At 44.8% G+C, this 139,842-nt stretch overlaps 2 protein-coding genes across 4 annotated transcripts; both read left to right on the forward strand.

Annotated features, from left to right (window-relative positions):
• Positions 1-306: 306 nt before the first annotated feature.
• LOC130284860 (pejvakin-like) lies at positions 307-66,780 on the forward strand. Its single transcript, XM_056535727.1, has 5 exons — positions 307-443; positions 48,601-48,742; positions 54,173-54,290; positions 64,615-64,725; positions 65,851-66,780. The coding sequence occupies exons 2-5, from the start codon at positions 48,671-48,673 to the stop codon at positions 66,150-66,152; spliced, it is 603 nt and encodes a 200-aa protein (XP_056391702.1). The 5' UTR covers positions 307-443; positions 48,601-48,670; the 3' UTR covers positions 66,153-66,780.
• A 46,738-nt stretch (positions 66,781-113,518) lies between these two features.
• Positions 113,519-123,054, forward strand: LOC130284082 (pejvakin-like). Of its 3 annotated transcripts, none has more exons than XM_056534064.1 (5): positions 113,519-113,603; positions 116,302-116,443; positions 118,142-118,259; positions 120,927-121,037; positions 122,163-123,054. In XM_056534064.1, the coding sequence occupies exons 1-5, from the start codon at positions 113,596-113,598 to the stop codon at positions 122,462-122,464; spliced, it is 681 nt and encodes a 226-aa protein (XP_056390039.1). In that variant the 5' UTR covers positions 113,519-113,595; the 3' UTR covers positions 122,465-123,054. The 3 variants fall into 3 exon arrangements, with proteins under 3 accessions (XP_056390039.1, XP_056390040.1, XP_056390041.1); XM_056534065.1 differs by lacking the exon at positions 113,519-113,603 and adding an exon at positions 113,612-113,743; XM_056534066.1 differs by lacking the exon at positions 113,519-113,603 and adding an exon at positions 115,845-115,909.
• Positions 123,055-139,842: the final 16,788 nt, after the last annotated feature.

Below are 139,842 nucleotides of genomic sequence, written 5' to 3' on the forward strand. Positions count from 1 at the left end.
TACACCTCACCTTCTTGGGGGTGTCAGATCATTTTGTCAGGGCTATGTGAGATGAAGTATTTTGTCAGTGAGTTCTGTTATCACTTTCAGGACTCACTCTAGTTTCCAGAGCTCAGTAATGGTTACTCCCAGTTGGTTGGTGGAGCAGGGGGAGCTGAACAAATCATAAGACACTTCCCTGAGGTTTGCTTTTTCCTTTGCAGACACCCCCTTAGTCACAGAGAGACTGTAAATGTAGTCCCGTTGTGTGATGAGGCTGGGGAGGTGAAGCTGCGATCAGAGCAGAGGGCTGGTGAAGGAGAGCCTCAGTGTGGGGTAGCAGGCTCTGCTCACATGGGCTGGTGCTGCACTTGTAGAGCGACACTTCTCTGGTCTCACAGTGCAGAGGATTCCTGGAGGTCACCGGCAGTGTTCACCACTAGGTAGGAGCTCAGGAGCCAGAGGTATGTGCGGGTTTGGCGCCTTTCTCTTATCTTCCCGCCGTTCTCCTGAGCTGTAGGGAGAGCTCTCACTGTGGCCTCAGTGCTGCAATCTTGTTCTCCGGTTCTACTTGTCAGAATTGTCTGGGAGTCAGGTTGTGAGCTCCCAGACTGTTAATAAACACACAGGGGCACTTTCAGGTGGTTTTTACATTAATTCAGGGCCATATAACCGCTCTAAAGAGCTGTGTGGAGATGGAGCTCTGCACCACACGTCTCACTCCATCTGCCTCAGGCCACGCCCCCCGGATTAAGATTTTTTAATAGAAGTAATTTACTAATCTGTTTAACTTTCTGGAGCCAGTTGATATATAAAAAAAAGTTTTTTCCTGGAATACCGCTTTTAACAAATGTTTTAATTACTTCTATTTCAAAATCTTAGTTCTTCCAGTACTTATCAGCTGCTGTATGCTCCACTGGAATTTATTTTCTTTTTGAATTTCCTTTCTGTCTGTCCACAGTGCTCTCTGCTGACACCTCTGTCTGTCTCAGGAACTGTGAAGAGCAGGAGCAAATCCCCATAGCAAACCTCTCCTGCTCTTGACAGTTCCTGAGACAGACAGAGGTGTCAGCAGAGAGCACTGTGGTCAGACAGAAAGGGATTCAAAAAGAAAAGAACTTCCTCTGGAGCATACAGCAGCAGATAAGTACTGGAAGGATTAAGATTTTTAAATAGAAGTAATTTACAAATCTGTTTAATGTTCTGGCACCAGTTGAATAAAAAAAAATAATAATTGTTTTTCACCGGAGTACCCCTTTAAGACATAGAAACTCTGTTGAACTTTGATTGGCTTCCATGAGCAATATGGTGAGTTTTTCTGTTAGGGTATGCTCACACAGCATACGTTACTGTTTAAAATCTGTTGCAAAAAGCGTATTTCTGCCATGTATTTCACTCTGTTGCGCCATACAATGAGGCTATTTCACATCCTGGCTGCCCAATGTAGTTTTTGCTTGGAAACGGTGTCAATAAGTGATATGTAATTTTTTCCCTCACCCGGATTTGCAAACTATGGCATGTGGGATGTGGTCCGGGATTGAAAGCATACAAATTCCACAGCTAAATCAGTGTGAACACGGTGCATGCTATTTTTATTACATTGAGTGTCCTGTGCAAATCTCTATGCTGTATATACTTTAGAGCAGTGTTTCCCAGCCAGGGAACCTCCAGCTGTTGCAAAACAAACAACTTCTAGCAAGCCCGGACAGCCAAAGGCTGGGAGCTGTAGTTTTGCAACAGCTGCAGGCACTCTGATGGGGGAAACAGAGTTATTGTTTCTCCTGGTTATTGATGTCTATATGATACATTATACTCTACATTTAAACTTAGATGTTATGTTTAGAGTTTTAGGTGTGCAACATGTTTGTGCTGTATCTACCATGTTATGTCCAGTACATGTAGTTTTAATAACAGCTTTGTTTTTGTCATGTTTTTAAAGCATCAAAACCATCAGAGGTGGACCTGAACCAACCCCCCCCCCCCCCCCCCCCCCCACATCGATGTTTTATGGTCCTTGAAGGAGTGGGCAGTGTGAATCTGTTTCCTTTATGGCTGGTTGACACTGCAGAGATCCGGCGGAATGTCCATTTGAAGCAGGTTTGCGGACCGTGCGAATGTGCGCCATCTAAGACGGCTATGCATTCTGGCGGAATTCTGGCCAAAGAATGAACATGTTCATTCTTTGAGCGGACATACTTGAAAACAATGGGACTCTGCCGCAAGCGGAATTCTTCCGGCGGAATGTCCACAGTGTGGACGAGCCCTTAGAATCAGTGGTTAAATATCTACTCATTTAATATTGAGTAGAGCATAAATCTCACCCCAACTCAGCCCAGACACCCCAGATATACACTGCCACCATTTTTTTTATACACTGTAGTAATGTATTAGGTCCCCAATACAGACACACTGGTCTGTAGCAGTAAAACGGTTGAACGCTATACAAAAGGCTATGTATTATTTTGAAACATAGAAAGGGGGGAAGTTATCAAATCCCTATGCCAGTGCTTTGGTGTGAAAAAGTTGCAAAATACCTGGTTTGTGCCAAAAATAGCGACTTCCCTTACGTCCTAACCAGCAGCACAAGTGGGGTGTTCTGCCCCATTGAAGCTGGCAGGACGGTGGAATTTTTTCTTCCGCCCAAGCAATTAAATTAATTAGCCCCCCCCCCCGCATAAAAGGCCTCCTCCCCTAGGCCATACTGCTTTTTTTCTGTCCTGTGTAAGGACAGCAGGACGGTGCAGGCTCTATTTTGAGCCTGCCTGGAAGTCTCCCCTATATTTTTTGGGGGAGATATTTTGGGGTGCAGTACCCTTTTTTCCTGCCCCCCGCCTTTTTTCTGCCGGGCGGCGGATTCTGCTACCCGGCCTTTTTTTTTGTCCAGGGTCTCCGGCCCGGTTCATCTCTAAAGCAACACTGTTTTTCTTGCTGGAGGGATCCTGTGATCCCTCCCAGCATTAAAGGAGGCCGTCGCAGGTATTTTCTTACCTGTCCGGCATCCCACATGTTCCGCCGCGCGCCCGTCTCCTCCGCGTCTCCATTCCTAGTGCGGGGCCGCGGGACAGAAGTACGTCATCTGACGACTTCCGGTCCCGGCCTCGCTTTTCTTCAGCACTTTGCGCTGCTTCTAAGTCACATATTCAAGTGCAAATGCGCCGGTGAGCCTCTTCCTAGTTTGGGAAGAGCTCAGAGGATAATTTATAACAAAATTTTCTTCTGTTGTTTTCAGCCTATTGCAGGCTGTTTTTTTATTTGGAGGGGGCGGGGCTTCCTGGGGCTCTTCCCATATAAGGCAGCTGAGACCTTCATTCGGTCTCTTGCTGCCATCATAGCTAGACCTTTTACATAGCCTAGCTTTAGTAGTTAGAGCTGCCTATCTGCATTATAGGTATCTCTCCCCCTCTGTTTTGGCGCTAGGGCGATAATATTTCTTTTATTATTATCCCTAACTTATTTTATTCTTTTTCCAGAGTCATGTCTACTCCTCCTTCTAGTGACCCACACTCTGGTGGTCGCAAATCCAGCGCCAAAAAATGCCATTTAGTTTGTGCCGACTGCTGCACTCCTCTTCGGACTCTTATGAATATAACAGGTGTCCCAGTTGCCGTCCACCTGCTAATCCGGCTGAGCCTACTGTCCAGGACATGTTCATCTGGATGAAGGAGTTTATGGGAAATTCCATCTCTGAAATAAAGAGTGCTCTTGCTCCCAAAAGAGCTAGAACTGAATCCGCTCCTCCTTCGGTGGCGGAAGAATCCGTTATGTCGGTGGACGTATTGGACCATAGATCATCTGTGCAGTCTGAACAGCCTGTTGAGGTGAACATTTCTCTGCCTCTTTTCCCTGCGGAAAAGACGCAAAGATTACTTAGGTCCATCCGTTCAAGGGATCAGGATGTTGACCAAGGGGAAGCCTCTGCATCCACCTCTAGAGAACCTTGGGTTTTCAAGGTAAATGATGCACGTAAAATACTGATGAAGGCTGAGTGGAAGTACCCAGATAAGCCTGTGCTTGTCACTCGCACCTTCAAGTTGATGTACCCTCTCTCGGACACGGAATCTGATTCCTGGATGCCACCTCCTAAGGTCGATATGGCAGTGAATAAATTGTCCAAGAGAGTCTTGGTTCCCGCGGATGATGGAAGTAATCTCCAGGACCCGATTGATAGGAAGGTGGATTCCGTTCTCAGACGCACATATTCAGCAGCGTCAGCGTCTGCCTCTGTAGCAATTGCCTTGGGAGAAGTGTCTGACTTTGTGAAGGAGCGCGTGGAGCGCATACAGACCGAGATTGACAACCATGTCCCTAGAGAAGACATCTTGGACAGCTTTAAGACACTCCTCCTTGGTATAGACTTCCTCTGCGAGGCCTCCCAGCAACACCTCAAGCTTGCTGCCAAATCTATGGCACTCGCTTCCGCTAGCAGACGTCCCTTATGGTTGTGCTCTTGGGTGGCGGACAACACCTCCAAGTTCAACTTGTGTGGGATGCCCTTCTAGCCTACTTGGCTATTTGGGTCTGAACTGGATCGCATAATGGAAGGTTATGCTGATAAAAAGGGCAAATGCCTTCCTGTTCAGCCCTTTCGGGGTAAGGGTAGAGCCAGAGGGGGGAAGTCCTAGGGCCCTTCTAGATCCCAGGGACGACAGTCCTCCCAGAAACGTGGTGGAGGTCGCGGCCGCGGTAAAGACCGTAAGGCCGATCTATGACTCTCCACTGACATCCACCAACGTTTTCCCTCTCCCTTCCCCTCTAGAGTTTTTTGCAGAGAATCTATCTGCCCATCCTCCTCCAGTAGGAGGACGTTTAAGTTTATTCCTTACTACCTGGAGGCAAGAAATCCAGGATCCTTGGGTTCTGAAAGTTATTCAGTCGGGGTACAGGATAGAGTTTATCTCCAAGCCCCTAAGGAAGTTTGTTTCAACGGTGTTACTTCATCATAGAAAGTTCAGTTCTCGAGGACTTGGAAAAGCAAGCTCTGGAAGAAGTTCCCCCAGATCATAGAGGGTTTGGCGTATACTCCCCGATATTCATGGTTCCCAAACCAAATGGCGACTGGCGCATTATAATAGACCTGCGCTACTTAAACCGATTCATAAGGAAAAGATGGTTCAGAATGGAAACCATTCGTTCGGTGGTCAGTATCCTGAACCCGCAAGATCTCATGGTCACTATAGACTTGAAGGATGCATACCTTGATGTTCCTATATTTCCTGCCTACAGGAAGTTCTTAAGAATTGCCGTCACCATAAAAGGTATGGTAAGGCATTTCCAATTTGCTGTTCTACCGTTCGGCATCACCTCCGCTCCCCACACCTTCACAAAGGTGGGGGCTCCAGTGGTCTCTGCTCTAAGACTAAAAGGCCTAGAGATCGTTCCTTATGTAGACGACTGGCTTTTAAAAGCCGCTACACTAGACATTCTTTAAGCTCATCTTCAACTGACCCTAGATTTTCTCCAACGCCTGGGGTGGCTCATAAATTGGGAGAAGTCCGAGATCGATCCGTCTACCTCAAGAAGGTTCCTCGGGTTTGTTCTAGACTCCTCTTAGATGACGATGTCTCTCACCCCAGAAAGGAGAGAGTGCGTCATATGAGCCGCAGAGTTTTTGTCGGCACCTCGCAGATTGCCCATCAGAACTCTGATGAAGATGTTGGGCCTCATGTCAGCATCTGCAGAAGCAGTCCCCTGGGCCCTGTGGCACCTCCATCCTCTCCAAGATCAGGTCTTGACTGTCTGGAATCGCAACCCCCGTGGTTTGGACAAAAAGTGCACCCTGTCATCCGAAGTCCGTGCCTCTCTCAGATGGTGGACGAACCTGACAGATGGGAAGTCCTTGACTCAACCTCTCTGGATCACCCTGACCACAGACGCCTCCCTTCTAGGGTGGGGAGCCCATCTGGACGACCATACGGTTCAGGGTACCTGGACTCCTCAGGAAAGGCTACTCTCATCCAACATAAGAGAACTAAGAGCAGTTCGTCTAGCGCTCCTCCACTTTGCTCCCCATATCTTAGGGAAAGCAATAAGAGTCCAGTCAGACAACACCACCGTAGTGGCTTATATCAACAGACAGGGTGGCTAACTTAGGGTAGGAAAGCGTACAGTCCCTTAAGCCATTTTTCTTCACTACACTGGCACTACACTAATCAGGTGCAGCTTCCACCTTCCTCCCCTCTCCGGCAGGGCACCGACTCAGGGCTTCGACAGGGCACTCACTCACTGGGCCGCTGGAGGGGAGGGGGACGCTGGGGCACGGGTCACTATACCGGCACGGTAAGCAGGTAGAGCACCGTCAGTGCACTATTTCACTGGGCAGCAGGGTGAGAGGGATGCAGGGGGATGCGGTGTGTGCACGCACAGCATAGCCCACACATACTTCCCTTCCCCCCTGCGGCGCCATAAAATACAGACGCACAAGCCGGGCCGGTGAATTAAAAAATATATATTTGCCAGCAAAATCCCGCGGCACCCCAGTTGGGAATCACTGCTCTAGATAGAGTCTGTATATGATATCCTAACCAAAGTAGCTTTTGTTGTATTGTAACAAGTTACTTCTTACTCACGTGTATTGTTCTACTATAGTCAATTAACTAATAAGCTTGTAATGCTTTCTTACTAATGATATCTAATTGATATTCATTTATATATATCATTGTGTTTGTTAGACTTCTTTCACACTACAAAATTCTCCGTTTTTAAACATCCGTACGAAGTTCCGTCTGAAAATCAGCTGAAAACGTCAGTTCCAAAATCCTATACTGCCGTTAGAAAATCCCATCATAGTCTATGGGATTTTTCTAATAGCCGTTTTAACCCGTTATAGCCCCTTATTAATAACGGCTGTTATTTTGTGACGGAAGATAGAAACGGGAGAAATAGTTCATGAACCTGCATATCTTTATAATACCTGTCAGGGCCGCAGGCTGGGCCGTCCTCCTGCCCTGTACAGTAACACGGGCCGGACTGGCCTATTTGGCAACCAGGAAATATCTCATTTCAGCCGCTTACCCTGTGGGCCAGGCTGGAAAAGAGCAAGCACAGCTATGCGCGTAATGACGCTCGGTCACGTCACGCTCCCAGAACTTAAGGGCCTACGTTCTGACGCCGGCCCTAGGTATTCTGAGAGTGTGACGTGACCGAGCGTCATTAGGCGCGTAGCTGTGCTTGCTCTTATCTGGGGAAGGTGCTGCCCTGAATCCCCGGCAACTAAAAAGGTACCTGCCGGGGGTGGGGGTTGTCAAATCTGGGGGTACTAGCTGACTACTGGGGGGGGTCTAATCTGGGTGTACAATCTACCTACTGGGGGGTCTAATCTGGGGGTAATACCTGTGTACTCGGGGGTCTAATCTGGGGGTACTACCTGTGTACTGGGGGGGTCTAATCTAAGTGTACTACCTGTCTACTGGGGGGGGTCTAATCTGGTGGTACTACCTGTCTACTGGGGGGTCTAATCCGGGGGTACTACCTGTCTACTGGGGGGGTCTAATCTGGGGGTACTACCTACCTACTGGGGGTCTAATCTGGGGGTACTAACTGCCCACTGGGGGGGGTCTAATCTGGGGGTAATAACTGCCCACTGGGGAGTTAATCTGGGGGGACTACCTACCTACTGGGGGGGGGTCTAATCTGGGGGTACTAACTGCCCACTGGGAGTTAATCTGGGGGGACTACCTGCCTATGTGGGGGTTAATCTGGGGGTACTACCTGCCTACTGTGGGGGGGGGAGAGTTAATCTGTCCCTACCTGTCCACTTTGGGGGTTCTAATCTGGGGGTACTACCTGTGTACTGGGGGGGTCTAATCTGAGTGTACTACCTGTCTACTGGGGGGGGTCTAATCTGGTGGTACTACCTGTCTACTGGGGGGTCTAATCCGGGGGTACTACCTGTCTACTGGGGGGGTCTAATCTGGGGGTACTACCTACCTACTGGGGGTCTAATCTGGGGGTACTAACTGCCCACTGGGGGGGTCTAATCTGGGGGTAATAACTGCCCACTGGGGAGTTAATCTGGGGGGACTACCTACCTACTGGGGGGGTCTAATCTGGGGGTACTAACTGCCCACTGGGAGTTAATCTGGGGGGACTACCTGCCTATGTGGGGGTTAATCTGGGGGTACTACCTGCCTACTGTGGGGGGGGGGGAGAGTTAATCTGTCCCTACCTGTCCACTTTGGGGGTTCTAATCTGGGGGTACTACCTGTCTTCTGGGGGGGGGTCTAATCTGGTGGTACTATCTGCCTACTGGGGGTTCTAATCTGGGGGTACTACCTGTCTTCTGGGGGGGTCTAATCTGGTGGTACTATCTGCCTACTGGGGTGGCTAATCTGGGGGTACTACCAGATTGTGACATCACGCTCCGCCCCTCAATGCAAGCCTATGGGAGGGGGCGTGATAGTTGTAATGCCCCCTCCCGTAGGCTTGCATTGAGGCACGGAGCGTGACGTCACACGGGGGCGGAGGCGTGACGTCACATGCCGCCGGCCCGGTGGTCGTCCGTAATCAGACCCGGAGCGAACACGCTCCGGGGACTGATTACAAACAGGGTGCCGCGTGCAAGATCCCGGGGGTCCCCAGCGGCGGGACTCCCACGATCAGGCATCTTATCCCCTATCCTTTGGATAGGGGATAAGATGTGTAAGCACCGGAGAACCCCTTTAACCCCTTAAGGACCAGGCCATTTTACACCTTAAGGACCAGAGCGTTTTTTGCAATTCTGATCACTGTCATTTTAAACATTAATAACTCTGGAATGCTTTTAGTTATCATTCTGATTCTGAGATTGTTTTTTCGTGACATATTCTACTTTAACTTAGTGGTAAAATTTTATGGTAACTTGCATCCTTTCTTGGTGAAAAATCCCAAAATTTGATGAAAAAAATGAAAATTTTGCATTTTTCTAACTTTGAAGCTCTCTGCTTGTAAGGAAAATGGATATTCAAAATATATATTTTTTGGGTTCACATATACAATATGTCTACTTTATGTTTGCATCATAAAATTGATGAGTTTTTACTTTTGGAAGACACCAGAGGGCTTCAAAGTTCAGCAGCAATTTTCCGATTTTTCACAAAATTTTCAAACTCACTATTTTTCAGGGACCAGTTCAGGTTTGAAGTGGATTTGAAGGGTCTTCATATTAGAAATACCCCATAAAAGACCCCATTATAAAAACTGCACCCCCCAAAGTATTCAAAATGACATTCAGTAAGTGTATTAACCCTTTAGGTGTTTCACAGGAATAGCAGCAAAGTGAAGGAGAAAATTCAAAATCTTCATTTTTTACACTCGCATGTTCTTGTAGACCCAATTTTTGAATTTTTGCAAGGGGTAAAAAGGAGAAAATTTTTACTTATATTTGAAACCCAATTTCTCTCGAGTAAGCACATACCTCATATGTCTATGTTAATTGTTCGGCGGGCGCAGTAGAGGGCTCAGAAGGGAAGGAGCGACAAATGGTTTTTGGGGGGCATGCCGCATTTAGGAAGCCCCTATGGTGCCAGGACAGCAAAAAAAAAAAAACACATGGCATACCATTTTGGAAACTAGACCCCTCAGGGAACGTAACAAGGGGTAAAGTGAACCTTAATACCCTACAGGTGATTCACGACTTTTGCATATGTAAAAAAAATATATATATTTTTTACCTAAAATGCTTGGTTACCCAAAAATTTTACATTTTTAAAAAGGGTAATAGCAGAAAATACCCCCCAAAATTTGAAGCCCAATTTCTCCCGATACAGAAAACACCTCGCATGGGGGTGAAAAGTGCTCTGCTGGCGCACTACAGGTCTCAGAAGAGAAGGAGTCACATTTGGCTTTTTTGAAGGAAATTTTGCTCTGGGGGCATGCCGCATTTAGGAAGCCCCTATGGTGCCAGAACAGCAAAAAAAAAACACATGGCATACCATTTTGGAAACTAGACCCCTCGGGGAACGTAACAAGGGGTAATGTGAACCTTAATGCCCTACAGGTGTTTCACGACTTTTGCATATGTAAAAAAAAAAAATTTTTTTTTACCTAAAATGCTTGTTTTCCCAAAATGTTTACATTTTTAAAAAGGGTAATAGCAGAAAATACCCCCCAAAATTTGAAGCCCAATTTCTCCCGATTCAGAAAACACCCCATATGGGGGTGAAAAGTGCTCTGCTGGCGCACTACAGGTCTCAGAAGAGAAGGAGTCACATTTGGCTTTTTGAAAGCGAATTTTTGCTCTGGGGGCATGCCGCATTTAGGAAGCCCCTATGGTGCCAGGACAGCAAAAAAAAAAAACACATGGCATACCATTTTGGAAACTAGACCCCTCGGGGAACGTAACAAGGGGTAGTTTGAACCTTAATACCCTACAGGTGTTTCACGACTTTTGCATATGTAAAAAAATATATATTTTTTTTACCTAAAATGCTTGTTTTCCCAAAAATTTTACATTTTTAAAAAGGGTAATAGCAGAAAATACCCCCCAAAATTTGTTAGGCAATTTCTCCCGAGTACGGCGATACCCCATATGTGACCCTAAACTGTTGCCTTGAAATACGACAGGGCTCCAAAGTGAGAGCGTCATGCGCATTTGAGGCCTAAATTAGGGACTTGCATAGGGGTGGACATAGGGGTATTCTACGCCAGTGATTCCCAAACAGGGTGCCTCCAGCTGTTGTAAAACTCCCAGCATGCCTAGACAGTCAACGGCTATCTGGCAATACTGGGAGTAGTTGTTTTGCAACAGCTGGAGGCTCCGTTTTGGAAACAGTGGCGTACCAGACGTTTTTCATTTTTATTGGGGAGGGGAGGGGGGCTGTGTAGGGGTATGTGTATATGTAGTGTTTTTTACTTTTTATTTTATTTTGTGTTAGTGTAGTGTTTTTAGGGTAGAGTCGCACGGGCGGGGGTTCACAGTAGTTTCTCGCTGGCAGTTTGAGCTGCGGCAGAAATTTTGCCGCACCTCAAACTTGCAGCCGGATACTTACTGTAATCCTCCGCCCATGTGAGTGTACCCTGTACATTCACATTGGGGGGGGGGGGGGAACATCCAGCTGTTGCAAAACTACAACTCCCAGCATGTACGGTCTATCAGTGCATGCTGGGAGTTGTAGTTTTGCAACAGCTGGAGGCACACTGGTTGTGAAACACCGAGTTTGGTAACAAACTCAGTGTTTTGCAACCAGTGTGCCTTCAGCTGTTGCAAAAGCTACAACCCCCAGCATGTACGGACAGCGGAAGGACATGCTGGGTCTTGTAGTTATGCAACAGCTGGAGGCATACTACTTTGGCTGGGGATGCTGGGGATTGTAGTTATGCAACAGCTGGAGACACACTGGTTTGCTACTTAACTCAGTGTGCCTTCAGCTGTTGCAAAACTACAACTCTCAGCAATCACCGACAGCCAACGGGCATGCTGGGAGTTGTAGTTATGCAACCACCAGATGCACCACTAAAACTCCCAGCATGCACTTTAGCTGATTGTGCAAGCTGGGAGTTGTAGTTACACAACAGCTGAAGGTACACTTTTCCATAGAAAGAATGTACCTCCAGCTGTTGCAAAACTACAAGTCTCAGCATGCCCATAAGGGAATGCTGGAAGTTGTGGTGGTCTGCCTCCTGCTGTTGCATAACTACAGCTCCCAGCATGCCCTTTTTGCATGCTGGGAGCTGTTGCTAAGCAACAGCAGGAGGCTGTCACTCACCTCCAACGATCCTCGCCGCACAGGTCAGTCCCTCGTCGTCTCTGCCGCCGCTGCTCCTGGGGCCCCGATCCCAACAGGGGCGCCGGGGATCGGGGTCCCCAGCACCCGGGGTGCACGTCCCGCACCCGCTCACGTCCTCCGAAAGAGGGGCGGAGCGGGTTGCGGGAGTGACACCCGCAGCAGGCGCCCTGATTGGTCGGCCGGTAATCCGGCCGACGAATCAGGGCGATCGTGAGGTGGCACCAGTGCCACCTCACCCCTGCTGGCTCTGGCTGTTCGGGGCCGTCTCTGACGGCCCCGATCAGCCAATAGTTCCGGGTCACTGGAGACCCGATTGACCCGGAATCCGCCGCAGATTGCTGGACTGAATTGTCCAGCGATCTGCGGCAATCGCCGACATGGGGGGGCATAATGACCCCCCTGGGCGATATGCCCCGATGCCTGCTGAACGATTTCAGCAGGCATCGGGCACCGGCTCCGCTCCAGATGGTTGCGGGGGGCCGGTAAAACACATGACGTTCTCATACGTCATGTGTCCTTAAGGACTCGGAAATGGAGACGTATGAGAACGTCATGTGTCCTTAAGGGGTTAAGGATCTGACCACTGTCACTTTAAGCATTAATAACTCTGAGATGCTTGGACTTATGAATTTGATTCCGAGATAGTTTTTTCGTGACAAATTCTACTTTATCCTGGTGGTAAATTTTTGTCGATACTTGCATCATTTCTTGGTGAAAAATTTCCAAATTTTTTGAAAAATTTGAAAAGTTTGCATTTTTCTAACTTTGAAGTTCTCTGCTTGTAAGGAAAATAGACATCCCAAATAAATGATATATTCATTCACATATACAATATGTCTACTTTTTGTTGGCATCATACGGGAGATATCTTTATATTATTATATTATATACAATATATTATGTTGGCATCATAACGTTGACATGGTTTTTACTTTTGGAAGACATCAGAGGGCTTCAGAGTTCAGCATCAATTTTCCAATTTTTCACAAAATTTTCAAAATCGGAATTTTTCAGAGACCATGTCAGTTTTGAAGTGGATTTGAATGTCCTTCATATTAGAAATACCCCACAAAGGACCCCATTATAAAAACTGCACCCCTCAAAGTATTCAAAATGACATTCAAAATGTTTGTTTACCCTTTAGGTGTTTCACAGGAATAGCAGCAAAGTGAAGGAAAAAATTCAAAATCTAAATTTTTTACACTAACATGTTCTTGTAGACCCAGTTTTTGAATTTCAACAAGGGGTAAAAGGAGAGAAATCCCCCCAAATGTGAAACTCAATTTCTCTCGAGTAAGGAAATACCTCATATGTGTATGTAAAGTGTTCGGAGGGCGCAGTAGAGGGCTCAGAAGGGAAGGAGCAACAATGGAATTTTGGAGAGTGAAATGTTTTTGGGGGGCATGTCACATTTAGGAAGCCCCTATTATGCCAGAACAGCAGAAAAGCCCCCACATGGCATACTATTTTGAAATCTACACCCCTCAAGGCACATAACAAGGGCGGGGGTTTACAACAAGGAAACTTGCTGTAAACCCCCGCCCATGTGAATGTACCCTGTACCCTGTACATTCACATGGGGGGGGTGGGCAAGACTACAACTCCCAGCATGCCCTTTGGCTGTCCGTGCATGCTGGGGGTTGTAGTTATGCAACAGCTGGAGGCACACTGGTTGCAAAACACTGAGTTTGTTACTTAACTCAGTGTTTCGCAACCCGTGGGCCTCCAGCTGTTGCTCAACTACAACTCCCAGCATGCATGATCTGTCAGTGCTTTCTGGGAGTTATAGTTTTGCAACAGCTGGAGGCACACGGGTTGGGAAACACTGAGTTAGGAAACAGACAATGCTTCCCAACCAGTGTGCCTCCAGTTGTTGCAAAACTACAACTCCAAGCATGCCCAGACAGTCCAGGCATGCTGGGAGTTGTAGTTCTGTAACATCTGGCCCTTCAGATGTTGGCAAACTACAACTCCCAGCATGCCTTGGCAGTCTGGGCATGCTGGGAATTGTAGTTTTAAAACTCCTAGAAGCAGCAGGGAAGATCCCATTACAGCGATCTTCACTGCTGTGTCTGATGCCACAGCTGCCTCCTCCACTTGTGCCTGCCGCCGGTCCTGGTCCCAGGTATGTGCTGCTGTGGGCAGACCAAGGGAAATGAACATTAACCCCCCCAGTCAGCTGAGACACTGTGATTGTTCCACAGGGACCAATCACAGTGATTGCTGACTAGGACCATCCACAGATGGTCCTGGGGGGGCTTGCAGAAGTTGTCTCCTGCTGGTAACAGTGGGACTTCTGCCAGTTAACCCATGCGATGCCTCGCATCGCACGGCGGAATGCATGAAGGACCTGCCCAATCCGCTGTTTATATAAGGCATTCTGCGGGAAGGGTTTAGTTGAGTTATTACCGTACGACAAAGTGCTCCACCAATCAGAGGCTGAGCAGTGCTATTGGCTGTCTGGGCATGCTGGGAGTTGTAGTTATGTGAAACCATATTCAACTGCGGCTCTTCATACATTTGGGGCACCTTACTCCTAGATATTTCTGTTTCTCACTGACATATAAAACACTGATTTATAATAAATTCCCTACTTTGTCTATTATAACAATAATTACAACTATTGGAATTTTTGTCTAATAAAAATGTTTATTCATCTTTTCCAGTGTTCATACATACAGGTTGGTGGTGAATGCCCATAGTATACTGGCGATGATGGTAATGACACCTTTAATCTCGGGGATATTGACAATTAGGATGGCAACGGTGACCCGTCCCAGGAACTGTCTGACCGAGTTAATATAGTCCATCGGTCCGGTGATGCTGGTCACTATCCCCCTTGGCATAACCCACGTCAGAAGCTGGAGTGTGATGGCGATCCAGGTGAGCCTGTCACTGAAGAAGCCGATCCAGCTGATGGCGGTGGGGTTACAGATCACGTAAAGAAGCTCTATAGTGCTGTTGGTGGTAATCCAGGTCACAAACTCATTGACTGGGTTCATCCAGGCAAGCAGGGAGCTGCTGGTGATGGTGGGGATCCAGAAGATCAAGTCAGTGGTGGTGTCTATCCAGGACAGCAGGTCACTGATGATAGTAGCAAACGAGATCAGGTCGTCAACAGCATCTATGAACCGGTCCAGCAGGTTGTTATTGATGGGAATATAGCATAGCAGGCAGATGATCATGTCACCATAAGTGCTGATCCAGCCAAGATAGTTTTTGATGATGGCCGCCCCGCTCTGCAGGTTGTTGGTAATGGAATCCCAGTTGATCGCGTTGTTGCTGGCAGTGGTGTCATTACTCCCCAGGACAGGGGTGATCTTTCTGATCCTGGTCCTGGTCCAGATGGGACACTTCATGTCGCTGCTGGCAGAGGTTTGATTACTCACCAGGACAGGGGTGATCTTTCTGATCCTGGTCCTCGTCCAGATGGGACACTTCATGTCGCTGCTGGTAGTATTCAAGCTGGGCAGATCTCTGATGGTATCGTTCTGCCCTTGCAGGTGGCTGGAGGTGATATTCCGGCTCGGTTGGTTGCTGGTGATTTCAAACCAGAAACTCGGGCCGGTGGTAAAGAGGGAACCCAGGAGGATGGTAACTGTCCAGCACATGCTACAGGCCAAATTGACCTCATCCCTGCTGATGTGGTCCCCTCGAATCATGATAAAATAAAATAAAAAGCGCAAGGAAACAATATAGAAACACTAGTGCTCGCTAGATTGCAGTCCTCAGAATAAGGCCTCTGGGGCTCTGCACCTCTTTTTCCAGCTATCACCATTTGTGAAGTCACATGTGTGATGTCATACGGAATGTCACTGCTCTGAGGACAGGTGTAGACATGGACATTTACATCCATTTGTTTTATAGGATGAAATAAGCTTTTTATTATTAAATAAAGGTATAGAAAACTCTGGGTGTAGGGTGTTTTTTTTGGGGGGGGGGGGCGCGGTGACTTTATACGGAGGACTGGGTAATTGGGTGGGAAGGAACGTCACTTTATAACATGGAAGACAAATAAATATAATATATAATAATATACAAATATAAATATTAATACAATTCTTACAAAAAGTCCAACGTTATCTACAGATTTGGGTAGTCTGGCAGGAGGATTCCTCATTTTTGAGAATAGGAGGAGGAGGAAAGTGATGGTGGGGGAAGAATACACAGCTCCCGGATTGATCAGAACACTACAGCTCTGCTTCATTGGGAGTAGTCACCTGCACCCCAACCCCCATGTTTCTTTTTTTCCCCTATATATTGCAACTTATCCCTTCTAAATATATAACTACAAACGCCAAAAGCGTAACACATTGTAACCCCGACACCAAATAAAGTACAAATCGATGTATGAAAATATGTTTTTTATTAATAAAAGAACATGATTCTAGAAATGTACATAATAGATGGAATTAAATAAATATATATCAATATATGTTAAAAATATTGGCAGCAAATAATGGCTACATGTACGGTATTTATATAATAGTGACCCAATAGAAAAGGAATAACACACCTGCCGATGGGTCGGAAGTGACGTTGGACACCGCGGCACTCGTGTGATGGAGCACGCAACGTGCATTCACATTATAAAGCGTGTGCGGCCACGAAAACATGGCCACAGTCACTCATACTGCGCATGTGTGCACGAAAAAATTCTAGGAGGAAAGACAAGCTTCCCCAAAATGACCGCAGATCGCTGCTAATAGAGGGATTTACAAAATAAGCTGAACATCGGACCCAGGGCTAAATAATACAAAGAACGAAAATATAAAGTAGGAGAACTGACTGTGGACTGTGAAGGCAATAACATGGCTATAAATAATACAAATACATTAGAGATAATAGTAATAATGATTATAATAATAATAAACCGGGGGAAAATGAAAGCATAAAAAAAATGACCAGGATGTGATCACATGCATAATGGTAAAACAAATAAATAGTGCATGCAACATATACAAAAATGAGAAAAATATTTTTGTACAAAAATACATTTATAGAAGTGTATAAATGAATATTGATTAGTGTGCAGGAATGATGTATACTAAAACCAAATGGATAGGAGCAGTGCCTGCAGAGTGCAAGAATATATAGAGCATGCAATACAATACATACATATACAAAAGATATAAAAAGTGCAGAGATATAGTGCGCATGGTACAATGCATATATATATATACAAAACATGCATAATATAAAAGGATCCTGCATGTCAGAGGCCATGTGCCCAGCAGAGGTGAGTGGATTAGGCATGTTAGGGTCTCATCCGACAAGAGGCCACCTCCGTGTGGTGGATGGGGACACGTTTTGATCAAAAAGTGCGCTAAGAGCCTCTATTTTTTGACCAAGAGAGCTGCTGCTGCAACCTTCTTTTTTGTATACTTTATATACATACAACGGAAATGATATTGTTCATAAAATGGTGTAAATCTCTTTTATTGAGTAACGAAAACTGAGATTGGGAACCTTTTCAAATATTTCTTTTATTTCTTTCCTATTAAAAATTATATTTAAAAAAGAACTGTACACAAAAAATGTAAAAAATGTATATAAACTGTATACTCATTATCGACCGCCAGTTTATAGAATCATTGGGGGAGATTTCTCATTAGGGTCTATTGTAGACACAGATCTGCCCCTTTACACCTCTTGTCTAACACTCTTGCTCAAAAATGTACAAAAGTTGTGCACGTCCTTTGATAAATTTTGCGCAAATATGGAAACACCCCCCTGGCTCTACCGTGCACTCCTTCTCTACCTCCACGGCACTGCTCACATAGCTAGAAGTGCTGGAGCAGCAGTTTGCGCCGAACAAAACTCTGCACAATAGTAAAATCATAAATATTTATAAAGTACACAGAGGGGAGATTCTCAAAGAATTTAGCAGCACAAAAAAATCTATTTTGTGCCAAGATTTTGGCGCAAAAGGTATCGAACACATTTTCAAAGAGCTTTGTGCCGCGGTTTACACTGTTCACGTCAGTTTTGTAAAAGTGGGCGTGTCCATGTATATTTTCTGCTTTACATGATATTTTCAAAGGGGTGAGAGTCCAGTTTACATCAAAAATTTCACACTAAAAATCACAGAAATTGTGTTGTAGTTTTACTGTTTTGGGGTTTTTTTTCTTAGTTTTTTGGGGAAAAGGTGTTATTTAAGTAATTATAAAAAAAAAAAGAAACAATTATTATTGAAAAATTTTATTAAAATATATATATAATATATATATATATATATTTTTATTTTTTTTTTCTTGGTCACTGCACCTGCACTCACATTTAACCCCTTCCCGCAAATGGACGTATGCATACGTCCAGGCGAATTACACGTTCGCGCAAATGGACGTATGCATACGTCCAAGCGATCTCCTGCTCTGCCGCGGGCAGCGCAGGAGATCGCGGGTGGGACTCAGCTGTCAATCACAGCCGGAGTCCCACCGCAGCTGCCGGGGCCGCGATCGCGCCGGTCCCGGCAGCATTAACCCCATAGATGCCGTGATCAGTTCTGATCACGGCATCTACGGTGTTTGCAGGGGGAGCGCTCTCCCCCTGCCCATCAACGGTGGCGCCGCGATAAAATAAGGGGGATCGAGGGTGTCCAAGACACCCTCGATCCCCCTTGAAGAGATAGGAGTGAGGTGGCAGGGTTGCCACCCCTCCTATCCCTGCTATTGATCGGCGGAGCGGCCGACCAATAGCAGACTGGGGGCGGGGGGGTTAAAGTTCGGTTCCCCCCGCTATGCCCACCCATCGGTGTCCGGGCACAGCGGGGGGAACCGTGTAATAGCGGCGGCAGCGATCACTTACCCGGCGGCGGCTGTGATTACAGCGGCGGTGGAGGTAAGTATGTCCAGAGTCTGTTGCCTAGCAACATCTGCAGGGCGACAGTTTAGAGAGTGGTCTCTAAACTGTCGCCCTCCAGATGTTGCAAAACTACAACTCCCACCATGCCTTGACAGCTGTTTGCTGTGTTGGCATGCTGGGAGTTGTAGTTTTGCAAGATTTAGAGGGGTTCAGGCTGGAGATCACTGACAGTGGTCTCTAAACTGTAGCCCTCCAGATATTACAAAACTACAACTCCCAGCATGCCCAGACAGCAGTTTGCTGTCTTAGCATGCTGAGATTTGTAGTTTTGCAACATCTGGAGGGCTACAGTTTAGAGACCACTGTCAGTGATATCCAGCCTGAACCCCTCTAAATCTTGCAAAACTACAACTCCCAGCATTCAGGAAGAGCAAATGGCTGTCTCGGCATACTGGGAGTTGTAATTGCGTGCCTCCAGCTGTTGCATAACTACATCTCCCAGCATTCCCTTTGGCAATCAGTACATGCTGAGAGTTGTAGTTCTGCAACAGCTGGAGGCACACTGGTTGGGAAATACCGAGTTAGGTAATAGGTTCTATTACCTAACTCAGTATTTTCCAACCAGTGTGCCTCCAGCTGTTGCAAAACTACAACTCCCAGCATGCACGTTCTGTCAGTGCATGCTGGGAGTTGTAGTTCCCCCCCCCCCCCCAAATCCCCCCCCCCCTCCCCATGTGAATGTACAGGTTACATTCACACTGGCGACGGATTACAGTGAGTTCCCTGCTTCAAGTTTGAGCTGCAGCCGCAGCTCAAACTCCTAGCGGGAGACTCAGTGTAATCCGCCGTCAGTGTGAATGTAACCTAAAAACACTACACTAACACAAAATAAAGAGTAAAACACTACATATACACACGTACACTGCCCCCCCCCACCACCACCCCTTCCCCCACAATAAAAATGAAAAACGTATCCTACAGCAGTGTTTCCAAAACGGAGCCCCCAGCTGTTGCAAAACAAAAACTCCCAGCATTTCCGGACAGCCATTGACTGTCCAAGCATGCTGGGAGTTTAGCAACAGCTGGAGGCACCCTGTTTGAGAATCACTGGTGTAGAATACCCCTATGTCCACCCCTATGCAAATCCCTAATTTAGGCCTAAAATGCACATGGCGCTCTCTCACTTCGGAGCCCTGGCGTATTTCAAGGCAACAGTTTAGGGCCACATATGGGGTATCGCCGTACTCGGGAGAAATTGCCTAACAAATTTTGGGGGTCTTTTTCTCCTTTTACCCCTTATGAAAAGGTAAAGTTGGGGTCTACACCAGCATGTTAGTGTAAAAAAAAAACATTTTTGTACACTAACATACTGGTGTTGCCCCATACTTTAAAATTTCACAAGCGGTAAAAGAAAAAAAGCCTCCAAAATTTGTAACGCAATTTCTCCTGAGGACGGAGATATCCCATATGTGGGCGCAAAGTGTTCTGGGGGCGCACAACAAGGCTCAGAAGGGAGAGTGCACCATGTAAATTTGAGGTCTAAATTGGTGATTTGCACAGGGGTGGCTGATTTTACAGCAGTTCTGACATAAGTGCAAAACAATAAATACCCACATGTGACCCCATTTTGGAAACTACACCCCTCACGGAATGTAACAAGGGGTACAGTGAGCATTTACACCCCACAGGTGTCTGACAGATCTTTGAAACAGGGGTCTGTGAAAATGAAAAATAAAATTTTTAATTTGCACAGCCCACTGTTCCAAAGATCCGTCAAATGCCAGTGGGGTGTAAATTCTCCCTGCACCCCTTATTACCTTCCGTGAGGGGTGTAGTTTTAAAAATGGGGTCACATGTGGGGGGGTCCACTGTTCTGGCACCACGGGGGGGCTTTGGAAATGCACATGGCCAAATTCTCTCTCCAAAAGCTCAATGATGCTCCTTCTCTTCTGAGCATTGTAGTTCGCCCCCAGTGCACTTCACATCCACTTATTGGGTATTTCCATACTCAGAAGAGATGGGGTTACAAATTTTGGGGGGTATTTTCTGCTATTATCCCTTGTAAAAATGTAAAATTTTGGGGAAAACAAGCATTTTAGTGTAAAAAATTTTTTTTTTTTTACATATGCAAAAGTCGTGAAACACCTGTGGGGTATTAAGGTTCACTTTACCCCTTGTTACGTTCCCCAAGGGGTCTAGTTTCCAAAATGGTATGCCATGTGTTTTTTTTTTTTCTGTCCTGGCACCATAGGTGCTTCCTAAATGCGGCATGCCCCCAGAGCAAAATTTGCTTCCAAAAAGCCAAATGTGACTCCTTCTCTTCTGAGACCTGTAGTGCGCCAGCAGAGCACTTTTCATCCCCATATTGGGTGTTTTCTGAATCGGGAGAAATTGGGCTTCAAATTTTGGGGGGTATTTTCTGCTCTTACCTTTTTTAAAAATGTTAAATTTTTGCTAAACCAAGCATTTTTGGTAAAAAAAAAATTTTTTTTTTTTTACATATGCAAAAGTCGTGAAACACCTGTGGGGTATTAAGGTTCACTTTATCCCTTGTTACGTTCCTCAAGGAGTCTAGTTTCCAAAATGGTATGCCATGTCATTTTTTTTGCTGTCCTGGCACCATAGGGGCTTCCTAAATGCGACATGCCCCCCGAGCAAAATTTGCTCTCAAAAAGCCAAATATGACTCCTTCTCTTCTGAGCATTGTAGTTCGCCTGTAATGCACTTCAGGTCAACTTATGGGGTACCTCCATACTCAGAAGAGATTGGGTTACAAATTTTGGGGGGTATTTTCTGCTATTAACCCTTGCAAAAATGTGAAATTTGGGGGGAAACACACTTTTTAGTGAAAAAATTTTTTTTTCTTCATATGCAAAAGTCATGAAACACCTGTGGGGTATTAAGGCTCACTTAATTCCTTGTTACGTTCCTCAAGGGGTCTAGTTTCCAAAATGGTATGCCATGTTTTTTTGTTTTTTTTGGCACCATAGGGGCTTCCTAAATGCAACATGCCCCCAAAAAACCATTTCAGAAAAACGTACTCTCCAAAATCCCCTTGTCGCTCCTTCGCTTCTGAGCCCTCTACTGCGCCCGCCGAGCAATTTACATAGACATATGAGGTATGTCCTTACTCGAGAGAAATTGGGCTACAAATTCAAGTATAAATTTTATCCTTTTACCCCTTGTAAAAATTCAAAAATTGGGTCTACAAGAACATGCAAGTGTAAAAAATGAAGATTTTGAATTTTCTCCTTCACTTTGCTGCTTTTCCTGTGAAACACCTAAAGGGTTAAAACGCTTACTGAATGTCATTTTGAATACTTTGGGGGGTGTAGTTTTTATAATGGGGTCTTTTATGGGGTATTTCTAATATGAAGACCCTTCAAATCCACTTCAAACCTGAACTGGTCCATGAAAAATAGCGAGTTTGAAAATTTTGTGAAAAATTGTAAAATTGCTGCTGAACTTTGAAGCCCTCTGGTGTCTTCCAAAAGTAAAAACTCATAAATTTTATGATGAAAATATAAAGTAGACATATTGTATATGTGAATCCAAAAAAAAATATATTTGGAATATCCATTTTCCTTACAAACAGAGAGCTTCAAAGTTAGAAAAATGCAAAATTTTCAATTTTTTCATCAAATTTTGGGATTTTTCACCAAGAAAGGATGCAAGTTACCACAAAAATTTACCACTATGTTAAAGTAGAATATGTCACGAAAAAACAATCTCGGTATCAGATTGATAAGTAAAAGCATTCCAGAGTTATTAATGTTTAAAGTGACAGTGGTCAGATGTGCAAAAAAGGGCTGCGTCCTAGAGGTGAAAATGGGCTGTGTCCTTAAGGGGTTAAGCTCAGAAATCTTTTATTTATACAGTTATCACTGGGCACTAGTAAACATGGAATATTTTGTGAGATGTTTCCCCCAGAATTTTCTGGGATGTAAAATTTGGCGCAAAAAAATAATCCAATAAGGCTGCAAAAAAAAAAATTGGGATGCAAAAATGAATTTTCACATATTTTCATAGCAGCACAAGAGACCTTTGAAAATGTGAGGAGAAAAAAAAAGGTGTGAATAATATCGCTGGAACAGAAATGACATTAGTTTTTGAGAATCTCCCCCAGAATGTCTGGGTTTAAAAAATATATACCGTATTTATCGGCGTATAACACGCACTTTTTAGGCTAAAATTTTTAGCCTAAAGTCTGTGTGCGTGTTATACGCCGATACCCCCCCAGGAAAGGCAGGGGGAGAGAGGCCGTCGCTGCCCGCTTCTCTCCCCCTGCCTTTCCTGGGGTCTAGAGCGCTGCTGTCGGCCCTTTTCACCCCCTGGTTATCGGCGCCGCTGCCCGTTCTGTCCCCCTGACTATCGGTGCCGGCGCCGATAGCCAGGGGGAGAGAAGCGGCGCCGACAGCCAGGGGGAGAGAAGGGGCAGCGGCACCCATTGCCGGCGCCGCTGCCCCGTTGCCTTCCCCCATCCCCGGTGGCATAATTACCTGAGTCGGGTCCGCGCTGCTCCGCTGCTCCAGGCCTCCGTCGTTGCTATGCGCTGAACGGCGCGGCGCATGACGTCAGAGCGCCGCGCCGTGCATAGAAACGACGCTGGTCCCCCGGCGTCGTTGCTATGCACGGCGCTGCGCTCTGACGTCATGCGCCGCGCCGTTCAGCGCATAGCAACGACGGAGGCCTCGAGCAGCGGAGCAGCGCGGACCCGAGCAGCGCGGACCCGACTCAGGCCTGGAGCAGCGCGGACCCGACTCAGGTAATTATGCCACCGGGGATGGGGGGAGGCAACGGGGCAGCGGCGCCGGCAATGGGTGCCGCTGCCCCTTCTCTCCCCCTGGCTGTCGGCGCCGCTTCTCTCTCCCTGGCTATCGGCGCCGGCACCGATAGTCAGGGGGACAGAACGGGCAGCGGCGCCGATAACCAGGGGGTGAAAAGGGCCGACAGCAGCGCTCTAGACCCCAGGAAAGGCAGGGGGAGAGAAGCGGGCAGCGACGGCCTCTCTCCCCCTGCCTTTCCTGGGGGTATATCGGGGTATACACGCGCACACACGCACCCTCATTTTATCATGGATATTTGGGTAAAAAACTTTTTTTACCCAAATATCCTTGGTAAAATGAGGGTGCGTGTTATAGGCCGGTGCGTGGTATACCCCGATAAATACAGTAATTTTGCTGAACAATCTGTCCCCTTACCTCTATATCAGTCTTTACCAACCAGAATGTCTCAAAGTGTTGCAAAACTTGACATGCTGGGAGTTGCAGTTTTGCAAAAGCTGGGGGTACCCTGGTTGGTTAACACTGTGTACATGTACCAGAGCTTAGTGTGTGATCATGTACATGTAGCAGAAATTAGTGTGCGGCATGTGTATGGAGCAGAGCTGAATGTGTGATTATGTATAAGCATGACCATGCACACGCTCAACTCTACTACATACACCTGATCACTCAGTCAGCTCTGCTGCATTTACAAAATCCCTCACTCAACTCTACTGCATTTACATAACCACACACTCAGCTCTGCTACATATTCCTGATCACACACTCAGCTCTGCTGCATATACACAATCACACACTCAGCTCCTGCTACATATACACACACTCACTCAGCTCTACTGCATATACACACACTCACACTCAGCTCTACTACATATACACAATCACACATATACATTGGGGAAAATGTATCATTGTTGTAGGTACATGTTTTTTGTAGATTGTCTAAATTTGGTGCAATTGCAAGGCACATGATAAATTTTGTGCAAAGTTCTAAATCTCTTTTGTTCTATTGCTTTGACGCTCGGATTCCATACAGCTTTTTCCTGCGTTTTTTTTAGCTTTTCTTGCATTCTTTTCTTGCGTTTTTGCTGGTGTGTGGAAACAATCATTTTTGTATCCTGTGGCAATTTTTTAACTGCCTTCTGGTACCACTCCATGGGTCGGATGCAGAGCGCCCAGTCCACAGAGTGTGAGGAGGTGATATATAGCATATACAGGGTGCAGAACATCACTACTTACCTACGCCAGCTGTATACAATACTGGGGTGCATAGTGTACCCATGTATACCATTCAGGAGCCCAGCAAGGAAAGAGTTAACTCACGCTGCTGCTGAGCAGCAGAACTACAGTTCTAGGTCTGGTCAGGAAACCGCATACGGGTCAAAAATGAGCCGACCGGAGTCACCGTTTGACTCCGGTCGGTTCATTAAAGTAAATGGAGTTCAGTGCTGGTCTGGCTGGGGTACGGAAGAGCCCGGTTTGCTCCTCTCCCAGCTGTTTCTGGCACCCGTAATGTAAAAACGAAGTGTGAATGCAGCCTAAGACAGATCAAACGTGCTCATAGCCGAGGGCTAAATATCTTAATACTAGTTCTAGGCCCTCGTAGCAGGGGCAGACTATTATAATACAACCTCTTAATCTCTCTCAGATGATCCTACTTCAGGATTAACACTCTGTAGTCCCTGTGCTGCTTCAGCAATTCTTATTCAGGTGCTATTCATGTCACGGATGGTACTTGTCTGTCCCCTGGCTCCAGCTGTCTCTTCTGCTGCCCTCTCTAAACCAGTGTTTCCCAACCAGAGCGCCTCCAACTGTCGCAAAACTGCAACTCCCAGCCGTTGGCTGTCCGGGCAAGCTGGGAGTTGCAGTTTTGCAACAGCTGGAGGCGCTCTGGTTGGAAAACACTGGTATAGTATATGGTGCAACATTTTGGGAATCTGATTGGTCGTATCGATTCCAGGAGTCTGATTGGTTGGATAAATACCGACCATTGCATTGCCAGTATTTTTAATATAAAAAAACGGCAGGGTCGGCAAAATAAAGGCTGTGCTGGTATAAATACTGGCCTGGTGGCTGATGTCGCTCCATGTGGCTCTATGGTGGCTGATGTCGCTCCATGTGGCTCTATGGTGGCTGATGTCGCTCTATGTGGCTCTATGGTGGCTGATGTCACTCCATGTGGCTCTATGGTGGCTGATGTCGCTCTATGTGGCTCTATGGTGGCTGATGTCGCTCTCTATGTGACTCTATGGTGGCTGATGTCGCTATATGTGGCTCTATGGTGGCTGATGTCGCTCTATGTGGCTCTATGGAGGCTGATGTCGCTCTATGTGGCTCTATGGTGGCTGATGTCGCTCTCTATGTGGCTCTATGGTGGCTGATGTCGCTCTATGTGGCTCTATGGTGGCTGATGTCACTCTATGTGGCTCTATGGTGGCTGATGTCGCTCCATGTGGCTCTATGGTGGCTGATGTCGCTCTATGTGGCTCTATGGTGGCTGATGTCGCTCTATGTGGCTCAATGGTGGCTGATGTCGCTCTATGTGGCTCTATGGTGGCTGATGTCGCTCTATGTGGCTCTATGGTGGCTGATGTCGCTCTTTGTGGCTCTATGGTGGCTGATGTCGCTCTATGTGGCTCTATGGTGGCTGATGTTGCTCTATGTGGCTCTATGGTGGCTGATGTCGCTCTATGTGGCTCTATGGTGGCTGATGTCGCTCTATGTGGCTCTATGGTGGCTGATGTTGCTCTCACATCTCTCCACCAGTGGTGTGTCCTACACAAGCCACGAATGCTGATGTCTCTCTCAACAAGTCACAGCTCACACGGGCAGTACACAGTCATCACTTTCCGCCTATTTTAAAATAAGCATATAGACCCAACAATGTAATGGTCATAGAATAAGTCCCTCATGCTATTGCCTGTTTACTACCAAATAGCCTCATGGTCAGACTTCCCGGCCACCATGTTTTGTTAAACAGCACGCATACCCCAGCAATAAACCACATATATACGTTGTGCACTGTACTTTAAAGGTGTGTTCTAGTGGAAAACTTTTTATTTTTTTTAAGTCAATTGGTGCCAGAAAGTTTAAAAGATTTGTAAATTGCTTCTATTAAAAAAATCTTAATCCTTTCAGTACTTATTAGCGGCTGTATTCGCCAGTGGTTCTTTTCTTTTTGGATTTCTTTTCTGTCACAACCACAGTGCTCTCTGCTGACACTCCTGTCCATGTCAGGAACTGTCCAGAGGAGGAGAAAATCCCCATAGCAAACATATGCTGCTCTGGACAGTTCTTAAAATGGACAGAAGTGTCAGCAGAGAGCACTGTGGTCATGAAAGAAAATAAATCCTAAAAGAAAAGAATTTTCTCTGTAGCATATACGAATTTACAAATCTGCTTAACTTTCTGGCACCAGTTGATAAAAAAAAATAAAATAAAAAGTTTTCCGCCGGAGTACCCCTTTAAACGTTTCGTATATAACAGTCTGAAATCTTTCCTGCAATGACCCGAATGGTTAACACAAATGTAAGATTTCTTGGCATTGCAACAAATAAGCTTTTTGTATGGAGGGCACCTGTAAATACAAGGGGTTCTTGCACATTTTGCTGACCCCCCCCCCCCCTCACATTTCTTCCTCTCTAATGTTCACTGTCCGCAGTGGTCTGTTGGTGATAGCTGGCCCTTGATTGTCCCTCACCCTGTCCTCTCTGGTTACCAGTGCTCTCTCTGACGTGCCCACTGGCAGAAACCTTAAGGGTGCGTTCCCACAGGGCGTATACGCAGCGTATTTGACGCTGCGCAAAATGTACGGCAGCAGCGGGAAATACGCTGCGTATCCCTTGCTCACTATACACACAGGGCTTTCCGGCGGCAGCCCTATGTGTGTAGTGAGTTTTGGAGGCGGGGCCGTGTGCCGGCGTATCTGTGACGCGCGGCTCCGCCTCCAAAACTCACTACACACATAGGGCTGCCGCCGGAAAGCCCTGTGTGTATAGTGAGCAAGGGATACGCAGCGTATTTCCCGCTGCTGCCATACATTTTGCGCAGCGTCAAATACGCTGCGTATACGCCCTGTGGGAACGCACCCTAACACTGACAAACAAACAGGCCTCCAGGTTCCACCACGTTGACTGCCCCATTGCTCAGTGCATTTTCTACCAACACAAACTGTACTCTTTTGGTTGGTAGCATGGTAGACATAAAGATAAGGCATAACCTCCCATGGACACACAAGTAACTGTGCTTCTCCCATAAAGAACTTCACACCCTAAAAGCGTATTCCACTGGAAATTTTTTATTTTTATTTTTTTAAATCAGCTGGTGCCAGAAAGTTAAACAGATTTGTAAATTAGAAAGAAATTGGGGTATGTGCAGCTCACAATATAGATTAGTCGAGGCTGAATGGAAAGTATTTACACCAAAAAAAATACTAGTACAAAATAATATATAAGGATAAAAAGGGGGGTACCAAATGCCTCTAGACTAATACCATAAAATGGTACATGATGATGAAATTACAGAAAAATAAAATCGGACTGTGCTTCACTTTAAATGATGTACAAATTTAATATAAAATATTACAAATAAGACATAAAATGAATAATGCAAATCTAATACATAAATGCCTCCTACCACAGGGCCCTTGTGGGGAGGTATGGTATTTAAATACAAAAAATATATTACATTTTTTTTTTTTAAATAGCATGTAAATTATATTCTACCGCTATCCCAATATAGTGCAAACCGACATAATGTACTTTTGTAAGGTACACTCCGTTCTCATGTGGTTTAGAACAGTTCGCAAAATGATATAGTTACAAACTCCTAAAGGTGGTTTTTGGCTGGACGTCCGAGAGATAGATGTGTGGAGGCTGTGTCCAGCGCTAGCATGCGCTTACGATGACGGGCCCGGATGCCACAGGCCAAAGAGAAATCACCGGTCATGAAATAATTCTGGAGATGAATGCAGGCTCGATGACAGATGTAGTGGAGGCTGTGTCCAGCGCTGGCATGCGCTTGCGGTGACGGGCCCGGTTGCCGCAGGCAGAGGAGAAGTCACCGGTCACGGAGTGGCTCCGGAGATGGGGATATACTCGGAGATAGATGGATCTTACTCCGGAAACAAAGGAAGGAAAGCCTCGTGGAGGATCTCTCGGCGTCTGGTAGAATGGCAGATGGAATGCAGCCAGGTGTGAAAACAGCAGATGATGGAGTTGTATCGGAGGTAAGTGATAGCGGTTTGTGGATTGCGGTGGTCATGCGATAAATATTTATTTCTCTAGACGCGTTTCAGGGTACTTTATATATGACCCTTTCCTCAGTAGAGATATCTTTAACAGTGAAGCTCAAAGTCCTTTTATACATGTTACCTGTCTAATTGTAACAGGTGTGTTTCTGTTTAGATCTTCTGCAAATCTATCAAGATGAAACAACCCTATATTTCCCGTTCCATTCCGCTATTTGCGGAAGATCTAAACAGAAACACACCTGTTACAATTAGACAGGTAACATGTATAAAAGGACTTTGAGCTTCACTGTTAAAGATATCTCTACTGAGGAAAGGGTCATATATAAAGTACCCTGAAATGCGTCTAGAGAAATAAATATTTATCGCATGACCACCGCAATCCACAAACCGCTATCACTTACCTCCGATACAACTCCATCATCTGCTGTTTTCACACCTGGCTGCATTCCATCCGCCATTCTACCAGACGCCGAGAGATCCTCCACGAGGCTTTCCTTCCTTTGTTTCCGGAGTAAGATCCATCTATCTCCGAGTATATTCCCATCTCCGGAGCCACTCCGTGACCGGTGACTTCTCCTCGGCCTGCGGCAACCGGGCCCGTCACCGCAAGCGCATGCCAGCGCTGGACACAGCCTCCACTACATCTGTCATCGAGCCTGCATTCATCTCCAGAATTATTTCGTGACCAGTGATTTCTCTTTGACCTGTGGCATCCGGGCCCGTCATCGTAAGCGCATGCTAGCGCTGGACACAGCCTCCACACATCTATCTCTCGGACGTCCAGCCAAAAACCACCTTTAGGAGTTTGTAACTATATCATTTTGCGAACTGTTCTAAACCACATGAGAACGGAGTGTACCTTACAAAAGTACATTATGTCGGTTTGCACTATATTGGGATAGCGGTAGAATATAATTTACATGCTATTTAAAAAAAAAATATTTAATATATTTTTTGTATTTAAATACCATACCTCCCCACAAGGGCCCTGTGGTAGGAGGCATTTATGTATTAGATTTGCATTATTCATTTTATGTCTTATTTGTAATATTTTATATTAAATTTGTACATCATTTAAAGTGAAGCACAGTCCGATTTTATTTTTCTGTAATTTCATCATCATGTACCATTTTATGGTATTAGTCTAGAGGCATTTGGTACCCCCCTTTTTATCCTCATATATTTTTTTGTACTAGTATTTTTTTGGTGTAAATACTTTCCATTTAGCCTCGACTAATCTATATTGTGAGCTGCACATACCCCAATTTCTTTCTAATTTACAAATCTGTTTAACTTTCTGGCACCAGTTGATTTAAAAAAATAAAAATAAAAAATTTCCAGTGGAATACGCTTTTAGAGTGTGAAGTTCTTTATGGGAGAAGCACAGTTACTTATGTGTGTCCATGGGAGGTTATGCCTTATCTTTATGTCTACCATGCTACCAACCAAAAGAGTACAGTTTGTGTTGGTGGAAAATGCACTGAGCAATGGGGCAGTCAACGTGGTGGAACCTGGAGGCCTGTTTGTTTGTCAGTGTTAAGGTTTCTGCCAGTGGGCACGTCAGAGAGAGCACTGGTAACCAGAGAGGACAGGGTGAGGGACAATCAAGGGCCAGCTATCACCAACAGACCACTGCGGACAGTGAACATTAGAGAGGAAGAAATGTGAGGAGGGGGGGGGGTCAGCAAAATGTGCAAGAACCCCTTGTATTTACAGGTGCCCTCCATACAAATAGCTTATTTGTTGCAATGCCAAGAAATCTTACATTTGTGTTAACCATTCGGGTCATTGCAGGAAAGATTTCAGACTGTTATATACGAAATGTTTAAAGGGGTACTCCGGCGGAAAACTTTTTATTTTATTTTTTTTTATCAACTGGTGCCAGAAAGTTAAGCAGATTTGTAAATTCGTATATGCTACAGAGAAAATTCTTTTCTTTTAGGATTTATTTTCTTTCATGACCACAGTGCTCTCTGCTGACACTTCTGTCCATTTTAAGAACTGTCCAGAGCAGCATATGTTTGCTATGGGGATTTTCTCCTCCTCTGGACAGTTCCTGACATGGACAGGAGTGTCAGCAGAGAGCACTGTGGTTGTAACAGAAAAGAAATCCAAAAAGAAAAGAACCACTGGCGAATACAGCCGCTAATAAGTACTGAAAGGATTAAGATTTTTTTAATAGAAGCAATTTACAAATCTTTTAAACTTTCTGGCACCAATTGACTTAAAAAAAATAAAAAGTTTTCCACTAGAACACACCTTTAAAGTACAGTGCACAACGTATATATGTGGTTTATTGCTGGGGTATGCGTGCTGTTTAACAAAACACGGTGGCCGGGAAGTCTGACCATGAGGCTATTTGGTAGTAAACAGGCAATAGCATGAGGGACTTATTCTATGACCATTACATTATTGGGTCTATATGCTTATTTTAAAATAGCCGGAAAGTGATGACTGTGTACTGCCCGTGTGAGCTGTGACTTGTTGAGAGAGACATCAGCATTCGTGGCTTGTGTAGGACACACCACTGGTGGAGAGATGTGAGAGCAACATCAGCCACCATAGAGCCACATAGAGCGACATCAGCCACCATAGAGCCACATAGAGCAACATCAGCCACCATAGAGCCACATAGAGCGACATCAGCCACCATAGAGCCTCAAAGAGTGACATCAGCCACCATAGAGCCACATGGAGCGACATCAGCCACCATAAAGCCACATTGAGCGACATCAGCCACCATAGAGCCACATAGAGCGACATCAGCCACCATTGAGCCACATAGAGCGACATCAGCCACCATAGAGCCACATAGAGCGACATCAGCCTCCATAGAGCCACATAGAGCGACATCCGCCACCATAGAGCCACATATAGCGACATCAGCCACCATAGAGCCACATAGAGAGCGACATCAGCCACCATAGAGCCACATAGAGCGACATCAGCCACCATAGAGCCACATGGAGTGACATCAGCCACCATAGAGCCACATGGAGCGACATCAGCCACCACAGAGCCACATGGAGCGACATCAGCCACCATAGAGCCACATAGAGCGACATCAGCCACCATAGAGCCACATGGAGTGACATCAGCCACCATAGAGCCACATAGAGCGACATCAGCCACCATAGAGCCACATAGAGTGACATCAGCCACCAGGCCAGTATTTATACCAGCACAGCCTTTATTTTGCCGACCCTGCCATTTTTTTTATATTAAAAATACTGGCAATGCAATGGGCGGTATTTATCCAACCAATCAGACTCCTGGAATGGATCCAACCAATCAGATTCCCGGAATGTTGCACCATATACTATACCAGTGTTTCCCAACCAGAGCGCCTCCAGCTGTTGCAAAACTGCAACTCCCAGCTTGCCCGGACAGCCAACGGCTGGGAGTTGCAGTTTTGCGACAGTTGGAGGCGCTCTGGTTGGGAAACACTGGTTTAGAGAGGGCAGCAGAAGAGACAGCTGGAGCCAGGGGACAGACAAGTACCATCCGTGACATGAATAGCACCTGAATAAGAATTGCTGAAGCAGCACAGGGACTACAGAGTGTTAACCCTGAAGTAGGATCATCTGAGAGAGATGAAGAGGTTGTATTATAATAGTCTGCCCCTGCTACGAGGGCCTAGAACTAGTATTAAGATATTGAGCCCTCGGCTATGAGCACGTTTGATCTGTCTTAGGCTGCATTCACACTTCGTTTTTACATTACGGGTGCCAGAAACAGCTGGGGGAGGAGCAAACCGGGCTCTTCCGTACCCCAGCCAGACCAGCACTGAACTCCATTTACTTTAATGAACCGACCGGAGTCAAACGGTGACTCCGGTCGGCTCATTTTTGACCCGTATGCGGTTTCCTGACCAGACCTAGAACAGTAGTTCTGCTGCTCAGCAGCAGCGTGAGTTAACTCTTTCCTTGCTGGGCTCCTGAATAGTATACATGGGTACACTATGCACCCCAGTATTCTATACAGCTGGCGTAGGTAAGTAGTGATGCTCTGCACCCTGTATATGCTATATATCACCTCCTCACACTCTGTGGACTGGGCGCTCTGCATCCGACCCATGGAGTGGTACCAGAAGGCAGTTAAAAAATTGCCACAGGATACAAAAATGATTGTTTCCACACACGCAAGAAAAAGCTGTATGGAATCCGAGCGTCAAAGCAATAGAACAAAAGAGATTTAGAACTTTGCACAAAATTTATCATGTGCCTTGCAATTGCACCAAATTTAGACAATCTACAAAAAACATGTACCTACAACAATGATAAATTTCCCCCAATGTATATGCGTGATTGTGTATATGTAGTAGAGCTGAGTGTGAGTGTGTGTATATGCAGTAGAGCTGAGTCAGTGTGTGTATATGTAGCAGGAGCTGAGTGTGTGATTGTGTATATGCAGCAGAGCTGAGTGTGTGATCAGGAATATGTAGCAGAGCTGAGTGTGTGGTTATGTAAATGCAGAAGAGTTGAGTGAGGGATTTTGTAAATGCAGCAGAGCTGACTGAGTGATCAGGTGTATGTAGTAGAGTTGAGTGTGTGCATGGTCATGCTTATACATAATCACACATTCAGCTCTGCTCCATACACATGCCGCACACTAATTTCTGCTACATGTACATGATCACACACTAAGCTCTGGTACATGTACACAGTGTTAACCAACCAGGGTACCCCCAGCTTTTGCAAAACTGCAACTCCCAGCATGTCAAGTTTTGCAACACTTGGAGACATTCTGGTTGGTAAACACTGATATAGAGGTAAGGGGACAGATTGTTCAGCAAAATTATATATTTTTTAAACCCAGACATTCTGGGGGAGATTCTCAAAAACTAATGTAATTTCTGTTCCAGCGATATTATTCACACCTTTTTTTTTCTCCTCACATTTTCAAAGGTCTCTTGTGCTGCTATGAAAATATGTGAAAATTCATTTTTGCACCCCAATATTTTTTTTTGCAGCCATATTGGATTATTTTTTTGCGCCAAATTTTACATCCCAGAAAATTCTGGGGGAAACATCTCACAAAATATTCCATGTTTACTAGTGCCCAGTGATAACTGTATAAATTAAACATTTCTGAGCTGTGAGTGCAGGTGCAGTGACCAAGAAAAAAAAAAATATATATATATACATATATATATATATATATATATATATATATATATATATATATTTTAATAGCATTTTTCAATAATAATTGTTTCTTTTTTTTTTTTTATAATTACTTAAATAACACCTTTTCCCCAAAAAACTAAGAAAAAAAACCCCAAAACAGTAAAACTACAACACAATTTCTGTGATTTTTAGTGTGAAATTTTTGATGTAAACTGGACTCTCACCCCTTTGAAAATATCATGTAAAGCAGAAAATATACATGGACACGCCCACTTTTACAAAACTGACGTGAACAGTGTAAACCGCGGCACAAAGCTCTTTGAAAATGTGTTCGATACCTTTTGCGCCAAAATCTTGGCACAAAATAGATTTTTTTGTGCTGCTAAATTCTTTGAGAATCTCCCCTCTGTGTACTTTATAAATATTTATGATTTTACTATTGTGCAGAGTTTTGTTCGGCGCAAACTGCTGCTCCAGCACTTCTAGCTATGTGAGCAGTGCCGTGGAGGTAGAGAAGGAGTGCACGGTAGAGCCAGGGGGGTGTTTCCATATTTGCGCAAAATTTATCAAAGGACGTGCACAACTTTTGTACATTTTTGAGCAAGAGTGTTAGACAAGAGGTGTAAAGGGGCAGATCTGTGTCTACAATAGACCCTAATGAGAAATCTCCCCCAATGATTCTATAAACTGGCGGTCGATAATGAGTATACAGTTTATATACATTTTTTACATTTTTTGTGTAGAGTTCTTTTTTAAATATAATTTTTAATAGGAAAGAAATAAAAGAAATATTTGAAAAGGTTCCCAATCTCAGTTTTCGTTACTCAATAATCGTTAATTTCTAACGATAATTTGTTTTCCCTTAGTCCTAACAGTAGCACAGATGGGGTATTCTACCCCCCGCGAACTGGTAGGACAGATGGAATTTTTATTGATTAATAAACTAATTAGCAAACCACACCCACAATACCCTGTATAAAGGAGGGGTCACCCTCTGTCCCCTTGTGTTGTAACAAGAAGAACTAATAATAATAATAATAATAATAATAATACTAGGGAGGGAAAGTTGTGCTACTGTTAGGACTAAGGGAAAACAAATTATCGTTAGAAATTAACGATTCCCTTACGTCCTAACCAGTAGCACAGATGGGGATATGGCAAGCAGAATACCCTATGAGGGAGGGCTCCCATGCCTGGCGGCAGATAATACTGACCGTCCAAAGGAAGAGTAATCGGCAACTCTACTATCAAGCCTGTAGTGGGTGATAAAGGTGGAGAGTGAACTCCAGGATGCAGCCTTGCATATGTGTTCCAAGGGAACTAAATTCCTTTCCGCAAAGGAAGTAGATACAGACCTGGTAGAATGAGCTCTTACGAACTCAGGAGGCTCCATGTTCTGAGATACCATTGCTTCACAAATGGCATTTTTTACCCATCTACTGATGGAAGGTTTAGAGGCTTTGTGACCCTTCCGGGCCCCTGCAAAAAGGATTAGTAGATTTTCATCCTTCCTAAACAGCTTAGATCTTTCTAAGTAGATCCGGAGACATCTAGAAATATCGAGGCAATGCAGGCCTCTTTCTTCGTCAGTGGATGGACGTGGAGCTAGGACTGGAAGAGAAATTATTTGATTTATGTTCTGGAAGGATGGTACTTTAGGGATAAAAGATGGAATAAATCTCAATAGTACCCTATCTGGCAAGAATCTTGTATAGGGTTCAAACGCAGAGAGCGCTTGTAATTCACCAATTCTCTTGGCAGATGTTATAGCCAGTAAAAATGTTGTTTTAATGGTAACAAACTTTATGTCCACGTCCTCCATAGGCTCAAAGGGAGGAGATGACAGTCCCTTGAGTACGACTGATAAATCCCAAGTGGAAACTGGTTGTATAATTGTAGGTTTCAACCTTGAGGCCCCTCTCAAGAATGTTTTGATCAGTGGGTCTTGAAATAAAGGCTTATTAATGTAAGCCGAAATGGCCGAAACTTGGACCTTGAGAGTAGAAGGAGACAAATTCTTGTCTAGTCCATCCTGGAGAAAGCTGAGAATGGTAGGAGCAGCTATATCTCTTCCAACTTGCTTCTTGGAGCACCAAGATTGGAAAATTGTCCAGATTCTTTTGTATGTCTTATTGGTTGACTCCGCTCTGGAGTGTGAGAGTGTTTTCAAGACCGCACTGGAAAGCCCTTCTAACAAGAAAATGTAATTATCTAAAAAAGTGACTGGAAGAGAGAAAACCCCCCGCCTGGGGAAACAATCTCTACATAGGAAAAGTTGTTCTTTTCTCTCATGCCCCCCTTTCTTTTTTTTTTTTTTTTTTGAAAAAAAAAAAGGAGGGGAAGTGACGTAAGACGCCGCTGATGTCACTTCCGCCGGCCCGAGATGCGGGGCTTAGCCGCACATAGAGAGCCGGGCCGGTGGGCGGAACCTCAGAGCCAGGTCGGCATCAGAGGGATAGCCAAGGAGAGAGCCTGCCCGAAGGTGAGCAGAGCTAACTATAGATTTATTCCCCACAGCCGCAGAAGGCTGTTCAAGGGGAGCCAGTAACTGGCAGTGAAAAAAAGAGAGAACACCTCCTAAGCACGGAGGGTCACCATCTGTCCCACTGTCCGGGAGGACAGAAAAAAACACAAGGGGACAGAGGGTGACCCCTCCTTTATACAGGGTATTGTGGGTGTGGTTTGCTAATTAGTTTATTAATCAATAAAAATTCCATCTGTCCTACCAGTTCGCGGGGGGTAGAATACCCCATCTGTGCTACTGGTTAGGACGTAAGGGAAAAGAGATTTACACCATTTTATGAACAATATAATTTCCGTTGTATGTATATAAAGTATACAAAAAAGAAGGTTGCAGCAGCAGCTCTCTTGGTCAAAAAAATAGAGGCTCTTAGCGCACTTTTTGATCAAAACGTGTCCCCATCCTCCACACGGAGGTGGCCTCTTGTCGGATGAGACCCTAACATGCCTAATCCACTCACCTCTGCTGGGCACATGGCCTCTGACATGCAGGATCCTTTTATATTATGCATGTTTTGTATATATATATATATATATGCATTGTACCATGCGCACTATATCTCTGCACTTTTTATATCTTTTGTATATGTATGTATTGTATTGCATGCTCTATATATTCTTGCACTCTGCAGGCACTGCTCCTATCCATTTGGTTTTAGTATACATCATTCCTGCACACTAATCAATATTCATTTATACACTTCTATAAATGTATTTTGTACAAAAATATTTTTCTCATTTTTGTATATGTTGCATGCACTATTTATTTGTTTTACCATTATGCATGTGATCACATCCTGGTCATTTTTTTTATGCTTTCATTTTCCCCCGGTTTATTATTATAATCATTATTACTATTATCTCTAATGTATTTGTATTATTTATAGCCATGTTATTGCCTTCACAGTCCACAGTCAGTTCTCCTACTTTATATTTTCGTTCTTTGTATTATTTAGCCCTGGGTCCGATGTTCAGCTTATTTTGTAAATCCCTCTATTAGCAGCGATCTGCGGTCATTTTGGGGAAGCTTGTCTTTCCTCCTAGAATTTTTTCGTGCACACATGCGCAGTATGAGTGACTGTGGCCATGTTTTCGTGGCCGCACACGCTTTATAATGTGAATGCACGTTGTGTGCTCCATCACACGAGTGCCGCGGTGTCCAACGTCACTTCCGACCCATCGGCAGGTGTGTTATTCCTTTTCTATTGAGTCACTATTATATAAATACCGTACCTGTAGCCATTATTTGCCGCCAATATTTTTAACATATATTGATATATATTTATTTAATTCCGTCTATTATGTACATTTCTAGAATCATGTTCTTTTATTAATAAAAAACATATATTTTCATACATCGATTTGTACTTTATTTGGTGTCGGGGTTACAATGTGTTACGCTTTTGGCGTTTGTAGTTATATATTTAGAAGGGATAAGTTGCAATATATAGGGGAAAAAAGAAACATGGGGGTTGGGGTGCAGGTGACTACTCCCAATGAAGCAGAGCTGTAGTGTTCTGATCAATCCGGGAGCTGTGTATTCTTCCCCCACCATCACTTTCCTCCTCCTCCTATTCTGAAAAATGAGGAATCCACCTGCCAGACTACCCAAATCTGTAGATAACGTTGGACTTTTTGTCAGAATTTTATTAATATTTATATTTGTATATTATTATATATTATATTTGTTTGTCTTCTATGTTATAAAGTGACGTTCCTTCCCACCCAAATACCCAGTCCTCCGTATAAAGTCACCGCGCCCCCCCCCCCCCAAAAAAAAACACCCTACACCCAGAGTTTTCTATACCTTTATTTAATAATAAAAAGCTTATTTCATCCTATAAAACAAATGGATGTAAATGTCCATGTCTACACCTGTCCTCAGAGCAGTGACATTCCGTATGACATCACACATGTGACTTCACAAATGGTGATAGCTGGAAAAAGAGGTGCAGAGCCCCAGAGGCCTTATTCTGAGGACTGCAATCTAGCGAGCACTAGTGTTTCTATATTGTTTCCTTGCGCTTTTTATTTTATTTTATCATGATTCGAGGGGACCACATCAGCAGGGATGAGGTCAATTTGGCCTGTAGCATGTGCTGGACAGTTACCATCCTCCTGGGTTCCCTCTTCACCACCGGCCCGAGTTTCTGGTTTGAAATCACCAGCAACCAACCGAGCCAGAATATTACCTCCAGCCACCTGCAAGGGCAGAACGATACCATCAGAGATCTGCCCAGCTTGAATACTACCAGCAGCGACATGAAGTGTCCCATCTGGACGAGGACCAGGATCAGAAAGATCACCCCTGTCCTGGTGAGTAATCAAACCTCTGCCAGCAGCGACATGAAGTGTCCCATCTGGACCAGGACCAGGATCAGAAAGATCACCCCTGTCCTGGGGAGTAATGACACCACTGCCAGCAACGACGCGATCAACTGGGATTCCATTACCAACAACCTGCAGAGCGGGGCGGCCATCATCAAAAACTATCTTGGCTGGATCAGCACTTATGGTGACATGATCATCTGCCTGCTATGCTATATCCCCATCAATAACAACCTGCTGGACCGGTTCATAGATGCTGTTGACGACCTGATCTCGTTTGCTACTATCATCAGTGACCTGCTGTCCTGGATAGACACCACCACTGACTTGATCTTCTGGATCCCCACCATCACCAGCAGCTCCCTGCTTGCCTGGATGAACCCAGTCAATGAGTTTGTGACCTGGATTACCACCAACAGCACTATAGAGCTTCTTTACGTGATCTGTAACCCCACCGCCATCAGCTGGATCGGCTTCTTCAGTGACAGGCTCACCTGGATCGCCATCACACTCCAGCTTCTGACGTGGGTTATGCCAAGGGGGATAGTGACCAGCATCACCGGACCGATGGACTATATTAACTCGGTCAGACAGTTCCTGGGACGGGTCACCGTTGCCATCCTAATTGTCAATATCCCCGAGATTAAAGGTGTCATTACCATCATCGCCAGTATACTATGGGTATTCACCACCAACCTGTATGTATGAACACTGGAAAAGATGAATAAACATTTTTATTTGACAAAAATTCCAATAGTTGTAATTATTGTTATAATAGACAAAGTAGGGAATTTATTATAAATCAGTGTTTTATATGTCAGTGAGAAACAAAAATATCTAGGAGTAAGGTGCCCCAAATGTATGAAGAGCCGCAGTTGAATATGGTTTCACATAACTACAACTCCCAGCATGCCCAGACAGCCAATAGCACTGCTCAGCCTCTGATTGGTGGAGCACTTTGTCGTACGGTAATAACTCAACTAACCCCTTCCCGCAGAATGCCTTATATAAACGGCGGATTGGGCAGGTCCTTCACGCATTCCGCCGTGTGATGCGCGGCATCGCATGGGTTAACTGGCAGAAGTCCCACTGTTACCAGCATGAGACAACTTCTGCAAGCCCCCCAGGACCATCTGTGGATGGTCCTAGTCAGCAATCACTGTGATTGGTCCCTGTGGAACAATCACAGTGTCTTAGCTGACTGGGGGGGTTAAAGTTCATTTCCCTTGGTCTGCCCACAGCGGCACATACCTGGGACCAGGACCGGCGGCAGGCACAAGTGGAGGAGGCAGCTGTGGCATCAGACACAGCAGTGAAGATCGCTGTAATGTGATCTTCCCTGCTGCTTCTAGGAGGCATTCTGGGAGTTGTAGTTTTGCAACATCTGGAGGGCCACAGTTTGGAGACCACTGTGTAGAGGTCTCCACTCTGTGCTCTTCCAGATGTTCCAAAACTACAACTCCCAGCATGCCCGGACTGCCCAGGCATGCTGGGAGTTGTAGTTTGGCAACATCTGAAGGGCCAGATGTTACAGAACTACAACTCCCAGCATGCCTGGACTGTCTGGGCATGCTTGGAGTAGTATTGCAACAACTGGAGGCACACTGGTTGGGAAGCATTGTCTGTTTCCTAACTCAGTGTTTCCCAACCCGTGTGCCTCCAGCTGTTGCAAAACTATAACTCCCAGAAAGCACTGACAGATCATTCATGCTGGGAGTTGTAGTTGAGCAACAGCTGGAGGCCCACGGGTTGCGAAACACTGAGTTAAGTAACAAACTCAGTGTTTTGCAACCAGTGTGCCTCCAGCTGTTGCATAAGTACAACCCCCAGCATGCACGGACAGCCAAATGGCATGCTGGGAGTTGTAGTCTTGCCCACCCCCCCCATGTGAATGTACAGGGTACAGGGTACATTCACATGGGCGGGGGTTTACAGCAAGTTTCCTTGTTGTAAACCCCCGCCCTTGTTATGTGCCTTGAGGGGTGTAGATTAAAAAATAGTATGCCATGTGGGGGCTTTTCTGCTGTTCTGGCATAATAGGGGCTTCCTAAATGTGACATGCCCCCCAAAAACATTTCACTCTCCAAAATTCCATTGTTGCTCCTTCCCTTCTGAGCCCTCTACTGTGCCCTCCGAACACTTTACATACACATATGAGGTATTTCCTTACTCGAGAGAAATTGAGTTTCACATTTGGGGGGATTTCTCTCCTTTTACCCCTTGTTGAAATTCAAAAACTGGGTCTACAAGAACATGTTAGTGTAAAAAATTTAGATTTTGAATTTTTTCCTTCACTTTGCTGCTATTCCTGTGAAACACCTAAAGGGTAAACAAACATTTTGAATATCATTTTGAATACTTTGAGGGGTGCAGTTTTTATAATGGGGTCCTTTGTGGGGTATTTCTAATATGAAGGACATTCAAATCCACTTCAAAACTGACATGGTCTCTGAAAAATTCCGATTTTGAAAATTTTGTGAAAAATTGGAAAATTGATGCTGAACTCTGAAGCCCTCTGATGTCTTCCAAAAGTAAAAACCATGTCAACGTTATGATGCCAACATAATATATTGTATATAATATAATAATATAAAGATATCTCCCATATGATGCCAACATAAAGTAGACATATTGTATATGTGAATGAATATATCATTTATTTGGGATGTCTATTTTCCTTACAAGCAGAGAGCTTCAAAGTTAGAAAAATGCAAACTTTTCACATTTTTCATAAAATTTGGGAATTTTTCACCAAGAAATGATGCAAGTATCGACAAAAATTTACCACCAGGATAAAGTAGAATTTGTCACGAAAAAACTATCTCAGAATCAAATTCATAAGTCCAAGCATCTCAGAGTTATTAATGCTTAAAGTGACAGTGGTCAGATCCTTAAAGGGGTTCTCCGGTGCTTACACGTCTTATCCCCTATCCAAAGGATAGGGGATAAGATGCCTGATCGCGGGAGTCCCGCCGCTGGGGACCCCCGGGATCTTGCACGCGGCACCCTGTTTGTAATCAGTCCCCGGAGCGTGTTCGCTCCGGGTCTGATTACGGACGACCACCGGGCCGGCGGCATGTGACGTCACGCCTCCGCCCCCGTGTGACGTCACGCTCCGTGCCTCATTGCAAGCCTACGGGAGGGGGCGTTACAACTATCACGCCCCCTCCCATAGACTTGCATTGAGGGGCGGAGCGTGACGTCACAATCTGGTAGTACCCCCAGATTAGCCCCCCCAGTAGGCAGATAGTACCACCAGATTAGACCCCCCCAGAAGACACGTAGTACCCCCAGATTAGAACCCCCAAAGTGGACAGGTAGGGACAGATTAACTCCCCCCCCCTTCCCCCGCAGTAGGCAGGAAGTACCCCCAGATTAACCCCCACATAGGCAGGTAGTCCCCCCAGATTAACTCCCAGTGGGCAGTTTGTACCCCCAGATTAGACCCCCCCCAGTAGGTAGGTAGTCCCCCCAGATTAACTCCTCTGTGGGCAGTTATTACCCCCAGATTAGACCCCCCCCAGTGGGCAGTTAGTACCCCCAGATTAGACCCCCCCCAGTAGGTAGGTAGTCCCCCCAGATTAACTCCCAGTGGGCAGTTTGTACCCCCAGATTAGACCCCCCCCCAGTAGGTAGGTAGTCCCCCCAGATTAACTCCCCAGTGGGCAGTTATTACCCCCAGATTAGACCCCCCCAGTAGGTAGGTAGTACCCCCAGATTAGACCCCCCCAGTAGACAGGTAGTACCCCCAGATTAGACCCCCCAGTAGACAGGTAGTACCACCAGATTAGACCCCCCAGTAGACAGGTAGTACACTCAGATTAGACCCCCCCAGTACACAGGTAGTACCCCCAGATTAGACCCCCCAGTAGACAGGTAGTACCCCCAGATTAGACCCCCCCAGTACACAGGTAGTACCCCCAGATTACACCCCCCAGTAGGTAGATTATACACCCAGATTAGACCCCCCCAGTAGACAGCTAGTACCCACAGATTAGACAACCCCCACCCCCGGCTGGTACCTTTTTAGTTGCCGGGGATTCAGGGTAGCACCTTCCCCAGATAAGAGCAAGCACAGCTACGCGCCTAATGACGCTCGGTCACGTCACACTCTCAGAATACCTAGGGCCGGCGTCAGAACGTAGGCCCTTAAGTTCTGGGAGCGTGACGTGACCGAGTGTCATTACGCGCATAGCTGTGCTTGCTCTTTTCCAGCCTGGCCCACAGGGTAAGCGGCTGAAATGGGATATTTCCTGGTTGCCAAATAGGCCAGTCCGGCCCGTGTTACTGTACAGGGCAGGAGGACGGCCCAGCCTGCGGCCCTGACAGGTATTATAAAGATATGCAGGTTCATGAACTATTTCTCCCGTTTCTATCTTCCGTCACAAAATAACAGCCGTTATTAATAAGGGGCTATAACGGGTTAAAACGGCTATTAGAAAAATCCCATAGACTATGATGGGATTTTCTAACGGCAGTATAGGATTTTGGAACTGACGTTTTCAGCTGATTTTCAGACGGAACTTCGTACGGATGTTTAAAAACGGAGAATTTTGTAGTGTGAAAGAAGCTTAACTAACACAATGATATATATATAAATGAATATCAATTAGATATCATTAGTAAGAAATCATTACAAGCTTATTAGTTAATTGACTATAGTAGAACAATACACGTGAGTAAGAAGTAACTTGTTACAATACAACAAAAGCTACTTTGGTTAGGATATCATATACAGACTCTATCTAGAGCAGTGATTCCCAACTGGGGTGCCGCAGGATTTTGCCGGCAAATATATATTTTTTAATTCACCGGCTTGTGCGTCTGTATTTTATGGCGCCGCAGGGGGGAAGGGAAGTATGTGTGCGCTATGCTGTGCGTGCACACACCGCATCCCCCTGCATCCCTCTCACCCTGCTGCCCAGTGAGTGAGTGCACTGATGGTGCTCTACCTGCTTACCGTGCCGGTGTAGTGACCCGTGCCCCAGCGTCCCCCTCTCCTCCAGCGGCCCAGTGAGTGAGTGCCCTGTCGGAGCCCTGAGTCAGTGCCCTGCCGGAGAGGGGAGGAAGGTGGAAGCTGCGCCTGATTAGTGTAGTGCCAGTGTAGTGAAGAAAAATGGCTTAAGGGACTGTACGCTTTCCTACCCTCAGTTACCCCTTCTTAACCCTGTCCACCCCCCCTCACCCCTGTCATCCATGTCCACTTTGTCCACCCCTACCCCGTCACCCATGTCCACCCCCTATTCACCCCTCTGTCCCTTTGTCACCCCTCTTTTATCCCCCTTGTCATCCTTGTCCACACCCTGTCATCCCTGTTCACCCCCATATCTCCCATGTCCACCATCCTGTCATCCATGTCTGTAACACATGTTCACCCCCCATCCACCCCTCTGACCACTCCCCAGTCTACATCTGTCACCCATGTCCCTCCACCCTATTCACCCCTCTGTCCCTCCTGTCCACCCCCCTGTCATCCATGTCCACCTTGGCCATCCCCCTATACACCCCTCTACACCCCTCTGTCACTCAAGTACATCCCTCTACACCCCTCTGTCACCCATGTACATACCTCTACACCCCTCTGTCACCCATCTGCATCCCTCTACACCCCTCTGTCACCCATCTGCATCCCTCTACACTCCTCTGTCACCCATATACACTCCTCTACACCCCTCTGCCACCCATGTACAACCCTCTACACCCCTGTCACCCATGTACACTCCTCTACACCCCTCTGTCACCCATGTACACCCCTCTGTCTCCCCTCTACACACCAGTCACCCATGTACACTCCTCTACACCCCTCTGTCACCCATGTACACCCCTCTGTCTCCCCTCTACACACAGTCACCCATATACACTCCTCTACACACCAGTCACCCATATACACTCCTCTACACCCCTCTGTCACCCATGTACACTCCTCTACACCCCTCTGTCACCCATGTACACTCCTCTTCACCCCTCTGTCACCCATGTACACTCTTCTACACCCCTCTGTCATCCATGTACACTCCTCTACACCCCTCTGTCATCCATGTACACTCCTCTACACTCCTCTGTCCCCTATGTACACTCCTCTACACCCCTTTGTCACCCATGTACACTCCTCTACACCCCTCTGTCACCTATGTACAACCCTCTGTCACCCATGTACACTCCTCTACACCCTTCTGACCCCAATGTACACTCCTCTACACCTTTCTGTCACCCATGTACACTCCTCTACACCCCTCTGTCACCCATGTACATTCCTCTACACCCTTGTCATCCATGTACACTCCTCTACACCCCTCTGTCACCCATGTACACTCCTCTACACCCTTCTGTCCCCCATATACACTCCTCTACACCTTTCTGTCACCCATGTACACTCCTCTACACCCCTCTGTCACCTATGTACAACCCTCTGTCACCCATGTACACTCCTCTACACCCTTCTGTCCCCCATGTACACTCCTCTACACCTTTCTGTCACCCATGTACACTCCTCTACACCCCTCTGTCACCCATGTACATTCCTCTACACCCCTGTCATCCATGTACACTCCTCTACACCCCTCTGTCACCCATGTACACGCCTCTACACCCCTCTGTCACCCATGTACACTCCTCTACACCCCTCTGTCACCCATGTACACTCCTCTACACCCCTCTGTCACCCATGTACACTCCTCTACACCCCTCTGTCACCCATGTACACTCCTCTACACCCCTCTGTCACCCATGTACACTCCTCTACACCCCTCTGTCACCCATGTACACTCCTCTACACCCCTCTTTCACCCATGTAAACTCCTCTACACCCTTCTGTCACCCATGTACACTACTCTACACCCCTCTGTCACCCATGGACATTCCTCTATACCCCTAAAAACCAGCCCTGGAAAAATAGTCACACCAGCCCCACAGCATTGCGTTATTGTAGCAGTCACTTGCGCTACCGCCAGAATCACGGAACTCCGTTCCCAGTGTCCAGCGCTTCTGGGTTAGGTCACCTGATCTCACACAGCTGCTCATTCAATTACAGGCCGAAGCAATGTCCAGACTCAGGCGCTGATTGGATGGCTGGCCATGTGACGTCACGTCACCTAACCAAAAGTGCCAGATACCAGGAACAGAATTCCGTCATTTCAGTGGCAGTGTAAAAGCGAGGAATTTTAGAGAGGTTCTTTTTTTTTTACTGTTTCCCCTCCCGTAATAGATATTACATAGGGTTAAAATACCGTGGGAAGCATAACACTGGTGCAGGCATTGAGACATAGTTTGAAAATGCTACCAGAATACAGGTAAATAGTCACAGGGGCAGGTCCTGGCGGCTGCTCCCTGCCCAGCCGGCTTGATTGAAACGTCTCTCTAGTCTCTAGCAGTGAATAGGGAGACCCTGGAAGACAGTGGTCAACACTACAAAGTCCAACACTACACCTTTTCCCGACTTTGCAGGTTCCTGCATACAGATGGGGTGCTCAATCCCAATAGTTTATAGCAGTAAGCATAACAGTCTCACAGTAGAACATTATTGGAAGCACTCACCAATCAGCTGGGCAACATTTCCTTTGCACAGGCTTTGATAAATCTCCCCTAGGTCTCAAAACTGTGGACTGTTAGGTATTCCAACAACGGTCTGTGCATGCTGGAAGTTGTCATTTTGCTGGGAGTTTTAGTTTAGCAACAGCTGGAGATTCACAGTTTGGAGACCACTGATACAGGGAGAGATGCGTCACCTGCCCTGCTGAGACCCGCCCTGAGGACAAATCACCAGTTTCGGTGGCATTTACAATCTAAGATTCCTTTGAATGATCGAGTGTCATGGGATCGTGATGCCTGCACCAGTTTTATGCTGCCCGCTGATTGGGCAACATAAAACTGATAACAGGTTCCCCTTAACTGTAGTGAAATTAAAAAATATAGTTATTTAGAAATAGTGAATAAACAACCAAATTTGCAAAAAAAAAAAAGAGAACCAAAGTGCCCCTCCCTTACAAAGTAGTAACATCAGGTCTCCTCTTCCCAGAACCTACCCCCTACCCGACATTACAGGTCCCCCCTCATCACAGGTCCCCCCTCTCCAGCCCCCCACATCACAGGTCCCCCCCCTTCTCCAGCCCCCTACATCAAAGACATCCCCTCTTCAGCCCCTCATATCACAGGTCCCCCGTACCCAGCCTCCACATAACTGGTCTCCCCTCTCCCCCAGCACCCACCAACATTACAGCCCCCCTCCTTGCAGCCCTCCACATCACAAGTTCCCCCTTTGCAGCCCCCCACATCACAGGTCCCCCCCTTTGCAGCCCCCCACATCACAGGTACCCCCTTTGCAGCCCCCACATCACAGGTCCCCCTTTGCAGCCGCTCACTTCACAGGTCCCCCCTTTGCAGCCCCTCACATCACAGTTCCCCCCTTTGCAGAACCCATCATCACAGGTCCCCCCTTTACAGACCCCATCATCACAGGTCCCCTCCTTTACAGACCCCATCATCACAGGTCGTCCCCCCACCATTTGCAGCCTCTCACATCACAGGTCCCCCTTTGCAGCCCCTCACATCACAGGCCCCCCCTTTGCAGCCCCTCACATCACAGGTCCCCCTTTGCAGCCATCACATCACAGGTCCCCCTTTGCAGCCCCCCACATCACAGGTACCCCCTTTGCAGCCCCCCACTTCACAGGTCCCCCTTTGCAGCCGCTCACTTCACAGGTCCCCCCTTTGCAGCCCCTCACATCACAGGTCCCCCCTTTGCAGCCCCTCACATCACAGGTCCCCCCTTTGCAGAACCCATCATCACAGGTCCCCCCTTTACAGACCCCATCATCACAGGTCGTCCCCCCCCCCCCCATTTGCAGCCCCACACATCACAGGTCCCCCCTTTGCACCCTCTCACATCACAGGTCCCCCCTTTGCAGCCCCACACATCACAGGTCCCCCTTTGCAGCCCCACACGTCACAGGTCCCCCTTTTCAGCCCCCCCCCCACACACACACCACATAACAGGACTCCCACCCTTTCCCTTACATAGTAATAACATTAGGTTCCCTTTTCCTCTCACCCAGTATAGTAGATCCTCCCCCGAGCAGCTGCAGTCACTGTGTGCGGACAGGAGGAGGGGCCAGGAGCAGTGAGGAGGCAGAGAGTAGAGGGGAGTGTACTGTCTGTACAGCTCCCATTACAGACTCTGTACCCCAGACCTCCGGACTTCCGCTCACTGTATCAGCCTGTCAGGAGCCTCAGACCTGTGTGTGATGTTGCAGCTGTGGTGCACACAGGTCCAGACACTGCTGACAGACTAAAGGCGGGGTTCACATCACGTTTTCTCCCATACGGGAGCGCATACGGCAGGGGGAGCTAAAACCTCGCACTCCCATATGCTTTCGTATGCGCTCCCGTATGTAATTCATTTCAATGAGCCGGACGGAGTGAAACGTTCGGTTTGGTCGGCTCATTTTTGTGCTCTATGCGCTTTTTCCCCGGACCTAAAACTGTGGTCAACCACGGTTTTAGATCTGGTTGTTAAAGTGCATACGGCGCAAAAATGAGCCGACCAGACTGAATGTGATGTGAACCCAGCCTAACACAGTGACTTGTCAGGACTCAGGGCGGCGGCCTATCGGGGATTTTCCTGGTATCCCGATAGGCCAGTCCGCCCCTGTATAATATCCCTCCATTGCCCCAGCAGAGAAAAGTTGTACTAAGGACTATCTCCTGCAATGATAGGTTGGGAGATGCATATGACAGAACCACTATTCAACTGTGTAAAATAAATGAAGGAAATATTAACCCTTGACACTTTGGTTACTTCAGTGTATGCATTAGATTAAGATTAGATTAAGTGAAATGCAGAATAATACATTTTGCAAACTTTCCAGGACCTGATACACATTTTATGCATTAAGCTAAATTTTAGACTATCGTCTACCCGGCAACTTTCTGGCAAATGGTAGCTGGAACATTTGTACAGGGTCACGACAACGGCTTTAGTTAAGTTGTATTCATGTCTATTAATTTAACAATAACATCCTGTCTGCTGTTCCACTGTCTAGCAGCAAATAGGTATTGGCTGACCAATTCATTTCTTTTTAATCTCATTTGAATTTTTCTATTCTTAGGACAATTGACTTGGATCACTGTTTAGTTCGTCAATCAAGAGAAAATGGGAAGGAAATCCTATGTGTGGTCATGGAGAGCATTCGGACAACTCGCCAGTGTTCTCTGTCTGTCCATGCTGGTATGTGGGGAGAAGCCATGAGGGTAAGTATGCAGATATCACACTTTTCTGTGAACAACTTTCTAAATTGTCTTCTCTGAATTTAGAAACCCTACGTGGATTTCTTTACACCATAAGGCACTACAACTCCCAGCATGTCTGGAGAACAGCAAAAGCCTGTCCGGGCATGCTAGAAGTTGTAGTTTTGATTGTAGATTTGCGCCAAAAGATGCAACAAACTTAAAAGTTGAACATAATAAATCCCTGGCCACTGTAAAAACACAACTTAAAACACGTCTACCATGTAAAAAACACATGTAAATGAAAAGTCACACAAAAAGTTGCAAAAAATGCACCGTGCCAAAAGATTGTGACTAGAGATGAGCGAACTTACAGTAAATTTGATTCGTCACAAACTTCTCGGCTCGGCAGTTCATGACTTTAGTCTGCATAAATTATTTCAGCTTTCAGGTGCTCCGGTGGGAAAAGGTGGATATAGTCCTAGGAGAGAGTCTCCAGCCCACCAGAGCACCTGAAAGCTGAAGTAATGTATGCAGGATAAGTCAGCAACTGCCGAGCCGAGAAGTTCGCGACAAATCGAATTTACTGTAAGTTCGCTCATCTCTAATTGTGACAAATATACCCAGTAAAATGCTCCATAAATACCCCCCCACGCTGAAAAACACTGCCATAAGACTATGGTTATACTTCAACTTACTGATCAATAGCTTGTTGTGCTGACATCTAGTGGCCAAAGATAAAACTACAATAATTTACTCCAATATTATACTTCATTTTTTGGAATCAGTATTTGGGCGGAAAATGCCCAGGCATTAGCTGGGAGTCAATAGGGAAATATATATTCCATTCCTTCCTGGTGCTTTTGTTTAGGTGTTTTTTACATTTTAGTGCCATTTTTACATTTTAGGGCAGTTTTTCAAAATTTACTGCATGCTCTGGCCATAGCTTTTTTATCTGGATTTTGTGGTTCTATAGGTTGGGGAAAAAAACGTGTACATGTATGTGGCCATTTTTTAAAGTGTTTATCTAAATTTACCCAAACCACCACCCACAATTTTTAAGTAGAAATCTTTGAGTCATGATGAAAGAATCACATGTTTTGTGATGAAACTAACAGAAAAACAAAGGAAGAAAACAAGGACAAATAAAAAATGTCTATATAATGCACACCACCACATAATACCACAATAACCACATCAAGAAGGAATAAAAAGACAGGGCAGGTGTTTGACTGGGCAAAAAAAAAAAATAGCAAACATAATCCATAGTCTTGATTTTTCGTTATTAAGCAAATGGGGCTCAAGTGCCGAGGGGGCGTTCCTCAACACGACAAGAGCCCATGTAAGTCCAGACCATAGCCTTTCCTCTGTCTAGTCAGTCAAATGGGGTAGGCGAATGCAAGCAGGCTGTGGTTGGTAATAACAAGGACATGGACTGGATTTCATTGGAATCTTGCTGTAATTAAAGGGGTAATCCGGTGAAAACCTTTTTTCTTTTAAATCAACTGGTGGCAGAAAGTTAAACATATTTGTAAATTACTTCTATTAAAAAATCTTAATCCTTCCGGTACTTATTAGCTGCTGAATGCTACAGAGAAAATTCCTTTCTTTTTGGAACACTGATGACATCACAGATAGCAGATGCATAGCAGATGTATGCTAAGGGCAGCTTGGTGGCTCATTGGTTAGCACTGCTGCCTTGCAGCACTGGGGCCTTGGGTTCAAATCCCTCTAAGGACAACAATAAATAATAACATCAGCAGAGAGAACTGTGCTCATGATGTCATCAGAGAGCATTCCAAAAAGAAAAAGAATTTCCTCTGTAATATTCAGCAGCTAATAAGTACAGGAAGGATTAAAACATTTTAATAGAAGTAATTTACAAATATGTTTAACTTTCTGCCACCAGTTGATTTAAAAGAAAAAAGGTTTTCACCGGAGTACCCCTTTAACCTCTTCAGGACATAGGGCGTATGGATACGCCCTGCATGCCGAGTCCTTAAGGACCGAGGGCGTATCCATACGCCCGTGGGAATTCCGGCCCCCACCGCTAGCCGGTTGGGGACCGGAGCCGGATGCCTGCTGAAATCGTTCAGCAGGCATCCCGGCATATCGCCCAGGGGGGTCATTATGTCCCCCCATGTCGGCGATCGCCGCAGATCGCTGGACAATTCAGTCCAGCGATCTGCGGCGATTCCGGGTCAATCGGGTCTCCAGTGACCCGGTGACCCGGAATTACTGGCTGTTCGGGGCCGTCTCTGACGGCCCCGAACAGCCAGAGCCTGCAGGGGTGAGGTGGCACTGGTGCCACCTCACGATCGCCCTGATTCGTCGGCCGGATTACCGGCCGACCAATCAGGGCGCCTGCTGCGGGTGTCACTCCCGCACCCGCTCCGCCCCTCTTCCGGAGGACGTGAGCGGGTGCGGGACGTGCACCCCGGGTGCTGGGGACCCCGATCCCCGGCGCCCCTGTTGGGATCGGGGCCCCAGGAGCAGCTGCGGCGGCGGAGACGACGAGGGACTGACCTGTGCGGCGAGGATCGTTGGAGGTGAGTGACAGCCTCCTGCTGTTGCTTAGCAACAGATCCCAGCATGCAAAAAGGGCATGCTGGGAGCTGTAGTTATGCAACAGCAGGAGGCAGACCACCACAACTCCCAGCATTCCCTTATGGGCATGCTGGGACTTATGGTTTTGCAACAGCTGGAGGCACATTCTTTCTATGGAAAAGTGTACCTTCAGCTGTTGTATAACTACAACTCCCAGCTTGCACAAACAGCTAAAGTGCATGCTGGGAGTTGTAGTGGTGCATCTGCTGGTTGCATAACTACAACTTCCAGCATGCCCGTTGGCTGTCGGTGACTGCTGAGAGTTGTAGTTTTGCAACAGCTGAAGGCACACTGGTTGTGAAACTCCAGAGTTTTTTTTTACCTAACTCAGTGTTTCACGACCGGTGTGCCTCCAGCTGTTGCAAACTACAACTCTCAGCAGTCACCGTACACCATGCACCGTACATGCTGGGAGTTGTAGTTTTGCAACAGCTGGAGGCACACTGGTTGTGAAACACTGAGTTAGGTCACAAACTCAGTGATACATAACCAGTGTGCCTACAGCTGTTGCAAAACTGCAACTATCAGCAGTCACCGACAGCCAACGGGCATGCTGGGAGTTGTAGTTATGCAACAGCTGGATGTCCCCCCCAATGTGAACGTACAGGGTACACTCACATGGGTGGAGGATTACAGTAAGTATCTGGCTGCAAATTTGAGCTGCCGCAAACTTTCTGCTGCAGCTCAAATTGCCAGCGAGAAACTACTGTGAACCCCCGCCCGTGCGACTGTACCCTAAAAACACTACACTACACTAACACAAAAAATAAAATAAAAAGTAAAAAACACTACATATACACATACCCCTACACAGCCCCCCTCCCCTCCCCAATAAAAATGAAAAACGTCTGGTACGCCACTGTTTCCAGAACGGAGCCTCCAGCTGTTGCAAAACAACTCCCAGTATTGTCGGACAGCCGTTGACTGTCCAGGCATGCTGGGAGTTTTGCAACAGCTGGAGGCACCCTGTTTGGGAATCACTGGCGTAGAATACCCCTATGTCCACCCCTATGCAATCCCTAATTTAGGCCTCAAATGCGCATGGCGCTCTCACTTTGGAGCCCTGTCGTATTTCAAGGCAACAGTTTAGGGTCACATATGGGGTATCGCCGTACTCGGGAGAAATTGTGTTACAAATTTTGGGTGGTATTTTCTGCTTTTACCCTTTTTAAAAATGTAAAATTTTTGGGAAAACAAGCATTTTAGGTAAAAAAAATTTTTTTTTTTTACATATGCAAAAGTCGTGAAACACCTGTGGGGTATAAAGGTTCACTTAACCCCTTGTTACGTTCCCCGAGGGGTCTAGTTTCCAAAATGGTATGCCATGTGGGGGGTTTTTTGCTGTCCTGGCACCATAGGGGCTTCCTAAATGCGGCATGCCCCCAGAGAAAAATTTGCGTTCAAAAAGCCAAATGTGACTCCTTCTCTTCCGAGACCTGTAGTGCGCCAGCAGAGCACTTTTCACCCCCATATGGGGTGTTTTCTGAATCGGGAGAAATTGGGCTTCAAATTTTTAGGGGTATTTTCTGCTATTACCCTTTTTAAAAATAAAAAATTTTTGGGAAAACAAGCATTTTAGGTAAAAAATTATTTTTTTTTTTTACATTTGCAAAAGTCGTGAAACACCTGTGGGGTATTAAGGTTCACTTTATCCCATGTTACATTCCCCGAGGGGTCTAGTTTCCAAAATGGTATGCCATGTGGTTTTTTTTTGCTGTTCTGGCACCATAAGGGCTTCCTAAAGGTAACATGCCCCCCAAAAACCATTTCAGAAAAACGTACTCTCCAAAATCCCCTTGTCGCTCCTTCCCTTCTGAGCCCTCTACTGCGCCCGCCGAACACTTTACATAGACATATGAGGTATGTGCTTACTCGAGAGAAATTGGGCTACAAATACAAGTAAAAATTTTGTCCTTTTACCCCTTGTAAAAATTCAAAAATTGGGTCTGCAAGAACATGTGAGTGTAAAAAATGAAGATTGTGAATTTTCTCCTTCACTTTGCTTCTATTCCTGTGAAACACCTAAAGGGTTAAAACGCTGACTGAATGTCATTTTGAATACTTTTGGGGGTGTAGTTTTTATAATGGGGTCATTTATGGGGTATTTCTAATATGAAGACCCTTCAAATCCACTTCAAACCTGAACTGGTCCCTGAAAAATACTGAGTTTGAAAATTTTGTGAAAAATCGGAAAATTGCTGCTGACCGTTGAAGCCCTCTGGTGCCTTCCAAAAGTAAAAACACATCAATTTTATGATGCAAACATAAAGTAGACATATTGTATATGTGAACCAAAAAAAAATGTATTCGTAATATCCATTTTCCTTACAAGCAGAGAGCTTCAAAGTTAGAAAAATGCAAAATTTTCAAATTTTTCATCAAATTTACGGATTTTTCACCAAGAAATGATGCAAGTATCGACAAAAATTTACCACTATGTTAAAGTAGAATATGTCACGAAAAAACAATCTCGGAATCAGAATGATAACTAAAAGCATTCCAGAGTTATTAATGTTTAAAGTGACAGTGGTCAGATGTGCAAAAAACGCTCCGGTCCTTAAGGCCAAAATGGGCTCCGTCCTGAAGGGGTTAAGGATGCCCCCCGGGCACTTGAGTCTTATTTACATAATAACAAAAAGTCTTGTATCTCAGCACTGGAAAGGACTATGGAGATGAAAAAAAAGTATGTGGTCATTTGCTTAATTACACCAATTCCTGCTGACAGGTCCACTATAGAGTTAGTACTTCCCGTGTTCTGACCAATAAGGAATATTTGTATCTTCTGATGGGTAATCAAATATTCCCTATCTTCACTAATGACATTTCTTGTTTCCTTTTGAATTGCAGTTTCACATAATTGATGAGAAAAACCACAAAGGGCGCGACAAAGCTATTGTATTTCCCGCGCACACAACCATAGCGTTTAGTAGCTTTGATCTGTACATTCATCTGGATGGTCACTTTGGTAAGTGTCATCTTTTCTGATGTCTTATGTGTATGTGAAAAAGAAGACTACAAGGAGGGTACAAAGGATGTAGTACACTCACCTCAGGGTGTTGTGCTGTCAACATCAGTATCCGTCTTGTATACAGTATAGCCGGCAACCGCCTGCATCAAACCATATGATAAGAAATGGATCCCGGCACTCACCAGATGATGCAACAAGTTCAGTTTTATTTGTAGGAATACATCTTTAACCCCTTAAGGACGCAGGACGTAAATGTACGTCCTGGTGAGGTGGTACTTAACGCACCAGGACGTACATTTACGTCCTAAGCATAACCGCGGGCATCGGAGCGATGCCCGTGTCATGCGCGGCTGATCCCGGCTGCTGATCGCAGCCAGGGACCCGCCGGCAATGGCCGACGCCCGCGATCTCGCGGGCGTCCGCCATTAACCCCTCAGGTGCCGGGATCAATACAGATCCCGGCATCTGCGGCAGTTCGCCATTTAAATGAACGATCGGATCGCCCGCAGCGCTGCTGCGGGGATCCGATCATTCATAACGCCGCACGGAGGTCCCCTCTCCTTCCTCCGTGCGGCTCCCGGCGTCTCCTGCTCTGGTCTGTGATCGAGCAGACCAGAGCAGGAGATGACCGATAATACTGATCTGTTCTATGTCCTATACATAGAACAGATCAGTATTAGCAATCATGGTATTGCTATGAATAGTCCCCTATGGGGACTATTCAAGTGTAAAAAAAAATGTAAAAAAATGTAAAAGTAAAAGTAAAAAAAAAGTGAAAAATCCCCTCCCCCAATAAAAAAGTAAAACGTCCGTTTTTTCCTATTTTACCCCCAAAAAGCGTAAAAAACATTTTTTATAGACATATTTGGTATCGCCGCGTGCGTAAATGTCCGAACTATTAAAATAAAATGTTAATGATCCCGTACGGTGAACGGCGTGAACGAAAAAAAATTTTAAAAGTCCAAAATTCCTACTTTTTTAATACATTTTATTAAAAAAAAAATTATAAAAAATGTATTAAAAGTTTTTTATATGCAAATGTGGTATAAAAAAAAAGTACAGATCATGGCGCAAAAAATGAGCCCCCATACCGCCGCTTATACGGAAAAATAAAAAAGATATAGGTCATCAAAATAAAGGGATTATAAACGTACTAATTTGGTTAAAAAGTTTGTGATTTTTTTTAAGCGCAACAATAATATAAAAGTATATAATAATGGGTATCATTTTAATCGTATTGACCCTCAGAATAAAGAACACACGTCATTTTTACCATAAATTGTACGGCGTGAAAACGAAACCTTCCAAAATTAGCAAAATTGCGTTTTTCGTTTTAATTTCCCCACAAAAATAGTGTTTTTTGGTTGCGCCATACATTTTATGATATAATGAGTGATGTCATTACAAAGGACAACTGGTCGCGCAAAAAACAAGCCCTCATACTAGTCTGTGGATGAAAATATAAAAGAGTTATGATTTTTAGAAGGCAAGGAGGAAAAAATGAAAACGTAAAAATTAAATTGTCTGAGTCCTTAAGGCCAAAATGGGCTGAGTCCTTAAGAGGTTAAGTACAGGACGCGTTTCGGCAATGTATGCCTTCCTCTGCTGTCTCAGACAGCAGAGGACTGTTGAGACCCAATTAGCTCCTAGCAGGCTATAACTACCCCTCCCCCTTATTACAATAATTAATTAAATAATAACTGACACAACAACAATTCAACTTTTTTATGGGTGAGGATCGGCCACAGCTTTATTTATAAAATTACTTATATAAATAAGAATTTAACTGTAACAAAGACACCAATTGGCTTCTTGCCAAGCCGAGAGGTGCTGCCACACTGTCCTATGTGGAGGTCTACCCCGGGTTGACCCCGCTTTCACCGTCTTCTTACCGTCAAGCTGTGACTTACAATAAACAGACATACAAAAAAGGGAGGAAGGGTGGGCAAAACTCCGGGTCCTGGGCAGATTGAGGGGGGGAAGGGAGGCACCACAGCTATAAATACCCAGGGGAGGGCACCTGAAAGCCCGGGAAACTATTAAACCCCTGATTGGTGCACTCCTTCCCCCCCACCCATGGGACATACCACTATAGTTACCAACAAGTTTTTACAGACGGGGGAGGGGGCTAAAAACCTTGCCTGTATATTTCTTAACCCCTTAACTGCTCACCAGTCAGGGGGCAAGCTAGTTATGCACAGCTTGCCCCTCCAGACTGTTGAGACCCAATTAGCTCCTAGCAGGCTATAACTACCCCTCCCCCTTATTACAATAATTAATTAAATAATAACTGACACAACAACAATTCAACTTTTTTATGGGTGGGGATCGGCCACAGCTTTATTTATAAAATTACTTATATAAATAACAATTTAACTGTAACAAAGACACCGATTGGCTTCTTGCCAACCCGAGAGGTGCTGCCACACTGTCCTGTGTGGAGGTCTACCCCGGGTTGACCCCGCTTTCACCGTCTTCTTACCGCCACGGAGGAGACCAGTTAGCCCTACACTGGGCTCCGACCCCCACCCAAGAGATACTGGATAGCCAACACCTGGGGCCACTTCAGCCCCCCGGACACACCCAACACATTTCCTCTCCAGGAAATCCGCCCAACACATTTCCTCTCCAGGAAATCTGCTCAACACATTTCCTCTCCAGGAAAACCGCCCAACACGTTTCCTCTCCAGGAAAACCGAGGTACCTGCCGCCAGGACCTATTTCTTATATTAATTTGTATTCATTCATTTTATTTATTAATTTAAATTTTTTTTTTTTATAACTCTTGTGCGAACACATCTCTCAGACTCACCCATACATCGAAGAGAGCCGCAGCACTCGCACCACCTTGCGGAAAACCGCTCGCAAAACATAACACATATGGGAAACATCAAACTTGGTGAAAATAGCAACGCAACATGCAGATCGCCAGCGCCCCACGCGCTGCGCTACCCTCTCCGGAAACCAAGCCATCTCCGCCGGCCCCGATACAAAAGAGGGCGAATCTCAAACTCACAACACCCCATCCTATCAAAGAAAAGCAAAACCCAAAACAGACAAAAAACTCGAAACTGAATAATCGGGGGTGTGGAGCAAAAAAGAAAAAAAGGGGGGGGGGGGGCACCCCACAGCCGCCCCGTCAAGCAATAGGACGACAACCCGAAAAAACAGTCATTCGCTGACCCCCATGCATGCTGTGCTACCTGGATCGCCGAAGCAGTCTCGGACAAAAAAGGGGGCCTTTAATTTTTATAATTATTATTTTTTTTATTTTTTAAACTGTGTCGCAAATTGCACAAAATAGGCACCCAAAAAACAGACACCCGAGTCCCAGATGAGGAGAAAGGAAGTGCCCCATCCACATAGCCCCGAAAAAAGCCAGCACAAACCTCGGATGAGCAAAACGACGCAAAAGCGACAACCAAAAATCCGACCCGCAGCTGCCACCAAGTGACCCAAAACTGATAGGAAAAACCGGTCGCCGACAGCAAGGCCACCCACTCGCGGGCCCAGCCCCTAGGTACGCACCAACATCCCACCAACCACAAAGTAGAAAAGAAAAAATTACCCCCTGCCAAGCGCCAACCGCACCCCACTGGGTCGCAGCACAGTGGGAAAGCCACCCACCTGTTTTCTCCTTTTTTTTTTTTTTGAATAGAAGGTGATTCACATGAACAGGTGAAGATACCCGGCGTCATGTACTAAGAATGTTATTTGGATGCACAGAGAACACAGCCCAAATCTCGAACCTCCTTGGAGAGGTGACACAGCAGTCAACTTCCGTCATCACATCCTATGAAAACGAAATAGGAATAAACATCAGAGCCCGGAAGGTTACTACAAAGGACATTCCAGGTACGAAAAACAAATCCCTTATCCACAGACACATTTGGAACCTCCGGGGCCCCCTCCACTGTAGACATCCCGGCCTCCACACCACCAACCACTCGCAAACGCCTTACCGTGAGTGTGACCAAGTCGCAGGAGCCACCAAAGCGGACCAAGAAATACACACCAAACTCCACAATGACCCACGGGCCAGCCACACAGGCAAACCTTCCGACTCCGCCCGAGGGAGCAACCTCCGGAACCACTGCCAGAGAAAAACGAGACAAAGCGTCAACACCCAATACCGACCCCAGGGAGCACAGCCCCAAAATAAATAGTAACTCCAAACAGCGAAGCACTAGGTGCAATAAGCCGAACACAGGAAGAAATCCGCAAGAGTAATATCAGTGACAACTCCCCGAATGTCAGACCGACAACACGCCACGATCACTCAAAGCACCCCAGAAAAGAAGAAAAGTAACACCAAATTAGAGCGCTACCAAGCGCAGGGGCCAAGCCAACCCACACAGTATTGTTACAAGTCCAGAACATGAGCTGCCGAAGCAAGCACCCAAAGTCCCACAACCAATACCAAGGCAAAAGCGCTAACAAAACCCAAGCATGGCAGAAACCCACTGACTACCAAGACCCAGGGCTAAACCACCCAGCAGCACCACTGGGAAACCAAACCACACCAACAACCAACCAAACCGGCCACATCCGGAAACAGAGCGAGCTTCCCGTGAGCTGCAACGGGGGACAGAAAGCAGGCCTGTCCACTGCACGACACATGAAAAAACCCCAACCAGCCGAAACGTCAGCCCTTAGTGCACCCGGGGCACATATGCGGGGGCACAGATACCACACACCCTCGGCGGCCAGAGACAACCTGGAGGAAAAAACTCCGCCCGGAACCATATTCCACGTGGAACAATCAGGAAACCAGCAAGGAACGTAACCAGGGCACCTAGCGAGCCCCGAAGAAACCATAACAGAGAAAACGCAATCACACCCTGACCACAGGAAAGCAGCAGACCAACGCGGCATGCGGAACCCATGCTAATCTACTCAGTATTGTTCCACTTTTAACATATGTGCTGCCGAAGCGAGCACCAAATATGGAACGCTTCACAATTTGCGTGTCAGCCTTGCAACAACAAACCATACCCCCACAAGTGTAGAGCACAGGAGAATCACCCTCCGGAATACCACCACGAACAGAAAAACTCACAAGGCAACGCAAACAGAGACTCAAGCGAACCTACCCCCGGAGACTCAAGCGAAACCTACCCACCGAACACATCAGCTAAAGCACCCAAAACGACATACAGAAGTCCCATGCCTACCAGAGATTGGGAAAATACGGAGAGATAAACCAAACAAAAGGGGGAGAAAACCAAAAGAAACAAAACCGTAACTGGGCGGCACCCACCGAATCAGGAAAAGGAACAAGCCTCAGGAGCCAAGTCTGCCAAACCCCGGGCCCCCAGAGCGTAAGGCCAAAAGAGCTCTCACTGCAGAAAACGTTTTGTTTTTGTTTTTTAACTTTTTTATGATACCCTACCAAAGCACCCTGAAATAGAGAAGGAAAGCAGGATTAGAACTCTGGTCTCCCACACAATACACATTCAACTGATGGCTGCTCAGACCACTGACCTACAGCCAGAACCCAAGAAGAGACGTACCCAACTCCCAACCAGAGACCAAACTCAACGTACACACAGAAACAAAAGGACGAACACTGCACAGAACGCAGCCATAAGCACACTAACCGGGGAAGGGGCCAAGCCCCGCATCAGAAAACCCACCAATTCCAGAAGATGGAGAAGCCAACAGCTGGAAGAACCACTTCACCACCGCCGCAGATGTGGGACAAGGCAAGTCGGAGACCGCCGGGTCGCGGGCACTCCGCCACCACACTCACTACCCCTCCACGGGGGGCATTGGAGAGGCAGGAGGAAGAAGGGGGGGGGGAGATCTGGGAACATGGGGCGGAGAGGTGATGGGGGGGGGCAGACGCAGTGGGCAGGGGGGTGTGGTAAGGGGAGAGGTGCCAGCGTGGGCGGAGTGAGAAGCTGGGTAAATGAGAGGGGACGATATGAGAGCTCAAATAATTTGCGCCATAATCCGAAAGAGCCCGCAGTACCCTTGCCATTTTCTCGGATTGTTTTTTTAATTTTTTTTATTTTTTTTTGTGAACGCCGTTTATTAATACATACAGTAGAAAATTTGACCGAATATGCTAAACAGAAATGTCATATGTGTATTAAATTACCAATATTATTTATTATGTATATCACGTGTATAGTGAAATTTTATATTTATTTATTTCTTTTAATTTAAAATTATTTTATTTGAATTATTCATTTATTTATATTTGCGTGCACGCCATAGACGGAACACTTCAAACGACGACATATTGTTATACCCCAGACATGCACGCATGCGGAGATACCACATACATGCATGTCTGCAACACACATATTTTTTTTTTTTTTTAGTTATACCTATATATACATACATACATATACACTTTTAGTTATTTATTTATCGATTTATTTTTTTTTATTTATTTTTTATTTATTTATTTTTTTATTCATTTATATATATATATATATTTTTTTTTATTTTTATTTTTTTTTGGGATGGGGAAAAGGGGGCAAACCAAACTTTTATTATTGAAGGGTTAAATGACCTTTATTGACTTAACCTTGCACACACTGCTCCTAACACTGATCACTTGCCATGTATTAACATGGCAATGATCGGTGCCATCAACGATTGATTGCTCAAGCCTGAATTTCAGGCTTGGAGCAATCAATCAACGAGCGGACGCGCAGGAGGCAGGTAAGCGACCCTCCTGCTGCGTCCCAGCTGATCGGGACATCGCGAGACTGAGCAGCCGGGATGATTGAAAGTACACCTTCAGACGCGCCGATGAACTTAGATCGCCGCGTCTAAAGATGTAATGCCGGACATCTGCCCGATCGGCGATGTCTGGCGTAGCATGGGTCGTTGTTGCTAAGAGCAACCGGGACCCCACGGATATAACGCGCGCTCACCTTGTGAGCGCGCATTATATCTGAAGGGTGCGCAAATGGACGTTAATAAAGCGTCCATTTGCGCATATGGAGTTAAAACAGCAGCAGCCAGCCAGGGGCCGCTGCCTCCAGAGCCAGGGGGGGACAGGGGGGGGAGAGACGGAGGGGACCGCAAAGAGGAAAAAGAGACGGGGGGGGGGGGGACGACAAGGAAAAACAGCAGAGCATGCTCATAAGGAGCACGCCCGGAGGGAGGGATACAGGCACAGGCAGAGGAGAGGGCTTCGGCCCCGGGCAGGGAAGAGGGCAAAAGGAAACGGGCTGGACAGGGCTCACAGGGGCCATAGTGGGTAGGAGAGCGGGACTGTGAGAGGTCCGCCAGCCTCCCGAACCCGCCTCGGGTGCAACAGGAGGGGAGGCAAGCTCAGCCATAAGGGAGCATGCCAGCCCTCACCCACCTGCTCCATCCAGGCCACAAATAAAAGGAAGACACATACCAGCCAGCAGTCAAAACTCCGGGTCCTGGGCAGATTGAGGGGGGGAAGGGAGGCACCACAGCTATAAATACCCAGGGGAGGGCACCTGAATGCCCGGGAAACTATTAAACCCCTGATTGGTGCACTCCTTCCCCCCAACCCATGGGACATACCACTATAGTTACCAACAAGTTTTTACAGACGGGGGAGGGGGCTAAAAACCTTGCCTGTATATTTCTTACCCCCTTAACTGCTCACCAGTCAGGGGGCAAGCTAGTTATGCACAGCTTGCCCCTCCAGAAGGCATACATTGCCGAAAGGCGTCCTGTACTTAAAGATGTATTTCTACAAATAAAACTGAACTTATTGCATCATCTGGTGAGTGCCGGGATCCATTTCTTATCCTATTGACTATCTTATCCACGAGCACCACCTCTACGACGAAGTGCCGACAAACCATCTATACTACTGCATCAAACCATATGTCTGGTCAAGGAACGGAAGTAGCAGTCAGATGTGGAGCAAGTCCAATGAGAAAAAGATAGATGATTCTTTTGGCACTCACCTGCAGACAAAGTATTTTAAAAAGTAACCAAATTTCAGGACAAATATTTATAATAAATAAATAAATGCCATATTAACCCCTAGAGGACACAGGGTGTACATGCAAGCCCAGCGCCTCAAAGGGCTTACTAAAAGACGGTAAGAAATGGCTGCTATTCCCTAATAAAAGTTGACATCACATAATATAGAAACATAGAATGTGTCGGCAGATAAGAACCATTTGGCCCATCTAGACTGCCAAAAAAAAAAATGTAAACAAAGTCTAGAATTGCTGAGTTTTGGTCACTTCATATACCAGAATTTTTTTTATAATTAGTGATCAAATACTACCAATATACTATAAAAATACTACCAATAAATACTACAGATCCCTAAGCTAAAAATGAGCCCTCATATCGCCCCGTATACGGAAAACTAAAAGTGTTATAGAGGTCAGAAGAGGACAAGTTTAAGCATACTAATTTTCTAACAAAAAATTACGGTATGCATTTTTTAAAGTACTGTATATACTCGAGTATAAGCCGAGTTTTTCAGCACGGTTTTTCGTGCTGAAAACGCCCCCCTCGGCTTATACTCGAGTGAACTCTCCGCCTGTCAATCCCTTCTCAGTGATCTTCCCTCCAGAGGTTGCAAAACTACAACTCCCAGCATGCCCGGACAGCCATCGGCTGTCTGCGCATGCTGGGAACTGTAGTTTTGAAACCTCTGGAGGTCCGCAGGTTGAAGACCACTGCGGCCTTCGTCATCATCCAGACCCCCCCTTTAGTTTTCTACTCACCTCCCCTCGGTGGGAAGGAAGGGTGAGCTGGTCCGGGCCATCTATGCTGCAGGGACCGTCCGGTGGGGAGGGTTAGTCGTTCCGGGCTGTCCATTTTTACCCTGGGGGGGCCTCTTCTCCGCGCTCCGGGCCTGGCCCAGACTAGTGACGTTGCATGCTGGGAGTTGTAGTTTTGAAACCTCTGGAATGACGTGGCATGCCCCGGACTAGTTACTTTGCCTTGACGATGCCGCACAGGGACGTTCATGCGCAGCCTCCCTGTGCATGAACGTCCTTGTGAGTCGTCAAGGCAATGTCACTAGTCCGGGGCAGGCCCGGAGCACGGAGAAGAGGGCCCCCCCGGTGAAAATGGACAGCCCGGAACGACTAAGCTCACGCTTCCTTCCCACCGAGGGGAGGTGAGTAGAAAACTAAAGGGGGGGGGGGGGGGTCTGGATGATGACAAAGGCCGCAGTGGTCTTCAACCCGCGAACCTCCAGAGATTTCAAAACTACAACTCCCAGCATGCCCAGACAGCCGACGGCTGACGGGATTGACAGGCGGTGATGATGATGGGGGGGATGATAAAGGGGGTCTGGATGATGACGGGGGTCTGGATGAGGACATGGGGGGGATGATGTATTCCCCCCTAGGCTTATAGTCGAGTCAATACCTTTTCCTGGGTTTTTGGGGTGAAATTAGGGGCCTCGGCTTATATTCGGGTCGGCTTATACTCGAGTATATACGGTAGTAAAATAAAATAAAAACTGTATTGGGTATCATTGTAATCTTATTGACCTACAAATTGATTTGTGGCTATTAGAAGGTGAGAAGGAAAAAAAACAAAAACATAAAAATTTAAAATTGCGGAAGGCCTATTGGGTTAAAGTGTACCCGTCAGATCCAACAACAAAAAAAAACATTTTTTTTAAATATATCACTCAGTACCTAATCCTGACCATGTACATCTATTTTTATGTGTCTAGCACCTTTATTTATTTATTTTATCACACTTTTAATTTAGCTCACTAGTCTGAATTCCTCTCAAAGGGAGGGGGCGTGGCCTCGCTGTGCTAGTCTCCGCCCCCTCCCGCAGTATGCTGTCTGCTCACATCTCCCCTAGCATTAGCAAAACTACAACTCCCAGCTTGTCCTCACTGACAGTAGCGGGACACAAACTGACAGTGGGAGGATTGTTCTTCCAGCTCTGAGCCCTGCACTCACAGCTGTCAATCAAGGAAGTGTGTCCATGACATAGGTGATGATGCATGGACACAGCAGCACTAGTATATGTCCAAGCAGGCGGAGGGGCAGTTGTTTGACTGCCTTTTTCATTATGAAATACAGAAAATTTTCTAATGAAAGCAAGTGCAAAACCTATTCTTTTTGCATGATTTACAACATATCAAAAGTTTTTGTATCTGACAGTGCCCATTTAAAGTCACTGGAGGATAAAGTCCATGACTTTAATAAACAATTTATTTATTTAAAATCTTTGTCCGGACATTAGTTACTGTTTAAAATACTTTGCCAGGGGAGCACTAAAAAAGCAGCTATCTTTTCTTCTTTCTGATGTAAATTTGAATGTCGGTGATTGTATGGTGTCCAGATAGGGAAAATAAACTTATCATTCTCATGTTTTCTAATTTTTTTAGAGCTTTGTGTCTCATCTGCTTCAAAAGGAGGATTTGAGAAGGAGCCCAGTAGATCGTTTTCATTAAACGCTATACGGAACACCCTGTACCGAACAGGCATCTTATTCACCGGTAAGATGAGAATCACAGGAGTTTGCCGTGACACTGTCAGTGACTATGTTTTTTACTCCATCTTGAGAGCCTGTAGTCAGATGGATGTAGATCATTGTTTCCCAACCAGTGTGCCTCCAGCTGTTGTAAAACTGCAACTCTTAGCATGCCCGGACAGTTGTATGCATTGAACATTGTACATACTCTGGATGTATCCTCTTATGCATTTATTGGGGATTGCTGGAAGGATGTTTAAAGGGGTACTCCACCCCTAGACATCTTATCCCCTATCCAAAGGTATTGAGGGGGCTGGCCGTGACATGATGAGGGGGTGCGGCCATGACATCACAATTCTCCGGCCCCTGTTCCTTCGCTCCTTGCAGCAGATGACAGGGGGTGCTGAAAAAGACAACACGGGGGTTCCCAGCAGCAGGACCCCCACGATCAAACATCTTATCCCCTATCCTTTGCATAGGGGATAAGATGTCTAGGGGGGGGGGAGTACCCCTTTAATGGAATGTCGTAATTGCACATCTATTGCACATTTATCCTACAGCATATATATTGCAAATTATTTCCATATCTAACTTTTTGCATATATTACACATTTAAACTCTTGCAGTTTGAGGTTGTATATCCAGTGTACAGTGCACTGTAGGCATTTAAAGTGGTAATACACCTGCATACATATATCTGTTTATCTATATATTTGTGCATCCCGAGATTGCACCTTACAAAGTGTTGTCGTATTTCAAGTGTTATTACATCTGTTAATGTTGTACACCTATAGTTGTGCATTTTTGTATTTGTAGTTCTCCCATTCTGCCTATAATATCTGAAGTGTTTTATTATATATTGACTGTAACATTCTGGTGGACAGACCTTTGATACCTATATATTCTCCCCTGATGAATTCAGCTTAACTGCTAAAGGAAACATGTAGGGAGTATAAGGCATTATAGGAGATACAAGGACAGGTTCCTGTATGGGGTCTGCCCACTGATCAAGAAGGGCGTAATAGGGTTTGAGATTTAGGATGGGCTAGCCCCCACTACACAATTTCCTGTAAGGTTACACAAATATTTACTGGTATGGCTGCTTTGTACTGTGTGTAACCCTAAAATGAATAATTGTTTTCTTGTACAGGAAAAAGAACAATGGATATCATTGCTAACGCAGATTCTTACATGGATGACATCTTTTCCGATTACTATGACAAGGCTGCTAGCATGACTGACATTTCTACTACATACATGCGAGAAGGCGCTCACACTCGTGTTAACCTCCTGACCAATAACATTTCCAAGGGACCCTGCGCTCTGTGTGGGATGGGAAACTCCAAAAGAGAGACTGTATATGGCTGCTTCGAGTGCTCGTCCAATGGCCAGAAGTACGTCAGGCTGCATGCTGTACCTTGCTTCGACCTGTGGCACAAAAGACTGAAGTGATCATTGTACGTGACACGTTTGTGCCCCTATGTCGATTCTCAGGTGAACCTGTGCCACAGCTCCCGTCACATATATGCAAAAAGTACTCCTTCGACTACTGAACCATGCAAGGTGCTCTGTGACTATACTGTTTAATGGTCAATGATTCAGACGGCCAATAAGCAAACAGTGTCAAATGGACTTATAAACTACTAATCACAAAAAATAAGAAGTAGACAATGCCAGCGTTTCGATGCAGAACAAAATCCTAAATGGTAAAAGGAACCTCCTATCGAGGGCATAGTTATGGAGGTAGCAGAGGTAGCGGTCGCACCGGGGCCCTGGTTCCTCAGGAGGCCCCAAAGCACATCTGTCCCATTAGAGACCAGTAATATATTTGGCATATGGGGCCCTGTTGCAGATTTTGCATCGGGGCCCAGAAGCTACAAGCTACGCCTCTGCCTCCCATTGTATTCATACATTAGGGAGACTCCATGAGTTGATCTTGCTAGTTGGCATTAGAAGCAGACCTGGCCACGAGAGGTGGTCTCCTTCTGTATGCCAGTGCTGGTTGTGTGTATTAGTTTTGTCCCTATAGATGGTCATCAGTTTATTTTTTATTTTTTTGTACATTGCAGTGAAATTAAAGGAGTACTCCGGAGGAAAACATTTTTTTTTAAATCATCTGATCCCAGAAAGTTAAACAGATTTGTAAATTACTTCTATTAAAAAATCTTTACCCTTCCAATACTTTTTAACAGCTGTATGCTACAGAGGAAATGCTTTTCTTTTTGAATTTCTTTTTTGTCTTGTCCACAGTGCTCTCTGCTGACACCTAATGCCCGTATCAGGAACTGTCCAGAGCAGGAGAAAATCCCCATTGCAAACCTATACTGCTCTGGACAGTTCCTGACATGGACAGAGGTGTCAGCAGAGAGCACTGTGGACAAGACAAAAAAGAAATTAAAAAATAAAAGAATTTCCTCTGTAGCATACAGCTGCTTAAAAGTACTGGAAGGGTAAAGATTTTTTAATAGAAGTAATTTACAAATCTGTTTAACTTTCTGGCACCAGTTGATTTAAAAAAAATATGTTTTCCACCGGAGTAACCCTTTAAGCATAGAGCAGTGTTTCCAACCACTATGTCTCCAGTTGTTGCAAAACTACAACTCTCAGCATGCCCGGACAGCCTATGGCTGTCCAGGCATGCTGGGACTTGTAGTTTTGCAACAGCAGGAGATGCACTGTTTGGAAAACACTGGCATAAATGGTGACACTGGCAGGAGACAAAATGTCTACCTGTGGAGGTTTTTCATTCATGGATAAAAATGGGATGAAAATGGAAGAACTGGATTTTTCACTGTTTTTTTATTTTGGTTTTTAAATTGTAAATATTTACCCAGTGTCAAAATGTAAAGGGATTGTTTCACTACAATAAGCCCTGTCCATGTGCCCTGCTAGGGTATACCCCAATCAGTTCTTATGTTAAAAGTAAATAACAACACTTACAGTACATGATTAGGGTAGGGTCACACATACCGCATACGCAGCATAATTCATGCTGTGAAATCTGCCAGGGAGCAGGAATTACGCTGCGCATTTTGCTATGAGCAGACACACAGGGCTTCCCCAACGCAGCCCTGTGTGTGCAATAATATCCGGAGGAGGGCCCATCTCCAAATCTCACTGCACACACAGAGCTGCAGCAGGGAAGCCCTGTGTGTCTGCTCATAGCAAAATGCGCAGCGTATCTCACGGTGCCCGTCAGATTTATAGCGGCGTAAAATGTGCTACGTATGCGCTGTGTGTGACCCTATCTTTACAATGACACTTGTTAAAGGGGTTCTCCACCATAAGGTGATTTTAGTACGTACCTGGCAGACAGTAATGGCCATGCTTAGGAAGGATCTGCTCTTGTCTTGGGGCTAAATGGATATGTTGTGAGATTCCCATAATACTGTGGCTAGCTTTTTGTGAACTTGAATTTCCTGTTTCACTTTTCTTTTTTTGACTACAAATCCCACAATTCTATTTTCCTCCTTCTCACACATCAGCCACCCCCACACCCAGTGAAACACAAATGAGCTGCAGACCTGTGGTTTTCAATCAGGGTGCCTCCAGCTGTTGCATTAGTTGCAGATTGATCCCTCCACCCATTGAAGCAGACAGGCTCCCTGTCATCAGCTGACTAGTGAGTCAGGTCTCGGCCGCATTGCAAGCTGGGAAAAATCTGAGACAACAGTAATTTTGGATGCTGATAGAAATAAATATTGGGTTGAAAATAACAAAAGAATTGTGAGAAAACCGTCACACACAGGTACAGACACTATATTATGAACTACACTAACTTTACAGCCCCTGTAGCATAATCAAATAAAAAAAAAATCCTGGAATACCCCTTTAAGAGGTGGGATATGTTAGGCAGCAGGTGAAGAGTCAGTTCTCGATGTTATGGTTTTGGAAGCAGGAACATTGGTAAAAGGGCAAGTTGTGATGACAACATGAGTCAGAGCATCTCCAAAATACTGGATCTTGCTTGTAGGCTTGTACCTAGCAAATGTGGACCACCAAAGTTGCCCTTGCTAAATGCCCATATTGAGGCATATTAACCGCAAAAAGTACTTACAGTTTGTATATAAGCATTACAACTAGACCACAAAGCAATGGAAGGTGGCCTGGTCTGATAGATCACATTTTATTTTACATTATGTGGAAAACCAAGTGTTTTTGTGCTGCTTACCTAGGGAAGAGATGGCACCAAGATGCACTATGAAGGTAATGTTCTGCTGGGAAACCTTGGCACCTGGCATTAGCATATTGCTGGATGTACCGCCTACATGAACATTTTTGCAGACCAAGAGCGTCCCTTGGTGGTAGTGGTATTTCTTAGTGGCAGTGGCCTCTTTCTGTAGGATAAAGTACCCGGCTACACAATAAAAATACTTCAAGAATAATTTGAGGAACATGACCATGAGTTCAATGTGTTGACTTGGCCAGTAAATTTTCCAGATCTCAACCCAATCTAACATCTGTGGGATGTGCTGGAAAACATGTCCAATCCATGGAGGCTGCATCTCACAACTTGCAGGACTTGGAGGATCTTCTGCTAAGATCTCAATGCCAGATACCATTGGACCCCTTCAAAGAACTTGAGGGGACCTACAACATATCGGGCAGGTGATTTTAAGGTTATAACGGATTGGTGCATGGATGGACTACACAGATGACTATTGAAGCCTTCTTTTTAGGATGATGCATTTGTGGGGCAACCCCTATAAACGGAAATGTATCAGAAAATAGAAAAGCAAATATGTATACATGGGATTTCTCATGTATGTGAATGACATGTACATCACAGCGTTGTGATTACAGGGGAGGAATAAAAGTGATGAAATGTGTTAAAGGGGTATTCTGCAAACAACATATTCAGATCTACCGTACATATGAATATAGGGGAAGATTTATTAAAACCTGTCCACAGGAAAAGTTGCTGAGTTGCCCATTGCAACCAATCAGATTGGTTCTTTCATTTTCACAGGCCTTTTCAAAAATGAAAGTAGCAAACTGATTGGTTGCTATGGGCAACTCAGCAACTTTTGCTCTGGCCCAATTTTGATAAATCTCCCCCATAGTTTAAAAGTAGAGCCTTACACATATTTTAATTTCCTGATATAGTCTAGGTCAAAATGCACAAGCATTGTGTAACAAAAATTCAAGTACGCCCCTTACAGTTTCTGTAGGAAAAGAGCTAAGTGGTAGGCTAGGTGCTTCCAACCAATGCCCTTGATCATTTGGTCATCTCTAGGATTCCACAGGTTTTTCTTCCTGTGTTTTTTTTACAGAAAAATCCGCCAGAAAAAACACCAGTGCAATTTCCTGCGTCTGAAGTTTTTTCTGGCGTTTTTGCATTTGAGTGGAAATTGCATTTTTTCCCCCTTTGGCGTTCTTTTCAAAATTTGTTGGGTACCAAAAAAAAAAAAAAAGGATGCAGTAGGGATGGGAAAATATGTATTTAACGAAATTTTGATTTTTTATATTGAAATTTTTATACATTTTTTATAAAGTGTGTGTTTCACTTTTTTTACTCAATTTTTTCAATTTTCTTAGGTAGTACCACTACTCCCAGCATGGAACAGACTGTTCCATAATGGGAGTAGTAGTACCTGTACTAATAGACATATCACTTTGGGTGTCACTCCTGACACTCGATGCGATCGTCCATAATATAGCAGAGATGTGGAGCGGCTCTATACAGCGCTCGCATCTCTGCACTATACTCCGGCCAGTGACGTGAATAGAACATCACTCATTCATATTTTCCGCCCAGAGCGGGGATTAGCCGGATGGTTGCAGCCAATCACAGCTCTGAGGGAAATATGAATGAGTGAAGTTCTATTGACATCACTGGCCAGAGTATAGTGCAGATATGCAAGCACTGTATAGAGCCGCTCCGCATCTCTGCAATAAATAGGATGATTGCATCGGGTGTCAGGAGTGATACCCGCTGTGATCTGTCCTTAACTGCGGGTACTACTACTCCCAACATTGAGCACACTCTGCTCTATGCTGGGAGCTGTAGTACCTGCATTAATAGACAGATCACAGCGAGTGTCACTTCTGACACATGTTGCGATCTGTCTATTAATGCAGGTACTACCGCTCCCAGCATGGAGCAGAGTGTGCTCCATGTTGGGAGTAGTAGTACCTACAGTTAAGGAAAGATCACAGCAGATGTCACTCCTGACACCCGCTGTGATCCTCCTGTATAATGTATAGATGTGGCCGGCCGTTCTTCTATGGTACCCTGCACTGACGTATATATACACCTATTCATATTTCCCATCTGACCAATCAGCTCTCTGCGGGAAATATGAATAGGTGTATATATATATGGCAGTGCAGGGGACCATAGAAGAGCGGCCGGCTGCATACACACACACTGTTATGCCGAACACTCCGGGTCCCTGCTCCTCCCCGGAGCGCTCGCGGCATTCTCCTTTCTGCAGCTGCACTGTCTCTGCCGGCGGGGATGAGATCCGCGTAGCGGGACCTGCCCGCCCGCGGGTCGCATCCCAATCCACTCACCTGTCCTGTTCCCCGGCTGTCACGTCCCGGTGCGCGCGGCCCCGCTCTCTAGGGCGCGCGCGCGCCAGCTCTCTGAGATTTAAAGGGCCAGTGCACCACTAATTGGTGCCTGGCCCAATCACTGTCAATCACTTCCATTGATAGAAAAACCCACTTCCCCTTCCTGTCCCTGCCGGATCTTGTTGCCTTAGTGCCCTGAGAAAGCGTTTTAGTGTGTTCCCAAGCCTGTGTACCCAGACCTTCTGCTGTTGCCCCTGACTACGACTCTGGCTGCCTGCCCTGACCTTCTGCTACGTCCGACCTTGCTCTTGCCTTGTCCCTGTGTACCGCGCCTGTCTCAGCTGTCAGTGGGGTTGAGTCGCTATCGGGTGGAACGACCTGGGGGTTACCTGCCGCTGCAAGTCCATCCCGCTTTGCGTCGGGCTCTGGTAAAAACCCGTAACCCCTTAGATTCTGTTCCCCTGGTATGACCCACGCCATCACCTCACTGACACAGAGGATCCACTTCCAGTGTCCTCGCTGCATACCATTCCGGATCCTGACAGTAGATCCGGCCATGGATCCCGCTGAGGTCCCGCTGCCTAGTGTCGCTGACCTAACCACGGTGGTCGCCCAGCAATCACAACAGATCGCGCAACAAGGACAGCAGCTGACTCAACTGACTGTTATGCTGCAACAGCTTCTGCCGCAACTACAGCAATCCTCTCCTCCGCCAGCTCCTGCATCTCCTCCGAAGCGAGTGGCTGCTCCCAGCTTCCGCCTGTCTCTATCGGTCAAGTTTGATGGGGACTCTAAACAGTGCCGTGGATTCCTGTCCCAGTGTTCCCTACATCACCTCACTGACACAGAGGATCCACCTCCAGTGTCCTCGCTGCATACCAGTCCGGATCCTGACACACACTACATTTTTATTATTGTCAGCTACATTTTTAGTGCCCTGCCCGCACACATAAATTAATCCCTGTTTAAAAATTAATAAAAATGTTGTTATAAAAAAATGTATTTGGTTAGATACATTTTTTCCCATAAATACTGTATCTTTTTTTTTTTTTTTTTTAAAGCTACCCTACGAAATGTTATTAAAAAATGTATCTCCATTACCTTTTTTGGATCACTACCTACGAAATGTTATTAAAAAATGTATCTCCATTACTTTTTTGGATCACTAAAGTCCAAAAAAAGAATGAAAACCGCCTGCAAAAATGCCAAAGTTAAAACCCACATGGCATTTTTCTTGGTGTTTTTTTTACTCCCATTGACTTCTATGGTAGAAAAACGCCACGATTTCAGGGTAAAAAATGCCACGATTTCAGGGGGAAAAACGCCATAGGCTCAACATGCTGGGATTTTGCAAAACCGCCAAGGAGCTGAAAAAGAGTAAAAAAAATACCTAAAGGAGTAAAAAAAACGCCAAACTGAAAAACGCGTTTTTTCATTGATTTACAGCTAACATATGGCCTCAGCGTTTTTTGGCCGAAAAAATGCCATGCAGCAGAATTGGTGTCCCCCCCCCCCACAAAAAAACCAAGTGGAATTCCAACCTAAGGGTACATTCAGATAAGCGGATCCACAGCATATTTTATGCTGCAGATCCACCGCTGAGGAACCCCTACAGGATGCCTTTAGATGTGCCTGCTCGGAGCGGCAATACGCAGTGTATGGGTATACCAGGGTATCCCATGCTGGGCGTTTTAGTTTTGCAACAGCTGAAGACACCCTAGTTGGTTAACACTGGGTAACACAGTAACATTGATTGGACGTGTATGTTTGGGAATATCCTTGACATATACCGTCAAAGGATCCCTTTAAAAACTTTTTACATGTCACACGTCACTCAGACATGTCAAAAGTTTTGATCGATCGGGATCCCAGTGCTCATCGATCTCTAGATATTGCCAGAAGGAACGTGCTGCTGTGCACTTCACTCCCTGGCTCACCGTTGATCCAACTCATTGAAAACGACAGGTTCCATAGACTTACAATGAAACAGGTCTCCTGCAATGAGCGAGCCGGGGAGTGAAGCGCACAGCTGCATGCTTCACTCCCCGGTGTCAGTGTGACATTTAAAAATTATTTTTTTTTTAAATAACAGTATCTCTTAAAGGGGTACTCCGGTGAAAAACTATTTCTTTTTTTTAAATCAACTGGTGCGCCAGAACGTTAAACACATTTTTGAATTACTTCTATTTCAAAATTTCAAAAACCTTCCAGTACTTATCAGCTGCTGTATGCTCCACAGGAATTTCTTTTCTTTTTGAATTTACTTTCTGTCTGACCACCGAGCTCTCTGCTGACACCTCTGTCTGTCTCAGGAACTGTCAAGAGCAGGAGCAAATCCCCATAGCAAACCTATCCTGCTCTTGACAGTTCTTGAGACAGACAGAGGTGTCAGCAGAGAGCACTGTGGTCAGACAGAAAGAGATTCAAAAAGAAAAGAACTTCCTCTGGAGCATACAGCAGATAAGTACTGGAAGGATTAAGATTTTTAAATAGAAGTAATTTACAAATCTGTTCTGGCACCAGTTGAATAAAAAAAAATTATAATTGTTTTTCACCGGAGTACCCCTTTAAGACATAGAAACTCTGTTGAACTTTGATTGGCTGCTATGAGCAATATGGTGAGTTTTTCTGTTAGGGTATGCTCACACAGCATACGTTACTGTTTAAAATCTGTTGCAAAAAGCGTATTTCTGCCATGTATTTCACTCTGTTGCGCCATACAATGAGGCTATTTCACATCCTGGCTGCCCAATGTAGTTTTTGCTTGGAAACGGTGTCAATAAGTGATATGTAATTTTTCCCCTCACCCGGATTTGCAAACTATGGCATGTGGGATGTGGTCCGGGATTGAAAGCATACAAATTCCACAGCTAAATCAGTGTGAACACGGTGCATGCTATTTTTATTACATTGAGTGTCCTGTGCAAATCTCTATGCTGTATATACTTTAGAGCAGTGTTTTCCAGCCAGGGAACCTCCAGCTGTTGCAAAACAAACAACTTCTAGCAAGCCCGGACAGCCAAAGGCTGGGAGCTGTAGTTTTGCAACAGCTGCAGGCACTCTGATGGGGGAAACAGAGTTATTGTTTCTCCTGGTTATTGATGTCTATATGATACATTATACTCTACATTTAAACTTAGATGTTATGTTTAGAGTTTTAGGTGTGCAACATGTTTGTGCTGTATCTGCCATGTTATGTCCAGTACATGTAGTTTTAATAACAGCTTTGTTTTTGTCATGTTTTTAAAGCATCAAAACTATCAGAGGTGGACCTGAACCAACCCCCCCCCCCCCCCCCCCACATCGATGTTTTATGGTCCTTGAAGGAGTGGGCAGTGTGAATCTGTTTCCTTTATGGCTGGTTGACACTGCAGAGTTCCGGCGGAATGTCCATTTGAAGCAGGTTTGCGGACCGTGCGAATGTGCGCCATCTAAGACGGCTATGCATTCTGGCGGAATTCTGGCCAAAGAATGAACATGTTCATTCTTTGAGCGGACATACTTGAAAACAATGGGACTCTGCCGCAAGCGGAATTCTTCCGGCGGAATATCCACAGTGTGGACGAGCCCTTAGAATCAGTGGTTAAATATCTACTCATTTAATATTGAGTAGAGCATAAATCTCACCCCAACTCAGCCCAGACACCCCAGATATACACTGCCACCATTTTTTTTATACACTGTAGTAATGTATTAGGTCCCCAATACACACTGGTCTGTAGCAGTAAAACGGTTGAACGCTATACAAAAGGCTATGTATTATTTTAAAACATAGAAAGGGGGGAAGTTATCAACTCCCTATGCCAGTGCTTTGGTGTGAAAAAGTAGCAAATTCCCTGGTTTGTGCAAAAAATAGCGACTTTTTGCTCTTTTAAACCAGCTTTGAAAAGGTTGTTTCTTTAAAGTGGGTGAAGCTTAGTGCACAAGCTCCCACCGAATTTACTACAACTCACGCTAGAGAGAGCTGGTGTCAGTCGTAGCTGAAAAAAAGATGTTTTCCACCGGAGTACCCCTTTAATATTGTGATTCTCTGGTTCAGGTTTAAAGAGCCACCAATAAGTTATTTATGAAAGATTTTTCCAAAAAGTGTGTTGTCAGCTGTTAAAAAACTATAACTCCCAGCATTAAACAGTATATGCCAAAAAATAAGATTTATCCAGGATATTTAGAACATATGCTGGCTAAATCTTTTTTTTTTTTTTTTGCATATATTGTTAATATTAGTACATAACATTTATGGAATCATCAGTGATTGTACATTATTATTATTAGGATATTTATTATTATTATTTTAAAATAAAGGTAAAAAAAAAAAGTTGTTGAAACAGAACACTGTATATGCTTGAGCTTTGTACTATATGATCTGTGCCCATACATACCCATGAGCAGATTTCAGTCACGGCAAGAGAAGGGCTGTTTACATGCACAGTGTCTAAAGAGATCTGTGTACCAGAAGTGTAACTTGTCCTGGGCCCCAATGAAAATCTTAAAAGGGGTATTCCGGTGAAAACTATTTTTTTTAATATCAACTGGCTCCAGAAAGTTAAACAGATTTGTAAATTACTTCTATTAAAAAATCTTAATCCTACTGAAAAGGATGACCATTATGATCTTGATTACTGATCAATATATATATATATATATATATATATATATATAGAAAACAATGGCGCAGCACTCCAAAATTGCAAAAAAGTGTAAAAATGTATTCCTTCATGTCAAAATTCAAAGCGACGTTTCAGCTCCCCACTGAAGCTTTTTTCAAGCATCCATGCTTGAAAAAAGCTCCAGTGGGGAGCTGAAACGTCGCTTTGAATTTTGACATGAAGGAATACATTTTTACACTTTTTTGCAATTTTGGAGTGCTGCGCCATTGTTTTCTATTACATGAACTTTGATCGAGTCGAGGCGCTGGCACCGGGCATCTAATGGTGAAGTAGTGCTGCATTGTTTTTGAATATATATATATATATATATATATATATATATATATACATACATATATATATATTAAAAATAGATATATGCTAATATTCTGCAGAAAAACATTATTTTCCTTATGAGACATATCAGCTTGCTATGAAGACCTTGGAATGAGGCCAAAAGAAGCAAGATAAGAAGAGGCTGAAAGTTGGAAGACAAAATATTTGAAGAGATATAGACTGTGTAGAAGGGCAGATATACAGGGAATTTTCCGGTAGAAGAGTGAGAGGGCAGCATAAGTGAACTATGGCCAATAAATAAACCAATGCTTAATGTGCTAATGCTAATATATACAGAGGTAATATTCAAATACCCAAATCAAAAAATAACATGATGATTATGACATGATAACTAACCTCCCTTTTTTGTCAATTGTAAAAACCAATGTACTTCAGTGTAATAAACAGAACTCCTTGGGACAGCTCCTTAGCCAGTATGCTGAGAAGGAGATATATACCAACATTTTGACTGGTGTTTATTTCTTGTGTCGACACTCAGCAGTATACAGCGGCAGTCATGCACATTTTAAGGCCTAAACCGCAGCCATCCTTGACACTACCAGTAGTTATCAACTGCTGAAGTGGAGTTGTTCTTTTCTATCTGACATCAATGCTCTCTGCTGACACCTCTGTCTGTCTTAGGAACTGTTCTGAGGAGGAGAGGTTTGCTATGGGGATTTGCTCCTACTCTGGACAGTATCTGAGACAAACAGAGGTGTCAGCAGAGAGCACTGTTGTCAGATAGAAAAGAAAAACTCAACTTTAGCAGCTGATAAGTATTGGAAGGATTACGATTTTTTTAATAGACATAATTTACACATCTGTTTAACTTTCTGGAGTCAGATGATATGAAAAAAAAAAATGTTTTTCACTGGAATACCTTTTTAATCAGGGTCCCCACCTATCATGTGCTATTTCTGCACTTTTCTGTGAGAAGTACCTTTAAACACAAGGGGGCCTGAATGTGATTGCAACCTCTGCACCCATTGTAGCCCCTGCTATATTCAAATCCTGGATGTGCTGTATGTGATATATGAAGTAAAATGCCAGATATAACATCATATCTTGATTTAAACAATTCCACAATAAGACAGCTTCATTTACATACAAGTTTTATTGTTTTATTTTAATGCAAATCACAGATGTTTAGTTTTACATAACTCCAAAGACATATTCCCAGTGCACATTATACATCAGCAGATTGCTGTTTACTGCAGCCTGAAGCTTATCAGTGGACTGCTGACTATAGGCTGTCGTAAAACAACCTTTGTCTGCTGACAGATCTGCAGAGAAATGGAGGTGTTAGAAATTATCGGTGTATAAATGGAATGTTTTCTATGGAAAAGGCTAGGGCTACATGGCGATTTTGGCTGTGATGGGGTTCACGTGACCAAAGATTATCATCTTATCTTCCTCACTCTTGCACTGCCGCCAGTATAACAGAGCTCTGGTTCTCACTGTCAGGTTTGAAGATGTGACCTCACACGCTCACTTATCCAATTACTAGCGGCAGCGGTGTTCTGTCATAGCCTCTGACTGGGCATGTGACATCACATCCCCAAACTCAAAAGCCTCGGGCAGTAGGGACCAGAGCTCTGTTATACTGGCAACGGTGCGGGAGTATACATTTTTTAACTTACCCTCTCCCCGGCAAGATTTAATAAAAAAAACTTTTTGGCCAGGGCAACCCCTTTAATGTAGTACTAGAGGGCTCATCAAAACTGAAAAAATCATTAGTGTTAGTGGTATAGGGAAATAGTGCTTATTCTGTAGTTACACGTACAGAACATAGTGGATATGTGTAATTATTGCGCTGAACCAAAAGTAAATCAGATACTCGGGCGTTTCAGAAAAACATCTACATGTAAATGGGGCTTGTAGCTGAATTCACACATTGTGTAAAACTGTGCGACAAAATCTGCACCAGTAATTACGCAGCAGAAAACGCTCAGAGAAATTACTGTGGCTGATTTTGTGGTATATTTACTGAGGAATTTATGTTATTCTTCTGTCAAACAGAATAATTCAAAGATTACAATGGACGCACAGGGCAATAATTTATTATAACTCATCATGTCTGTAAACGTTGTACTCCCGTGCTGAGATTAGGCCATCACTGTCATGGTGGTTTTTTTGGAAAATATCTGTTAATATCCGTCCATGCATAGAGGGATCCCGCTTTTTCCCATCCTTCTTGAACTCTTCTGTTAAGTAATGACTTATCTGTGTAAAAATATATCAGATTGAGTAAAACAATCCAGTTCTTTCTGATGGAAATATAAAATTATACACTGTAGTGCAGACGTAATGCCACTTTTCTCAACACTCCATAATCCGGAAATAGGCTCATATAACGCTCACGTGAAATGTTATTAGGGTCTCAAGTGCACTGTTTGAGCACGGTGTTGGACAACCAGCACCCCAATTCTCTCCAGTTATGGTGGTCTGTTTCCAACCGTAGGTGATGGAGTATGTTGTGATATTTGTGATAATTAGATTATATACAACATATAATACACAGGAAGTTCTTTTCTTTTTGAATTTCCTTTCTGCCTGACCACATGTGCTCTCTGCTGACACTTCTGTCCGTGTCAGGAACTGTCCAGATTAGGAGCAAATCCCCATAGCAAACCTATCCGCTCTGGACAGTTCCTGACATGGACAGAGGTGTCAGCAGAGAGTAGTTGTGGTCAGGCAAAAAAGGAAATTCAAAAAGAAGAGAACTTCCTGTGTATTATACAGCAGCTGATAAGTACTGGAAGGATTGGGATTTTTCAATAGAAGTGATTTACAAGTCTGTTTAACTTTCTGGCACCAGTTCATTTAAAAGAAAATGTTTTCCAGTAGAGTACCCCTTTACATGCCCTCCTCGAAAATGATCACGCAGGTGTATTCATGATTAGTCACATATGAAACCACCAAAATGCTAGTACACACACTGATAATATTGTAACTAGGCAATTACAACACCCCCTTTGTACCCTGACCGTAGTGGTCCATAAACATAAGATAACTGGAGGATAACTTGGTTGAAGATAGCTATCTCTCCTGACCAACCCCCACCCCAAAAAAACATGCAAGTTAGGCCTGACCAAAGCATGCATGTGTTCTGAATAGGGAGAGGGGTAGAAATCTCTGGCAGTGGCTTATTTCCCCAAGAATAAAAGGATTGTGTAGTTAATCCTTATCTTCTAAAAATCTGCCATTGGGGGAGAGAGAAATGGGATTTCACCATAGACATTACGTGGGCAGCCAGTTCTGCTGAAATCAGTGGGCTCGAACAACATATCTAATCGTATGGCCAGCTTCACACCTTTCCCATTTATTTTTAACTCTAACACCACCACCCGCTGTCAGTCCCCCAACTGCCCATCAAACGATTCATTTAGAATTCTCATGTTAACTTACAAAATGAGCTTGAAGGGGTACTCCGGTGGAAAACATTTTTGTTAAAATCAACTGGTCCCAGAAAGTTAAACAAATTTGTAAATTACTTCTATTTAAAGATCTTAATCCTTCCAGTACTTATCAGCTGCTGTACAGAGGAAGTTATTTTCGAATTTCTTTTCAGTCTGACCACAGTGCTCTCTGCTGACACCTCTGTCCATGTGAGGAACTGTCCAGAGCAGGAGAGGTTTGCTATGGGGATTTGCTCCTGCTCCTGACATGGAGCATACAGCAGCTGATAAGTACTGGAAGGATTAAGATTTTTAAATAGAAGTAATTTACAAATCTGTTTAACTTTCTGGTACTGTTTGATTTTAAAAAAAAAATAATAGTTTTTTCCGCTGCAGTACCCCTTTCATCAGACATTATTTCTCTTCACGCAACATCTTCTCTATCACCTTAATCAAACCTTTATACTCTTACATACAAAACTTCTCTCCTGCTTCCCCCTTCTTCTGGGACTCCTCCCCGATTCCATCCAACAATCTCCAACAGTACATGGACCCAATAAAAACTTACCTCTTCCAAAAAGCACAGAACCTGGCCTAAACAGTACCCTACCTGGTATATTAACACTGTCTCCATCTGACATGTCTAGTGCTGCTTACTCCTTTCCCTGGCCTCTCGTATCTATGACCTATAGATTTTATATCCGACTAGGAGGCTCATAATATGCTGTTCCAAACCTTTACTACTCGTCTAGCAGCAAAACCAAACATTACAGGTAGAGAAAAAAACTTTAACAGGTAGTCAAACATGCTATACAGGTACATCTCTGCAGTAGCCAATCAGGTAGCCCACAAGGTGATATAAGCAGGTGAGTCCCAGAATCTTCTCCTTTCTTTGCTGCTCGTCAGGAGAATTAAGTACTTTATCGCTCTGTGATAATTTCCACACACCGTTTTCATACATATTTCTTTAAAATTAATATTTTCTATCCTTCTTATTTATATACACACTTCTTATCATAGTTTTATATATATCATATATTGCTTTAACCCCCCTTTTTCGTCTATATACACTCCGTTTCCATCCCTTAACCCCCCCACCCCTTTTTTCCTCTCCTTTATATATTTTACCTATTACCTAGTTTTCTCTTGTGTTATTTTTTCTCTTTTTCGTCACCGCTTCTCTGGTCCGAAACGCCGGCTTTCCATAACCACTTTCCCGACACTCGCGCTCTCTCCCTCTACTGCCGCTCATATCCGCCATTGTTTCTGTTTCCTCTTTTACCTAGACTTGCGCGTGCATACTCTCGCTTCTCGCGAGACTACGCTCTGACTGAATATCGCACCTCCCGCGCTGTGGTCATTTTCTCCTCAGCGTTGCAGCATAGTTTATTGCTCTCCTCACGTCCTCCCTGCAATACTTTTGATTTGATAATTTGATAATTTCTACTTTTATAGATATATTCCCTTCCCTTTCTTCCTTTATTCTTTTTGTTTTTTTCTGCCGGCTTATCTATTTTCGTAGCTGTTCCCATTCACACTGCTCGGTGTTATATTAGAATTATTTTCCACTTCTTTTAGGTGGTTTTGGGTTCTATTATGCGCTTATATTTTATGATCTACGGTAGCTTTACTCCGAGTTTCATCTTGCCTCCATCCTGGTCCTGAGCGGCACAAGTACCTGTTTGGGTACGTGGCCATGGTTACCAATCAAGCCGACTTGGGCCTTAAAAAGAGGTTGCACAATGACGTACTTCCGAGACCGGACGAAGCACATCCTTGTGCGAAATACCGGTATTGTCTCTTAGCGCTTCCTGCAACATGCTGTGCCTGTGACCCCGGACTCCCGGACACTACTACCGATACCCAGCGGTGAGTGCAGATGCTTTCTTTCTTTTACGTCTATTATATGATTCTGCTGTGAGTTTTCTGCACCCCGCAGATCGGTTCTACTCTGAAAACCCTGACGTCCCGTAGCCGCTGCCATTTCCACCCAGCCATCAGCCGGCGGGTATGTATGTGCTAACCCCTACACCTACGTGTGCTCTGCTCTCATCTTCATTTGTAGATACCCCTCTACACACCAGTAACCCATGTACACTCATCTACACTCCTCTGTCACCCATGTGCACTCCTCTACACCCCTCTGTCACCCATGTACACTCCTCCACACCCCTCTGTCACCCATGTACACTCCTCCACACCCCTCTGTCACCCATGTACACTCCTCTACACCCCTCTGTCACCCCTCTACACACCAGCCACCCATGTACACTCCTCTACACCCCTCTTTCACCCATGTACACTCCTCTACACCCCTTTGCTACCCATGTACAACCCTCTACACCCCTCTGTCACCCATGTACACTTCTCTACACCCCTCTGTTACCCATGTACTCCCCTCTACACCCCTCTGCCAGCCATGTACACTCCTCTACACCCCTCTGCCACCCATGTACAACCCTCTACACCCCTCTGTCACCCATGTACACTCCTCTACACCCCTCTCTCACCCATGTACACTCCTCTGTCACCCCTCTACACACCAGTCACCCATGTACACTCCTCTACACACCTCTTTCACCCATGTACACTCCTCTACACCCCTTTGCTACCCATGTACAACCCTCTACACCCCTCTGCCACCCATGTACACTCCTCTATACCCATCTGTCACCCATGTACAACCCTCTACACCCGTCACCCATGTACACTCCTCTACACCCCTCTGTCACCCATGTACACTCCTCTACACCCGTCTGTCACCTATGTACACCCCTCTGTCACCCCTCTACACACCAGCCACCCATGTACACTCCTCTACACCCCTCTTTCACCCATGTACACTCCTCTACACCCCTTTGCTACCCATGTACAACCCTCTACACCCCTCTGTCACCCATGTACACTTCTCTACACCCCTCTGTTACCCATGTACTCCCCTCTACACCCCTCTGCCAGCCATGTACACTTCTATACACTCCTCTGTCACCCATGTACACTCCTCCACACCCCTCTGTCACCCATGTACACTCCTCTACACCCCTCTGTCACCCATGTAAACTCCTCTACACCCCTCTGTCACCCATGTACACCCCTCTGTCACCCCTCTACACACCAGCCACCCATGTACACTCCTCTACACCCCTCTGTCACCCATGTACACTCCTCTACACCCCTCTGCCATCCATGTACACTCCTCTACACCCCTCTGTCACCCATGTACACTCCTCTACACTCCTCTGTCACCCATGTACACTCCTCTACACCCCTCTGTCACCCATGTACACTCCTCTACACTCCTCTGTCACCCATGTACACTCCTCTACATCCCTCTGTCACCCATATACACTCCTCTGCCACCCATTTACACTCCTCTACACCCCTCTTTCACTCATGTACACTCCTCTACACCCCTCTGTCACATATGTACACTCCTCTATCCACCTTCCATAGACTTGCATAGCGGGGCCGGGGGGTGACATCACACGGAGGCGGAGTCTTGACGTCATGATACTCCGGCCCCGTGGCGAATAAAAGTTTGCGGGGATCCCCAGCGGCGGGACCCCCACAGGGAGACATCTATCCTTTGGATAGGGGATAAGATGTCTCAGGGCTGGAGTACCCCTTTAATATGTTAGCCAAGCTTTCTTACAATCTTACTGAGGAACTTTCTGACAATATTTTACCATTTCTTCTCACACTGTATGGTCACTGCAATTCTCTGTAAAGACGAGGTTACTCATTAACCCGTACAGGACCTAGGGCGTATGGATACGCCTTCTGTACCTGGGTCTAAAGGACCCAGGGCGTACCTGTACGCCCGTGGGAATTTCGGCCCCCGCCGCGCGCCGGGAGGGGATTGGGCCGGGGTGACTGCTGATATCGATCAGCAGGCACCCTGTGCAAATGCCCAGGGGGGTATCAGACCCCCCCATGTCGGCGATCGGCGCAAATCGCAAGTGAAGTCACACTTGCGATTTGCGCAAATTCCGGGTCATTCGGGTCTATGGTGACCCGGAATAGAAGGGGGATCGCGGGTGTCTAAGACGATCCACCTGTAGCCATAGGAGTGAGGTGGCAGAGGTGCCACCCCTCCTATCTCTGCTATTGGTGGTCTAGACGCGACCACCAATAGCAGATTAGGGGCGGGGGGGTTTACTTTCATTTTCCCCGTTCTGCCCACCCACAATAAGCGGGGCAGGATGGGGAAATGACGGGGACCGAACGCCGAAGATCCACTTACCCGTCGGTGGAAGCTGCGGCGGCGATCGGCGCGGGCGGCGATGTCGTGCGGCAGAAGAGGACGGCTCCCTGGATCCGACGGAAGCCGGTAAGTTGCCTAGCAACATCTAGAGGGCTACTGTCTGAGACTGTAGCCCTCCAGATGTTGCAAAACTACAACTCCCAGCATGCCCAGACAGCTGCTGGGCATGGTGGGAGATGCAGTTTTGCAACAGCTGGAGGTCTACAGTTTAGAGACCACTGCACAGTGATCTCTATACTGTAGCACTCTAGATCTTGCAAAACTACAACTCCCAGGATGCCCACATAGCTGTTTGCTGTCTGTGAATGCTGGAATTTGTAGTTTTGCAACATCTGGAGGTCCACAGTTTGGAGATCACAGTGCAAAACTGCAAATCCCAGCATGCGGAAACAGCTGTCTCGGCATGCTGGGAGTTGTAGTTGTGATCCCTCCAGCTGTTGCATAACTAGACCTCCCAGCATGCCCTTCAGCGATCAGTACATGCTGGGAGTTGTAGTTTTGCAACAGCTATAGGCACACTGGTTGGAAAATACTGAGTTAGGTAACAGAACCTAACTGAAGGTTTTCCAACCAGTGTGCCTCCAGCTGTTGCAAAACTACAACTCCCTGCATGCACGGTCTGTCAGTACATGCTGGGAGTTGCAGTTTTGAAACAGCTGGAGGTTTGCCCCCCCATGTGAACGTACAGGGTACATTCACACAGGCGGGTAAGTTTCCTGCTTCAAGTATGAGCTGCGGCAAACTTTTCGCCGCAGCGCAAATTTCTAGCGGGAAGCTCACTGTAACCCGCCAGTGTGACTGTACCCTAAAAACACTACACTAACACATAATAAAGGGTAAAACACTACACATACACCCCCTTACACTGTCCCCCCAATAAAAATGAAAAATGTATTGTACGGCAGTGTTTCCAAAACGGAGCCTCCAGCTGTTGCAAAACAACAACTCCCAGCATTTCCGGACAGCCACTGACTGTCCAGGCATGCTGGGAGTTTAGCAAAAGCTGGAGACACCCTGTTTGCGAATCACTGGAGTAGAATACCCCTATGTCCACCCCTATGCAATCCCTAATTTAGTCCTCAAATGTGCATGGCGCTCTCACTTCAGAGCCCTGTCGTATTTCAAGGAAACAGTTTAGGGCCACATATGGGGTATCTCCGTAATCGGGAGAAATTGCGTTACAAATTTTGGGGGGCTTTTTCTCCTTTAACCCCTTATGAAAAGGAAAATTTGGGGGCTACACCAGCCTGTCAGTGTAAAAAAAATTTACATTTTACACTAACATGCTGGTGTTGTCCTATACTTTTTATTTTCACAAGTGTTAAAAGGAAAAAAAGCCCCCCAAAATTTGTAACGCAATTTCTCCTGAGTACAGAAATACCCCATATGTGGGCGTAAAATGCTCTGCGGGCGCATAACAAGGCTCAGGATTGAGAGCGCACCATGTACATATGAGGCCTACATTGGTGATTTGCACAGGGGTGGCTGATTTTACAGCGGTTCTGACATAAACGCAAAAAAATAAATACCCACATGTGATCCCATTTTGGAAACTACACCCCTCACGGAAAGTAACAAGGGGTATAGTGAGCCTTAAAACCCCACAGGTGTTTGACGAATTTGGATGGAAAAATGAAAAAAAAAAAATTTTCACAAAAATGCTGGTGTTACCCAAAATTTTTCATTTTCACAAGGAAACATAGGAAAAAAGCCCCTCAAAATTTGTAACCCCATTTTTTCTGAGTAAGAGCATACCCCATATGTGGATGTAAAGTGCTTGGCGGGCGAACTACAATGCTCAGAAGAGAAGGAGCATCATTGGGATTTTGAAGATAAAATTTGTCTGGAATTGAAGGCTACGTGGGTTTACAAAGCCCCCATAGAGCCAGAACAATGGAACCCCCCACATATGACCCAATTTTGGAAACTACACCCCTCATGTAATGTAATAAGGGGTACAGTGAGCATTTACGCCCCACAGGTGTCTGACAGATTTTTGGAACAGTGGTCCGTGAAAATGAAAAATGTAATTTTTCATTTGCACAGCCCACTGTTCCAAAGATCTGTCAAACGCCAGTGGGGTGTAAATACTCACTGCACCTCTTATTAAATTCTGTGGGTGGTGTAGTTTCCAAAATGGGGTCACGTGGGGGGGGGTCCACTGTTCTGGCACCACGGGGGGGCTTTGTAAACGCACATGGCCCCCGACTTCTATTTCAACCAAATTCTGTCTTCAAAAGCTCAATGGCGCTCCTTCTCTTCTTAGCATTGTAGTGCGCCAGCAGATCACTTGATGTCTACACATGGGGTATTTCCATACTCAGAAGAAATGGGGTTACAAATTTTGGGGGTCATTTTCTCCTATTACCCCTTGTAAAAATATAAAATGTGGGGGAAAAGCAACAATTTAGTGAAAAAATTTTTTTTTTTTCATTTACACATCCGACTTTAGCAAAAAGTCGTCAAACACCTGTGAGGTTTTAAGGCTCACTGTACCCCTTGATGTGTTCCTTGAGGGGTGTAGTTTCTAAAATGGTATGCCATGTGTTGTTTTTTTTTGCTGTTCGGGCACCATAGGGGCTTCCTAAATGCAACATGCCCCACAAAAACCATTTCAGAAAAACTCACTCTCCAAAATCCCATTGTCGCTCCTTCCCTTCTGAGCCCTCTACTGCGCCCAACGTACACTTGACATAAACATACGAGGTATTTCCTTACTCGAGAGAAATTGGGCTACACATTTTAGGAAGATTTCTCTCCTTTTATCCCTTGTAAAAATCCAAAAACTGGGTCTACAAGAACATGCCAGTGTAAAAAATGAAGATTTTGAATTTTCTCCTTCAATTTGCTGCTATTCCTGTGAAACACCTAAAGGGTTAACAAACCTTTTGAATGTAATTTTGAATACTTTGCGGGGTGCAGTTTTTATAATGGGGTCATTTTTGGGGTATTTCTAATAAGAAGGCCCTTCAAATCCACTTCAAAACGGAACTGGTCCCTGAAAAATTTTGATTTAGAAAATTTTGTGAAAAATTAGAAAATTGCTGCTGAACTTTGAAGCCCTCTGGTGTCTTCCAAAAGTAAAAACATGTCAACGTTATGATGCAAACATAAAGTAGACATGTTGTATATGTGAATCGATACATAATTTATTTGGAATATTAATTTTCCTTATAAGCAGAGAGCTTCAAAGATAAAAAAAATGCAAAATTTTCAATTTTTTCATCAAATTTTGGAATTTTTCAACAAGAAACGATGCAAGGATCGACAAAATTTTACCACTAATGTAAAGTAGAATATGTCACGAAAAAACAATCTCGGAATCAGAATGAAAGGTAAAAGCATTCCAGAGTTATTAATGCTTAAAGTGACAGTGGTCAGATGTGCAAAAAATGGCCGGGTCCTACAGTGAAAATTGGCTCGGTCCTTAAAGGGTTAAAGTGGTACTCTGGTGGAAAACTAGATATATGTTTTTTTTTTTTTTTAAATGAACTGGTGCCAAAAAGTTTAACAGATTTGTAAATGACTTCCATTTTAAAATCTTAATCCTTCCAGTACTTATAAACTGCTGTATGCTCTAGAGGTATTTCTTTTCTTTTAGAATTTCCCTTCTGTCTGACCAAAGTGCTCTCTGCTGACACCTCTGTCCATGTCAGGAACTGTCCAGAACAGGATAGGTTTGCTATGGAAATTTGCTTCTGCTCCAGACAGTTCCTGAGATGGACAGAGGTGTCAGCAGAGAGCACTGTGGTCAGACAGAAAGGAAATTCAAAAAGAAAAGAACTTCCTCTGTGGTATACAACAGCTGATAAGTACTGAAAGGATTAAGATTTTTTTATAGAAGTAATTTACAAATCTGTTTAACTTTCTGGCACCAGTTGATTTAAAAAAATAAAAATAAAAAATTTACAGTGGAATACGCTTTTAGGGTGTGAAGTTCTTTATGGGAGAAGCACAGTTACTTATGTGTGTCCATGGGAGGTTATGCCTTATCTTTATGTCTACCATGCTACCAACCAAAAGAGTACAGTTTGTGTTGGTGGAAAATGCACTGAGCAATGGGGCAGTCAACGTGGTGGAACCTGGAGGCCTGTTTGTTTGTCAGTGTTAAGGTTTCTGCCAGTGGGCACGTCAGAGAGAGCACTGGTAACCAGAGAGGACAGGGTGAGGGACAATCAAGGGCCAGCTATCACCAACAGACCACTGCGGACAGTGAACATTAGAGAGGAAGAAATGTGAGGAGGGGGGGGGGTCAGCAAAATGTGCAAGAACCCCTTGTATTTACAGGTGACCTCCATACAAAAAGCTTATTTGTTGCAATGCCAAGAAATCTTCCATTTGTGTTAACCATTCGGGTCATTGCAGGAAAGATTTCAGACTGTTATATACGAAACGTTTAAAGGGGTACTCCGGCGGAAAACTTTTTTTTTTTTATCAACTGGTGCCAGAAAGTTAAGCAGATTTGTAAATTCGTATATGCTTCAGAGAAAATTCTTTTCTTTTAGGATTTATTTTCTTTCATGACCACAGTGCTCTCTGCTGACACTTCTGTCCATTTTAGGAACTGTCCAGAGCAGCATATGTTTGCTATGGGGATTTTCTCCTCCTCTGGACAGTTCCTGACATGGACAGGAGTGTCAGCAGAGAGCACTGTGGTTGTGACAGAAAATAAATCCAAAAAGAAAAGAACCACTGGCGAATACAGCCGCTAATAAGTACTGAAAGGATTAAGATTTTTTTAATAGAAGCAATTTACAAATCTGTTAAACTTTCTGGCCCCAATTGACTTAAAAAAAATAAAAAGTTTTCCACTAGAACACACCTTTAAAGTACAGTGCACAACGTATATATGTGGTTTATTGCTGGGGTATGCGTGCTGTTTAACAAAACACGGTGGCCGGGAAGTCTGACCATGAGGCTATTTGGTAGTAAACAGGCAATAGCATGAGGGACTTATTCTATGACCATTACATTGTTGGGTCTATATGCTTATTTTAAAATAGGCGGAAAGTGATGACTGTGTACTGCCCGTGTGAGCTGTGACTTGTTGAGAGAGACATCAGCATTCGTGGCTTGTGTAGGACACACCACTGGTGGAGAGATGTGAGAGCAACATCAGCCACCATAGAGCCACATAGAGCGACATCAGCCACCATAGAGCCACATAGAGTGACATCAGCCACCATAGAGCCACATAGAGCGACATCAGCCACCATAGAGCCACATAGAGCGACATCAGCCAATATAGAGCCACATGGAGCGACATCAGCTACTATAGAGCCACATAGAGCGACATCAACCACCATAGAGCAATATAGAGTGACATCAGCCACCATAGAGCCACATGGAGCGACATCAGCCACCATAGAGCCACATAGAGCGACATCAGCCACCAGAGAGCCACATAGAGCGACATCAGCCACCATAGAGCCACATAGAGCGACATCAGCCACCATAGAGCCACATAGAGCGACATCAGCCACCATAGAGCCACATAGAGCGACATCAGCCACCATAGAGCCACATAGAGCGACATCAGCCACCATAGAGCCACATAGAGCGACATCAGCCACCATAGAGCCACATAGAGTGACATCAGCCACCATAGAGCCACATAGAGCGACATCAGCCACCATAGAGCCACATAGAGCGACATCAGCCACCATAGAGCCACATAGAGAGCGACATCAGCCACCATAGAGCCACATAGAGCGACATCAGCCACCATAGAGCCACATAGAGCGACATCAGCCACCATAGAGCGACATCAGCCCCCACAGAGCCACATAGAGCGACATCAGCCACCATAGAGCCACATAGAGTGACATCAGCCACCAGGCCAGTATTTATACCAGCACAGCCTTTATTTTGCCGACCCTGCCGTTTTTTTATATTAAAAATACTGGCAATGCAATGGTCGGTATTTATCCAACCAATCAGACTCCTGGAATCGATCCGACCAATCAGATTCCCGGAATGTTGCACCATATACTATACCAGTGTTTTCCAACCAGAGCGCCTCCAGCTGTTGCAAAACTGCAACTCCCAGCTTGCCCGGACAGCCAACGGCTGGGAGTTGCAGTTTTGCGACAGTTGGAGGCGCTCTGGTTGGGAAACACTGGTTTAGAGAGGGCAGCAGAAGAGACAGCTGGAGCCAGGGGACAGACAAGTACCATCCGTGACATGAATAGCACCTGAATAAGAATTGCTGAAGCAGCACAGGGACTACAGAGTGTTAACCCTGAAGTAGGATCATCTGAGAGAGATTAAGAGGTTGTATTATAATAGTCTGCCCCTGCTACGAGGGCCTAGAACTAGTATTAAGATATTTAGCCCTCGGCTATGAGCACGTTTGATCTGTCTTAGGCTGCATTCACACTTCGTTTTTACATTACGGGTGCCAGAAACAGCTGGGGGAGGGGCAAACCGGGCTCTTCCGTACCCCAGCCGGACCAGCACTGAACTCCATTTACTTTAATGAACCGACCGGAGTCAAACGGTGACTCCGATCGGCTCATTTTTGACCCGTATGCGGTTTCCTGACCAGACCTAGAACAGTAGTTCTGCTGCTCAGCAGCAGCGTGAGTTAACTCTTTCCTTGCTGGGCTCCTGAATAGTATACATGGGTACACTATGCACCCCAGTATTCTATACAGCTGGCGTAGGTAAGTAGTGATGTTCTGCACCCTGTATATGCTATATATCACCTCCTCACACTCTGTGGACTGGGCGCTCTGCATCCGACCCATGGAGTGGTACCAGAAGGCAGTTAAAAAATTGCCACAGGATACAAAAATGATTGTTTCCACACACCAGCAAAAACGCACGAAAAGAACGCAAGAAAAACTAAAAAAAACGCAGGAAAAAGCTGTATGGAATCCGAGCGTCAAAGCAATAGAACAAAAGAGATTTAGAACTTTGCACAAAATTTATCATGTGCCTTGCAATTGCACCAAATTTAGACAATCTACAAAAAACATGTACCTACAACAATGATAAATTTCCCCCAATGTATATGTGTGATTGTGTATATGTAGTAGAGCTGAGTGTGAGTTTGTGTATATGCAGTAGAGCTGAGTGAGTGTGTGTATATGTAGCAGGAGCTGAGTGTGTGATTGTGTATATGCAGCAGAGCTGAGTGTGTGATCAGGAATATGTAGCAGAGCTGAGTGTGTGGTTATGTAAATGCAGTAGAGTTGAGTGAGGGATTTTGTAAATGCAGCAGAGCTGACTGAGTGATCAGGTGTATGTAGTAGAGTTGAGTGTGTGCGTGGTCATGCTTATACATAATCACACATTCAGCTCTGCTCCATACACATGCCGCACACTAATTTCTGCTACATGTACATGATCACACACTAAGCTCTGGTACATGTACACAGTGTTAATCAACCAGGGTACCCCCAGCTTTTGCAAAACTGCAACTCCCAGCATGTCAAGTTTTGCAACACTTGGAGACATTCTGGTTGGTAAACACTGATATAGAGGTAAGGGGACAGATTGTTCAGCAAAATTACATATTTTTTAAACCCAGACATTCTGAGGGAGATTCTCAAAAACTAATGTCATTTCTGTTCCAGCGATATTATTCACACCTTTTTTTTTTCTCCTCACATTTTCAAAGGTCTCTTGTGCTGCTATGAAAATATGTGAAAATTCATTTTTGCACCCCAATTTTTTTTTTTTTGCAGCCATATTGGATTAGTTTTTGGCGCCAAATTTTACATCCCAGAAAATTCTGGGGGAAACATCTCACAAAATATTCCATGTTTACTAGTGCCCAGTGATAACTGTATAAATAAAAGATTTCTGAGCTTAAATGTGAGTGCAGGTGCAGTGACCAAGAAAAAAAAAAAAATATATATATATATTTTAATACCATTTTTCAATAATAATTGTTTCTTTTTTTTTTTTTTATAATTACTTAAATAACACCTTTTCCCCAAAAAACTAAGAAAAAAAACCCCAAAACAGTAAACCTACAACACAATTTCTGTGATTTTTAGTGTGAAATTTTTGATGTAAACTGGACTCTCACCCCTTTGAAAATATCATGTAAAGCAGAAAATATACATGGACACGCCCACTTTTACAAAACTGACTTGAACAGTGTAAACCGCGGCACAAAGCTCTTTGAAAATGTGTTCGATACCTTTTGCGCCAAAATCTTGGCACAAAATAGATTTTTTTGTGCTGCTAAATTCTTTGAGAATCTCCCCTCTGTGTACTTTATAAATATTTATGATTTTACTATTGTGCAGAGTTTTGTTCGGCGCAAACTGCTGCTCCAGCACTTCTAGCTATGTGAGCAGTGCCGTGGAGGTAGAGAAGGAGTGCACGGTAGAGCCAGGGGGGTGTTTCCATATTTGCGCAAAAATTATCAAAGGACGTGCACAACTTTTGTACATTTTTGAGCAAGAGTGTTAGACAAGAGGTGTAAAGGGGCAGATCTGTGTCTACAATAGACCCTAATGAGAAATCTCCCCCAATGATTCTATAAACTGGCGGTCGATAATGAGTATACAGTTTATATACATTTTTTACATTTTTTGTGTACAGTTCTTTTTTAAATATAATTTTTAATAGGAAAGAAATAAAAGAAATATTTGAAAAGGTTCCCAATCTCAGTTTTCGTTACTCAATAAAAGAGATTAACACCATTTTATGAACAATATAATTTCCGTTGTATGTATATAAAGTATACAAAAAAGAAGGTTGCAGCAGCAGCTCTCTTGGTCAAAAAATAGAGGCTCTTAGCGCACTTTTTGATCAAAACGTGTCCCCATCCTCCACACGGAGGTGGCCTCTTGTCGGATGAGACCCTAACATGCCTAATCCACTCACCTCTGCTGGGCACATGGCCTCTGACATGCAGGATCCTTTTATATTATGCATGTTTTGTATATATATATATATATGCATTGTACCATACGCACTATATCTCTGCACTTTTTATATCTTTTGTATATGTATGTATTGTATTGCATGCTCTATATATTCTTGCACTCTGCAGGCACTGCTCCTATCCATTTGGTTTTAGTATACATCATTCCTGCACACTAATCAATATTCATTTATACACTTCTATAAATGTATTTTTGTACAAAAATATTTTTCTCATTTTTGTATATGTTGCATGCACTATTTATTTGTTTTACCATTATGCATGTGATCACATCCTGGTCATTTTTTTTATGCTTTCATTTTCCCCCGGTTTATTATTATAATCATTATTACTATTATCTCTAATGTATTTGTATTATTTATAGCCATGTTATTGCCTTCACAGTCCACAGTCAGTTCTCCTACTTTATATTTTCGTTCTTTGTATTATTTAGCCCTGGGTCCGATGTTCAGCTTATTTTGTAAATCCCTCTATTAGCAGCGATCTGCGGTCATTTTGGGGAAGCTTGTCTTTCCCCCTAGAATTTTTTCGTGCACACATGCGCAGTATGAGTGACTGTGGCCATGTTTTCGTGGCCGCACACGCTTTATAATGTGAATGCACGTTGCGTGCTCCATCACACGAGTGCCGCGGTGTCCAACGTCACTTCCGACCCATCGGCAGGTGTGTTATTCCTTTTCTATTGGGTCACTATTATATAAATACCGTACCTGTAGCCATTATTTGCCGCCAATATTTTTAACATATATTGATATATATTTATTTAATTCCATCTATTATGTACATTTCTAGAATCATGTTCTTTTATTAATAAAAAACATATATTTTCATACATCGATTTGTACTTTATTTGGTGTCGGGGTTACAATGTGTTACGCTTTTGGCGTTTGTAGTTATATATTTAGAAGGGATAAGTTGCAATATATAGGGGGGAAAAAGAAACATGGGGGTTGGGGTGCAGGTGACTACTCCCAATGAAGCAGAGCTGTAGTGTTCTGATCAATCCGGGAGCTGTGTATTCTTCCCCCACCATCACTTTCCTCCTCCTCCTATTCTCAAAAATGAGGAATCCACCTGCCAGACTACCCAAATCTGTAGATAACGTTGGACTTTTTGTCAGAATTTTATTAATATTTATATTTGTATATTATTATATATTATATTTGTTTGTCTTCTATGTTATAAAGTGACGTTCCTTCCCACCCAAATACCCAGTCCTCCGTATAAAGTCACCGCGCCCCCCCCCCAAAAAAAACACCCTACACCCAGAGTTTTCTATACCTTTATTTAATAATAAAAAGCTTATTTCATCCTATAAAGCAAATGGATGTAAATGTCCATGTCTACACCTGTCCTCAGAGCAGTGACATTCCGTATGACATCACACATGTGACTTCACAAATGGTGATAGCTGGAAAAAGAGGTGCAGAGCCCCAGAGGCCTTATTCTGAGGACTGCAATCTAGCGAGCACTAGTGTTTCTATATTGTTTCCTTGCGCTTTTTATTTTATTTTATCATGATTCGAGGGGACCACATCAGCAGGGATGAGGTCAATTTGGCCTGTAGCATGTGCTGGACAGTTACCATCCTCCTGGGTTCCCTCTTCACCACCGGCCCGAGTTTCTGGTTTGAAATCACCAGCAACCAACCGAGCCGGAATATCACCTCCAGCCACCTGCAAGGGCAGAACGATACCATCAGAGATCTGCCCAGCTTGAATACTACCAGCAGCGACATGAAGTGTCCCATCTGGACGAGGACCAGGATCAGAAAGATCACCCCTGTCCTGGTGAGTAATCAAACCTCTGCCAGCAGCGACATGAAGTGTCCCATCTGGACCAGGACCAGGATCAGAAAGATCACCCCTGTCCTGGGGAGTAATGACACCACTGCCAGCAACGACGCGATCAACTGGGATTCCATTACCAACAACCTGCAGAGCGGGGCGGCCATCATCAAAAACTATCTTGGCTGGATCAGCACTTATGGTGACATGATCATATGCCTGCTATGCTATATCCCCATCAATAACAACCTGCTGGACCGGTTCATAGATGCTGTTGACGACCTGATCTCGTTTGCTACTATCATCAGTGACCTGCTGTCCTGGATAGACACCACCACTGACTTGATCTTCTGGATCCCCACCATCACCAGCAGCTCCCTGCTTGCCTGGATGAACCCAGTCAATGAGTTTGTGACCTGGATTACCACCAACAGCACTATAGAGCTTCTTTACGTGATCTGTAACCCCACCGCCATCAGCTGGATCGGCTTCATCAGTGACAGGCTCACCTGGATCGCCATCACACTCCAGCTTCTGACGTGGGTTATGCCAAGGGGGATAGTGACCAGCATCACCGGACCGATGGACTATATTAACTCGGTCAGACAGTTCCTGGGACGGGTCACCGTTGCCATCCTAATTGTCAATATCCCCGAGATTAAAGGTGTCATTACCATCATCGCCAGTATACTATGGGCATTCACCACCAACCTGTATGTATGAACACTGGAAAAGATGAATAAACATTTTTATTTGACAAAAATTCCAATAGTTGTAATTACTGTTATAATAGACAAAGTAGGGAATTTATTATAAATCAGTGTTTTATATGTCAGTGAGAAACAGAAATATCTAGGAGTAAGGTGCCCCAAATGTATGAAGAGCCGCAGTTGAATATTGTTTCACATAACTACAACTCCCAGCATGCCCAGACAGCCAATAGCACTGCTCAGCCTCTGATTGGTGGAGCACTTTGTCGTACGGTAATAACTCAACTAAACCCTTCCCGCAGAATGCCTTATATAAACGGCGGATTGGGCAGGTCCTTCACGCATTCCGCCGTGCGATGCGCGGCATCGCATGGGTTAACTGGCAGAAGTCCCACTGTTACCAGCAGGAGACAACTTCTGCAAGCCCCCCCCCCAGGACCATCTGTGGATGGTCCTAGTCAGCAATCACTGTGATTGGTCCCTGTGGAACAATCACAGTGTCTCAGCTGACTGGGGGGGTTAAAGTTCATTTCCCTTGGTCTGCCCACAGCGGCACATACCTGGGACCAGGACCGGCGGCAGGCACAAGTGGAGGAGGCAGCTGTGGCATCAGACACAGCAGTGAAGATCGCTGTAATGGGATCTTCCCTGCTGCTTCTAGGAGTTTTAAAACTACAACTCCCAGCATGCCCAGACAGCCTTTGGCTGTCTGGACATTCTGGGAGTTGTAGTTTTGCAACATCTGGAGGGCCACAGTTTGGAGACCACTGTGCAGTGGTCTCCAATCTGTGCTCTTCCAGATGTTCCAAAACTACAACTCCCAGCATGCCCGGACTGCCAAGGCATGCTGGGAGTTGTAGTTTGCCAACATCTGAAGGGCCAGATGTTACAGAACTACAACTCCCAGCATGCCTGGACTGTCTGGGCATGCTTGGAGTTGTAGTTTTGCAACAACTGGAGGCACACTGGTTGGGAAGCATTGTCTGTTTCCTAACTCAGTGTTTCCCAACCCGTGTGCCTCCAGCTGTTGCAAAACTATAACTCCCAGAATGCACTGACAGATCATGCATGCTGGGAGTTGTAGTTTAGCAACAGCTGGAGGCAACAAACTCAGTGTTTTGCAATCAGTGTGCCTCCAGCTGTTGCATAACTAGAACCCCCAGCATGCACGGACAGCCAAAGCGCATGCTGGGAGTTGTAGTCTTGCCCGCCCTCCCATGTGAATGCACAGGGTGCAGGGTACATTCACATGGGCGGGGGTTTACAGGAAGTTTCCTTGTTGTAAACCCCCGCCCTTGTTATGTGCCTTGTGGGGTGTAGATTTCAAAATAGTATGCCATGTGGGGGCTTTTCTGCTCTTCTGGCATAATAGGGGCTTCCTAAATGTGACATGCCCCCCAAAAACATTTCACTCTCCAAAATTCCATTGTTGCTCCTTCCCTTCTGAGCCCTCTACTGCGCCCTCCGAACACTTTACACACACATATGAGGTATTTCCTTACTCGAGAGAAATTGGGTTACACATTTGGGGGGATTTCTCTCCTTTTACTCCTTGTTAAAATTCAAAAACTGGGTCTACAAGAACATGTTAGTGTAAAAAATTGAGATTTTGAATTTTTTCCTTCACTTTGCTGCTATTCCTGTGAAACACCTAAAGGGTAAACAAACATTTTGAATGTCATTTTGAATACTTTGAGGGGTGCAGTTTTTATAATGGGGTCCTTTGTGGGGTATTTCTAATATGAAGGACCTTCAAATCCACTTCAAAACTGACATGGTCTCTGAAAAATTCCGATTTTGAAAATTTTGTTAAAAATTGGAAAATTGATGCTGAACTCTGAAGCCCTCTGATGTCTTCCAAAAGTAAAAACCATGTCAACTTTATGATGGCAACATAATATATTGTATATAATATAATAATATAAAGATATCTCCCGTATGATGCCAACATAAAGTAGACATATTGTATATGTGAATGAATATATCATTTATTTGGGATGTCTATTTTCCTTACAAGCAGAGAGCTTCAAAGTTAGAAAAATGCAAACTTTTCACATTTTTCATAAAATTTGGGAATTTTTCACCAAGAAATGATGCAAGTATCGACAAAAATTTACCACCAGGATAAAGTAGAATTTGTCACGAAAAAACTATCTCGGAATCAAATTCATAAGTCCAAGCATCTCAGAGTTATTAATGCTTAAAGTGACAGTGGTCAGATCCTTAAAGGGGTTCTCCGGTGCTTACACGTCTTATCCCCTATCCAAAGGATAGGGGATAAGATGCCTGATCGCGGGAGTCCCGCCGCTGGGGACCCCCGGGATCTTGCACGCGGCACCCTGTTTGTAATCAGTCCCCGGAGCGTGTTCGCTCCGGGTCTGATTACGGACGACCACCGGGCCGGCGGCATGTGACGTCACGCCTCCGCCCCCGTGTGACATCACACTCCGCGCCTCAATGCAAGCCTACAGGAGGGGGCGTGACAGCTATTACGCCCCCTCCCATAGGCTTGCATTGAGGGGCGGAGCGTGACGTCACAATCTGGTAGTACCCCCAGATTAGCCCCCCAGTAGGCAGGTAGTACCCCCAGATTAGACCCCCCCAGAAGACAGGTAGTACCCCCAGATTAGAACCCCCAAAGTGGACAGGTAGGGACAGATTAACTCCGCCCCCCCCCCCACCCGCAGTAGGCAGGTAGTACCCCCAGATTAACCCCCACATAGGCAGGTAGTCCCCCCAGATTAACTCCCAGTGGGCAGTTAGTACCCCCAGATTAGACCCCCCCTCCAGTAGGTAGGTAGTCCCCCCAGATTAACTCCCCAGTGGGCAGTTATTACCCCCAGATTTGACCCCCCCAGTGGGCATTTAGTACACCCAGATTAGACCCCCCAAGTAGGTAGGTAGTACCCCCAGATTAGACCCCCCCAGTAGACAGGTAGTACCCCCAGATTAGATGCCCCAGTAGACAGGTAGTACCACCAGATTAGACCCCCCAGTAGACAGGTAGTACACCCAGATTAGACCCCCCAGTACACAGGTAGTACCCCTAGATTAGACCCCCCAGTAGACAGGTATTACCCCCAGATTAGACCCCCCAGTAGACAGGTATTACCCCCAGATTAGACCCCCCCAGTAGACAGGTAGTATACCCAGATTAGACCCCCCCAGTAGACAGCTAGTACCCCCAGATTAGACAACCCCCACCCCCGGCTGGTACCTTTTTAGTTGCCGGGGATTCAGGGCAGCACCTTCCCCAGATAAGAGCAAGCACAGCTACGCGCCTAATGACGCTCGGTCACGTCACACTCTCAGAATACCTAGGGCCGGCGTCAGAACGTAGGCCCTTAAGTTCTGGGAGCGTGACGTGACCGAGCGTCATTACGCGCATAGCTGTGCTTGCTCTTTTCCAGCCTGGCCCACAGGGTAAGCGGCTGAAATGAGATATTTCCTGGTTGCCAAATAGGCCAGTCCGGCCCGTGTTACTGTACAGGGCAGGAGGACGGCCCAGCCTGCGGCCCTGACAGGTATTATAAAGATATGCAGGTTCATGAACTATTTCTCCCGTTTCTATCTTCCGTCACAAAATAACAGCCGTTATTAATAAGGGGCTATAACGGGTTAAAACGGCTATTAGAAAAATCCCATAGACTATGATGGGATTTTCTAACGGCAGTATAGGATTTTGGAACTGACGTTTTCAGCTGATTTTCAGACGGAACTTCGTACGGATGTTTAAAAACGGAGAATTTTGTAGTGTGAAAGAAGCTTAACTAACACAATGATATATATATAAATGAATATCAATTAGATATCATTAGTAAGAAAGCATTACAAGCTTATTAGTTAATTGACTATAGTAGAACAATACACGTGAGTAGGAAGTAACTTGTTACAATACAACAAAAGCTACTTTGGTTAGGATATCATATACAGACTCTATCTAGAGCAGTGATTCCCAACTGGGGTGCCGCGGGATTTTGCCGGCAAATATATATTTTTTTAATTCACCGGCCCGGCTTGTGCGTCTGTATTTTATGGCGCCGCAGGGGGGGAAAGGAAGTATGTGTGCGCTATGCTGTGCGTGCACACACCGCATCCCCCTGCATCCCTCTCACCCTGCTGCCCAGTGAGTGAGTGCACTGACGGTGCTCTACCTGCTTACCGTGCCGGTGTAGTGACCCGTGCCCCAGCGTCCCCCTCCCCTCCAGCGGCCCAGTGAGTGAGTGCCCTGTCGAAGCCCTGAGTCGGTGCCCTGCCGGAGAGGGGAGGAAGGTGGAAGCTGCGCCTGATTAGTGTAGTGCCAGTGTAGTGAAGAAAAATGGCTTAAGGGACTGTACGCTTTCCTACCCTCAGTTACCCCTTCTTAACCCTGTCCACCCCCCCTCACCCCTGTCATCCATGTCCACTTTGTCCACCCCTACCCCGTCACCCATGTCCACCCCCTATTCACCCCTCTGTCCCTTTGTCACCCCTCTTTTATCCCCCCTTGTCATCTTTGTTCACCCCCTGTCATCCCTGTTCACCCCCTTATCTCCCGTGTCCACCATCCTGTCATCCATGTCTGTAACACATGTTCACCCCCATCCACCCCTCTGACCACTCCCCAGTCTACATCTGTCACCCATGTCCCTCCACCCTATTCACCCCTCTGTCCCTCCTGTCCACCCCCCTGTCATCCATGTCCACCTTGGCCATCCCCCTATACACCCCTCTACACCCCTCTGTCACTCAAGTACATCCCTCTACACCCCTCTGTCACCCATGTGCATTCCTCTACACCCCTCTGTCACCCCTGTACACTCCTCTACACCCCTCTGTCACCCATGTACATTCCTCTACACCCCTCTGTCACCTATGTACACTCCTCTTCACCCCTCTGCCACCCATGTACATCCCTCTACACCCCTCTGTCACCCATGTACATTCCTCTACACCCCTCTGTCACCCCTGTACACTCCTCTACATCCCTCTGTCCCCCATGTACACTCCTCTACACCCCTCTGTCACCCATGCACACTCCTCTACACCCCTCTGTCACCCATGTACACTCCTCTACACCCCTCTGTCACCCCTGTACACTCCTCTACATCCCTCTGTCCCCCATGTACACTCCTCTACACCCCTCTGTCACACATGTACACTCCTCTACACCCCTCTGTCACCCATGTACACTCCTCTACACCCCTCTGTCACCCATGTACACTCCTCTACACCCCTCTGTCACCCATGTACACTCCTCTACACCCCTCTGTCACCCATGTACACTCCTCTACACCCCTCTGTCACCCGTGTACACTCCTCTACACCCCTGTCACCCATGTACACTCCTCTACACCCCTCTGTCACCCATGTACATCCCTCTGTCACCCATGTACATTCCTCTACACCCCTCTGTCACCTATGTACACTCCTCTTCACCCCTCTGCCACCTATGTACACTCCTCTACACCCCTCTGTCACCCATGTACACTCCTCTACACCCCTCTGCCTTCCATGTACACTCCTCTACACCCCTCTGCCTCCCATGAACACTCCTCTACACCCCTGTCACCCATGTACACTCCTCTTCACCCCTCTGTCATCCATGTACACTCTTCTACACCCCTCTGTCATCCATGTACACTCTTCTACACCCCTCTGTCCCCTATGTACCCTCCTCTACACCCCTCTGTCACCCATGTATACTCCTCTACACCCCTCTGTCACCCATGTATACTCCTCTACACCCCTCTGTCACACATGTACACTCCTCTACACCCCTCTGTCACCCATGTACACTCCTCTACACCCCTCTGTCACCCATGTACACTCCTCTACACCCCTCTGTCACCCATGTACACTCCTCTACACCCCTCTTTCACCCATGTAAACTCCTCTACACCCTTCTGTCACCCATGTACACTCCTCTACACCCCTAAAAACCAGCCCTGGAAAAATAGTCACACCAGCCCCACAGCATTGCACAGTTATTGTAGCAGTCACTTGCGCTACCGCTAGAATCACGGAACTCAGTTCCCAGTGTCCAGCGCTTCTGGGTTAGGTCACCTGATCTCACACAGCTGCTCATTCAATTACAGGCCGAAGCAATGTCCAGACTCAGGCGCTGATTGGATGGCTGGCCATGTGACGTCACGTCACCTAACCAAAAGTGCCAGATACCAGGAACAGAATTCCGTCATTTCAGTGGCAGTGTAAAAGCGAGGAATTTTAGAGAGGTTCTTTTTTTTTACTGTTCCCCCTCCCGTAATAGATATTACATAGGGTTAAAATACCGTGGGAAGCATAACACTGGTGCAGGCATTGAGACATAGTTTGAAAATGCTACCAGAATACAGGTAAATAGTCACAGGGGCAGGTCCTGGCGGCTGCTCCCTGCCCAGCCGGCTTGATTGACACGTCTCTCTAGTCTCTAGCAGTGAATAGGGAGACCCTGGAAGACAGTGGTCAACACTACAAAGTCCAACACTACACCTTTTCCCGACTTTGCAGGTTCCTGCATACAGATGGGGTGCTCAATCCCAATAGTTTATAGCAGTAAGCAGGGACGTGCACAGACATTTTAGAGGGCAGGGGCTCAAGTAAAAAAAGAGGGCACTTCTCATCATTCAAAAAACGTCTGCCAGACTTAATGTGCTGCGGCCCAGGGACACAGTGGACCTCCGGCCAGGCCCCCTTGACATTCCCATAAAAGTTGGTGCTTTTGTAAAATAAAGTCAAGAACAGTTTCTCTGAGGTCTGCCATGTGTATATACACTTTGGCTGTGCTGTCAGTCTTATTTACAGAAAACATGTGACAGCTGCCCTATAATATACTGTCTTATAGAGGAGATTTATCAAAACCTGTGCAGAGAAAGAGCAGTGCAGTCGCCCATAGCAACCAATCAGATCGCTGCTTTCATTTTGCAGAAGGAGAATTAATAAATCTACCCCTTTATGCCCCGATCTGACCTCTATATGATAGAACGTGCACTGTATCTGGCCTCCCCCAGCACCCAGCACCCATCCCCAATCACCCAGCACCCATCCCCAATCACACAGCACCCATCCCCAATCACACAGCACTCATCCCCAATCACCCAGCACCCATCCCCAATCACCCAGCACCCATCCCCAATCACCCAGCACCCATCCCCAATCACCCAGCACCAATCCCCAATCACACAGCACCCATCCCCAATCACCCAGCATCCATCCCCAATCACCCAGCATCCATCCCCAATCACCCAGCACCCATCCCCAATCACCCAGCATCCATCCCCAATCACCCAGCATCCATCACCCAGCACCAATCACCCAGCACCCACCTTATGCAGGAATCTCCACACAGCTCTGGTTCTTACACTGAAGAGATGGACACCACACTAATATATACTTACATTCTACAATATACAAGTTGGCAAAAAAAAAGAATTATAAATATACAAAGACGGCCGGGCATAGCACAGCATACAGGATGGAGGCAGGGAAGCTCCGCCTCCATTGCGCACAAGACTGACTTCACATACTAGCAATGTGGGGCAATACCTAGAAAACGGCTGCTCCCCATTTAGTAAGTATAACATTATCTTTCTCCTGTTCTCCTGCACTGTAACCTAGTGTATTGGGTTAAGTGCGAGTAAACAGCCTGTCAGTTTCCCTTTAATTATATACCGTACCCCCCTCAATGATCTATATACTGTGCCACCATTCATCTATTAATTCATTATATACTGTGCCACCATTCATCTATTAATTCCCTATATACTGTGCCACCATTCATCAATTAATTCCCTATATACTGTGCCACCATTAATGATCTATATACTGTGCCACCATTCATCTATTAATTCATTATATACTGTGCCACCATTCATCTATTAATTCATTATATACTGTGCCACCATTCATCTATTAATTCCCTATATACTGTGCCACCATTAATAAACTATATATTGTGCCACTATCATTTAACTATACTGTGTCACCATTAACCCTTTAAGGACCCGGGCTTTTTCCGTTTTTTCATTTTCAATTTTTCCTCCTTAACTTGAAAAAATCATAACTCTAAAATTTTCACCTAACATACTATATGATGGCTTATTTTTTGCGTTACTAATTCTAATTTGTAATGACATTAGTCATTTTACCCAAAAATCTATGGTGAAACGGGAAAAAAAATTAATGTGCGACAAAATTGATGAAAAAACACTATTTTATAAGTTTTGGGGGCTTCCGTTTTTACGCAGTACATTTTTCAGCAAAAATGATACCTTATCTTTATTCTGTAGATCCATACGGTTAAAATGATACCCTACTTATATATGTTTGATTTTGTCGTACTTCAGAAAAAAATCATAACTACATGCAGGAAAATTTAGACGTTTAAAATTGTCATCTTCTGACCCCTATAACTTTTTTTATTTTTCTGTGTTCAGGGCGCTATGAGGACTCATTTTTTGCGCCATGATCTGAAGTTTCTAGTGGTACCATTTTTGTTCTGATCAGACTTTTTGATCACTTTTTATTCACTTTTTTGTGGTATAAAAAGTGATAAAAATGCGCTATTTTGGACTTTGGAATTTTTTTGTGCATACGCCATTTAATGTGCGGTTTAAAAAGCGGTATATTTTTATAATTCGGACATTTCCGCAAGCGGCGATACCACATATGTTTATTTTTATTTACACTGTGTTTTTTTTTATTCTTGGAAATGCCGGGTGATTCCAACTTTTATTAGGGGAAGGGATAAGTGAAAGGGTTAATGATTTTTTTACACTTTTCTTATGCAATATTTTAGCTCCTATAGGGGGGGCTATAACATTGCATTAACTGATCTTTTACACTGATTGATCCATCTCCATAGGAAAGTATCAGTGTTTTCGGCGATTGATTGCTCAAGCCTGGATCTCAGGCTTGAAGCATTCATTCGGCGATCGGACAGCGCAGGAGAAGGTAAGAGACCTTCCTCCTGTGCTACAGCTGTTCCGGATGCCGCGATTATACCGCGGCGATCCCGAACAGCTCCCTGAGCTAACCGGCAACTTTCACTTTCGTTTTAAGCCGCGCGGCTCGGCTTTGAGCGCGCGGCTAAAGGGTTAATAGCGCGCAGCACCGCGATCAGTGCCGCGCGCTATTAGAGGCGGGTCCCGGCTTCACGTTATAACGCAGGACCGGGACTCAGGGCGTAAGTTTACGCCCTGGGTCCTTAACAGGTTAAGGATCTATACACAGTGCCAGCATACATAAAAATATAATGTTCCAATATAATGAAATATATACTGTGCTTCCATAAATTCTCTATATAATGTGCTTACATTCCTCCAATAATTCCCTAATAATGTGCTTCATACAATACATACAAGCACATAACATAAAGGCACATACAGTACATACATAATATACACACATACAGTACATAGGTAATATACACACATACAGTACATAGGTCATATACACACATACAGTACATAGGTCATATACACACATACAGTACATAGGTCATATACACACATACAGTACATAGGTCATATACACACGTATACACACATACAGTACATAGGTAATATACACACAGTACATAGGTCATATACACACATACAGTACATAGGTCATATACACACATACAGTACATAGGTCATATACACATACAGTACATAGGTCATATATACACGTATACACACATACAGTACATAGGTCATATACACACATACAATACATAGGTCATATACACACATACAGTACATAGGTCATATACACACATACAGTACATAGGTCATATACACACATACAGTACATAGGTCATATACACACGTATACACACATACAATACATAGGTCATATACACACATACAGTACATAGGTCATATACACACATAGAGGGGCATTTACTAAGGGGTTTAGTCATTTTTTTCTGACTATTTTTGGCGCAAAATTTTCGCAATTGCGCCTACCCTATAAATTGTACGACTTTCCCTAGCAAGAGCTAGAAAGTCAAAAAAAAATTTCCCGCTTAATTTACGCAAGTTTTCACTTTTTACTTGCAGTGGTCAGGAATTTATTAACTGATCGACAGTCGCAATTGCGCAATCAACTGTCGCAACGGCCATAAAAATTGACTAAATTTACTCCAGCTCCAACATGGAGCAGGAAAAGCTACTGCCGCCCGGGCTCCGACATACTTTCTCCCCACTACCCTCACTGCGCTACCGGGACACTGCAGTGATTTATATCCCCCCCTCTCACCTGCCAGCGCCACACAACTTCCATCTGTCTGCTGTTGCAAGACTACAAGTCCCAGCATGCCCTTACAGTGAGGACATGCTGGGAGTTGCAGTCTTGTAGCAGCGGGAGCTGAGCAGCGCGGGCGGGAGACAAGGGGGGGGGGTAGCGGGGAGGCCGTATGAGGAGCCCGGGCGGGAGACAAGGGGGGGTGGGTAGCGGGGAGACCGTATGAGGAGCCCGGGCGGGAGACAAGGGTGGGTGGGTAGCGGGGAGACCGTATGAGGAGCCCGGGCGGCTGCACTGTAATGTCAGCCCGGGCTCCTGCCCTGAGAGCCATAGGCTTTGGCTGTCAGGGCATGCTAGGTGTTGTAGTTTTGCAACAGCTGGAGGGCCACAGTTTGCAGACCACTGGTTTGTGGTCTGTAAACTGTAGTCCTCCAGCTGTTGCAAAACTAAACAGCTGAAGGGGACCGGCGAAGACGTTCACTTACCCTTCCGAGGCTCCAGCGACGATCGCTGTCGGAGATCGTCGCGCGGCAGTGTCGTGCAGCGCTGGATCCTACGGAAGCCGGTAAGTTGCGCAAGCTTCCCAACCAGTGTGCCTCCAAATGTTGCAAGACTACAACTCCCAGCATGCCTGGACAGCCTTTGACTGTCCAGGCATGCTGGGGCTTGTAGTTTTGCAACATCTGGAGGCACCCTGGTTGGGAAACACTGTTTTAGGCCAGTGTTTCCCAACCAGGGTGCCTCCAGATGTTGCAAAACTACAACTCCCAGCATGCCTGGACAGCCTTTGACTGTCCAGGCATGCTGGGGCTTGTAGTCTTGCAACATCTGTAGGCAACCTGGTTGGGAAACACTGTTTTAGGCCAGTGTTTCCCAACCAGGGTGCCTCCAGATGTTGCAAAACTACAACTCCCAGCATGCCTAGACAGCCTTTGACTGTCCAGGCATGCTGGGGCTTGTAGTTTTGCAACATCTGGAGGCACCCTGGTTGGGAAACACTGGCCTAAAACAGTGTTTCCCAACCAGGGTGCCTCCAGATGTTGCAAAACTACAAGTCCCAGGTTGGGAAACACTGTGCCCGGCCTCCGCCCCACCTTACTGTAAGTGCATGCTGGGAGTTGTAGTCCTGCAGCTGGGGGCAGGGGACAAGCTTGTCACTTGCCCACACATCTCCTGCACCACACAACTACAACTCCCAGCATGTCCTTACTGTAAGGGCATGCTGGCAGTTGTAGTCGTGCGGGGCGGGAGATGTGTGAGCAGGTGATAATAAATATACTAACCCATTTTTTTTGTTTTCTTCTCATTTCAGATCCGTGTATCCTTTGGACTCCTTCGGATTCGGTGGACTACTTCGATGACCAGCGTTTTTCTTTGTTTGATTTTAATAAAATGGTTAACGAGGGCTTGTGGGGGAGTGTTTTTTGTAATAAAATTTTTTTAAAACCTGTTGTGTTTTTTACTTACTTTACTAGACAGGCTTAGTAGTGGAAGCTGTCTTATAGACAGAGTCCATTACTAACCTGGGCTTAGCGCTAGCCACAAAAACAGCTAGCGCTAACCCCCTATTATTACCCCGGTACCCAACGCCACAGGGGTGCCGGGAAGAGCCGGTACCAACAGGCCTGGAGCGTCAAAAATGGCGCTCCTGGGCCTAGGCGGTAACAGGCTGGCGTTATTTAGGCTGGGGAGGGCCAGTAACAATGGTCCTCGCCCACCCTGGGAACGTCAGGCTGTTACTGTTTGGTTGGTATTTGGCTGAGAATGAAAATAGGGGGGACCCTATGCGTTTTTTTTTTTTTTAAATAAATAATTAAATATATTTAAAAAACGCATAGGGTCCCCCCTATTTTTATTCTTAGCCAAATACCAACCAAACAGTAACAGCCTGACGTTACCAGGGTGGGTGAGGACCATTGTTACTGGCCCTCCCCAACCTAAATAACGCCAGCCTGTTACCGCCTAGGCCCAGGAGCGCCATTTTTGACGCTCGGGGCCTGTTGGTAGCGGCTCTTCCCGGCACCCCTGTGGTGTTGGGTACCGGGGTAATAATTGGGGGTTAGCGCTAGCTGTTTTTGTGGCTAACGCTAAGCCCGGCTTAGTAATGGACTCAGTCTATAAGACAGCTTCCACTACTAAGCCTGTCTAGTAAAGTAAAATAAAAAAAAACACAACAGGTTTAAAAAAAAATTTATTACAAAAAAACACTCCCCCACACGCCCTCGTTAACCATTTTATTAACATCAAGCAAAGAAAAACGCTGGTCGTCGAAGTAGTCCACCGAATACGAAGGAGTCCACAGGATACACAGATCTGTAGAAGAAGTAACCAAAAAAAAAAAAGTGTAAGTACATTTAGGGAGAAAAAAACTGTGTTAAAAAAATGTAATAAACACACACACACACACACACACACACTAAACACCGTTTACCACTTCTGAGCCATGACTACAATTTACAGTGATCCCTCAACTTACAATGGCCTCAACATACAATAGTTTCAACATACAATGGTCTTTTCTGGACCATCGTAAGTTGAAACCAGACTCAACATACAATGCTACAGACAGTCCAGATCTGTGAAACGTGTCAATGGCTGGAAGAACCAACCAATCAAAATGGGCATTCACTGGTAAAACCCCTGTATTACTGAAGTGTATGCACTGACTGGTGTCTGGTATTACATGTTCTGTACTCTTTACCTGTATCAGGGTTAGCTGCTCTTTTGGACACCAGGTGAGGGCGACTCCATTACTTGTTTGGGACATTGCCTGTACTGTACAGGACCCCTGAAGACGCTCCTGTCCTCTACATAGACCAGTGTTTCCCAATCAGGATGGCCCCATCTTTTGCAAAACTACAACTCCCAGCATGCTGGAGGCTCCCTGCTTGGGAAACACTGACATAGACAGTGATTTACAGCTCCCAGCAGATCTTTATTACTTTTATATGTAAGGATTTGCTTTATCTATATTAGTTATCTACTTATTTTTCTTTGTCACTTTTTCCTATTTTGGATGACATTTTGGTGCCTTTAGAACCAATTACCACGTTTCCATAGAGTTATGGTCTCAACATACAATGGTTTCAACTTACAATGGTTTTCCTGGAACCAATTAATATTGTAACTTGAGGGACCACTGTAGTTATTTAATTATTTAGATGTGGTGAAAAAGCTAAAAAAACAAACTCAAAAACAAAAGATCCAGAAGGAAACCAGCAGCCGAACCTATTCAGACAGCAGGAAAAAGGACTATTTTTTCTACTACATGAAGTAAATTTCCCACTTTTGCCTATGTGTGCCAAATTTATTAATGCTGTGCAGCAATTTAGTAAATTTGTCGCACATAGTCAAAAATGAAGTAGAAAAAAACAGGGTAAAAACCAGACTACATAGTAAAAGATTAGTAAATGCCCCTCATACAGTACATAGGTCATATACACACATACAGTACATAGGTCATATACACACATACAGTACATAGGTCATATACACACATACAGTACATAGGTCATATACACACATACAGTACATAGGTCATATACACACATACAGTACATAGGTCATATACACACATACAGTACATAGGTCATATACACACATACAGTACATAGGTCATATACACACATACAGTACATAGGTCATATACACACATACAGTACATAGGTCATATACACACATACAGTACATAGGTCATATACACACATACAGTACATAGGTCATATACACACATACAGTACATAGGTCATATACACACATACAGTACATAGGTCATATACACACATACAGTACATAGGTCATATACACACATACACACATACAGTACATAGGTCATATACACACATACAGTACATAGGTTATATACACACATACAGTACATAGGTCATTTACACACATACAGTACATAGGTCATATACACACATACAGTACATAGGTCATATACACACGTATACACACATACAGTACATAGGTCATATACACACATACAGTACATAGGTCATATACACACACACAGTACATAGGTCATATACACACACACAGTACATAGGTCATATACACACATACAGTACATAGGTCATATACACACATACAGTACATACGTAATATACACACATACAGTACATAGGTCATATACACACATACAGTACATAGGTCATATACACACATACAGTACATAGGTCATATACACACGTATACACACATACAGTACATAGGTCATATACACACGTATACACACATACAGTACATAGGTCATATACACACATACAGTACATACGTAATATACACACATACAGTACATAGGTCATATACACACATACAGTACATAGGTCATATACACACATACAGTACATAGGTCATATACACACATACAGTACATAGGTCATATACACACATACAGTACATAGGTCATATACACACATACAGTACATAGGTCATATACACACACGTATACACACATACAGTACATAGGTCATATACACACGTATACACACATACAGTACATAGGTCATATACACACATACAGTACATAGGTCATATACACACATACAGTACATACGTAATATACACACATACAGTACATAGGTCATATACACACATACAGTACATAGGTCATATACACACATACAGTACATAGGTCATATACACACATACAGTACATAGGTCATATACACACGTATACACACACAGTACATAGGTCATATACACACATACAGTACATAGGTCATATACACACATACAGTACATAGGTCATATACACACATACAGTACATAGGTCATATACACACATACAGTACATAGGTCATATACACACGTATACACACATACAGTACATACGTCATATACACACATACAGTACATACGTCATATACACACATACAGTACATACGTCATATACACACATACAGTACATAGGTCATATACACACGTATACACACATACAGTACATAGGTCATATACACACGTATACACACATACAGTACATAGGTCATATACACACATACAGTACATAGGTCATATACACACATACAGTACATAGGTCATATACACACATACAGTACATAGGTCATATACACACATAAAGTACATAGGTCATATACACACATACAGTACATAGGTCATATACACACATACAGTACATAGGTCATTTACACACATACAGTACATAGGTCATATACACACATACAGTACATAGGTCATATACACACGTATACACACATACAGTACATAGGTCATATACACACATACAGTACATAGGTCATATACACACACACAGTACATAGGTCATATACACACATACAGTACATAGGTCATATACACACATACAGTACATACGTAATATACACACATACAGTACATAGGTCATATACACACATACAGTACATAGGTCATATACACACGTATACACACATACAGTACATAGGTCATATACACACGTATACACACATACAGTACATAGGTCATATACACACATACAGTACATAGGTCATATACACACATACAGTACATACGTAATATACACACATACAGTACATAGGTCATATACACACATACAGTACATAGGTCATATACACACATACAGTACATAGGTCATATACACACGTATACACACATACAGTACATAGGTCATATACACACATACAGTACATAGGTCATATACACACATACAGTACATAGGTCATATACACACATACAGTACATAGGTCATATACACACATACAGTACATAGGTCATATACACACATACAGTACATAGGTCATATACACACATACAGTACATACGTAATATACACACATACAGTACATAGGTCATATACACACATACAGTACATAGGTCATATACACACATACAGTACATAGGTCATATACACACGTATACACACATACAGTACATAGGTCATATACACACGTATACACACATACAGTACATAGGTCATATACACACATACAGTACATAGGTCATATACACACATACAGTACATACGTAATATACACACATACAGTACATAGGTCATATACACACATACAGTACATAGGTCATATACACACATACAGTACATAGGTCATATACACACATACAGTACATAGGTCATATACACACATACAGTACATAGGTCATATACACACGTATACACACATACAGTACATACGTCATATACACACATACAGTACATACGTCATATACACACATACAGTACATACGTCATATACACACGTATACACACATACAGTACATAGGTCATATACACACATACAGTACATAGGTCATATACACACATACAGTACATAGGTCATATACACACATACAGTACATAGGTCATATACACACATACAGTACATAGGTCATATACACACATACAGTACATAGGTCATATACACACATACAGTACATAGGTCATATACACACATACAGTACATAGGTCATATACACACGTATACACACATACAGTACATACGTCATATACACACATACAGTACATAGGTCATATACACACATACAGTACATAGGTCATATACACACATACAGTACATAGGTCATATACACACATACAGTACATAGGTCATATACACACATACAGTACATAGGTCATATACACACATACAGTACATAGGTCATATACACACATACAGTACATAGGTCATATACACACATACAGTACATAGGTCATATACACACATACAGTACATAGGTCATATACACACATACAGTACATAGGTCATATACACACATACAGTACATAGGTCATATACACACATACAGTACATAGGTCATATACACACATACAGTACATAGGTCATATACACACATACAGTACATAGGTCATATACACACATACAGTACATACGTAATATACACACATACAGTACATAGGTCATATACACACATACAGTACATACGTAATATACACACATACAGTACATACGTAATATACACACATACAGTACATAGGTCATATACACACATACAGTACATACGTAATATACACACATACAGTACATACGTAATATACACACATACAGTACATAGGTCATATACACACATACAGTACATACGTAATATACACACATACAGTACATACGTAATATACACACATACAGTACATACGTAATATACACACATATATACAACATGGAATATATACTAAAAGATATAGCCAATAAGCACATCATACATACAGGTACACACATACATTCACTCACAGATATATACACACATATACATACATTCACTTGCTCACATTATATATATATATGTGTGTGTGTGTGTGTGTGTGTGAGCAAGTGAATCTATGTGTGTGTGTGTGTGTGTGTATATGTCAGTGTGTCTGTATGATATAGATATATATATATATATATACACACACATCATACAGACACACGGACATACAGTCACTCATATATACACACTCACACTAAGGCCCCAGCCATCCCTCTCTGCACAGGCACATACATAAAGATACACATATATGTATACATATACACACACACATACATATATATATATATATATATATATATATATATATTTATATACATAAAAGGGGTCAGTACTTTCCTCAGGGAGAGGACACCTCTTCAGGTGTAACGGAGATTCAGGTTAGGCCATTTAGCACTCCGCAGGCATTCTGGGTAGGGGAATATGCAAAGCAGCTCATTACACAACCTTTTCAGGTAGTGTTCCCTGGTATCAGCTAAGCTCGTGTTAAGGAATATAAAAAGCTGAACGGGATATATGCCAAGCCAGACTACTCCCCAAAAGGGAAGTTTCAACCCATCTGCAGACAGCTGTTTTGCCCCTCGTCAGTACAGAGCAGGGTGATCTGGCTTGGCTGTGGTGAGAGGCCTTAAAAGGGGTCAGTACTTTCCTCAGGGAGAGGACACCTCTTCAGGTGTAACGGAGATTCAGGTTAGGCCATTTAGCACTCCGCAGGCATTCTGGCTTTGCATATTCCGACAGACAGACAGACAGACAGACAGACACACACATATTTTCAGTTACTTACAGTAAGTAAGGGCTCCATCCCCCTCTGCACAGGCTGGTTGTGGCCGGGCAGACAGTGGGCGGGGCTTCTCTGCCTCCTCTCCTCCTGTCTCCTCCGTGTGGAGAGAAGCAGATAAACGGCAGATAATGACAGGGTGAGTGGCGCCCCCTTGCTGCAGGGAGGGCACAGCACCCTCCATTAAACCACATACAAATCTCCCCAGCAATGGATCCTTTTTACTGCACCTGTCACCCTGAGTCTGTAGCTCCTTTTGTGAGGGCACTAGAGGGGCAGGTGAGGAAAAGGGCAGGGGCTCCAGCCCCCTTTTACCCCTATGTGTGCACGTCCCTGGCAGTAAGCATAACAGTCTCACAGTAGAACATTATTGGAAGCACTCACCAATCAGCTGGGCAACATTTCCTTTGCACAGGCTTTGATAAATCTCCCCTAGGTCTCAAAACTGTGGACTGTTAGGTATTCCAACAACGGTCTGTGCATGCTGGAAGTTGTCATTTCGCTGGGAGTTTTAGTTTAGCAACAGCTGGAGATTCACAGTTTGGAGACCACTGATACAGGGAGAGATGCGTCACCTGCCCTGCTGAGACCCGCCCTGAGGACAAATCACCGGTTTCGGTGGCATTTACAATCTAAGATTCCTTTGAATGATCGAGTGTCATGGGATCGTGATGCCTGCGCCAGTTTTATGCTGCCCGCTGATTGGGCAACATAAAACTGATAACAGGTTCCCCTTAACTGTAGTGAAATTAAAAAATATAGTGATTTAGAAATAGTGAATAAACAACCAAAAGTGCAAAAAAAGAAAAAAAAAAAGAGAGCCAAAGTGCCCCTCCCTTACAAAGTAGTAACAGCAGGTCTCCTCTTCCCAGAACCTACCCCCTACCTGACATTACAGGTCCCCCCTCATCACAGGTCCCCACTCTCCAGCCCCCCTCATCACAGGTCCCCACTCTCCAGCCCCCTACATCAAAGACATCCCCTCTTCAGCCCCTCATATCACAGGTCCCCCGTACCCAGCCTCCGCATAACTGGTCTCCCCTCTCCCCCAGCACCCACCAACATTACAGCCCCCCTCCTTACAGCCCTCCACATCACAAGTCCCCCCTTTGCAGCCCCCCACATCACAGGTCCCCCCCTTTGCAGCCCCCCACATCACAGGTACCCCCTTTGCAGCCCCCCACTTCACAGGTCCCCCTTTGCAGCCGCTCACTTCACAGGTCCCCCCTTTTCAGCCCCTCACATCACAGGTCCCCCCTTTGCAGACCCCATCATCACAGGTCCCCCCTTTACAGACCCCATCATCACAGGTCCCCCCTTTACAGACCCCATCATCACAGGTTGCCCCCCCCCCCATTTGCAGCCCCTCACATCACAGGTCCCCCCTTTGCAGACCCCATCATCACAGGTCCCCCCTTTACAGACCCCATCATCACAGGTCCCCCCTTTGCAGCCCCACACATCACAGGTTCCCCCCTTTGCAGCCCCTCATATCACAGATCCCCCCTTTGCAGCTATCATATCACAGGTCTCCCCTTTGCAGCCCCTCACATCACATGTCCCCCCTTTGCAGCCCCCCAACATCACAGTTCCCCATTTACAGACCCCATCATCACTGCCCCCCCCCCTTTGCAGCCCCCCCATCACAGGTCCCCCTTTTCAGCCCCCCCCCCCCCATCACAGGTCTCCCCCTTACCAGGCCCCCACACACACACCACATAACAGGACTCCCACCCTTTCCCTTACATAGTAATAACATTAGGTTCCCTTTTCCTCTCACCCAGTATAGTAGATCCTCCCCCGAGCAGCTGCAGTCACTGTGTGCGGACAGGAGGAGGGGCCAGGAGCAGTGAGGAGGCAGAGAGTAGAGGGGAGTGTACTGTCTGTACAGCTCCCATTACAGACTCTGTACCCCAGACCTCCGGACTTCCGCTCACTGTATCAGCCTGTCAGGAGCCTCAGACCTGTGTGTGATGTTGCAGCTGTGGTGCACACAGGTCCAGACACTGCTGACAGACTAAAGGCGGGGTTCACATCACGTTTTCTCCCATACGGGAGCGCATACGGCAGGGGGAGCTAAAACCTCGCACTCCCATATGCTTTCGTATGCGCTCCCGTATGTAATTCATTTCAATGAGCCGGACGGAGTGAAACGTTCGGTTCGGTCGGCTCATTTTTGTGCTCTATGCGCTTTTTCCCCGGACATAAAACTGTGGTCAACCACGGTTTTAGGTCTGGTTGTTAAAGTGCATACGGCGCAAAAATGAGCCGACCAGACTGAACGTGATGTGAACCCAGCCTAACACAGTGACTTGTCAGGACTCAGGGCGGCGGCCTATCGGGGATTTTCCTGGTATCCCGATAGGCCAGTCCGCCCCTGGATAATATCCCTCCATTGCCCCAGCAGAGAAAAGTTGGACTAAGGACTATCTCCTGCAATGATAGGTTGGGAGATGCATATGACAGAACCACTATTCAACTGTGTAAAATAAATGAAGGAAATATTAACCCTTGACACTTTGGTTACTTCAGTGTATGCATTAGATTAAGATTAGATTAAGTGAAATGCAGAATAATACATTTTGCAAACTTTCCAGGACCTGATACACATTTTATGCATTAAGCTAAATTTTAGACTATCGTCTACCCGGCAACTTTCTGGCAAATGGTAGCTGGAACAGTTGTACAGGGTCACGACAACGGCTTTAGTTAAGTTGTATTCATGTCTATTAATTTAACAATAACATCCTGTCTGCTGTTCCACTGTCTAGCAGCAAATAGGTATTGGCTGACCAATTCATTTCTTTTTAATCTCATTTGAATTTTTCTATTCTTAGGACAATTGACTTGGATCACTGTTTAGTTCGTCAATCAAGAGAAAATGGGAAGGAAATCCTATGTGTGGTCATGGAGAGCATTCGGACAACTCGCCAGTGTTCTCTGTCTGTCCATGCTGGTATGTGGGGAGAAGCCATGAGGGTAAGTATGCAGATATCACACTTTTCTGTGAACAACTTTCTAAATTGTCTTCTCTGAATTTAGAAACCCTACGTGGATTTCTTTACACCATAAGGCACTACAACTCCCAGCATGTCTGGAGAACAGCAAAAGCCTGTCCGGGCATGCTAGAAGTTGTAGTTTTGATTGTAGATTTGCGCCAAAAGATGCAACAAACTTAAAAGTTGAACATAATAAATCCCTGGCCACTGTAAAAACACAACTCAAACACGTCTACCACGTAAAAAACACATGTAAATGAAAAGTCACACAAAAAGTTGCAAAAAATGCACCGTGCCAAAAGATTGTGACTAGAGATGAGCGAACTTACAGTAAATTTGATTCGTCACAAACTTCTCGGCTCGGCAGTTCATGACTTTAGTCTGCATAAATTAGTTCAGCTTTCAGGTGCTCCGGTGGGAAAAGGTGGATATAGTCCTAGGAGAAAGTCTCCAGCCCACCAGAGCACCTGAAAGCTGAACTAATGTATGCAGGATAAGTCAGCAACTGCCGAGCCGAGAAGTTCGTGACGAATCGAATTTACTGTAAGTTCGCTCATCTCTAATAGTGACAAATATACCCAGTAAAATGCTCCATAAATACCCCCCCCCACACTGAAAAACACTGCCATAAGACTATGGTTATACTTCAACTTACTGATCAATAGCTTGTTGTGCTGACATCTAGTGGCCAAAGATAAAACTACAATAATTTACTCCAATATTATACTTCATTTTTTGGAATCAGTATTTGGGCGGAAAATGCCCAGGCATTAGCTGGGAGTCAATAGGGAAATATAAATTCCATTCCTTCCTGGTGCTTTTGTTTAGGTGTTTTTTTACATTTTAGTGCCATTTTTACATTTTAGGGCAGTTTTTCAAAATTTACTGCATGCTCTGGCCATAGCTTTTTTATCTGGATTTTGTAGTTCTATAGGTTGGGAAAAAAAACGTGTACATGTATGTGGCCATTTTTTATAGTGTTTATCTAAATTTACCCAAACACCGCCCACAATTTTTAAGTAGAAATCTTTGAGTCATGATGAAAGAATCACATGTTTTGTGATGAAACTAACAGAAAAACAAAGGAAGAAAACAAGGACAAATAAAAAATGTCTATATAATGCACACCACCACATAATACCACAATAACCACATCAAGAAGGAATAAAAAGACAGGGCAGGTGTTTGACTGGGCAAAAAAAAAATTGCAAACATAATCCATAGTCTTGATTTTTCGTTATTAAGCAAATGGGGCTCAAGTGCCCAGGGGGCGTTCCTCAACACGACAAGAGCCCATGTAAGTCCAGACCATAGCCTTTCCTCTGTCTAGTCAGTCAAATGGGGTAGGCGAATGCAAGCAGGCTGTGGTTGGTAATAACAAGGACATGGACTGGATTTCATTGGAATCTTGCTGTAATTAAGAATGCCCCCCGGGCACTTGAATCTTATTTACATAATAACAAAAAGTCTTGTATCTTAGCACTGGAAAGGACTATGGAGATGAAAAAAAAAAAGTATGTGGTCATTTGCTTAATTACACCAATTCCTGCTGACAGGTCCACTATAGAGTTAGTACTTCCCGTGTTCTGACCAATAAGGAATATTTGTATCTTTCGATGGGTAATCAAATATTCCCTATCTTCACTAATGACATTTCTTGTTTCCTTTTGAATTGCAGTTTCACATAATTGATGAGAAAAACCACAAAGGGCGCGACAAAGCTATTGTATTTCCCGCGCACACAACCATAGCGTTTAGTAGCTTTGATCTGTACATTCATCTGGATGGTCACTTTGGTAAGTGTCATCTTTTCTGATGTCTTATGTGTATGTGAAAAAGAAGACTACAAGGAGGGTACAAAGGATGTAGTACACTCACCTCAGGGTGTTGTGCTGTCAACATCAGTATCCGTCTTGTATACAGTATAGCCGGCAACCGCCTGCATCAAACCATATGATAAGAAATGGATCCCGGCACTCACCAGATGATGCAATAAGTTCAGTTTTATTTGTAGGAATACATCTTTAAGTACAGGACACGTTTCGGCAATGTATGCCTTCCTCTGCCATATTAACCACTAGAGGACACAGGGTGTACATGCAAGCCCAGCGCCTCAAAGGACTTACTAAAAGACGGTAAGAAATGGCTGCTATTCCCTAATAAAAGTTGACATCACAAAATATAGAAACATAGAATGTGTCGGCAGATAAGAACCATTTGGCCCATCTAGTCTGCCAAAAAAAAATGTAAACAAAGTCTAGAATTGCTGAGTTTTGGTCACTTCATATACCAGAATTTTTTTTATAATTAGTGATCAAATACTACCAATATACTATAAAAATACTACCAATAAATACTTCAGATCCCTAAGCTAAAAATGAGCCCTCATATCGCCCCGTATACGGAAAACTAAAAGTGTTATAGAGGTCAGAAGAGGACAAGTTTAAGCATACTCATTTTCTAACCAAAAATTAAGGTACTAACCAAGTACTGTATATACTCGAGTATAAGCAGAGTTTTTCAGCACGGTTTTTCATGCTGAAAACGCCCCCCCCCCTCGGCTTATACTCGAGTGAACTCTCCGCCTGTCAATCCCTTCTCAGTGATCTTCCCTCCAGAGGTTGCAAAACTAGAACTCCCAGCATGCCCGGACAGCCATCGGCTGTCCGCGCATGCTGGGAACTGTAGTTTTGAAACCTCTGAAGGTCCGCAGGTTGAAGACCACTGCGGCCTTCGTCATCATCCAGACCCCCCCTTTAGTTTTCTACTCACCTCCCCTCGGTGGGAAGAAAGGGTGAGCTGGTCCGGGCCATCTATGCTGCAGGGACCGTCCGGTTGGGAGGGTTAGTTGTTCCGGGCTGTCCATTTTTACACGGAGGGCCCTCTTCTCCGCGCTCCGGGCCTGCCCCGGACTAGTGACATTGCATGCTGGGAGTTGTAGTTTTGAAACCTCTGGAATGACGTTGCATGCCCCGGACTAGTGACGTTGCCTTGACGATGCCGCACATGGACGTTCATGCGCAGCCTCCCTGCGCATGAACGTCCCTGTGCGTCGTCAAGGCAATGTCACTAGTCCGGGGCAGGCCCGGATCACGGAGAAGAGGGCCCCCCCGGTGAAAATGGACAGCCCGGAACGACTAACCCTCCCCACCGGATGGTTCCTGCAGCATAGATGGCCCGGACCAGCTCACCCTTCCTTCCCACCGAGGGTAGGTGAGTAGAAAACTAAAGGGGGGGGGGGGGTCTGGATGATGACAAAGGCTGCAGTGGTCTTCAACCTGCGAACCTCCAGAAATTTCAAAACTACAACTCCCAGCATGCCCAGACAGCCGACGGCTGACGGGATTGACAGGCGGTGATGATGATGGGGGGGGGGGATGATAACGGGGGTCTGGATGATGATGGGGGTCTGGATGAGGACATGGGGGGGGGGATGATGTATTCCCCCCCCCCTAGGATTATAGTCGAGTCAATAACTTTTCCTGGGTTTTTGGGGTGAAATTAGGGGCCTCGGCTTATATTTTGGTCGGCTTATACTCGAGTATATACGGTAGTAAAATAAAAACTGTATTGGGTATCATTGTAATCTTATTTGACCTACAAATTGATTTGTGGCTATTAGAAGGTGAGAAGGAAAAAACCAAAAACATAAAAATGTAAAATTGCGGCAGGCCTATTGGGTTAAAGTGTACCCGTCAGATCCAACAAAAAAAAAAATGTTTTAAAATATATCACTCAGTACCTAATCCTGACCATGTACATCTAATTTTTATGTGTCTAGCACCTTAATTTATTTATTTTATCACACTTTTAATTTAGCTCACTAGTATGAATTCCTCTGAAAGGGAGGGGGCGTGGCCTCACTGTGCAGGTCTCCGCCTCCTCCTTCAGTATGCTGTCTGCTCACACCTCCCCTAGCATTAGCAAAACTACAACTCCCAGCTTGTCCTCACTGACAGTAGCGGGACACAAACTGACAGTGGGAGGATTGTTCTTCCAGCTCTGAGCCCTGCACTCACAGCTGTCAATCAAGGAAGTGTGTCCATGACATAGGTGATGATGCATGGACACAACAGGACTAGTATGTGTCCAAGCAGGCGGAGGGGCAGTTGTTTGACTGCCTTTTTCATTATGAAATACTGAAAATTTTCTAATGAAAGCAATTGCAAAACTTATTGTTTTTGCATGATTTACAACATATCAAAAGTTTTTGTATCTGACAGTGCCCATTTAAAGTCACTGGAGAATAAAGTCCATGACTTTAATAAACAATTTATTTATTTATTTATTTAAGATCTTTGTCCGGACATTAGTTACTGTTTAAAATACTTTGTCTGCCAGGGGAGCACTAAAAAAGCAGCTATCTTTTCTTCTTTCTGATGTAAATTTGAATGTCGGTGATTGGATGGTGTCCAGATAGGGAAAATAAACTTATCATTCTCATGTTTTCTAATTTTTTTTAGAGCTTTGTGTCTCATCTGCTTCAAAAGGAGGATTTGAGAAGGAGCCCAGTAGATCGTTTTCATTAAACGCTATACGGAACACCCTGTACCGAACAGGCATCTTATTCACCGGTAAGATGAGAATCACAGGAGTTTGCCGTGACACTGTCAGTGACTATGTTTTTTACTCCCTCTTGAGAGCCTGTAGTCAGATGGATGTAGATCATTGTTTCCCAACCAGTGTGCCTCCAGCTGTTGCAAAACTGCAACTCTTAGCATGCCCGGACAGTTGTATGCATTGAACATTGTACATACTCTGGATGTATCCTCTTATGCATTTATTGGGGATTGCTGGAAGGACGTTTAAAGGGGTACTCCACCCCTAGACATCTTATCCCCTATCCAAAGGTATTGAGGGGGCTGGCCGTGACATGATGAGGGGGTGCGGCCATGACATCACAATTCTCCGGCCCCTGTTCCTTCGCTCCTTGCAGCAGATGACAGGGGGTGCTGAAAAAGAGAACACGGGGGTTCCCAGCAGCAGGACCCCCACGATCAAACATCTTATCCCCTATCCTTTGCATAGGGGATAAGATGTCTAGGGGGGGGGGAGTACCCCTTTAATGGAATGTCGTAATTGCACATCTATTGCACATTTATCCTACAGCATATATATTGCAAATTATTTCCATATCTAACTTTTTGCATATATTACACATTTAAACTCTTGCAGTTTGAGGTTGTATATCCAGTGTACAGTGCACTGTAGGCATTTAAAGTGGTAATACACCTGCATACATATATCTGTTTATCTATATATTTGTGCATCCCGAGATTGCACCTTACAAAGTGTTGTCGTATTTCAAGTGTTATTACATCTGTTAATGTTGTACACCTATAGTTGTGCATTTTTGTATTTGTAGTTCTCCCATTCTGCCTATAACATCTGAAGTGTTTTATTATATATTGACTGTAACATTCTGGTGGACAGACCTTTGATACCTATATATTCTCCCCTGATGAATTCAGCTTAACTGCTAAAGGAAACATGTAGGGAGTATAGGGCATTATAGGAGATACAAGGACAGGTTCCTGTATGGGGTCTGCCCACTGATCAAGAAGGGCGTAATAGGGTTTGAGATTTAGGATGGGCTAGCCCCCACTACACAATTTCCTGTAAGGTTACACAAATATTTACTGGTATGGCTGCTTTGTACTGTGTGTAACCCTAAAATGAATAATTGTTTTCTTGTACAGGAAAAAGAACAATGGATATCATTGCTAACGCAGATTCTTACATGGATGACATCTTTTCCGATTACTATGACAAGTCTGCTAGCATGACTGACATTTCTACCACATACATGCGAGAAGGCGCTCACACTCGTGTTATCCTCCTGACCAATAACATTTCCAAGGGACCCTGCGCTCTGTGTGGGATGGGAAACTCCAAAAGAGAGACTGTATATGGCAGCTTCGAGTGCTCGTCCAATGGCCAGAAGTACGTCAGGCTGCATGCTGTACCTTGCTTTGACCTGTGGCACAAAAGACTGAAGTGATCATTGTACGTGACACGTTTGTGCCCCTATGTCGATTCTCAGGTGAACCTGTGCCACAGCTCCCGTCACATATATGCAAAAAGTACTCCTTCGACTACTGAACCATGCAAGGTGCTCTGTGACTATACTGTTTAATGGTCAATGATTCAGACGGCCAATAAGCAAACAGTGTCAAATGGACTTATAAACTACTAATCACAAAAAATAAGAAGTAGACAATGCCAGCGTTTCGATGCAGAACAAAATCCTAAATGGTAAAAGGAACCTCCTATAGTTATGGAGGTAGCAGAGGTAGCGGTCGCACCGGGGCCCTGGTTCCTCAGGGGGCCCCAAAGCACATCTGTCCCATTAGAGACCAGTAATATATTTGGCATATGGGGCCCTGTTGCAGATTTTGCATCGGGGCCCAGAAGCTACAAGCTACGCCTCTGCCTCCCATTGTATTCATACATTAGGGAGACTCCATGAGTTGATCTTGCTAGTTGGCATTAGAAGCAGACCTGGCCACGAGAGGTGGTCTCCTTCTGTATGCCAGTGCTGGTTGTGTGTATTAGTTTTGTCCCTATAGATGGTCATCAGTTTATTTTTTATTTTTTTGTACATTGCAGTGCGATTAAAGGAGTACTCCCGAGGAAAACATTTTTTTTTAAATCATCTGATCCCAGAAAGTTAAACAGATTTGTAAATTACTTCTATTAAAAAATCTTTACCCTTCCAATACTTTTTAACAGCTGTATGCTACAGAGGAAATGCTTTTCTTTTTGAATTTCTTTTTTGTCTTGTCCACAGTGCTCTCTGCTGACACCTAATGCCCGTATCAGGAACTGTCCAGAGCAGGAGAAAATCCCCAGTGCAAACCTATACTGCTCTGGACAGTTCCTGACATGGACAGAGGTGTCAGCAGAGAGCACTGTGGACAAGACAAAAAAGAAATTAAAAAATAAAAATTTCCTCTGTAGCATACAGCTGCTTAAAAGTACTGGAAGGGTAAAGATTTTTTAATAGAAGTAATTTACAAATCTGTTTAACTTTCTGGCACCAGTTGATTTAAAAAAAATATATATGTTTTCCACCGGAGTAACCCTTTAAGCATAGAGCAGTGTTTTCCAACCACTATGTCTCCAGTTGTTGCAAAACTACAACTCTCAGCATGCCCGGACAGCCTATGGCTGTCCAGGCATGCTGGGACTTGTAGTTTTGCAACAGCAGGAGATGCACTGTTTGGAAAACACTGGCATAAATGGTGACACTGGCAGGAGACAAAATGTCTACCTGTGGAGGTTTTTCATTCATGGATAAAAATGGGATGAAAATGGAAGAACTGGATTTTTCACTGGTTTTTTATTTTGGTTTTTAAATTGTAAATATTTACCCAGTGTCAAAATGTAAAGGGATTGTTTCACTACAATAAGCCCTGTCCATATGCCCTGCTAGGGTATACCCCAATCAGTTCTTATGTTAAAAGTAAATAACAACACTAACAGTACATGATTAGGGTAGGGTCACACATACCGCATACGCAGCATAATTCATGCTGTGAAATCTGCCAGGGAGCAGGAATTACGCTGCGCATTTTTCTATGAGCAGACACACAGGGCTTCCCCAACGCAGCCCTGTGTGTGCAATAATATCCGGAGGAGGGCCCATCTCCAAATCTCACTGCACACACAGAGCTGCAGCAGGGAAGCCCTGTGTGTCTGCTCATAGCAAAATGCGCAGCGTATCTCACGGTGCCCGTCAGATTTATAGCGGCGTAAAATGTGCTACGTATGCGCTGTGTGTGACCCTATCTTTACAATGACACTTGTTAAAGGGGTTCTCCACCATAAGGTGATTTTAGTACGTACCTGGCAGACAGTAATGGCCATGCTTAGGAAGGATCTGCTCTTGTCTTGGGGCTAAATGGATATGTTGTGAGATTCCCATAATACTGTGGCTAGCTTTTTGCGAACTTGAATTTCCTGTTTCACTTTTCTTTTTTTGACTACAAATCCCACAATTCTATTTTCCTCCTTCTCACACATCAGCCACCCCCACACCCAGTGAAACACAAATGAGCTGCAGACCTGTGGTTTTCAATCAGGGTGCCTCCAGCTGTTGCATTAGTTGCAGATTGATCCCTCCACCCATTGAAGCAGACAGGCTCCCTGTCATCAGCTGGCTAGTGAGTCAGGTCTCGGCCGCATTGCAAGCTGGGAAAAATCTGAGACAACAGTAATTTTGGATGCTGATAGAAATAAATATTGGGTTGAAAATCACAAAAGAATTGTGAGAAAACCGTCACACACAGGTACAGACACTATATTATGAACTACACTAACTTTACAGCCCCTGTAGCATAATCAAATAAAAAAAAAATCCTGGAATACCCCTTTAAGAGGTGGGATATGTTAGGCAGCAGGTGAAGAGTCAGTTCTCGATGTTACGGTTTTGGAAGCAGGAACAATGGTAAAAGGGCAAGTTGTGATGACAACATGAGTCAGAGCATCTCCAAAATACTGGATCTTGCTTGTAGGCTTGTACCTAGCAAATGTGGACCACCAAAGTTGCCCTTGCTAAATGCCCATATTGAGGCATATTAACCGCAAAAAGTACTTACAGTTTGTATATGAGCATTACAGCTAGACCACAAAGCAATGGAAGGTGGCCTGGTCTGATAGATCACATTTTATTTTACATTATGTGGAAAACCAAGTGTTTTTGTGCTGCTTACCTAGGGAAGAGATGGCACCAAGATGCACTATGAAGGTAATGTTCTGCTGGGAAACCTTGGCACCTGGCATTAGCATATTGCTGGATGTACCGCCTACCTGAACATTTTTGCAGACCAAGAGCGTCCCTTGGTGGTAGTGGTATTTCTTAGTGGCAGTGGCCTCTTTTTGAAAGCGAATTTTGCTCTGGGGGCATGCCGCATTTAGGAAGCCCCTATGGTGCCAGGACAGCAAAAAAAAAAAAACACATGGCATACCATTTTGGAAACTAGACCCCTCGGGGAACGTAACAAGGGGTAGTTTGAACCTTAATACCCTACAGGTGTTTCACGACTTTTGCATATGTAAAAAAATATATATTTTTTTTTACCTAAAATGCTTGTTTTCCCAAAAATTTTACATTTTTAAAAAGGGTAATAGCATAAAATACCCCCCAAAATTTGTTAGGCAATTTCTCCCGAGTACAGCGATACCCCATATGTGACCCTAAACTGTTGCCTTGAAATACGACAGGGCTCCAAAGTGAGAGCGTCATGCGCATTTGAGGCCTAAATTAGGGACTTGCATAGGGGTGGACATAGGGGTATTCTACGCCAGTGATTCCCAAACAGGGTGCCTCCAGCTGTTGTAAAACTCCCAGCATGCCTAGACAGTCAACGGCTATCTGGCAATACTGGGAGTAGTTGTTTTGCAAAAGCTGGAGGCTCCGTTTTGGAAACAGTGGCGTACCAGACGTTTTTCATTTTTATTGGGGAGGGGAGGGGGGCTGTGTAGGGGTATGTGTATATGTAGTGTTTTTTACTTTTTATTTTATTTTGTGTTAGTGTAGTGTTTTTAGGGTAGAGTCGCACGGGCGGGGGTTCACAGTAGTTTCTCGCTGGCAGTTTGAGCTGCGGCAGAAATTTTGCCGCACCTCAAACTTGCAGCCGGATACTTACTGTAATCCTCCGCCCATGTGAGTGTACCCTGTACATTCACATTGGGGGGGGGGGGGGAACATCCAGCTGTTGCAAAACTACAACTCCCAGCATGTACGGTCTATCAGTGCATGCTGGGAGTTGTAGTATTGCAACAGCTGGAGGCACACTGGTTGTGAAACACCGAGTTTGGTAACAAACTCAGTGTTTTGCAACCAGTGTGCCTTCAGCTGTTGCAAAAGCTCCAACCCCCAGCATGTACGGACAGCGGAAGGGCATGCTGGGTCTTGTAGTTATGCAACAGCTGGAGGCATACTACTTTGGCTGGGGATGCTGGGGATTGTAGTTATGCAACAGCTGGCGACACACTGGTTTGCTACTTAACTCAGTGTGCCTTCAGCTGTTGCAAAACTACAACATTCAGCAGTCACCGACAGCCAACGGGCATGCTGGGAGTTGTAGTTATGCAACCACCAGATGCACCACTACAACTCCCAGCATGCACTTTAGCTGATTGTGCAAGCTGGGAGTTGTAGTTACACAACAGCTGAAGGTACACTTTTCCATAGAAAGAATGTGCCTCCAGCTGTTGCAAAACTACAAGTCCCAGCATGCCCATAAGGGAATGCTGGGAGTTGTGGTGGTCTGCCTCCTGCTGTTGCATAACTACAGCTCCCAGCATGCCCTTTTTGCATGCTGGGAACTGTTGCTAAGCAACAGCAGGAGGCTGTCACTCACCTCCAACGATCCTCGCCGCACAGGTCAGTCCCTCGTCGTCTCTGCCGCCGCCGCTGCTCCTGGGGCCCCGATCCCAACAGGGGCGCCGGGGATCGGGGTCCCCAGCACCCGGGGTGCACGTCCCGCACCCGCTCACGTCCTCCGGAAGAGGGGCGGAGCGGGTTGCGGGAGTGACACCCGCAGCAGGCGCCCTGATTGGTCGGCCGGTAATCCGGCCGACGAATCAGGGCGATCGTGAGGTGGCACCAGTGCCACCTCACCCCTGCTGGCTCTGGCTGTTCAGGGCCGTCTCTGACGGCCCCGATCAGCCAATAATTCCGGGTCACTGGAGACCCGATTGACCCGGAATCCGCCGCAGATCGCTGGACTGAATTGTCCAGCGATCTGCGGCCATCGCCGACATGGGGGGGCATAATGACCCCCCTGGGCGATATGCCCCGATGCCTGCTGAACGATTTCAGCAGGCATCGGGCACCGGCTCCGCTCCAGATGGTTGCGGGGGGCCGGTAAAACACATGACGTTCTCATACGTCATGTGTCCTTAAGGACTCGGAAATGGAGACGTATGAGAACGTCATGTGTCCTTAAGGGGTTAAGGATCTGACCACTGTCACTTTAAGCATTAATAACTCTGAGATGCTTGGACTTATGAATTTGATTCCGAGATAGTTTTTTCGTGACAAATTCTACTTTATCCTGGTGGTAAATTTTTGTCGATACTTGCATCATTTCTTGGTGAAAAATTCCCAAATTTTTTGAAAAATTTGAAAAGTTTGCATTTTTCTAACTTTGAAGTTCTCTGCTTGTAAGGAAAATAGACATCCCAAATAAATGATATATTCATTCACATATACAATATGTCTACTTTATGTTGGCATCATACGGGAGATATCTTTACATTATTATATTATATACAATATATTATGTTGGCATCATAACGTTGACATGGTTTTTACTTTTGGAAGACATCAGAGGGCTTCAGAGTTCAGCATCAATTTTCCAATTTTTCACAAAATTTTCAAAATCGGAATTTTTCAGAGACCATGTCAGTTTTGAAGTGGATTTGAATGTCCTTCATATTAGAAATACCCCACAAAGGGCTCCATTATAAAAACTGCACCCCTCAAAGTATTCAAAATGACATTCAAAATGTTTGTTTACCCTTTAGGTGTTTCACAGGAATAGCAGCAAAGTGAAGGAAAAAATTCAAAATCTCAATTTTTTACACTAACATGTTCTTGTAGACCCAGTTTTTGAATTTCAACAAGGGGTAAAAGGAGAGAAATCCCCCCAAATGTGAAACTCAATTTCTCTTGAGTAAGGAAATACCTCATATGTGTGTGTATAGTGTTCGGAGGGCGCAGTAGAGGGCTCAGAAGAGAAGGAGCAACAATGGAATTTTGGAGAGTGAAATGTTTTTGGGGGGCATGTCACATTTAGGAAGCCCCTATTATGCCAGAAGAGCAGAAAAGCCCCCACATGGCATACTATTTTGAAATCTACACCCCTCAAGGCACATAACAAGGGCGGGGGTTTACAACAAGGAAACTTGCTGTAAACCCCCGCCCATGTGAATGTACCCTGTACCCTGTACATACACATGGGGGGGTGGGCAAGACTACAACTCCCAGCATGCCCTTTGGCTGTCCGTGCATGCTGGGGGTTGTAGTTATGCAACAGCTGGAGGCACACTGGTTGCAAAACACTGAGTTTGTTACTTAACTCAGTGTTTCGCAACCCGTGGGCCTCCAGCTGTTGCTCAACTACAACTCCCAGCATGCATGATCTGTCAGTGCTTTCTGGGAGTTATAGTTTTGCAACAGCTGGAGGCACACGGGTTGGGAAACACTGAGTTAGGAAACAGACAATGCTTCCCAACCAGTGTGCCTCTAGTTGTTGCAATACTACTCCAAGCATGCCCAGACAGTCCAGGCATGCTGGGAGTTGTAGTTCTGTAACATCTGGCCCTTCAGATGTTGCCAAACTACAACTCCCAGCATGCCTGGGCAGTCCGGGCATGCTGGGAGTTGTAGTTTTGGAACATCTGGAAGAGCACAGATTGGAGACCTCTACACAGTGGTCTCCAAACTGTGGCCCTCCAGATGTTGCAAAACTACAACTCCCAGAATGCCTCCTAGAAGCAGCAGGGAAGATCCCATTACAGCGATCTTCACTGCTGTGTCTGATGCCACAGCTGCCTCCTCCACTTGTGCCTACCGCCGGTCCTGGTCCCAGGTATGTGCCGCTGTGGGCAGACCAAGGGAAATGAACTTTAACCCCCCCCAGTCAGCTAAGACACTGTGATTGTTCCACAGGGATCAATCACAGTGATTGCTGACTAGGACCATCCACAGATGGTCCTGGGGGGGGGCTTGCAGAAGTTGTCTCCTGCTGGTAACAGTGGGACTTCTGCCAGTTAACCCATGTGATGCCGCGCATCGCACGGCGGAATGCGCGAAGGACCTGCCCAATCCGCCGTTTATATAAGGCATTCTGCGGGAAGGGGTTAGTTGAGTTATTACCGTACGACAAAGTGCTCCACCAATCAGAGGCTGAGCAGTGCTATTGGCTGTCTGGGCATGCTGGGAGTTGTAGTTATGTGAAACTATATTCAACTGCGGCTCTTCATACATTTGGGGCACCTTACTCCTAGATATTTTTGTTTCTCACTGACATATAAAACACTGATTTATAATAAATTCCCTACTTTGTCTATTATAACAATAATTACAACTATTGGAATTTTTGTCTAATAAAAATGTTTATTCATCTTTTCCAGTGTTCATACATACAGGTTGGTGGTGAATACCCATAGTATACTGGCGATGATGGTAATGACACCTTTAATCTCGGGGATATTGACAATTAGGATGGCAACGGTGACCCGTCCCAGGAACTGTCTGACCGAGTTAATATAGTCCATCGGTCCGGTGATGCTGGTCACTATCCCCCTTGGCATAACCCACGTCAGAAGCTGGAGTGTGACGGCGATCCAGGTGAGCCTGTCACTGAAGAAGCCGATCCAGCTGATGGCGGTGGGGTTACAGATCACGTAAAGAAGCTCTATAGTGCTGTTGGTGGTAATCCAGGTCACAAACTCATTGACTGGGTTCATCCAGGCAAGCAGGGAGCTGCTGGTGATGGTGGGGATCCAGAAGATCAAGTCAGTGGTGGTGTCTATCCAGGACAGCAGGTCACTGATGATAGTAGCAAACGAGATCAGGTCGTCAACAGCATCTATGAACCGGTCCAGCAGGTTGTTATTGATGGGGATATAGCATAGCAGGCAGATGATCATGTCACCATAAGTGCTGATCCAGCCAAGATAGTTTTTGATGATGGCCGCCCCGCTCTGCAGGTTGTTGGTAATGGAATCCCAGTTGATCGCGTCGTTGCTGGCAGTGGTGTCATTACTCCCCAGGACAGGGGTGATCTTTCTGATCCTGGTCCTGGTCCAGATGGGACACTTCATGTCGCTGCTGGCAGAGGTTTGATTACTCACCAGGACAGGGGTGATCTTTCTGATCCTGGTCCTCGTCCAGATGGGACACTTCATGTCGCTGCTGGTAGTATTCAAGCTGGGCAGATCTCTGATGGTATCGTTCTGCCCTTGCAGGTGGCTGGAGGTGATATTCCGGCTCGGTTGGTTGCTGGTGATTTCAAACCAGAAACTCGGGCCGGTGGTGAAGAGGGAACCCAGGAGGATGGTAACTGTCCAGCACATGCTACAGGCCAAATTGACCTCATCCCTGCTGATGTGGTCCCCTCGAATCATGATAAAATAAAATAAAAAGCGCAAGGAAACAATATAGAAACACTAGTGCTCGCTAGATTGCAGTCCTCAGAATAAGGCCTCTGGGGCTCTGCACCTCTTTTTCCAGCTATCACCATTTGTGAAGTCACATGTGTGATGTCATACGGAATGTCACTGCTCTGAGGACAGGTGTAGACATGGACATTTACATCCATTTGTTTTATAGGATGAAATAAGCTTTTTATTATTAAATAAAGGTATAGAAAACTCTGGGTGTAGGGTGTTTTTTTGGGGGGGGGGCGCGGTGACTTTATACGGAGGACTGGGTATTTGGGTGGGAAGGAACGTCACTTTATAACATAGAAGACAAACAAATATAATATATAATAATATACAAATATAAATATTAATAAAATTCTTACAAAAAGTCCAACGTTATCTACAGATTTGGGTAGTCTGGCAGGTGGATTCCTCATTTTTGAGAATAGGAGGAGGAGGAAAGTGATGGTGGGGGAAGAATACACAGCTCCCGGATTGATCAGAACACTACAGCTCTGCTTCATTGGGAGTAGTCACCTGCACCCCAACCCCCATGTTTCTTTTTTTCCCCTATATATTGCAACTTATCCCTTCTAAATATATAACTACAAACGCCAAAAGCGTAACACATTGTAACCCCGACACCAAATAAAGTACAAATCGATGTATGAAAATATATATGTTTTTTATTAATAAAAGAACATGATTCTAGAAATGTACATAATAGACGGAATTAAATAAATATATATCAATATATGTTAAAAATATTGGCGGCAAATAATGGCTACAGGTACGGTATTTATATAATAGTGACCCAATAGAAAAGGAATAACACACCTGCCGCTGGGTCGGAAGTGACGTTGGACACCGCGGCACTCGTGTGATGGAGCACGCAACGTGCTTTCACATTATAAAGCGTGTGCGGCCACGAAAACATGGCCACAGTCACTCATACTGCGCATGTGTGCACGAAAAAATTCTAGCAGGAAAGACAAGCTTCCCCAAAATGACCGCAGATCGCTGCTAATAGAGGGATTTACAAAATAAGCTGAACATCGGACCCAGGGCTAAATAATACAAAGAACGAAAATATAAAGTAGGAGAACAGACTGTGGACTGTGAAGGCAATAACATGGCTATAAATAATACAAATACATTAGAGATAATAGTAATAATGATTATAATAATAAACCGGGGGAAAATGAAAGCATAAAAAAAATGGATGGGGACACGTTTTGATCAAAAAGTGCGCTAAGAGCCTCTATTTTTTGACCAAGAGAGCTGCTGCTGCAACCTTCTTTTTTGTATACTTTATATACATACAACGGAAATGATATTGTTCATAAAATGGTGTAAATCTCTTTTATTGAGTAACGAAAACTGAGATTGGGAACCTTTTCAAATATTTATTTTATTTCTTTCTTATTAAAAATTATATTTAAAAAAGAACTCTACACAAAAAATGTAAAAAATGTATATAAACTGTATACTCATTATCGACCGCCAGTTTATAGAATCATTGGGGGAGATTTCTCATTAGGGTCTATTGTAGACACAGATCTGCCTCTTTACACCTCTTGTCTAACACTCTTGCTCAAAAATGTACAAAAGTTGTGCACGTCCTTTGATAAATTTTGCGCAAATATGGAAACACCCCCCTGGCTCTACCGTGCACTCCTTCTCTACCTCCACGGCACTGCTCACATAGCTAGAAGTGCTGGAGCAGCAGTTTGCGCCGAACAAAACTCTGCACAATAGTAAAATCATAAATATTTATAAAGTACACAGAGGGGAGATTCTCAAAGAATTTAGCAGCACAAAAAAATCAATTTTGTGCCAAGATTTTGGCGCAAAAGGTATCGAACACATTTTCAAAGAGCTTTGTGCCGCGGTTTACACTGTTCATGTCAGTTTTGTAAAAGTGGGCGTGTCCATGTATATTTTCTGCTTTACATGATATTTTCAAAGGGGTGAGAGTCCAGTTTACATCAAAAATTTCACACTAAAAATCACAGAAATTGTGTTGTAGTTTTACTGTTTTGGGTTTTTTTTTCTTAGTTTTTGGGGGAAAAGGTGTTATTTAAGTAATTATAAAAAAAAAAAGAAACAATTATTATTAAAAAATGGTATTAATATATATATATATATATATATATTTTTTTTTTTTTCTTGGTCAATGCACCTGCACTCACATTTAAGCTCAGAAATCTTTTATTTATACAGTTATCACTGGGCACTAGTAAACATGGAATATTTTGTGAGATGTTTCCCCCAGAATTTTCTGGGATGTAAAATTTGGCGCAAAAAAAAATCTGAACAATCTGTCCCCTTACCTCTATATCAGTGTTTACCAACCAGAATGTCTCCAAGTGTTGCAAAACTTGACATGCTGGGAGTTGCAGTTTTGCAAAAGCTGGGGGTACCCTGGTTGGTTAACACTGTGTACATGTACCAGAGCTTAGTGTGTGATCATGTACATGTAGCAGAAATTAGTGTGCGGCATGTGTATGGAGCAGAGCTGAATGTGTGATTATGTATAAGCATGACCATGCACACACTCAACTCTACTACATACACCTGATCACTCAGTCAGCTCTGCTGCATTTACAAAATCCCTCACTCAACTCTACTGCATTTACATAACCACACACTCAGCTCTGCTACATATTCCTGATCACACACTCAGCTCTGCTGCATATACACAATCACACACTCAGCTCCTGCTACATATACACACACTCACTCAGCTCTACTGCATATACACACACTCACACTCAGCTCTACTACATATACACAATCACACATATACATTGGGGGAAATTTATCATTGTTGTAGGTACATGTTTTTTGTAGATTGTCTAAATTTGGTGCAATTGCAAGGCACATGATAAATTTTGTGCAAAGTTCTAAATCTCTTTTGTTCTATTGCTTTGACGCTCGGATTCCATACAGCTTTTTCATGCGTTTTTTTTTAGTTTTTCTTGCGTTCTTTTCTTGCGTTTTTGCTGGTGTGTGGAAACAATCATTTTTGTATCCTGTGGCAATTTTTTAACTGCCTTCTGGTACCACTCCATGGGTCGGATGCAGAGCGCCCAGTCCACAGAGTGTAAGGAGTGATATATAGCATATACAGGGTGCAGAGCATCACTACTTACCTACTCCAGCTGTATAGAATACTGGGGTGCATAGTGTACCCATGTATACTATTCAGGAGCCCAGCAAGGAAAGAGTTAACTCACGCTGCTGCTGAGCAGCAGAACTACAGTTCTAGGTCTGGTCAGGAAACCGCATACGGGTCAAAAATGAGCCCACCGGAGTCACCGTTTGACTCCGGTCGGTTCATTAAAGTAAATGGAGTTCAGTGCTGGTCCGGCTGGGGTACGGAAGAGCCCGGTTTGCCCCTCCCCCAGCTGTTTCTGGCACCCGTAATGTAAAAACGAAGTGTGAATGCAGCCTAAGACAGATCAAACGTGCTCATAGCCGAGGGCTCAATATCTTAATACTAGTTCTAGGCCCTCGTAGCAGGGGCAGACTATTATAATACAACCTCTTAATCTCTCTCAGATGATCCTACTTCAGGGTTAACACTCTGTAGTCCCTGTGCTGCTTCAGCAATTCTTATTCAGGTGCTATTCATGTCACGGATGGTACTTGTCTGTCCCCTGGCTCCAGCTGTCTCTTCTGCTGCCCTCTCTAAACCAGTGTTTCCCAACCAGAGCGCCTCCAACTGTCGCAAAACTGCAACTCCCAGCCGTTGGCTGTCCGGGCAAGCTGAGAGTTGCAGTTTTGCAACAGCTGGAGGCGCTCTGGTTGGAAAACACTGGTATAGTATATGGTGCAACATTCCGGGAATCTGATTGGTCGTATCGATTCCAGGAGTCTGATTGGTTGGATAAATACCGACCATTGCATTGCCAGTATTTTTAATATAAAAAAAACGGCAGGGTCGGCAAAATAAAGGCTGCGCTGGTATAAATACTGGCCTGGTGGCTGATGTCACTCTATGTGGCTCTATGGGGGCTGATGTCGCTCCATGTGGCTCTATGGTGGCTGATGTCGCTCTCTTTGTGACTCTATGGTGGCTGATGTCGCTCCATGTGGCTCTATGGTGGCTGATGTCGCTCTATGTGGCTCTGTGGTGGCTGATGTCGCTCCATGTGGCTCTATGGTGGCTGATGTCGCTCCATGTGGCTCTGTGGTGGCTGATGTCGCTCCATGTGGCTCTGTGGTTGCTGATGTCACTCCATGTGGCTCTATGGTGGCTGATGTCGCTCTATGTGGCTCTATGGTGGCTGATGTCGCTCTCTATGTGGCTCTATGGTGGCTGATGTCGCTATATGTGGCTCTATGGTGGCTGATGTCGCTCTATGTGGCTCTATGGAGGCTGATGTCGCTCTATGTGGCTCTATGGTGGCTGATGTCGCTCTATGTGGCTCTATGGTGGCTGATGTCGCTCTATGTGGCTCTATGGTGGCTGATGTCGCTCAATGTGGCTTTATGGTGGCTGATGTCGCTCCATGTGGCTCTATGGTGGCTGATGTCACTCTATGTCGCTCTCTGGTGGCTGATGTCGCTCTATGTGGCTCTATGGTGGCTGATGTCGCTCTATGTGGCTCTCTGGTGGCTGATGTCGCTCTATGTGGCTCTATGGTGGCTGATGTCGCTCTATGTGGCTCTATGGTGGCTGATGTTGCTCTCACATCTCTCCACCAGTGGTGTGTCCTACACAAGCCACGAATGCTGATGTCTCTCTCAACAAGTCACAGCTCACACGGGCAGTACACAGTCATCACTTTCCGCCTATTTTAAAATAAGCATATAGACCCAACAATGTAATGGTCATAGAATAAGTCCCTCATGCTATTGCCTGTTTACTACCAAATAGCCTCATGGTCAGACTTCCCGGCCACCGTGTTTTGTTAAACAGCACGCATACCCCAGCAATAAACCACATATATACGTTGTGCACTGTACTTTAAAGGTGTGTTCTAGTGAAAAACTTTTTATTTTTTAAGTCAATTGGTGCCAGAAAGTTTAAAAGATTTGTAAATTGCTTCTATTAAAAAAATCTTAATCCTTTCAGTACTTATTAGCGGCTGTATTCGCCAGTGGTTCTTTTCTTTTTGGATTTCTTTTCTGTTACAACCACAGTGCTCTCTGCTGACACTCCTGTCCATGTCAGGAACTGTCCAGAGGAGGAGAAAATCCCGATAGCAAACATATGCTGCTCTGGACAGTTCTTAAAATGGACAGAAGTGTCAGCAGAGAGCACTGTGGTCATGAAAGAAAATAAATCCTAAAAGAAAAGAATTTTCTCTGTAGCATATAAGAATTTACAAATCTGCTTAACTTTCTGGCACCAGTTGATAAAAAAAAAAAAAAAAAAAAGTTTTCCGCCGGAGTACCCCTTTTCGTATATAACAGTCTGAAATCTTTCCTGCAATGACCTGAATGGTTAACACAAATGTAAGATTTCTTGGCATTGCAACAAATAAGCTTTTTGTATGGAGGGCACCTGTAAATACAAGGGGTTCTTGCACATTTTGCTGACCCCCCCCCCCCCCCTCCTCACATTTCTTCCTCTCTAATGTTCACTGTCCGCAGTGGTCTGTTGGTGATAGCTGGCCCTTGATTGTCCCTCACCCTGTCCTCTCTGGTTACCAGTGCTCTCTCTGACGTGCCCACTGGCAGAAACCTTAACACTGACAAACAAACAGGCCTCCAGGTTCCACCACGTTGACTGCCCCATTGCTCAGTGCATTTTCCACCAACACAAACTGTACTCTTTTGGTTGGTAGCATGGTAGACATAAAGATAAGGCATAACCTCCCATGGACACACATAAGTAACTGTGCTTCTCCCATAAAGAACTTCACACCCTAAAAGCGTATTCCACTGGAAATGTTTTATTTTTATTTTTTTAAATCAACTGGTGCCAGAAAGTTAAACAGATTTGTAAATTAGAAAGAAATTGGGGTATGTGCAGCTCACAATATAGATTAGTCGAGGCTAAATGGAAAGTATTTACACCAAAAAAATACTAGTACAAAATAATATATAAGGATAAAAAGGGGGGTACCAAATGCCTCTAGACTAATACCATAAAATGGTACATGATGATGAAATTACAGAAAAATAAAATCGGACTGTGCTTCACTTTAAATGATGTACAAATTTAATATAAAATATTACAAATAAGTCATAAAATGAATAATGCAAATCTAATACATAAATGCCTCCTACCACAGGGCCCTTGTGGGGAGGTATGGTATTTAAATACAAAAAATATATTAAATATTTTTTTTTAAATAGCATGTAAATTATATTCTACCGCTATCCCAATATAGTGCAAACCGACATAATGTACTTTTGTAAGGTACACTCCGTTCTCATGTGGTTTAGAACAGTTCGCAAAATGATATAGTTACCACCTCCTAAAGGTGGTTTTTGGCTGGACTTCCAAGAGATAGATGTGTGGAGGCTGTGTCCAGCACTAGCATGCGCTTACGATGACGGGCCCGGATGCCACAAGCCAAAGAGAAATCACCGGTCACGAAATAATTCTGGAGATGAATGCAGGCTCGATGACAGATGTAGTGGAGGCTGTGTCCAGCGCTGGCATGCGCTTGCGGTGACGGGCCCGGTTGCCGCAGGCCGAGGAGAAGTCACCGGTCACGGAGTGGCTCCGGAGATGGGAATATACTCGGAGATAGATGGATCTTACTCCGGAAACAAAGGAAGGAAAGCCTCGTGGAGGATCTCTCGGCGTCTGGTAGAATGGCGGATGGAATGCAGCCAGGTGTGAAAACAGCAGATGATGGAGTTGTATCGGAGGTAAGTGATAGCGGTTTGTGGATTGCGGTGGTCATGCGATAAATATTTATTTATTTGTAACAGGTGTGTTTCTGTTTAGATCTTCTGCAAATCTATCAAGATGAAACAACCCTATATTTCCCGTTCCATTCCGCTATTTGTGGAAGATCTAAACAGAAACACACCTGTTACAATTAGACAGGTAACATGTATCAAAGGACTTTGAGCTTCACTGTTAAAGATATCTCTACTGAGGAAAGGGTCATATATAAAGTACCCTGAAACGCGTCTAGAGAAATAAATATTTATCGCATGACCACCGCAATCCACAAACCGCTATCACTTACCTCCGATACAACTCCATCATCTGCTGTTTTCACACCTGGCTGCATTCCATCCGCCATTCTACCAGACGCCGAGAGATCCTCCACGAGGCTTTCCTTCCTTTGTTTCCGGAGTAAGATCCATCTATCTCCGAGTATATTCCCATCTCCGGAGCCACTCCGTGACCGGTGACTTCTCCTCGGCCTGCGGCAACCGGGCCCGTCACCGCAAGCGCATGCCAGCGCTGGACACAGCCTCCACTACATCTGTCATCGAGCCTGCATTCATCTCCAGAATTATTTCGTGACCGGTGATTTCTCTTTGGCTTGTGGCATCCGGGCCCGTCACCGTAAGCGCATGCTAGCGCTGGACACAGCCTCCACACATCTATCTCTTGGACGTCCAGCCAAAAACCACCTTTAGGAGTTTGTAACTATATCATTTTGCGAACTGTTCTAAACCACATGAGAACGGAGTGTACCTTACAAAAGTACATTATGTCGGTTTGCACTATATTGGGATAGCGGTAGAATATAATTTACATGCTATTTAAAAAAATAATAATTAATATATTTTTTGTATTTAAATACCATACCTCCCCACAAGGGCCCTGTGGTAGGAGGCATTTATGTATTAGATTTGCATTATTCATTTTATGTCTTATTTGTAATATTTTATATAAAATTTGTACATCATTTAAAGTGAAGCACAGTCCGATTTTATTTTTCTGCAATTTCATCATCATGTACCATTTTATGGTATTAGTCTAGAGGCATTTGGTACCCCCCTTTATATCCTTATATATTATTTTGTACTAGTATTTTTTTGGTGTAAATACTTTCCATTTAGCCTCGACTAATCTATATTGTGAGCTGCACATACCCCAATTTCTTTCTAATTTACAAATCTGTTTAACTTTCTGGCACCAGTTGATTTAAAAAAATAAAAATAAGAAATTTCCAGTGGAATACGCTTTTAGAGTGTGAAGTTCTTTATGGGAGAAGCACAGTTACTTATGTGTGTCCATGGGAGGTTATGCCTTATCTTTATGTCTACCATGCTACCAACCAAAAGAGTACAGTTTGTGTTGGTGGAAAATGCACTGAGCAATGGGGCAGTCAACGTGGTGGAACCTGGAGGCCTGTTTGTTTGTCAGTGTTAAGGTTTCTGCCAGTGGGCACGTCAGAGAGAGCACTGGTAACCAGAGAGGACAGGGTGAGGGACAATCAAGGGCCAGCTATCACCAACAGACCACTGCGGACAGTGAACATTAGAGAGGAAGAAATGTGAGGAGGAGGGGGGGGGGGGGGGTCAGCAAAATGTGCAAGAACCCCTTGTATTTACAGGTGTCCTCCATACAAATAGCTTATTTGTTGCAATGCCAAGAAATCTTACATTTGTGTTAACCATTCGGGTCATTGCAGGAAAGATTTCAGACTGTTATATACGAAACGTTTAAAGGGGTACTCCGGCGGAAAACTTTTTTTTAAATTTTTTTATCAACTGGTGCCAGAAAGTTAAGCAGATTTGTAAATTTGTATATGCTACAGAGAAAATTCTTTTCTTTTAGGATTTACCGTATTTATCGGGGTATACCACGCACCGGCCTATAACACGCACCCTCATTTTACCAAGGATATTTAGGTAAAAAAAGTTTTTTACCCAAATATCCATGATAAAATGAGGGTGCGTGTGTGCGCGTGTATGCCCCGATATACCCACAGGAAAGGCAGGGGGAGAGAGGCCGTCGCTGCCCGCTTCTCTCCCCCTGCCTTTCCTGGGGTCTAGAGCGCTGCTGTCGGCCCTTTTCACCCCCTGGTTATCGGCGCCGCTGCCCGTTCTGCCCCCCTGACTATCGGTGCCGGCGCCGATAGCCAGGGGGAGAGAAGCGGGCCGACAGCCAGGGGGAGAGAAGGGGCAGCGGCACCCATTGCCGGCGCCGCTGCCTCGTTGCCTCCCCCCATCCCCGGTGGCATAATTACCTGAGTCCGGTCCGCGCTGTTCCAGGCCTCCGGCGTGCGTCCCCTGCGTCGTTGCTATGCACGGCGCGGCGCTCTGACGTCATGCGCCGCGCCTGCTACG

Source organism: Hyla sarda, chromosome 8 (genome assembly GCF_029499605.1).
Source record: "Hyla sarda isolate aHylSar1 chromosome 8, aHylSar1.hap1, whole genome shotgun sequence".
Taxonomy (NCBI): Eukaryota; Metazoa; Chordata; class Amphibia; order Anura; family Hylidae; genus Hyla; species Hyla sarda.

What these genes read in the sequence shown, in the direction of transcription:
- LOC130284860 (XM_056535727.1), top strand. Translation starts at nt 48,671, where the DNA reads ATGGAGAGCATTCGGACAACTCGCCAGTGTTCTCTGTCTGTCCATGCT. An exon ending in TGTGGGGAGAAGCCATGAGG is followed by an intron (nt 48,743 to 54,172) that starts GTAAGTATGCAG and finishes TTTGAATTGCAG; the next exon opens with TTTCACATAATTGATGAGAA. An exon ending in AACAGGCATCTTATTCACCG is followed by an intron (nt 64,726 to 65,850) that starts GTAAGATGAGAA and finishes TTTCTTGTACAG; the next exon opens with GAAAAAGAACAATGGATATC.
- LOC130284082 (XM_056534064.1), top strand. An exon ending in TGTGGGGAGAAGCCATGAGG is followed by an intron (nt 116,444 to 118,141) that starts GTAAGTATGCAG and finishes TTTGAATTGCAG; the next exon opens with TTTCACATAATTGATGAGAA. An exon ending in AACAGGCATCTTATTCACCG is followed by an intron (nt 121,038 to 122,162) that starts GTAAGATGAGAA and finishes TTTCTTGTACAG; the next exon opens with GAAAAAGAACAATGGATATC.